This window comes from Halichoeres trimaculatus, unplaced genomic scaffold (assembly GCF_033239565.1).
Source record: "Halichoeres trimaculatus isolate MK-OKI-2021-1 unplaced genomic scaffold, fHalTri1.1 fHalTri1_scaffold_16, whole genome shotgun sequence".
NCBI lineage: Eukaryota > Metazoa > Chordata > Actinopteri > Labriformes > Labridae > Halichoeres > Halichoeres trimaculatus.
In genome coordinates this window covers 26,696,608-26,840,786 of record NW_027437194.1, presented here as the reverse complement: position 1 = coordinate 26,840,786, position 144,179 = coordinate 26,696,608, and the positions used below count along the sequence as shown (strand labels likewise).

Genomic DNA, 144,179 nt, shown 5'->3' with positions numbered 1-144,179 from the left:
CGTTTTTAATTTACTTCACATAGGGGTGTTAGACTGTTGAAGCGGCATCCAAACAACTTTTCTGTGCACAGCGGGGAGTCTTCTCACTCACTATTGCAGTAGTTGTAGGGTTACAATTCCCAACCATAAACAATTTACTATGAAATCTGCTGAGTGTTTGGTATTACGGTTTTGGATTTGAGACTTTTGTCTTCTGTCTGGGTGAGTGACAGAAAATGACTGATAAGGTATTTGTAGCAAGTGCCTCTGAAATAAAACTCAATCAATTGTGTTTTTTTTTTATCCTGTCAGGTTTGTTTTACAACCAAAAACTTTTGTACAGGAGAGACTGCTCCTCTTTGGAGCACACATTTCCCTGTGCCAAGCCACAGCTCACAAGCCTTACCCAGAATGCCTTAGGGAGCTGTAACCTAACAAGTTTTGCAACTGTAAGTGAGGAGGGAACACAAATGATAAGGGAGGCCGCCATGCACAGCAAAGTTATTTCGGGTTATACTGGGTAGCGCAGCGGCTAGTCTCCTGCCTGCTTCAGGAGCCTACAGCATTGTTGGTAATATTATGTGCCATCAATGACAGTACCTAAAAAATTAGAGCTGTGCAGAAATTCTGAGATATGTAACTGGCCTTACGTGGTCTATTGCAAACCACTAGTATAACACCATGAATTCAACAATAATACTTCGAGTCAAGTACAATAGAATAGGACTTTATTGTCATTGTAACAAGTACAATGAAATTGAAGTCACAGCAGCAATCAAGAAAATAAAAGTAAGAAAGTTTAAAGAAAGTGCAAAAAGGTCCATAAGAAAATAGATGCTGACAGCTTGTCCATCATTGTCCAGTTCAGCCAGCCTCCACCTCCACAGGGTCCAGGACTGAGCTTCTTCAGCAGTCTGTTCAGTCTCTGTCTCCTGGATCCTGTCTGCTCACAGCAGGTGAAGCTCCTCCAATGTGGCTTTGGTGTCCGGTGTTAGCTCTGTTAGCCATGTCTGTGAATAGCATGATGCTACTCTGCCCTCTGGTATTCCCTCTGTTGCTGGGTTAGCACAGCTAGCTCGTTCATCTTATTGGAGATAGATCTTATGTTCCCAACAAAGATGGATGGAAGGACAGGTCCATGTCGTCACTTCTTAGCTCACACCTGAGAACCAGCACGTCATCCTCACCTCTTCTCCTCACCTTGTAGGAAGACATCAGGCCTTGCACCAGTTAGCATTGACATGCTACAGGCTGCTAACAGCTGATTTCACATGTAAATAATGTAGCCATGGATACTTGTAGGATCTCCAGACAAACACAGGAGAAAAAGAAGTAAAAATATCACTGAAGACACAAAAAAGTTTGGTGTCCATGACCAACAAATGAGCCGTACAAAGTAATGATCCACTCCAAATACAAAGATTACGAAAAAGAGACAAAAAAATTACAAGAAATGGACAAAGAAGAGAGAGCTGCTGCAAAAGGCAGCTATAAGCAACAGGGTGGTGCCTTGCAATAGTTGTAGCATTGCTGCTTAATCTAGCCCATTAATTGTTTCTATTGCATCTTCATCGGCTCGTGTATGACCTAATGAAATGTTTAGTTCTGTTTCTCTGGGTATAACTAACAAAACAATGAACTTCATTTGGTTTACCCAGGTCAAGATGGAAAGAAAAATGTCCTTCCTCCTGAAAACCTATAGAAGCCCCAGCCCTTCTTCTTTGACAGAAGCCTCATGTGCAAGAGGTAGGTTATCATGAGAATGTACATTTAGTGGTGGAAAACATTAACCAAGTCCTGTGCTTTTATGACAGCTGTTATTTAAAGTGTGTAGATACCCTCTGTTACAAGAAGAACACTACATCCCTACAGCTCACTGAAGCTGTGATACACAATAATTTTACTCACACCTGCCTCTGGTTGTGTTTCCCTCCCTGAGTCACGGCTTTCATGACTCATCTAAGGGTCTGTCCCTTGTTTATATTAATACCCAAATGAACATGCTGAGGTTACTTTGTCGGCTTGGCCCCAATTTGATGAAACATCAGGAAAATGTCTCCCCTTCCAAACAGAGTGGTTTTAGATACAACAGTGGGCTTCTCCTAAGAGCAGTTTGAAAATGAGAAAATTACTAATTATGACCCAGCATAATTAAAGTGATCCAGTCCTGCTGTTGAAACTACTCATTTATTGTACCACACTTATAAAAGAACAAAGCATAGCACTACCACTTAATAACAGCAGGCAAGGTTAAACAGCCTTGAAAGGTTAATTCAGTATAAACAAACCACAAAGTGAGGAACAATGTGGAGAGGAGGAGCCAAATGATAGAATAACAACATTTCACATAAAGACAAAGCATTAATGTGCAACAGAAAGGTTTTAGATACAACCAAAGACAGAACATAAGGGTATGTAAGAGGGATTTCAAAGCCCTGCAGCTGAGTAGCCTCAAGCAAAACCTCTCTAACCCCAAAAACATCATCTAATTTACAAGCAGTGGTCAGGGATCGGTTTATTGGAGGCTCAGGTATTGAATTGCTATAGTTCAGGGCTTGACATTATAACTGGCCCGCTAGCCAGAAATATAGGCCTGACTGACTCTGGGCCAGCTGATTGTAGGTCTCATTGGCCATACATTTGTTATAGTTGCGACGATTCACTGCTGACAGCTTCGCCACCGTCACTCCCACTTCTCTCTGAACTCAAGGTGACACTGGGACACCGGCAGCGTCAGTTTGTGAAACGCTGAGGGTGTAATCAATGTGCACTTGTTCTGTGAGTCACTGTGTTTCATCCGTCATCACAAATTATGTTTTCATCGCCAAACCAGTGGTGAGACTCAGTTAAAAGTTTAATCTAATCAACCTAAGGTTTAGTAATTAATTTTTCGACATGAAAAGCAACAGTTTCCAATACAAATAGGTTTGTTAGATGACTGAATCAGTAAGTAGACATATACATAAACTCATATTACAATTTTTTTTATTCTCAATCACATTTCCTTTTCAGTGTCTGGTGCAATTTAAGGGACTTCACTGACAGTGGGACTGTTTAGGGACTGTAAACTTGAGTGTTGGTTGGTGACTCTGAGTACTCTTGATTCCGGCGTCTGTGCTCCACTTCCATGTCTTTAGCTGCCAGTGTGGAGTATTGATCCATGTGTACTGTTTACACATGGATAGCAGGAAATTTTACCTAATAAATATCAAATAAAGAATAATAATATAAAAGAACAAGATGAAGAAATGATTTTAATCTTAGGAGCAAGTAACATACATCAACAAATATATGTAAACATGGACTATACTATACTCATACTTCGACTCTGGCGTCTGTGCTCATTTAGGAGTGGATAAAAATACTGACACCCACTTTAATATTGATTTAGCAAATCCTCTGAATAGATTCACCTCCTGGCCAGTGGGGGGCACTGTGTATGTCATTCCCGCTGTATGGACAGAGGCTGTACTAGACCAAACAACGACAAAATGGCAACTAAAGAAGCATCGATGCAATTCAATCAGTGGGTGCGTCTCAAAGAGTTAATTTCGTGCCTCCTCCGTCTTATCTCCTCCACGACACCGGAAGTACTTTCTTAGTCCCATTTTGAAGTATGTCCCAAAGCGATAGTTGTGCTCGGAGGAGAGAGGAGAGAGGATGGAGGAGACTGATCGGAGGAGCTACAATTGAGGAAACATGAGAGCCGGCTTTGTGGAAGTCTTTTCCCTGACAGACATGCCCCCATATGGAATATCACTCTCTGATTGGACGCTGCCGTGGCTCAGACTTTTTCATTTGAAACTTCACAAACACAACGGAGTGTAATGAGAGAAAAAAGATGAACTGCAAACAGGAAATAAGGATCATTCAGAAACTGATCATAAATCTGGTAACAAAGTGTTTGTTGAGAGTTTAAAGCACAAAATACTGAACTCAACCATCATCAAATCTATATAACAGAGGATTAATACAGAAAACTGAAATCCAATAAATAATATCTTTCTGAGACACAATAAACTAGGTTATATCAATAAGTTTCAGAGTTCACGATGTAGATAAAGGCTAAATAATTCATAAATAATCCAACAATTAAGCATTTTACTGGTAAAGTGATCCATGAGCTTCTAAACAGCACACAGAATAAACAGAGAGCAGGTTTTCTTCATGGTTATGTGTGTGTTTAACAGGTTAAAGGAACAGACAAAGCTCTGTTACTGTTTCTGTTTGATCAGAGTTATTACGGCGCACATGCTCAGACACACAAACAGCTGTTAGAGCTGACTGACAGATGATCCAGAGGTGATCAGCTGATGCCGTCATCACTGAAACACGTTGCTTCATGTGACACTCCGAAGGAGAGGATGTCCCATTGCTCTAAAAACTAATCTCCTCCATCCTCTCTCCTCTCTTCATTTCCTCGCGTCTCTATCATGCATCTCTGGTGGGAGGGACTAAGACGCAAGTGGAGGGAGGAAGGAAGGAACTCTAAAGCTCTAAAGCTTTGAGACGCACCCAGTGTTGAATCCAATCATAACCTATAGACTCAAAATAGATTTGGATTGTGAGGTTGACAACAACACCCAGCCCTACTTCAACTGCAGTTTTTTTTTTAACTTAAACTTCCCATCCACTGGACTGAGCAACGCCATCCATCTCTGATTGGTATGAAGAAACATTCTGTGTTGTTTTGGAGCGCAAAACTATGATAAAATGTGTTAATCTTTTTTCAACATGTTATATTTTATGTAATTAATCACACACAGTTAATGCGTTAAGGTCCCAACCCTAATCCAAACATCGTCATCTTGCAGAGAGGCTCAGCTTCATCAGACTATTCACAAATTATCTGAACACGTGTTTAACAGTTGATTTATATGAAGGACACTTGCTGACGAAACTTATTACATACACGCCTGCAACATGTGTTCTGGTTCCACCAACAATAAGCGCAGCAAGACCTGAGGACTGTATTAGAAGAAGTAATTTTGTTATGGTGTTGTAGGAATGACTTGTTGCCCTGGTTTAATATAAATCAAGAGATCTGCTGACTCAGCTAACAGTATAACACTACTTAAATCTGCTGACAATGAAAGGCAAACAGAAAATGCACCATGACGTTTTTTTTTTTTTCTAAGCAAATGTAAATGTGTCATATATGTCTGTCTTTGAGTTTCTGGACTTCTTTGACCAAAAAGCTGAATCGCGGCTTTCAGCTCTGATTATCATTATAAAGCTGATGTCCATGCTCAAGGTTATTGCTTTCTATAACAGCTGATGCACTGGAAGAAGAGGAGATTAAAATGTGAGAAAGAAGGAGGACAATGTGTAACAGTGCTGCAGAATAAAGGCAAAGAAAAAAAAGAGTAACTACCACAGCTTTTTACCCAAATCCAAAAGCTTGCATGGAGTATAGCTGAGGATATGTATGAAGGTGAGATAAGGGGGTGTTATCAGACTGGTACCATTACAAATGGCTGCTTGAAATCTCTAAACGGGGACGATCAATATTCACTTGAATGAGAATCAATCACTGGAATGAGGCCAGGGCTCTGTGGGGATTAAGGCTCGTCACACTGGCTGATTTCAGACCTGATTTTAAACCCAGGAGGGCTCTTTGGCCTTCCTTTGGCCTCAAACGGGTCAAGAATTTGAAAGATTTTTCCCTCTTTTGCTCACTAAATATCTGAATGTAATGCAAGAAAGACAAACACACACCCTGAGAGCACAAAACCACACAGGTGATCAAAGGAAAGAATAATCTGAAGCTGGAGTTTGAAGAAGACTGCAGGGTGTGGGAAAAATGATGGGCTTTTCTTTGGCAAACAGGGAATTTAGTGTTCTGTGTCTTATAAACTGTTTCTACATACCGGTCTGATACAGGAACCATTGAACAGTAGAGGCAAACAAACCCTCAGGCCAAGTCTCTATAAACAAACTCATGGACATCATTTTTCTCGTGACTGCAGCACCAGTGCTGAGTTTTTCACATGCTCTGTCTGTGTTTGTCTATCTACCAGAAAATTAAAAGTCTAGAACGACTACGTCATCCAGAACGGTTCTCAGATTAACTCTCACGCCTCCAGCACATTAACAAGAGCTTGAAAAATGTTGGATCATAGCTTTGACACAAAGTGGGAGTCATGTGTTTCTTCCATCCGGTTATTGAACTTCTATTTCCTAACTGTGCATACCTGAATAATTAAACTGTGTCTGCGTGTCTGTCAGCAGATTATAAACTGATCGCTAAAGTTTGAGGGCTTTGCTGTTTCCTCAAATTAATCTATTTTACACAAAGAAAACTACAGTTGATAAACAGCAGAAAAGGTTATGTCAGGGCTCACTAGTAGGTCAACAAAATGCACGTCCATTTGTTCAAGACTTGTAATCTCAACACCATCTCTGGGCCTCGCTCCACGCTGAGTAACAGAGAAACCATTGTAACCACAAGTCATGACAGGGACTGAGGGGGTTTTCACCCAGCAAGCTGCTGATGTCATTCAGGGTGAAACAAGTGAGGAGTGTGCAGAAGAGTGATCAGCAGGAGCTTGCACAAGGGCCCTGGGGCAGACATTAGAGGTGAGGCTCCCCTCTTTACGTCAAACCCACGGTGCCCCCTCCCTCTGATCACACTGGGGTGCACGTGAGCGGTGCTGTGGGAGCAGGGATGAGGCGTCTAATGCCCTTCTTCAGCCCCCAGTGGCATGTGCTGAACCTCAGCCTCCTCATCAATCAACAGCCACTCACCCTGCACCATGAGGGCAGCACGAGAGGGAGGAGAGGACTCATCACAGCCAGGGTCCTCAGGGCCTTTTCACAGCACTCATTTTGACATGTGGGACTGAGTAGCATCATTAATGTCTGAACCCAAATTTAGTGGAATTATTCCATAGTTTGGTACGTCTGGATGAGTACATTTTATTTGGTAATCTGCTTCCTACTGATTAAGCAAAGGTTTTAAGAAGATTTTATAAAAGTAATAAAACTGAAACAATAGGCTTTAAAAGCAAACATCTATGTAAACTTACACCAGATGGTCAAAGACCCTTCGTAGATAAATTATTGTTAAGCCCACAAGAAACTCCTGACCACATAAGAGCAGTGTTGTAATTTTTATTTTAACAACCCTTATTTAATCTGAATACTTTTAAAAGAGTAACGAGTGATGACACACTCTCACTTCTTATAAATATTTGTTAGCAAGTCACAGAGTTTCTTGTCAAAATTAAGATTTTAAAGTTCTATTTTTATGCGGATGACACCATCCTTTACACCTCATCATCTTCTCTGTGGAGTACAGTTAACCATCTGAAAGCGGCTCTTACCCAGCCCAAAGAACGCTTTGTGAACTGGAGCTGGTTTTAAATGCCAACAAAACTACAGTGATGGTGCGCGATAAGATGTTGGCTGTTTTTTCCAATTATTGCCTGATAAAACTAATCCAAGCAACCTTTTTATCTGTACTTGACTATGGTGATATCATTTATATGCATGTACATCAGCCTCTCTGAAAATGCTGGACTCAGTTTCCCATGCTGCACTGGGTTTCTCTCGAGTTTAGGATTCTGTACACATCACTGTCTTGTATGACAAAGTTTGTCTTTCCTACATTGATCCCTCTCCACCCAACCACTACAGGCCCATGTCTAAGTTGCCTTTTCTTTCTAAAATCTAGAGAATGTTGTTAATAAACTCACAGTTTTCATGACCTCACTCAACTCTTCTGAGAGTGTCCTGTGATGTTATGATGTCCTTTGATGGTGGCGAATACTCTGTTTTGGTGTTACTGGACCTCAGCTCTGTCTTTGATACGATTGATCACTGTATCCTTGTTGAGAGGCTGAGACAATGTATGGTTGTCTCTTGGATCGCTCTGGATTGGTTCTCCTTCTATCTTGGTCCATACATGTCAGCAAGTCTGCGGCTCACTTCAGTGGTGTTCCTCAGGGTTCTGCATTAGGCCCTATTATATTTGCTCTGTATTTGCTGCCCTTGTGTCACATTAACAGCAAATTCAAATGTGCCTCTTATCACTGATACACTGATACACAGCTGCCTGTGTCATTAAGGCCTGATGAGACTGACAAACTAATTGTTGTCTTCAAATGTTTGGCAATCATTAAGGACTGGATGGCTCAGAACTTCCTTCAGTTGTAGCTTCCATGGTTACTCAGCGGATTGGTTTCCTTTCTTTTACTATCCAGTCTACACTTTGAAATCTTAGAGTTAAATTCAGTCAGTCCATGTCCTTTGATCACCACACAAAACAGCTGTCCCAGTCACGTTTCTTCCATTTCTAAACTTAGGTCCTTCATGTCACATCCCAAACTGGAAATGACCATTCATACTGGCAAGGTGTAGAACTAGAAATTTTGAAAGCAGCAGCAAATTCTGTCCACTTTTCGCCTTCTCCATACTTCTGTTGTAGATATGCAAAGACAAATCAAAGCATTCTGCCTAACTTAGCCTGTATCAGAATAAAACAGATATTAAATGTGATAAATGCTGTGTTACATTGTGCCTACCTAAAGAGAAGATATAAAAAATTGCATAATATCTTCAGTAACAAGTGTTTGACAGCGTTTGAGCCACAACTTCACCGACAGGATAAGCTGTGGTAAGGACAAGGTTATCAAGGTTTTGTGGAAATGGTTGCTCTTCGGTTTTTAAAAACAAGTTTTCGTGCTGTGAGATACTCTCAACAATGAGAGCCCTGTTCCTTTCGCCGTCGTGACAGCTTCTCTGCAGTTCAACAGTTTCATTTGCACAACAAAAACTAATGAGAAACATGCATGGAGAACAAAGCAGTTCATGCTTTTCAACACATTATTCCAATTAAATGCAACTTGCTTCCCCTACCACCCAAAATGTTGTGACCATCTTGGGATCTCTGCGTTGACAGGGTGTAACAGAACAGATCAGTCTCATTGGATACTCTCTGTGTAACTGCTGTCCTAAAAGCAGCAGGATGACTAAACCTGGGGACCATCAGGGAAAGCCATAAAAACACAGTATTGCATCAGAGTACAAGTAAAGCCTGAAGCACTCTCCATTCTTTCCTGCTGTTGCAGAAGAAAACATCACCTTATCTGTCTCAGTGTAAAATAAACATAGGAGGAAGCTTCTATGGGACAGCAGCCACAGGGTGGCAGAGTGGTACAGCTCTGCTCTGCTGTGTAGAGGGAGAGGAACCTAAAGAGGCTTTGTCGGTACAAAGATTAAAAATCAGCGACTTAGATCAGAGTCTGTGTTTTGAAATGTTCCCTGACCTCTTGACCTTTGCGTTGCTTGTGTTTCTCAGCCGGAGGTGTGTTCAGCTTATACACATCAGAGAAAATATCACAACCCACTCAAGAGGACAAAGTCCAGTCCATGCTTGGTTACATTACTTTTCTTGAGTGAATTTGCCAACAGTTTTTAAAATCCAGTGTTTATTTTTCCCTAACCATAGAAACAAAGGTGGGTTGAATTTTTGCTTCAACTAACTTCTTTTTCTACATCTCTGAACAGATGTACACAGTGAACCTGGTCTTCTCCTTAAAGAGAAGAAGCATGTAGCTGGAGTATTATGAGGCCAAACAAGTTCTGTTCCTCCAGCTGTTTGTCTGCTAATTAATCCTAAAAGTGTTCACTAAGTCCTCTTTAAGTGCAAGGTATTCTGCTTTGATTGCTCCAAGTTGAGTTGCCAGAAGAGGAAACTAGTGCAAAAATTGAGCTACGGCGCATCATACTGAAAACAGGAATGTGGTCAAGGAACCATGTGATCTTACCATACCTGAGTTACATGAGCTACATACCAAGTGTGCAACCAGGATTCAACCTCTACCCAAGCTGCAACCTGCGGTCTCTAAATATGACACCAATGTTGAAACTGCAGTTTATCAAGTGTCCACTAGAGGTAGATTTTCACTGCAAGAATAAACAGTTTGAGTCTCAATCTGCACACAACGTATGGGAGGTGAATTTTCTCATAACTAGAAATTTCTGAAGTTATTAGAATCTTAAATTCTGCTTGTTTAAGGTTAGAGCTGACTTGAATGACAGGCGGGCATGCAATGACTTTGTGGAAATAGGCTTAAGACCCGCCTCTTTACCTGATCCAAGTACAGAAGAAACTAGGTTTAGTCAGACTTCTTTAATACGGTATCTGCTGACAATAAGTTTCAAAACTTTGCATCAGATACCAATGGGTGATGTCACCGAGACTATGTGCATTTATAATTTTTGCTGTTAAGGGCCAGCATGTATATCTGATTAAAAGTTAAAAATAGAAAGTATTTGTTTGAGTAAGTAAACCTTGCATGGTGGAACTGGAAATCCATTCATGGCGACCAAACTCTAAAACAGCCTTTTCTGCTAATATGTCCAAACATCTTTTTACTCCTTTTCACTGAGTGAACCTTGTCTCCATCTTTTAAACCATGCAGGGGTCCTTTTGGATTTACTTGTAAGATAATATGCTGTGAATATAGTGTCCTGGTGTATTCATACCAAACTCTGGTTTCTGCCAAAGTAATCCTCGGCTACCTGAGCTGCTCCAAGGACTTTTACTTTTACTGTAGCATGAATTTTAAGACACCCACCAATGAACCTGTATGTTGAACCCTAGATCAGTAATTCTGACTCTTTCTCACAGCTCATAAGCCATTAATGTTGGTAACCTAAGGATAGAAAAAAACATGCACTAAGGAAGTTAAATATGATTTTTCTGAAGTGAACCTTGTAGGGCAGAACAGAAACCTGAAACAGAGTCTGCCATAACAAACAGAAAAATACTCCTGACAAGGTTTTACTTTCGTTAGTCTGAAGATTGAATGACTATCACATCAAATAAAAAGCACCTTTGAAAATTAATTTTTTGAACTAATTATAATATTTTTTCTTTTCATTCAAAATGTTGTTACTACACATTCCTGGATATTTGTACATAGAGAGAAAAAAGGAACAATCCTATTTTGAGGGGGCCCAGGTGATACCTGATACCCCTCATTCCTTCCAGTCTCTGTTTTTTTTTCTCTTTATCTCGTCACCATCAGCTGAAAACAGCAGACTTTCTGTTAAAGCTTGATTATATTTTTTGTTGGACCAAAAAATCCAATCTGTTCTAATCAGTACTCCAACCTGGCCACCAATCTTACCACGTATCATTCAGTGTGTGACACTTTCATTATTTATGAACATGCTCCATGTGAGCACAAAATTAGGAACTGAACTAGCATGAGGTAACCAAACAAAGGGGCCATTTATGGTCCATCTAACCTGAGGGTGTCAGAATTATTGATACTAAGGGGTAGATGATCGTTTTGAGAGAGGGATATGCTAACATTTACATCTAACATTTGCCAACAAGATCTGTGTCCATTCCACAGTATGTGCTCTCTGATCTGTCAGCTCATACCAGCTGAGTGTTCAGTGTGGCATGTAACAGGACTCCACACAGCTAGTGCCAGCAGACTTCCTGTGCAGTCCATCCCATTGATGATGTTATCCTTGTTCACCTTGGGCTGTAAAACCTCAAACCTGTTGACTCCTGGCCTGGCTCTGCTCAGTATCGTTGTAGTGAAGATACACAGCCTGGTGTCGACCCAGGGTATTTTATTTTGAAAGTCAAGCAGATTTTTAATGTTGTTTCAGTGTTGGCTTCCCGTTCTGCCCCATCCACTCTGAAAAAAATGATCCAGAGAGCCATAACCATGGACCGTACAATAAATGGACGCAGTCTCCATGATGTCACCCATCTGTTTTTGAAACAGAGTTTTGAAGCAAAGCGTTGTTTGCAGCCATGAAAATGAGGCGGGCTTTGAGCCTCCATGCTAACAGCTATAGGACGCCTGCCTGTCAGTCAGCTGAGCAGTTCCTCTGATTGGCTTGTTGCGTATGTTGTTTCTGGGATTCCTCAGCCAGCCTCAAGTGGACACTCAACAAACTGCAGTTTTTAGCACTTTTGCATTGCATCATATTTTCAGACCTGACAAGGTTGACGCTTGGCTCCAACTTGCCGAATCTGGCACCCAGAATGCATCAGAGCAAAGAGTATGAATGTAAAAAAGTTATGAGTGTTTCATGTTTGTTTGTGCTGTTTGATGCTCCTAAAGAACAACAACAAAACAAGATATGAATTATTAAAACCTTCATAAAAGGGCTAAACAAAAACTTTGGATGTTTTTTTTCTAAACTTTATCTCTCAGTTTTATCTCAGAATAAACATAAATTGACCGCTAGTTTTTAAAAGGTTCGCGTGAACAAACTGTGAGAACAATAACTGGATTTTTTTGCAAACTTAAATCACCCCACCCCCCACCCCCAATCCCTAAAGGGACCATCAGTAAAAATGATGGATGGATGGATAAATCACATACCCTATTTTGGGAATCAAGCTGTCTTGAAAAGCCAATTATTTTGTCCTCCTGTAGATATGTCAAGTGTATTTTTTATTGTTATTAGAAAAGCATAAGTCAAAGATGAAATGGAAAAAAAGGGAAGGTTAGATATGTTGGTGATGAAGTATTAGAGACATTTCAAGACTGGGATAATGAAGTATGACAGGAGGGCAGATTGCCCAGAATTTGGAAGCCAGTAAGCCCATTAATTAAAGGTGGATTGCCTCCCTGAAATCGTATCTTTGCAACCTTTGAAGTAACATAACAAATGACAGTAGAAAGGCGTATGGGGGCTGGAAATGAAAAATGTCTCTAAGTGGGTCTGAAATGGAGGGCGCACACGGAAATGGAGCAAGAGAAAATAAAATGGAAAGATGTTGCAGCTGTGTACTTGATGTGGATGAAAATTAAAACGCTGGTATATAAGACTGAATAATTCATTTTTATGGAGGAACTCAAGACAAGAGTGTGGAGAACTTTCCCTTTGGTCACTGTGTTCAAAGAGAAGCGTGTATTGTGCTCTCCAATGAAGAACACCTACTGATCAAACACTGCTCCTGGAATAACACACACCTGATCTTATTTCAGACAACAGAATGAAATGAGAGCAGCAGTACAGAGACAATAACACAGTTTCCTGCTGCATAGGAATATAAACGTTTTTACAGAAGTGTTAAAAGTCTTTATTAGATGCCTCATTAACTCTGCCTTGGCACTGTTGTTTATCCTCCTTCATATTCCAGGTGATAAAACAGAAATCTCTACTGTTTACTGGCATTTTCCCACCAAGTGAATACTTACTGAGCCCGTAATGAAAATATAGGGGAGACGAGTAGAGGACAAAAGGAAAATACAATTAAAAAATACATTAAAAAAACCCCAACTACCCTGTTCTTCGTTGGAATAAAACACTTGTGTACCACAGTCTTACTTATCCTGCTCCAAAGTGACCCAGCTCCCATGACATTATAAATGACCCCAACTTATCTTAATACAGAAAGTGTCATGAAAAACAAGGGGCCCTAATTACAGTATTTAGACATTCAAGCTTCTCAAAACCATTGTACCAAATACAAGCATCCATGAAAATGCCCTTTCTGATAAAATTATATGGGTTTAATCATAGGAGAGACAACAGCTTTGAAACTCTAAACCCATCCACAGTGATCAGGCCAAAAAAGTTAAACAGGAGCCCAAACTAACCACCCATCACACCATCCATCTTTTACTGCTTATCCAGCTCCGTGTCATGGGGGCAGCAATGTCATAAGCAAAGACCAACGACCTCTGTCCCCAATCACTTTCACTAGCTCCTCTGGGTGGCTGGGGGGTTCTGATGCATTCCCAGGCCAACTGAGAGATATAATCTCTCCATCATGTCCTGGGTTTACCCCCAGGGTCTCTTCCCTTGATGGACATGCCCCAATCAACTCTCCAGGGAAGCATCCTCACAAGACATCCATGCCACATCATCTGGTTCTCCTTGGTGCCGGGGAGCAGCGTCTCTTCTTTGAGCCTCTCCTAGAAGATGTCTGAGCTTCAAACTCTATCTCTAGGCTGAGCCCAGACACCCAGTGGAGAAAGCTAATTTCAGCCACTTGAATTCGTGATCTTGCTTTATTGGTCACTACCCACAGCTCGTGATCATAGGCAAGGTATGGAACGTAGATTGACCACTAGTTGTTCTGCTGGTATTTTTAGCAGCCTTGACCTACTAAGCTGTTCTGTACCCATTGTCTTGTATAAGGCTGCTAGAAGCTCTGAACATACAGCTTGCTTCTCCTCAGCCTGGGGATGATATCTTGGAAAAGGGCCTCAGGTTTTGCCTGATATTGTTGAGAGATTCTCTTCTTGTGAACTTCACGTAGACCTTTTCCCTCAGTTTTGCAGTCAGATGATGACTGGCCTTTGCCTTTGCCTTCTTCAATCCAATCCAATCCACTTTATTTATAAAGCACATTTTACAAACAGAGCATTACCAAAGTGCTGCACATCAAAAAAATAATACCAAAAACCGCAAAACAGCTCCACCAGTTCTCGTTAAAGTAATAAAAATAAGTAACAGTAAACAAGAATACACTAAAACAATAAATAGTACATAAAATGATAAATACAAATAAAATAGATAAAATAAGAAGAACAATAAACTTAACATTATAAAATAACTAAAATAAATAAAAGACACAGAGGAACACACAACTCACACAGTGTTAAAAGCCAGAGAATAAAAGTGGGCCTTAAGACGAGACTTAAAACAGTCCACTGTGGGGGCAGATCGGATGTGGGTGGGCAGAGCGTTCCACAACTTAGGGCCGACCACAGAGAAGGCCCTGTCCCCCTTTGTTTTAAGTCTCGTCTTAGGCACCACAAGCTGGGACTGGCCCTCGGACCTCAAAGCGCGCGCTGGAATGTAGATTTGGAGAAGGTCCAAAATGTACTGAGGGGCCAGTCCATTCAAAGCTTTAAAAACAAACAATAAAATTTTAAAATCAATCCTAAAATTAACAGGGAGCCAGTGCAAAGACGCAAGAATCGGACTAATATGCTCATGTTTTCTGGCCCCTGTTAAAAGTTGTGCCGCGGCATTCTGGACTAACTGCAGGTGGGAAAGGGCTCGCTGGTTAATACCAAAGTAAAGGGCGTTGCAGTAGTCCAGGCGACTAGAGATAAAAGCGTGCACGACTTGTTCAAAAAGATTGAAAGATAATAACGGCTTGACTTTCGATAAAAGACGAAGATGATAAAAACCCGATTTTAACACGGCATTGATCTGTTTTTCGAGTTTAAATTCTTGGGTTTCAGGTTCAAGGACCAGTGGGCATAATCCAGCTCAGGTGAGGAAGGTAAGGTTGGTTTCCTAAGGAGTTTGGTCAATAATGTGAAAAAACAAGACAGCTGGCAATGGGGTCTCGATGGATTCAGGAGGTCTTATGATGGGAATATTGTTGTGGTGGCTCCAGGCTTACAAGTCTGCAGCTTGAGCTCCTAACTGTCCTTTGCTCTGGACTAGTCCTGAACACAGGTCAAAGCAGGCGTTAGCTTATTGAGTCTGTGTTGAACAAAAGTTGTTTGCATCAGGCCAATTTCACTGCCAAAACAGGTCTGACTTCTGGCTTTCTAGAGGGTTGGTTAGGTTAGCGCAGGCTGCTCAGGTTTGCTAGCAACTTCATCACTTCTTGGTATTGAGTCTTATTTGTTTTGTGCACTTATTTGCTTTCTCAGATGGTGTGGCTAAGCTTAAACCTTCATGGACGCAGCAGTGGGTACATATAGGAGGAATATCCTACTCCTTGTCTGTGATCTCGAACCCTGCAGCCCAACCTCAGCCCTCCATGAGCTTCTTTGGTTTTACAAGGAAAGGCAGTGATTTGATTGTGTGGATGTTTGCAAGTCATGAATGTGATTTGCTGGAGAGGTACTCTGGGTTGTGCTGCTGGAAAAGTTAAATACCTGTTAACTCAGCAAACCAACAGAACACAGTCTGTCAGTGAGAGAAACACAGTATGTGTTTGTGTTTAGTAGGCAGTATAGCAAATGACAGGTGGAGCTGTTGAAGCCGGTTTATTTTTACTCACCCTAAAAAAGCCTACAACCAGTGAGCCAAAAAAACCAAACACCCAAAAGTGTGATTTTTTTCCCAAGCCCGGGCAGAAATGATGGCAAATGGGGAGGGTGAGCTTCTAGGAAATGTGTTCTAAGAGCTGGATAAGTATTTCAGTTCAACAAATTGCAAGCTGTTCATAAAATTACTGAGCCAAAAAAAAAAAAAAAAAATGAGGCTTGTGAAAGCATTTGCTTAAGAGAAAAATCGACTTTTACTAAAAGCACAGACATGATGGAGCTGAGAAGACACTGAACCCCTCTGTGGACTTAATGTGCTTTGTATTTGTGGATCACCAAACAGAAAAACGACGAGTTTCACATCCTGGAGTTTCTGCCAACCACAAGGCAAGCTGTTCTAAACCAAATATTGGCTGATTGATAATTCCCCAAAAGCGAACCATGGAAACTACGGCTACATCTCAGTGCACACTTTGTGACTTTACCCTGGTACCTCTTATTTGAAAGGACAAACAGAAGGGGCTGTTTGATGCGGTTTGGTTCATTTTAAACAGCTGTGTTTACAGGGAATTTGGGGTTGAGACAGAAAAGTGAAGCTCAGAAAAATGTCCAGACTACATTTACTTACATTGATGTGGAACTTGCTCAGAGTTTCTTTTTTATTTTTTAAGAGTAGTTTGATTATGAGCTGAAACTGATCACTGTGTCCTCATCAAACTCTTTGGCCTCCCATCTTCTTAATTTAGAGTATCTGCCAATATTTAATCTGCTCTGATACTTCTATCTCCCTAAATTATGGAGCAGCACATGTTTTTTGCTAGCTTATCAAATAATTGAAAGATTTCTAAAGTGTATCTCAAAAGAAGGTGCACTTCTATAAGACCGACAAAACTGGTGTGTGATAGAAAGGAGGTGCTCTATGTCTCACCAAAGTAGCTTTAAATCTATCAATCTGACTCCAAGCTTCTCTCACCTCTTTCCTCGCAAAACTGTTTGATGGGGAAGGATGAGCAGGAGGCGTCCTGGTTCTCAGTTGATTACCAATTTATAAACAATACATCAAGAATGTACATTTTACAGAGTCTCTGCTAGCAGCCTCACTTCCCTGACCACCACATGATGCTGGGGCAGTACACGAAGTCTGACCCCGTCTAGCTGTTTCAGCACCCATATAAAGGCTAACATTGATTTTTCCCCCAATGGATGCTGTTTGTGTCATCTTCAGACTATGGTCCTTCTCATTGGATGCTGACTTCACTCTCTGCCTCCCGGTGATCTGAGACGTGCATTTTTCAAGTAGGTCTCCTGCTCCTCCTCCTTCACTTACCTGCAGAGACACTGTTACACCCCACATCTTCCTATGTTTTATTCATTCATCTTAATTGCTTTTAATGAAACATATTCCTATCATAAGCATCAACTTCAATCATAGCCACTTCTTAACCCTATTCAGGGTGCTCCATAACCTCCCAGGAGCCCCCAACACCCCTCGGGTATCCTGCAATGCATACCACTACATGAGCACATCTGTACATAAGCTATATTCTAACATGTGCATGAGATATTGCACACCTGAAGTCAACTCCAGTGTGCCATGAGGCTCAGTGATGACCCGAGACAAACGTCAGAGCTCCAGATGTCTGTCAAAAAACTTACATCATGTTTTAAATCACCTCATATGTAGCCACAGATTCAAGAACATGTTTTGTGTCCTATAATGAAACACTGACTTTACTTGACTTGACTTGTGCAGCTCTAGTGAGGTTGTGTTTGTAATGTTGTGATGAGACAGCAGGACGTGCTGTGGATCCAGGAGCTCGAAACTGACTGTGCTTGCAGTTGTTGATAGCCTTGTGTTTGTGCTGCCTGATTATTGTCATTAGGAGGCTGAGCTGACCATCATGTCCTGTGAGTATCAGTCAAATGTTACCAATGGCCTGTTAATAGGGAGTTGGTTGGTTGATATCAGGTTGTTGTTTTTGTTATTTGTGCTTTGGATGGAACAGTTTGAACAAATTAGAAACAAAATTGCCGAATTAGGTGAACATTTTCTAAAATAAATTTCGTTAGAACAATATAAAGTCCAATGAACCTATATCTTATCTTGTCCACTAATGATTTTTGAATGGTTTGAATCAATAAAAAAAAAATAACCAGCAGATCTTCAGAACATGATACTCACGTCAGAAGTCAAATTAAACTAAAGTATTCTCAAACATATTATTAAACTAGCCTGTAACTGTTTTAGATTTGAGATGCTTTCATTAAAGATGGATAAAATCTGTGCTGTTACTAGTTTGTGAGTAGCAAATGTAAACATTTGCTGTTTCTGAGCCAGTGTGTTTCTGAGGCTCTGGTTACTTGCCTGAGTTGTTTCTACTCAGTTGCTGATGAGTCAAAAAGTAGTGAAATGATGAAGACTAAGATTCCTCAATTATTTGGTTCACAACCTTGAACAAGACAGAACAACTCAATAAAAGCTTTCTGCATCTCTAGTCAGAAAACACGTCAAGTTCTCTTCTCTGTCAGGTCTTAAATATTCTGGTCTGGTCTTCAGGTAGCATGGGGATTAATGATATTGGTTCTGTAAAGTCATTTCTGTACTGACTGCCTGTCTTTGCGATGCAGTGCAATGAACTGAAAGGTAGAAGGAATAAGTATTGGATGTGTGGGGTGGCTCTCATTCTGTTTTATAAGGAAGAAAGCTGAACCTTTATCCTGAAAGTAGAAGTCCTAACCCACTTTTCCTGTATCGAGTCTACTTTTAGTCACAATACACAAGTGACCACATCTAAGCTCTGCTGTGGGGATAAAAATCAGTCACATGTTTGTACCAAATGTACTCCAGCAGAGGAATGTTGATTTGGATCTTATCTGTTGTCCAAAGGCTTGTGATATTTACTTTATTAAGGCTTCAGGCATCATGAAAAGTTGTGATGAGGCCAATAAGTTTGTTAAGCTCCTCGTGCAGAGCCAGAAAAACCAGTCACCGTGTTTTTCCAGACGCTGTTTTCCTTTTCGTAGTGATGTTGAAGGAGGCATTTAAACTGGACTTGAATCAGACATGGGAGCATTGTTACGAAGCCCTGGAGACAGCAGGAGCCAGTCTGTGTTTTGGAGCTCAGTGAGAGTTGAGTTCACTTCATTTCTGTAGAGGAAGTCTGTTAAGAGTTCACATGCCGGTCTGACTGCAGGGCAGCAGTCTCCTGGCACGACAGGGGGGCTTACAGAACCACAACAGAGCCTGCAGAGAGGGGCTGAAGTTGGACTTGTATGAGGAGAAATGATCTTAGTACGTCACATGTTTCTGGGATGAACATATTCCTTGGATTTATACATTCATGGATGTATAAATCAGCATGCAACTGATATTAAATCCATATGGCTGTTCGTTAGGCTGTTTACCTTCAATAGATAAGACACACATGTCTCTTATAACTGTTGGCAGCATGGCTTCAGCAATGAAGGAGCAAGATCACACACAGTCTTAACCCCCATTCACAATTTCAGCATGTGGTGAGCACTACGCTGCCGCACACTACACCGCACTTAAAAACCACTGTAGTCAATCATTGCGTTCACACAGCACATGCTGTGGTTCATCTCCAACGGTCGCTCGTGACTGTTAAACTGTGGGTCTATTTTTGTTGGAGTGCGCTTCAAAAACGGGTCAATCTCTGCCAAGCAGATCGTACCAAACAGGAAAACAGACACAGAAATTTTCAGAGTATCCGGTTATTTTAAAGTAAAACACTAAATCCTGGCTCCTGATTGTGAGTCTTGTCCTTGTTAACAAAACAATGTCATTGGCACATAGCTAGAAGTATACTGCTGATCGTATCCAAAGAAAACCCAATGTTTTGGACAAGTAAAATTTAATCTTGGAGGTGGAAAATGTCATAATTCTATACAACATTTTCTTACACCAACAGACAGGAGAAGACATGAGCTGACATTACTGAAGTTTCGGGAAAGCCAGCAGAGTTTAACATGCTAATTAATTAACATGCATTACATTCACTCTTGCCAATGCTCCCGTCTTGGCACACGCACACAGCTATGTTTACCGCTGCTGCACCCACATACCCTACCAAGTACTCCTGTAAATTCCAGAATGAGTGGAAAAGAGAATTCCCATTTATCCCGGACAGCGTGAAGGGGACGTGATATGCAAAGATTGGAGGTTAATCTATGCAGTATATGCATTTTTGTTTGTATCTTTATTTATTGAGCATACAATGCATAGATTAACCACCAATCTATGCAATGGATGCCTTTTTTTTGTTTTATTTATTTATTGAATTAAGACTTTTTTTATTTACCATCTTTTGCATGGGTACTGTGGACAGCTATTAAATTTCCTATGTGACTTTACTTTGTAACAGCGGATTGTTATTTTCTTTGTCCAATAAATGAAATTCAAGTATTTCATTGTTCTTGTTTTGTTCTATATGAACCCCCCCCCCCCCTTGAAAATCTCCCTAATTCTGAGGTCTCAAGGTCGGCAAGTATGATTACATTACATTGTTATGGGTGTGATTCCTGCGGGAACATCTGGTTCTCCTGAGATCTTGTGATCTTGAAGTATCCAGCTGCCATGGAGTGTGCTGTGCTGCACTCCAGTGTGAATTGGCTTGTGCCCAAAAACCGCAGGGCTCATGTTGTTTGTGTGAGTTATGTTTGTTGGATTTACATTTGCTCTGCCATTTGGCTCCAGAATGAAATATCTCCATTCTGGTAAAGCACTTTGAATTGCTCGCCTTGCCTCTCCTCATGTTATGATACCCGTAGCTTTAAGCTACCTTCTGGGCTTACAAAGTCTTAATTTATCATTTATGATACTGGGAGACATTTATATCCCTATCAGCATGAGTTATTACAGCTTTCGACTTTTGCTCCTGCACTATTAAAAAGCCATTGTTTTATCAGTCAGGTGATAAGGTTAATGGCTTATATCTGGAAAACTTGTACTGACTTGGATTAGAGATGTTTCAACATCTTTTTCCTTACTGATTCCAATATTAGAAGACCTGGACTCTGAAAATTGGCCATTGGTACAAAAAAACCTGTTTCTGTTGGGGGGGAATTGGTAACTGTGAGCTATGCATGAACTCACACGGTACAGGGTGGGCCAGAAAGATTTACCCATCGTATATCTCTATTTTGTTTGCTTAGCTTTTGTCCTAGAAACTTAAAATTGTGGGTAGTTTCTCTACAAAGGCATAGCTTTTGATGTACCTGAGTTCATTTGTTTACTCCTAATGATTGTGGAGTATGGCGTTGAAGGGTAGGCGTGACAGATTGTGGCCGTAAAGGAGGCTGGACTGACAACAATGCAAATCATGAAAGGTGGTGAGGAAGAGAATCCAAAGGAATCCTCACAGGAGCATGAGGGCAACAACAAAGGAAGTGAACATCTCAAGCATTTCACTGAGAAGAATCGTCAAACAGGATATCAGACTGAAAGCACTGAAAATGCAACACAGACAACTGATTTCAGCTGCTTCTAAGAAAAAAACAGGGGGAAAATGAAGCTTCAGGAGATCCAGAGTGCTGCAGACAAAGTCCTGGTTTGGTCTGATGAGAAGATCTGCACCGTTCAGGCAGTGGTCAGTTCCCAGAATGACAGGATTTATGCACATAGTGCCCAGCACCTACCTGAAGGCTGCAGAGCTCGTTTTGGTGGTCAGAAGCAGCTGGAGTCATGGTGTGGGCTGCTGTTGCATCTGATGGCTCAAAGTCTCTTTGGTCTTCATTCAGGAGGGTGTGACAGTGAACAACCAGGTGTTCCTTCAAATGCTTGAAAAACTGTTGCCTTGGTGTACCAATGCGTTTGGAAACCAGTTTGTCTTCACACAGGATGGAGCAGCAGCTCACACATCCAATGTCACACAGGCCTGGAGCAAGCAGCACTTTCCTGGCTTCTGGGACAAGAACATGTGGTCTCCATCAAGTCCAGACATCAATCCAATGGACTTAGTGATCTGGTCTATCCTGGAGAGGGAGGTCTCAAGAGTATCTCACAGCAGTGTCACCGCTTTGAAGACAGATCTGATGAAGTCATGGTCAAAACTTGATGCAGAGACAGTGAGGTGCTCATCCTAGGTAGTACCAGGTCGTCTCCAGGCTATGATAAAGGCAAAGGGCGGCCATATTGAGATGTAAATCTTTTTGGTGACAGAGAATTAAGTATAGAAAATGTGTTCAATGTTTGTTATGGTTGTCTGCAAGCATTTTTGGATAGTGCGGAAAACAATGGGTAAATCTTTCTGGCCCACCCTGTACATCATACCACACACAGGTATCAGCACAAACACACAAATACACATTATACACCCAACACAACATGTAAACATGACAATACCTCTGAGATTCAAAAACATCATACGTCAGACAAAAGATGAACCTACCTCCAAATCATTCAGACACGTTGTACTTGTTTTTATCTTTGAGTATCCAGTGTAATCTCAAATTAAGCCTGAAATGTCTTTTTTTAGTTATTGGATCTTAATATCCAGAAGAAATCTGTTAAAATAAGATGAATTGGTTCTCTCACCAAAATTTTCTTTTTGTTTCAAGATTCAGCAACACCCTTGAGCTGTTTGATCAAGACTAGCACAAAATACATTGGTTGAAACACATTTTACTAAATTGAAGTGACACTTTTCTAAAACTGAGCAACTTTTTACCTAAACTTGTGTTTTTCTTTGCCCTAGGCTTAATTTTCTAAAATGAATAATATAAACAGGATTTAATTTGAAATTTTATTCAGAGTGAAAGTGAAATTTAATACATTTCACTTATTTCTGATTTCATTCTAAAATTATTTTTTTCAAGGTTTCTCATCAAGTTATATCATCTTGCTGCGCAGACTAATAATTTGACTTGTTTTAAAAAATGTTTAATGTTTGAGCCCCCCCCCCCCCCTTTTTTTTTTTTTTGCAGTGTAACCACTTTAAGTATCACAGCTAAAAATACACCCTAAGAACTAATAATAAGAAAACAACCTATTATTATTTGATGTGAAAAATTAACCCATAATCCTTTTTAGACGCCAGAGACTTGACTTGTGTTTCAAAAAGGATCATTTCCCTGGCAGAGAAGCTGACACGAGGCGTGCAGCAGATGAAGATCTTGCCGTTAAGAATGCCTGACAGAGTTGCTAAGTGGGTGTCCATCGTAGGTGTATTTGTTCAACATTTGGTGTTTTTAGATATTTTTCAATCTGTTGTCCTTTATTGAGTTTCTTCTTTCCCATCCCTTTAGGTAGTTTCATGAACAGATGAGTCCCTCTACACTGGCCCAGCAGGGAACAGAGTGAACCACTGTGACTGTAAAATTTTACAGCATCTGTGTAACCAAATCCTGAGGTCACTACACACTGAACACAGTAATACTGATGTCTCAGCATCAAAGTGTTGCTTAACTTCAGATACATACTTTCAGACAAGCGTGGCATGCATGAACAGTGGTGGAGAAACGTTTTTGGACACCCTTTAAAATTTACACAACCTCATTTAATTGCTTAGAATAGAAATCAACAAAACTAAATTAACTAAAAAAACTCCTCATTCCTCATTACACTTTCACCCTGTTGAGACGTCATGTTGTCCCATTCTTCTTCAATTTCTGCTTTTGATTCTTCTAAATCCTTTGTATTACACTTTGAAACAGACCTTTAGATAATTCACCACTGATTTTTAATAAGGCTCATGTCTGGAGATTGAGCTGGCCACTCTAAGACCTGTGTCCTGTGCCCCTGCAGCCAAGTCCTCCTGACCCTGGATGTGTGATGAAGGGCACTATTTTGTTGAAACATCCAGTTTTGACCTCAACTGAAACGGAGCACGTGCAGAAGGGAATGTGGGTTTCGAGAATAGCACAAAACTTGTGAGAGTTCAATGAGCAATCACAGACAGAGAGATGAGCAACAGCAGCAGCTCTCATGCATCACCAAACCACGATCCTAGATACTGTACCTGCTGGAGATGATGCTTGGCCTGGCCTTCTGAGAACCTTCACATCAGCAGGAGGAAGAGAAAAGTGGAAACTAGACTCATCTGACCACAGAATCTTCTTCCAGTTTCTGGCTGTCCAGGTCTTGTGTGCCTGGGTCCCATGACGCTGTGTTAACCTCTGTCTCTCATTGATCAGGGGCTTCTTGACAGCCTTGTAGGACCTAAGGACACGGTCACACTGGCCATTTGAACAGCGCTGTCCTGAAGCATGATTACCCCCCCACAGAGAACACTGCTACAACTTAAGTGATTTTTTTGGCTTATTTTGAGTCATTTTGGTCCGACACAGCCCTCTAACATCCCCATTACTGTTAAAACTAATTGTCTAGAGAAGCGATTGCAGTAGTCACACATCATGGATCATACCTCATGTCAGCATGCTTGTGTTCGTGCATGAAGTGAATCATGCTGAAGCACACCTCTCTGAAGTGTGGCAAAGCAGAGAAGTGACCTGTGCTCAAGCACGGCATATTTGCGGTCACACTGGCCAAACGAACTGGACTTGAAGCGTGCTTGAGCATGGTAAGGTTTGCCAGTGTGACTGAGCCATTAAGACCTGATCTAAAGGTGGGCCACAGACAGTGCAGGGGGAACACAGGTCATCAGTTTGGTTTGACTACTGTCATTTGTTGGTTTTCCCTGCACATGTGAATCAGAAGAAACCCATTAGACACCCAGATCTTGTTTTGTCTTCCAAGCTGTTGGTTGGTCTGTATTTCTGCAGAGTGGATCCAACTGCTGAAGGACTGCATCTGCACTTCCTGTCTACCTGGGGGCCGATGAACCCTTCCTGGCTGAGAATCTGTAACTTCAGGTGTGTTTCCTTTGTTAGGTTTCTTGTTTTAGCCATTCGCTGAGGAACTTTCAAATTTGTTGACTTGGCAAAGATGTAAAGCACGACCTTCATTAAGTGGATCACTGGTACCAAAATGACCCAATTCTCAAAACTTCTGATTTATTTACATGGAACCAATCAGTTTTAAGTATTTTTGTGTATTACTGATCTTATTTTTTAGGCATTGCATGCCCTCAATTGGATAGTATCGAGCACAGTGGATAGAGCAGGAAACAGGGTGAGAGTGGGACTTGACATATAGGAAAGAGGCCACAGACTGGATCTGAACCCAGGCCACCTGCACATGAGCATCTCATGGAGTAAGACCTAAACCAAGAGACTATCTGTGCTCCCAATTTCAAGTTTTTAACAACAGTCCTAAGATTTTTTTTTTAAGTAATTCGGCTGTGACTGAGCCAAAAGAAATAACACTTGAAGACTTAGGAATGATTCTTGATGTAAAATTTCACAAATTCTTGGGGTGTCCCCAAACTCATTTTGCGGTGCAAGTCCACCCTGCTCCCTGTTATTCCTTCATTGATATATGGGAAGATCTTGGGCACTTTTTTAAGATACTCGCAGGTTACCAGCAGAACCCTGATGGTGGGTGGCCCAGGTTTGCTTACAACCCTCTACGACCCATCATTTCCCCGCTCTTTCACTTCCCCCTCTCAGTTCCTGCTCTGTCCTGTCCTATGTCCTGTCCAAGGTAAAGGTGTAGAGCCCGGAAGTATAACCTGAAAGAAAAAAAAAAATGAAAAGATTATATCATGATTGTTTCATATGGCTGAAGGTCACCGTGACATCCCTTGCAGTGGCGATTGCCCAAAAAAGTGGTGATATGTTCTGCTGTGTGTACATTTCATTGACAAAATATTCTCACTAGAATTCCTTCATCTTTTGTTCAGAATCAGCTACCTATCACAGGTAACTGGCTCCACCTCCTTCTCATTCATCCCCGCAGCGTCTCAGTGCTTTAACACAGTCGGACGCTGGGCGTCTTCTGACTTCAGCGAGGAAGCGTAGAGTGGGTTGTTCCACTGTGGAAACTGGACGGTCATTGGATAAACGCTGGGCTTTGTCCCACCCTCAGATGCTGAGCGTCTCTGGGGGTCTATGAGGCAGTGGGCTGGCCTGAACACTAGGCTTCTGCATGATGATTGGTTGATCTGTCTGAGGCTGAATCCCTTTTTGATTGACAGGGAAATGAGCCAGTCAGGGATCTTGAAATATAACCCTCCACAGGATCATCTTCTGAGTTTTACATTCAGTTGTTTCTGACTGATCCGGAGGCTTTATAGATCCCCAGCAAGTTTACTTTTCTTAAAAACAATGAGCGTTGTGTTAAAGGTTCTCTCTCTTTTAACCAATAAGCAGCTACAGCTACAGCTGTGGAGTTTCTACCCCTGTCACTCACACTTACAGCCTGTCGTAGTCTCATGTAGCAGCTCCAGCTGCCAACAATTTATGTTTAAATAAATAAACAAATTTATGATGTAGGCTGGAAAAAAATGAGCTTCCCCTCCTTGACTGACCACTGGCCGCCACTGGTCCCTTGCGAGCACTAGACCTTGAAACCAGCTGCACGTCATTGTGAGTGTGTTAGCATACTGATGTTAGCATGAAGCCGGGACCACTGGTATGTCACAGCCGGGCACAGTCCCTGACCTTGCTATGGAGCATCAGTTTTGTCATTTTCGTGAAACTTTGAGCTTTGATTTTAAAACTTTTCATTAAAATGCATTCAAGTAACAATTAACACTTTCTTACAAGCTCCCAAAAAGCTATTAGGCTGTGAAGGTCATGAGGGGGTAATTGTGTCATTAGCTACTTGTCACTGGAAGTGTTTTCATTGAGGCGACACAGGCTTAAATATCTCTTTAAAACGATTACTAATCTGGACTCACACTGAAATCATAAGACTGGACTCAGCCATTGCCGAGGCGTGCCAAGGAGAGGCTGACAAGAGTTCCTAATGGGTGTCAGATGGGTCAATAGGAGGTTTGAGAGGAGGGCAGTGGCTCAAAGTGGCTCAAAGACAGATGGGTCATTGCCAGATGTCAGGGAGGGGTGGATAATATCTTTCAGGAAGTGGAGCAGATCCCAGCGACTGTGCAGGAGGGGGAGAGGAGGGTGTTTCAGAGAAAGCACATGTTAAATCTACTCATGGAAATCTTTTGAAGACCTCATTAAGACGGAGATGATGGAGACATTAAGTTCATGTTATGAGGGTCAAAGGAGGTGATGGCGAACTGATTGAGAGTCTAAAAGCAGAGGACGAGTGGAGCAGAAGCAGGAGAGGAGGATTTGTCCGATCTATGTACGAGGAGACTGGAAATGTTCCCAGCTGCCTGAAGCCTCGTCTGCTTAAAACACCAGGTGGTTTACAGCCGGGGGGCAGGTGAGAGCAAATCGACAGGCTCGGAGGAAAAGGGGAGAAGGTCTAAAGGGGAGAAGAGGGCAGGTTTGAAATGCTGGGGTCAGTGAGGACAGCAAGATGGAGTCATCTGGAGGGGTCAAAGAAGGGGAGGAGGCAGAGAAATCTTATGATAGCTGAATGTTAATGCTGCTGTGGAGGAAACCAGTTTAACAGAGAGGAAATCCAGAGCTGGTCAACATAAAGAGCCGTGCACCGAGGACCTCCCTCTTTCCTCTCTCCTCTCTCAGGAGGCCTGGAAACAGGCAGGGCCGTGGAGTACGTCAGGGATTATGGATATTTATTGTTTCAGAGCTGTCATCGTAGGGCCAGAAAAATTCTATTTGTGTCCCTGCTCGTTTGATAAATGTCCTCAGCCCTTTTTGTCCTTATTAGATGCTGGATGTTTCAATGCTGATGAAAAATCTGATGTGGGCATGATGCCAGCTTAAATCTTACATTTATGCACAAAGCTCTTTTGATGTTTCCAAAACCTAGAGAGGAGAAGAAGTCATTTCTGAATATTAAATGAGGGTGAAGAGCAGAGATAAAACTTTCAGCGTAGATTATTTTCTACAGATTTACTGAACACAACACAGAGACCTTAGCTTTTGAAACATATTACATCATGGAAAATGACAAAAACAAGAACATGATATTTACGACTTGTTTAATGTTCCTGTTTGACCTCAATTCTCCAGATTTAATCTCATCACATCTCAGCTGCTCGGCGGTCATTTGATCAGCTTAACTTAATTTGAGATTTGCTTTTCCATCTCAACACAATGTCGATGTACATTTGGATATTATGTTAGCATTCATGTTAGAATGTAGCTCTTCAACAGGTTTAAAGTTTTATTTTTTATTTTTTGCATTTTTTGTATATATTAGTCTGAAAAATCTCTCTGCCTCAACTTTCACCCAGTCTATCAGTCTAATCTCCAGTGGTGCAATACTGTCTTGCAAAAGCTTCTCAGCCTCACTTTTTTCCCCCACAGAACCTGCTTTTGTGTTTCTCCCTCCAAAAAAGAGCTCACAGAGATCTGATTTAGCCCCCAGTTCAGCGTCTTTTCTGTGCAAAACACCTTTCCCCAGCTGGTTTGCTCTGAAACATGCCTTAAAGAGGGGGTACTGCACTGTTTTTTCATTCTGATACCGTAGTGGTAGCTTTACATAATTTACAACTCAAATAAGTACTTGTATCTCTCACAGTGGTGGTTTATAAAACCTTTATTTCAGCATCTGTCTGAAATACTTTGTTTCAGCTGTCGTCTCTTTAAGACTCCCCACTCCAGGAACCCCCTTGCTCCTGATTGGCCAGCCCTCTGGAGGCTTGTCAGGGGCAGTCTGAGGTATGGACAGACCTTGGTGTTTGAGTTCACTGACAGATTTGGGGATATATACAACATATGAACATGAAGAGGTTGAAAATCTGGCATTGTGACTTTATATCCATGTTTGTAAGATACGGGAAGCAGCATGACCCATCTTTGATCGAACCCAAAACACCACCCTGATATCTGGATGTAATATGTGACTATACATTGTTTATTTCCATCTGATGGGAAATCAAACATTAAATGTTAAAGAATAACGGAGATTGTGTGGTTTGAAAGCACATGAGCATAAAATCTCGGAACGTAGAAAAAAAAGAAAAAAACGTTTTGTGTTTTATCTGCTTCTCAAACCCCTCACTCCCTCTGTTACCTTTTGAGTGTTTTTGGCGTAACATATGTTATGAAAATGCTACAAGGAGAATCCGTGTTAATTGGACTACCTCACCACCTTTTGGACCAGGGTGTCAAGCACACTGTCGTGAAGACGTGACTTTCAACCAGGCATGTGTTTGTTATGACAAGACGATTTTTTACGATATTTTTACTTGATACAGCGCAACGAGGTAAGGTATTTATCAGTACAGTTACATAGGGCTTTATAACTTATGTAACCCCATAAATTACATAGCATAACTTATGGTTGCATCTTGTCATGATTGAAACATGACAACATGTAAACATAAGTTTGTAACCTAGTTTTGTAGCCAGTTGTATTTAGCGCAGCTGACAGCCCGGTGCTCTAAGACATGTCTGTAATGTGTAAAGTTTGTGAATCCTGGTTATGTCCTGCCAGTCATCTACCAAGCAGAGCTAACGTAACCTCACTCTTCATTTTATTGATAGACTCTCAAGTTTGAACAGACCACTGCAGAATAACTGCTGATTGTGGGTTGGAATCAACATTAGCACAAACAGGTTAGCTCCTGTTTTAGCCTTAAGCTTGTGCTCTTTCTCTCTCCTGTTTATCTTTCTTCTGCTCTTCTGTCCTTTTTCTGTCTGACAGTTAGGCTCATGTGTCTACCATCACTACAAAATTAATCACAGAAATTGTTTTTAGCAGAGAAAAACACACATCTCTCTTCTCACTGCTAAATTTCATCAGCCGGTGTGGTGTTGTCATAGAGACAACACCACCATTAATCCCGACCCTGTATTTGCGCTGATAATCTCATTTTAAAGTGTAGATTACAACCAGGCTTCTATCAAGAAGGGATAGAATCACTAGGAAAGTCCTCACAGTCACTTTAAAATATAGTGTGCGTTGTGTGTCTGATCTGTCACTATTATCTTTAATGTTATAAAATGTTTCAGCTCTGCTTCTTTTCAATTCAGGCTTCATCACATGTCTCACCCAGGCTCAAACCTTCATAACAAGGTTAGAACAAAACTACTTGAACAAAATCCACCGTCATTTCTCTTGTGATGGATTTTTTTTGTTCATGAATGCAGAGAAATGTGTCGGTAATTTCTCCACTGATGGTGTCTTTGACATTAGTAAGATGTGTTTTTGGCTGAGAAATCCTCTTATGTTGTGTTTTTAAAAAATCAGATACACTACTTAAACTGTGAACCCTTGCTTTGGAAAAAGTAAATAAATAATGTTTCTTTAGGATGGTCATCTGACGCTTACATGTGAGTGAGTACAGGTTTTAAAAAGTACTAAAAAAAGAAGTTAGAAATCCTGTCCCTGGTGTTTCCAGGTAAAACTGTTCCTGCTCTTCTAGTTCCCAGGCCTGCTTAAGGAATTTAACAGGATTTCTTAACAACTCCACATTTTACTCTGAGTCATAAACTGTTTTTTGTTCCTTCTTAGACAATTTACTGAGAGTAACTAAGTTGTCAATAACCTCCAGCTTTGTTAATTTTGCCTCTACACGCTGTAATTTCCCCTCTGCTTCTCGGCTTCACCGTGTGACAAAACAGTCAACAATAGATACTAACAATAAATCCCTGGCCCCAAGGTTCCCACTTTCATTCGGACACCATGTCTCTATACTTCCTTTGAGTAGCCTTCTTCCTTTCTGCTGCTCAGTCGTTTTTATAGATGGCACCGACTCCTACCACATGACAGTCACAAGGCATAGCTACAGCAGAGCTCCCCTTTCTCAGGAGCAGATTTTATTTATGTTCATTCTCCAAACAAATTCTCACTGTTGATCAAATCAATCCACAAAAGAATACCTCCCTCACAATCTGCAGACATTTTTTTTTTTTTTATCCCAGTGATGTCATTTCAGAGAGAAATGTAATAAATACGATGAATAGAAATAAATTTAATAACAACCAGCCATTCAGTACTGTAATGTTTTATGCATGGTCCCCAGTCTGACTCAGTGAAGGCCTTACAACATGAAAAATATTCAAACCACATGAGCGAAACAGAGAGTTAGCAGCAAGGCCTGCTGAGGAAACATCCTCCTGTTTGGGTTTCAGTACAGCAATTTGGGTTTTGTCTTTCTATCACATGCTGTTGAAAAACTATTTCTGAGTTGTAATGAAAAAAAAACTCATGAAGAATAATTTGAATCAAATCCAATTATGAAAAACAGGATTTAAAAGGCACAAAATGTTGAATTAAAAGTGTAATTTGGGGTTCGTTTTTCTCCAGACACGCAGGGCCAAACTGGTGCTCACTGAGGTGGAATTCGTACATCACACAGGCCAAGTTCATTCATTCAATTGCATACTTTATGCACAAATTACTCCCGCCCCGGTGGTTTCATTGTATGACGAGGACAAACACTTTTTATGTCATGATTTTGGGCACCAAGGACGGAGGCAGAGCGTACCAATCCCCTCGTCTGCTTGTAATTGATGCAGCATGAAAAACATTTAAAGCACTTTTGACACAAACCACCACCCAAAAACACATTTACTACACCGTGAAAATTTGCATAAGTTGTTTTATTCATAGTTATTGTCCTTTTTATATCTCTTTTTTTTAATTGTTTTGTTTTTTTGTTGAGGTGGACATCCCATAACGTAAGCCTGAAGCCCTTAGCTGAGTTGTTTGCACATCATCCTCTAAACTGAAAAGAAAGGGTAAGAGGAGGAGCGGAGCGGGGACGACGTTCCTCCTTCTCTTTCTCTCGCTCGCAGCTCCTTATCTCACTCACAGCAGCCTAACTCAACCTTTATTTTCACTTGTTTGAACAAAGAGTGTACCTTACAGTATATTTACACATCATACTGACTGGCTGTTTGACAATTTTTCCACATAGATAATGGAAGGAAGAAGGATAATAAGGAAGATTGAGCTTTCAACGTTTGCGTCTTTGTTTTCATGTTTTTTATTCTACAGTCTCACTCTTCTTGGATCCACTTTCTCCTCTCATGCTTACTTTGTTTCCCCATCATCATCATCATTGTCATCATCATCATCATCATCATCACCATCATCATTGTCATCTTTTCCATCATCATCATCATCATCATAGGATTATAATCATTGTTACTATATTGATATAACTCTTTTTCAATAGATTCCTCTCTGACAACTGTACAATCGTACACAGTGTTTGACTTTAATATATATTTTTGGGAATATATTATTAAAACCTAAGAAAAGAGGAACATAATCCCAAAGAAAATATATTAGTATCCCAAAGTAACAAAATCATGCATTTTTCTAACGTATTCGTCCATAAAAACGAAACAAAATAAAAAGTAACGTAATGGATGGGATCTGGTTTTATTTACAAATTGATCTTGGCACTGTTTTTGTTTTCTCTTGCTGGAAACTGGAATGATCTTAAAGGATACTTTTTTCAACTTTATGGAGCACAACACTCTCCCGGTGTTAGAAGTCAGTGACGAAACCTGCAGTCAAAAGCAGGTTTGAGAGAGACATATTCTTTTTTTCAAAGCACATAAAACATAAAATAAAGAAGGGGGAGAAAAAAAGAACATTAGAGTCGATTGGGGGCAGTAACAGAAAGAGTGTGTGGAAAACACATTTCACTTCAGCTTTACACTGTGGCAGTTTCCTCTTTTTTAGGCAGAAACCCTGTGACATCATGTCTACTGACTTTTTTTTGTTGTTTTTTTTTTCCTCAGAATCTCAGGCTCGCTCTGTGTTTTAACAGGTGCACTCACTTGGTTACCATTGTTAGGGTGAAAATCCAAAAAGAGAACATTGATTCTGTCAAAATTCGTCTTGTAAAGCAGCATTAATTGACTCTGGCAAATAAAATAAAGTAGACAAACGTAACAGAAAACCACCAGTACAGACCCGCGCCCTCAGTTTTTGGCAGGCAGGTAGGGCTAGCTGTATACTATTCCAGTGTTGCCTTGTCAGACAAGGTGTGTCGATGTCTGTGTGTGTGTGTGTTTGTAGATGTGTTTGGGTGTCTCTGCATACTCATATTCAGTGCAAACACATTGGGTAAAAATCCCATGTTGACCACAGCTCCTCAGCTCTGTTGTTTCTTTTGAAACACTTGAATCTACAGTATGGTCCATCCCGTCCATCCTACCACCTCACTTCCTCTGCTGCTTTCTTTTGCACCTTTCCAAAGAGATAAACCACCGGGCAGACTGACATGCCTTTTTGTTTATCCAGCCTGATGGCGGGTTGAATGCCGCCTTACCCACCCTCCCCCCCAGTTGCCCCTCGCCACCCAGCCTCGGGTCCTAGCACAGCCCGATGTACTTGAGATTGTTCTGGATGATCACGTCCGTGACAGCATCAAACACAAACTGGATGTTGCTGGTGTCGGTGGCACAGGTGAAGTGTGAATAGATCTCCTTGGTCTCCTTGTTGCGGTTCAGGTCCTCGAACTGCCGCTGCACGTAGACGGCCGCCTCCTCGTAGGTGTTCTGACCTTTGTAGTCAGGGAAGCACACTGTCAGAGGAATGCGCTTGATCTTCTCTGCCAACAGATCCTTCTTGTTGAGGAAGAGGATGAGCGACGTGTTGGTGAACCAGTTGTTGTTGCAGATGGAGTCGAAGAGGCGCAAGCTCTCGGCCATACGGCTCTGTGAGGAAAAGAACACAACACGAAACAGGTTGTCAGACCATGAAGTACATTTCTTTTGAAGCAACAACCCACTCTACCCCAACAATCAGACCTCTTTCTACAGACGGAGAAGGCTTGGCCCTTCATTGGGCAAGTATCTGCTTTTGGTAACTTCCATGTGTTACAGTTCCCACCCTGTGCTCCCCCCTGAGTGACATCAGAAACTTGGTCTTTACCCAGCGTCTTAGCAAAGATCACCCTGTGTCACAGCACATTGACCAATTAGCAGAGACCTGGACACATTCAACTTCCTCTTTTCTCTGATGGAAGAAAAAGGTCAAAGTGCGCCTCCGCACATGGTACATTTAGGATCATAACACCAAAGCGAACCATGATAAGCTAATGATACCCACACATTCTATAGTTGAATAGTTGTGCAAAGTCATGACATAAAAGTTGTTTGTGGAGATTTATATTTGACCATACAACCTCTTCTAGTAAAAACTGGTCAGTCCAGTTTTGGACTTATGCCCTATGCCTCTAACAAGCCATACTCAACGCTTCTTTGTCTTTTACAAAGCAGGCAAGAAAGTTTAGAACAGTAGGTTTAGTGCTGCCTAATGTTGTAATGTCACCATAAAGTGATTCAGAGTGAATCTAAGTCCATTTCCAGAAATTTTGAAGCAATAAATTGTAAATGCGAAGGATTTTTGTCAGTTTGTCTGATGGTTCTAGCATGATGTTCTCGTGGTCTGAAATGCCAGCAGTGAACTTTCTGTGACCACACACCAAGGTTATAATAGTTTTGGATTTGTCATTATAAGTTAGTTTTAGTTAGTTTTGACATTTTATTTTCTACATTACAGTTTAGTTTTAATTAGTTTTAGAGTGAGCATTCTAGTTTTAATTTAGTTTCGATTTTTGCAACAGGGCTACGTTTTAGTTTGGTTTTAGTTTAGTTTTAGTTTAGTTTTAGTTTTTTCATACCTTATTAACCAGGTGCAGGATTCAAAAAGGTCAGAGTAAATATTTTGTCATACTGTTTATTTTCAAGTTCAACACAGTGCTCACTGCTCAGTCAATGCTGATACTGAAATGTTGGCTGATGAAAATAATATAAACTAAGTATAAAAAATATAAGCATCAATTATATAAAATGATGGTAACATAAATTACATAAAAATAATATAAACATAAATTATAAAAAAAAAACAATATGAGCTTCAATAAATAAAAACTTGGACTCTGTAACAATTAAACTATTACAGATGCTCTGATTCATTGCTCCACTACGTTTCGTGGCAGCACAGCGCACAGCCAGTCAGTGCAGTAAACAAGCATGTCCCAGTACATCACTATGATGGTGCCGTACGGCGCCGACAACTGCCGAAAACTGTCTTAAAATTGGTTGGGAAAATGTGTCAGATTAATTTAAATCCTAAAGGCTATTAATATTGTCAGAAACTATAACAAAGGGGTTTTTGTCTATCATTTTAGTTAGTTTCAGTTAGTTTTGTGAACACAAGGTACAGTTTTAGTTTACTTATCGTTTTTCTTTTCTTTTCTAGTTTTTGTTAGTTTGAGTTAACTGAAATGTATTTTAAATTTTAGTTTTTGTTTTTAGTTTCGTTTTCGTTAACTATTACAACCTTGCCACACATGCTACAGCCTTAAAAAGTTTCCTTGGAGTTGTAAGTTGCGTACGCTTGTAAGTTACATGGATCCACTAATCGGTCCGGTATAGATCATTATCGTTTGGTACTGGTCAGATCAGTAAAGTCAGCCAACTGTGTCCTTCTTGGCAGGGGAAATGCAAGCCAATATGCTATAATGGTAAGCGCAGTGAACCCCACAAATAAATTCAACGAAAAAGAAAAACATGATACAGTTTTTTTTTTCAACAGCAGTTTCATGCTGTTTTGTGACCCCATTTTCCAAACAAAGGAAAGTTATCTCTTAAAGTCGACTGGATATTTAAACATGACAGGGTTATGTGTTGTTATTTGTTACTGCTGGGAAGTGACAGTTCTTTCGACCAATCAACGGACTGCATTGTTTATAGCTCCACCTTCTGGGGTCAGATCAGTATGTTTGGCACCCCAACAAAAGGGAACCATAAAGTGGGACGGTACGGGTTGGTAATATGGGGATATGTCCTGGTTTTAGTCAAAAGAAATGCCACAAAGTAGATGCCATAGCAAGACGAACTTAACTTGGTGGAAACAGGGTTTAAATGTTTGAGTGCTGCTGGATTTGTGGGGGGAAAAAATGTCCATATGTAATTTTTTTTTTTTACCACTAATGGAATGAGGAACCAAAAATGTTAACTTTGTTGACCTTAATTTTCTATAAGACAATAAAAACTTTTGAAAAATGTCCCTGAAGTAAAAAAGTCTTGTGGTTTCCTCCAAAAACAGTCTAAGGTTGAAAACTTGAATGTCCTTATAAAGGGCCAGAGAAGCTCAGAAAGGATACCATGTAAGGTTTTAGCTAAATACAGAATGAAATGAAGACAACACAGAAAGAGCAATATCACGTCCAAAGTCATTCAACACAAGTCAAAGATCTCCGCTTGACTAGCCAAAGGTACGCCTGCTCTGTTATGGCAACAAAGACCTGAGCCTCAGACTAAAGAGGACCTGAGTTTGAACTCTCACATATTCCTCTGAAACAGCTGATTACTTCTTTTACCACCACTCCACCTTCCAAAACTGTGAAATGACGAGCCAAATCAGAAGTGTCAGTCTTAATTTACCTCACCATAAATACACCTCACTCCTCTGAGTGTGAGTGCATGAAAATGTGCGTCCACAATGGTGGGAAATCAAAGACTGACTCTGTTTGGACTGAAGACAGACCGCTCTGTCCCTCATACCTCAGGCTGACTGAGACTTAGTCATACTCTGTAACTGGTTGGGTTGTGAAATTTTTCTCAGCTTAACAAAAAATGATCTCCCAAATGTTCTTGGCTAACATTTATTTCCAAAAGGATTTCTGTTATTAGAAGTTCAATGAAGGTAGCTGGGCGCTCGGAGACACCAGAACTTGCCAAGGCCGACGATCAAGATTAACAGAGTCCAAATTCAAAAGTGCAACAACTAAATTTATATATCTGGATCTTCTTTTTTATAGTCGATCAAATCATATTAAATTTCAACTGAAATGAGATCTTCAAAGATATGCTTTAATTCTGAACTTCCACAAACTATACATTCAGTTAATTGTCACTACTGGGCCTCTATACATGTGTGTCAGTGTCTGTGTCCGCCCCAACACCTTCCTCTGCCTGTATGCTGATGTTTCGGTTGTTTTGGGATGTATCTGGGCAGAGAGAAGATGGGGCTACCTCAGCCAATCACAGTGTGCCACAGTGCGCAAGTGACTTTGAGTGTTGAAAACAACAAGTGGAAGAAGCTTTCCTACAGGACTATGATAAAGGGCGTAGCTTGGAGAAAGACAAATACGACCAGAGTGAAACAAAACGACAAACAGATTAAGGTTTTTACAAAACGAGGGTGAAGCTTGGCCTCGGATTTTACTCCCTTTCAGGAACTTTGAGGGAAGCACGGGATAAAGAGTGACGCAAGTTAGCTTTCTGCTAACCAGGTATGTGTTACAATACCTGTGATTAGCTTGTGCTAACATGCCAAGTCAGATGCATGGCTCTCGAGTTTCTCAGTTGTTGAAACGGGATGCTACAGGTGGTTATTAGGATAGTAAGTGTGTTTATGAAGCTTCTATTGGAGGCTGTTGGTGTGTGCTGCAGCTGGCACTGATCCAAGGAGGAGGAGCCTAGTTTAAATGTTGTCTTTACCAACAAGTAACCAAAATTCTTGCAGACCCTACCTTCAAGAAGGACAAATGCATTGATGCTCACATACATGGGGCGCTTGATATAAAATAAAACTATTACTTAACTATTACACCAAACTTCCTTCAAATGTCAGAAAGTTCTTGCTTGTTCGTCAGTCTGAGGAACCACTATTTCGATGCCTCTGTCACAGCTCTGTCAATAAAAGACCCAGTGTGGAATTTAATTGGTCCTGCTTTCCTTGATTCCAAAAAACACAGCAGAAAAACACAGCCCTACTTTGTAATTAAAGATTTATTTCAAAAGTTTAGCATGTAAATCAATAATGTATCACCCTGCCCAGCTGATGAATTAAGATCAGCAAGGCCCATCAATTTGTATCCCCCCAGTGCTTAATGACTTCACCATTTATGAGTAAATGAATCATATTGTACAAGAAACTGAGATGTTCGTAAGGTGGTCATTAAGCACAGTGTTTAATCAGCTCTTCATCACTCAATCAGTGTTTTTATGTAACTTGAGTTTTCAAATATTCATTGACTCGACATGAGACAGCTTCCACTAATTCCACTAACAACATTTTGGATGGACGGAGTAACCTTCAATAGGCTCGTATCTAATTGGCAGGATGTCCAGAAATTTCTGGTTTTGGCGGAGAGACAAAAGTTTGTGTGAAATTGTGTGTGTGAATGTGTGTGTTAAGGAATGCAGCACACACTGTGCCCTTGTGACATTGAATGTATAAGAAAAAAAAAAACGAGAGAAAGAAAAACGGATCTGTTTACGGCTGCTGGCGGCGCGTGGACACTGGCCAGCAGCTTGTGACTGGGAGGCTGTTCGAGGGAAGGCTGCTGTTTAAAAGGTTACAGAAACAACATGATGCTCTGAGCAAATCACAAGATCTGCTCAGCATGAGGAAAGAAAATAGCTCAAGATTAGACAGCTGTAGTGAAGCTGGAAGCTGAACCCAGATCATTCTGCGTTAAAGGTGCAAAGCTGCAGATGTTATCGAGAGGTGGCTTTAGATTTGCTTTACATGATCAATACTCTGAACTAAATTGTTACATTATTTGTCTAAACTCAGATTAACAGCATTGGTAGTTACATGTGACTAATCTGGAGGCTTTGATGCTTGAATCACTCTGTAATACAGATTTATCTCATGACTTTCCTCATGTTCCACTCATTCACCTTACTTAGCCCTTTAAAGAAGTGAAATGATTGACATGAAGCCTGATGTTCCTCTCGGGTCCTTTGGACTCATTTTGCCATGAAAAAAGAGTCATGAGAGCAGCGTCAGTGACACACAGATTTAAGTCATGCAACATCTGTCTCCTCACTGCGCTGCATAGAACATTAACTCTGACAAATCGGTCACATCCTCCAATCTGCTTCATGGCAAGTGGAGACGCTTTATGGACAGTGATAGAGGGTGGGCACGTGACGTCACAGCAAGAGGAAGTCACTGCGGTTACGCCCACTGAGTGGAAGAAGGAGGGAGATGAGTGGCAGCGTTGGCTTAAATACCATTTTAACTAAAAAATGGGGAACAGCTGTTGTGCGATTGATTGTACGAGCAGGTTTGAGAAGCTGTCAGAGCTACTTTTTTTTACAGGCTAACAAAATTGAAAGAAATGAGAAGCTGGATCGCTGCAGTTTGCAGAAACAACTTGAGTTAAGCAACAAAACCTGGATTTGTGGTTCCTATTTCATGTCAGTTAATGTGAATTTATGCTGTAATCTGGGGTAAAATTATACCTTAGATCAACTGATGTTTTGGCTAACACTACTTCTCGATACAGATCTTAATGTTAGCATCTTTCATTCAGCTATACTTTTAATAACTGAAAAAAAAATGTTTTCATTTGCTACTATTTTTCTAGCGAACTGGTGCTGGTGCTCATTCCAGGCCTGACTTAGCACTGCTTTTTTTGTGTTTCCACAGACAAAGCTCTGGCTCCAGGTGCTGAAAACTGGTGCTTTGCAAGCACCAACTCTTCACTGGGCCAGAGCTAAGCAGTGACTGCATCAGGAGTTGGAGACGGGGTTACAGTTACCAAGGATCAGCAGTAAAATACAGTCACTGAAAAAGGAAAGCTGCTGAGTGAGTCGTCTGTTGTTTTGTTCATGTTTCGGTGAAAATAAAGCAGCAATGAATTGTCTTTTATAACCCAGGTCTGTACCTATTTATCTTGTTTAACAGACTAAACAACTTTGTGTTATTTATCTTATATGATGGGATGTCATTTTTACTTCATGTTTGTATGTTCACATTTCTCCTCTGCTCTCTGTATCATGCGCAGCAGAGCCCTGTCCCCATGTGTTCACTGTCAAAAACACATGCCCGCTTGTACACGTACGCGTGCACACACACACACACACACACACACACACACACGCAGACACAGACCAGCATACTCCGTGTAGCAGACAGTCAGGAAAAATAATTTAACACAAATCTCTGCAAATTTTTAAGTGCTCCCAGCATCAACTTTGTTGCCGACCCCCCATGCTGGCGTTTTGCAGTGATGCAATGATGTGGCTTCAACTTGGTTCCTTGCTGGTGGAAAACCAAACTGGTACTAAGGAAGAACGTGATGAGAACCACTTTAGCACAAACACCAGCACTGAATATATTGTTTTCTTGTGTTTTCAGGCTTTGCATTAAAATCAGGTTCATATAACTATCACGTGTGGTGATCTCTGGCCACACGTTGATGTTCTTCGGTAGCTCATAAAAATCAACGTTAAGTACAATTTTCTGTAATTCCACGTCATATTTCACATTTTTCCAGGTGTGTTTACTTCCACACTCCGCCATATTGAGTGAGGTTGGTTTTGAGGAAGAATTCAGAGGAAGAAGAATTCGTTGTTAGCAACTCTCTGGCAGCAGCTAAATGGGCTCCAGTAACTTCTAGCTTGGCGGCATGGATCAGGAATGAAAAAGAGCACAAAAATGTCCTCCTCATGCACAGGTACAGTTATGTAGAAACTAAAGTAGCAGTCTGCAAATCTGCAAGTGAAAAGATGTCAGTCAGATCTGAGCTCCAAATGCAGTCAGAACATCTCTTCTGCCTGCTGTGAGTTCAAAGAGTATGAAGTGTCTGGATTGCAGGACGGCTTGTTCTGATCAAAATCAGGGTGTGTTTTTCTATTTCTAACATCCAGGTTTGCTGCTTTGTGCAACATGAAGATGTGCTGCCATACTGAATTTGTTACCGGTTATGAAAAACCACATCCTCCACTGGGATGAGCCAGAAGAAGACACATTTTTATTGGTGGTCACAGAACAAACAAATCCGTTCAGGAAACCAGTAAGAACAAACTATCTGAAAATGAAACCTCAAACTAGCCACTGGATAGTAAAAAAGAGAAACTCTTCGCTTGCTTGCTGTTTAATAAGCTGATTGTTCACTGAAATTACCAACCACAGAGCGAGAGCCAGCTTCATCTGCCTATAAGCAGACGTCAGGGTTAAAGCTGCTCCTCCTCTGTGCTCCTGTTGTCTCACACGTTGCCTCACATTAAGTCTGAAACATCAGCTCCTCTCTGTGTGAAGTTTAAATCTCCAGAGACTGCACACTACACAAAGTCATGCCCTGCTGTTTGACCTCCCTCCTCCTCTTCCCAGGGTGTCCAAATAAGCACCCAGCTGCTAGGAGAGGATGGCAGGAGACAGTCAGCTGGGTCCCAGGAGAGTCTTCACCTGGCGAGGAGCGCTCACACGGTAAGAGTGTCTGAATGGGGAGTGGGGGAGGGTGGGGGAAGAAGGATCCAGGGGCAGTGAACACCCACTGATTCATAGATAACACACACACAGATTTACCCCTCGCTGCCTGGAGTCGTCCAGAGGCGAGGGACTTAATTATGCTTAAGTATTAATGAGGAAGTTCAACCCAGAGTCATTGCTTTGTTGGCCGTAAAAACAAATCACTTAAGTGTGCAGCCACCCTTTTGTGATTCATTAAGGTTCATTTTAAATGTCACTGCCTGACAAGAAGGGCTGCGCTGCACTTATCAAGCCGAATGATTCTCCCTGTCATCATGTTCCGTCTGCTCCACCTGATTTTTTTTTTCTTAGCTTCCTTTCTTTCTGTTTTCTCTGTCTTTAATTACCTTCCTCTGTGTGTCTGTGGGCAGCAACTGTGCTGCATGTACAAACAAACAATTAAAACTACACACACTTGTATTCTTGTGCTACAGCTATGAGCTAACTACACCTATCTGTTGATAGAGCTGAGTGTATCTGTTCTCTGCCTGTGTGGTGGAGAATAATAACATGGCTTCCTCATCCAATCAGCGCTGACGTTGTGTAATGTTACATGGAAAAGCTTTGTGTAGCACTTAATCGTCTGACTGGAGGTCGTCGTAGATCATTTTGATCACATTAAAGACAAATTCAATCTAAACGCACACGATGAGGAAGCTTTTGTCATCACATCTGAGATATAGGTTGGAAGTTATGTGGACCACTGTGTGAGAAGATGCTGTCAAAAACACATGACATGATTTTTTTATTATTATTATTATTATTGTGTCCACCAACAATCTCATTCCAATTCCTGGAAAGCTCTTTTACAAATGAATCAATTCAATTACATGACAGTAATTCCTTTGATGCACGACGCTGCGGCTGCGTAAGCGAGAGTATTACTGAATACATGAAAGACACGGTGCTGACGTGCAGTATGCTCTTGTGTTTCTTGAGGTTCAAAGCCCTCCATGTACATTTATCAGTTTGTGCTAACTGGCTGCACTGAAAAGCAAAAGTGAAAACTTAAAGATGAGAGCATGAAACACTTGTGCAGGCGTCTTTCATGTGACAGGTAATTCATCTGCTGAAAACAGCAGAATCACGGCCGATCCTGCAGCCTCTGACTTCCTTTGTGTTTGGCTTAAACAAGCACCAACCTGACATCTTGGCTTTTCATTTTCACTTCACACACACACACACACACACACACACACACACACACACACACACACACACACACACACACACACACAGGATTCACTGCGGTTGCTCGACCCCAGCCGCTGCTTATAAACCTGCTCTGGTTCATATTCATAATGACGCAGCCACTAACATCGCACACAATGCATACATGCACGTATACACCGCGCGCAGCCTCTCCAACGCTGCTGTTTGTTGTACAACTCCCTCCTCCCTCCTTCTCATCCTCTCTTCCCTAGTCACAGCTCACTGTCAACAGCACAGGACTAGGAGCATTTGACTGGCCTGTTGCTAAGCAACAGTAACCAAGGAAACGGATTCATTATGAAGACAGGGATGGGACGGGGAAAATGCATCAGGGAATGGGTTGATGGGTAAATGTTGTACTGTAATTATTCTGGTGTATTTTCTGTCTTGTGTGAGGTGGAGCGTTGAAACTGAACCGTGCTGATCCGCTCTGATGAAGTTTTTAAGATCACTGGGTTGATCCCTGTCATCTCAGATTTAACACATTATCCTCCAACAGAGACATTAGACGCAATAAAAACTGTTTGACAGAGTTACACACACATGGAAACCAAAGAGCCTCTCAGAGCTGAGGGTAGCATGTGTGTGTGTGTGTGTATATACTGTGCTATAATGGGCAAAATTATTCAACCATCACCTTGAATTTTCCTCTTCTATCATCCATCCTGTTGCTTGACACAAGAGAAAACACGCTTTCTAGCTGCTTACAAATGTGCTCAACTGAGCGTACCCCTCCAATTCACTGAATTTTATCACTTTCACTTTAAAGAGGGGGTACTGTGCCACAGTAACTATACATGAATTACAGCTCAAAATATTCCCTTTCATTTTCACACTGAAAGAAACTCCTTTTTTAGCTTCTGTCTGAAACACTTTATTTCAGGTGCTGTCTCTTTAAAGGTGCAGTGTGTAGAAGTTGGCGGTATTTGGTTGAATAGGAACGGTGAAAACGAGGAGTATCTTAAAATAAGTAAACAATAATTCAAATAAAACTTTTGTTTTCTTTTCATTAAGTTAGAAAAAAGCTTTCTATGAGGCACAGATGGCCTAGTGGTATTGGTTCACCCTTTATCAGGTAGCCCAGGTTCAAGTCCAGCCTGTTTCCCACATGTCATTCCCCTCTCTCACCCTGTTTCCAACTCTATCCACTGTCCTATCCTCTCAGATTAAAGGCATAAAAGCCCCCCAAAAAACTCTAAAAAGGAAAAAAGCTTTTTATAGCTTTCTTTCTTTTATTTTCCATCATATCAACAGTGAAAAAAATGAATCTGTCACTGCAAACAGAAAATAATCTCAATTCACAAAATATTACCAGGAAAAAAAGTAAAACATAAGTAAATAAAGAGCGTATCGGGACATCACTGCTGGTCCTGTTCACAGAGGCAGACATAACTAACGGCCATGTTTGTCTACAGCAGATTTTAGGGGACAGAAAGAGCGAAACGTGGTTCTCAATATGAGCCTGGCCTCTGGTTCTGAAATCTGAACCTAAAGTCAGGCAGAGAAGAAGAGAAGGGGCGGTTGTTGTTTTTACAATAGAAGACAAAAACAAGAAGACATCAGTTGTAGCTGATGTTAATAAAGAAGAAGAGAGAGAATATTTTTGTTGTTTTGCACGAAGGAATTTGGATTTGGTAGTGGCCATTGGTCTTTTAAACGGTTGTAGGTGAGTCTGATTGAAACAACGCACCAGTGAAATACACTGACTCTGTATTTATTTATCTATTTATTTGTATTATGCTATTTTTGTTTGGATGCTTTTTTTCTGTGTTTGAGTTGTAAGAATGTATGTTTTATCTCTTGTTGCAAATCAAATTGCCCCTCAGGGACATTAAAGATTTTCAATTCCATTCCATTTCTGAACCGCTTATCCTGATCAGGGTCGCGGGTGGCTGGAGCCTATCCCAGCTGTCATTGGGCGAGAGGTGGGGTACACCCTGGTCGCCAGCCAATCACAGGGCTGTCACATAGACACGGATAACCATTCACTCACACACTCACACCTACGGATAATTTAGAGTGATCAATTAACCCTGATTTTCAATTCAATTTTGACAGTTGAGAGTGTGTTATGATGGAGAATCACAAACATGCATCACATGAGAGTAAATCATCACATTTTGGTCCAAATAGATCAGGAATGAAGAGAAACTGGGACAGACAACGACTAACAGGAGAGTAAACATGGGTGTAGAGTTTCCAAGCTGGGTGTCATCAATGAAAAAAGTTTAGTCTGAAGGAAAACGCTAAAGTTGGCTGTTTTTTACTCCACAGGTAATGCAACATCTAACAAATGTCAGCGTTTCTCTGTCTGAGAGTTTTCTTTCCTCTCTGACAGTCAGAGGTGGATTGGTGCCTCAGTATTGAAGGCTAGCTCTGTCAAACAGAACATGAGCTACCAGAGGGTGATGAGGCTGTCGTGAAGCTTTCTGCTCATCTACATGATGATCAGAATAAATGAGGCTATCTCCCTGATCCTGTTTGATCTGAGACTCACTGAGTGATGGGATGTTTTGGTAACAGATGGGCTGGTTCTAAAATCTGAATGCTCCATGTCAGTTAAATCATAATTTTTAAACACAGCTCAAGCACAAACCCCCTCCACTCTGATTAGTCAGCTCTCTTGAGGCTTTTTAATAGCAGAGCTATTAGCAGACCTTGGTGTTTGAGGGCCGTGAAGATCTGTTGCTATTTGTAGAATGGAGTGTTTTGATCAGTGTGCAGACAGATTCAGGGATTTCTACGACATATGAATACACAGGGGTTTGAAATTCAGCACAGGTTAAGTTTGAGCATCCAGCTTTGATACTCCATATCCAGGTTTTTCAGAAATGGAAAAATGCATGAGCCCAACTTTAATCCATTAAAAGAGAAATCAAAGAGTCAGCTGCACATCAGCTAAAACTGACTTTCACGCTTGTTCAGGAAGTTGAATCGGACACTGTGTTGAGGTTGTTTCATCTCATTTCATTTTGTTTCACATCATAAAGTAGGAATTTCACCATACAAAATACATTTTGTACTCGTGGAGTCAGTCAGGACTAAATATAGCCAAATAAAGTCAGCGTTTACATCATGTTAAAGGCTGTAAAACTGGATCTACAGGAAACAGGCTGAGATGTATGAAAGCTCTCTTCAGTAAAACAGCTAAGTTATAGCATCAGGATGTCATAACCAAGAAGCCTGAAATGATCAATTACAGACTGTATTAGGAATGGTTGATAGAGGGGTGATGATTTTCCAATCCTTAGATATATATTACATCACAACCAAGTTGATGCAAGTATTATTTCATTTTAGGAGTATGATTTGTCATCTTTGCGTGCTTGCTTGTAATATGGTATTTACGCCAGATGGTTGCATCTTAAAGCTATATGCCAGCTGTGTTACATAACAAAAGAAGAATGGGAAGCGCATTGAAAAACAAGAAGAAAACACAAACAATAGTTGCTGGAGATGCAAGGTGTAAGGTCGCCGTCAGATTCAGAAACAAATTTGCAAAAGATTGAGCATGGCGGTAAAATGTAGACGCAGCCCGCTGCTGCGTCACAGACACAAACACTCCTGGTTTCCTTCACTCACAGTGGGTTTGAAAGCAAAGCAGCTCGAGGATGCAGGAATTCATTGTGGAGCTTTCCTGCTGTAGATGTTGGAGAGGCTACAACTCATACTGGCATCAATCCTCTACAATGAGATTAAGAGCACACTGAGTATTAGGTTTAGTGCTGCTGCAGAGTGTAAGGGTGTGGCCTGATGTCTCACAACTGTGTGCCATGGATGCTTGTAGGGCCTCTTTCACACTTGTTCAGGGGTTTTGTGCAACATCAGGAGTTTTTGGCCTCTGGTTAGCTCAGATATTTTATTTAAAGCAGCATCTGTTGAGGTTAAACTGCATCAGACTGAACATACACCATCCATAGAGATCATCACCAAACAAGATCTGCACCCTTGTAAACATCTGGGGCTGTTTTATAAAAAAGAGTGTGTATCTGAGGCAGAACATGCTTAAACAAACTTAAATCTGCACACATCCTTGCATGAAGTGAGATCATCTGTTTGTCTCCCACTGTGATCTTACTGAGCTGAAGTTTGATCTGTGAATGTAAGTTTGTATGTGTTGGTTTCATCATATCCCATGTGTGGATCCTGATGTGATTCACTGAGTGTGATAATATGCAATTATCAGGTAAGAGGCAGCCATCCATGACTTACTCTTGCACTTTTCTCATTAAAAGTATGTACAGGTGATGGAGGTGTGACAGGAGTGTGTGAAGCAGCTGTTGCTTTTTCTCTGCGCTGCACAGAGTATTTTTAAAGCTACTGTCACTGTGCAGCTCATGTGCTGATATTAGGTGGATTTCAGTTCACTGGGTGTTTTTAGGTGGTTTCAGCAGGACCGCAGCGGAGCGGATCCAGTGTGAGTTGATGCTTTAACTTAACTTAACTAATAGAAACCTATGTGACCCAGTGCTGTGATGGAGAGGAGCTGTACTGGAGACACATCTGGTGTATTTTGGCCATAGCTGTCCACAAGAAAAAAGCCATTCAGGAACAGCCTGATCATTACAGTCCAATAAATGTCCTCTAACCGTCGCTAAGTTGCTTTGAAAAGGTCTCGACTTCACATCATCTTATGAATCTGTTTCATTGATATAAATAAAAAAAATAAAAAAATCCTGGAAAATTTAAACTGCAGCTTATTTGCAGATATCTGATCAGCCCTCTCACTAGTGATGCAACCACAGCAAATGATTCCTCGAAGTTTGTTTTCCTTAAAGTCATCATCAAGTTAAACTTCAAATTCAAAAAGGTACTTTCTTGTCTCTAAACACTCAGGTTTAACTATATCCCCTTAATCCTTTTTTTTTGTTCCTCCATTTTTTTTTACTGGGCGCAGCATTTGTGTATTATTGTTTTAGTCTGTGAGCTGCTTAAAACTCTAGATTAAGAAATCCATTCCTCTTTCATGAACATAAACCCTAACTGTAAGACCCCGCTGATCACATCACGGGGAAAACTGATCCATGAAACATAACTGTCATCTCATGGACCAGGGGTCTGCAACCTGCGTCTGAAGTCACAAGCAGCTTTTGAGCCTCCTTGTAGGCTTCCACTGGCCTTGACAAAAAAAAATTAATAAAAAGATGAAATTAAAAAAAAAAATCATTAACATGATAAAAGTTATTTCTTAATCTAATTTTTCTTATTAATTTATTAATTAATTAATTTATTTATTTTTATAATTTTCAAATTTCCTTTTTATAATAATTATTATAAAAAGTCACATAGGTATATATATATATATATATATATATATATATATATATATATATATATATATATATATATATATATATATATATATATATAATTAATATAAAAAAGTAAATTTGAAAATTATAAAAATTAATAAATAAATTAATTAATTAATTAATTAATTAATATATATGTTTAGATAGATAGATAGATAGATAGATAGATAGATAGATAGATAGATAGATAGATAGATAGATAGATAGATAGATATAGATAGATAGATAAATGTATGTAAATATATTAACATATATATATACATAAATATATAATAAATTTTGAACAATATGAAAAGGACTCAAAAAGGCCCGTGAGAGCCTGAAATGTAACCATGACCCAAAATGTCACAGGAAAAATGTAATAAAAGCCGAAATCCAACAACTGGTTGTTAATGTAACAAAAGTGCAGAGTCCATTGTGTAACAAAAAAAAACTGATATAAAACCCCAAAATGTAACAAGTTTTTACATTTTGGGGTTTTATAATATTAATTTCCAATTAATTGGAAAGTTAGCCTACACATGCTAACTACGCTCCTGTTTGGGGTTTCCTTTTGTTATTACAGTTAAAAAACAGACTAAGAATAAAACTTATCAAAGTTTATAAGCTATGTTGTTTTGCAGCTTGAGACAGCTTTTCTTTGTTGAAGATGGGGCAAAATGGATCTTTTGATAGTCAAGAATGCAGACCGTTGATACAGGTTCATGTCCAGACTAACAACATAATTTGCTAAAAAAAAATAAAAAAATCAAAGAAACAAAACAAGTGCAATTAACCGCAAAGAAAACAAAAAAGGAAGAAAAAAAAGAAAACTGAAGACATATTTTCTAAATACAGAAATGTAATGGCTGCATTCCACAAAAATGTAAATGCATAAAACGTGGTAAGTGAGTTCAATACAGGGATTGATGTAAACAACCGCGTTCTGGACAGTAATGCTGTTTACTCTTTATAATGGATTTCTCCAAACACATTAGTGGGAGGAAATAGTGCTCTGGGACATGCTGAAAACAATAACATGGAAGTGTATCTCCACAGATTTTATGTTCAAAAGAAACGCCTGACCTGTCTTATCTGGTTTCAAAGATATCTAAACTACTATCTACAAATAATACTTCTTAATGTGAAATGTAACATCATCCAGTTGATGTCTGGTGACTCTGTACGTCAATGTGGTATAATGGGAGCATAGACAAGGTTTTACTTGAATCAGATAAAGTCACATTCTGGCAAAGGAAAAACTTTCCAGGCATGAAATCATTAAATGTGAGCTAGATCGTAACGTCATACCTAACAGAAAAACTGTTCAGCACTGCAGACTCTGCAGAGAGACGGATGCTTTAATTTCAGGAGGTGTTACTTTCTTCTTCCTCTCTTATCTTTGAATAATAAAGTTGTTTATTTCCGGAAACTGTGAACTCCCTTTGCTACACGGTGCCTTCACAACCAGCCAATTCTCACAGGTACAGCCTCACACTTCTTTCTGTGAACTCAATTAGCACCACGCTGCATTCTTCTCCGCAGACTTTATTTTTAACCTATAGAACTAATTGATTTCATGTTCCAACTGGGCAGAGTGCACACCCCGCTCTATACACGAAACCCTGAAGTTATCAGGCCAAGGCGGTTACAAGAACCATACTTTCCTCTCCTCTGGAAACCAAGAGGAGCGACATAACCCCAGCAGGAAAAAAAAGTGTTGATTCAAACCAGGAAGTTAACCCCTCACAGCTGTCTAGACTAAAAAAGACAAATATTATCTCTTGTTGACCTTCCATTATCAAAAAGGCAGTTAAACAAGCAACTACTACTCATCCATTACGAAACACTCAGATAACAAGATGGGGACGCCATTGAGAGCAAATGGTTGAAATTCCACGACCATGAAGAGGATATTACAAACACCGGCCACTCTCTCCATTCAGACATATTTAAAATAGCTCTGCTACCGCATAAAGGCAGGCTAAATGCATTTCATGCCATATTTGTCAGCATCCACTCATGCCTCCAGCCAAAAAACTTGGGATAAGGATCACAGAATGTGGAAACAGCCATCACAGTTATTTATTGCTGCATTTAACCAAACTGACTAGTGTAGAGCATTAAAATAAAACGTCAGAGGGAAAAAATGATGAATGGAGTGCACACGGTGGTCCTGACTGCACGAAGAGAGGTCAGAAAAACTCCTGTTGATATCTAAAAAATCTGCATCAACAAGTCATTAAACTAGAACACCAGGAGAGTCAGAAAAATGATTTTGTTTTCACATTTTAACAGAGATCTAAAGACCCCAGAGTCAAAAAAAGTCAGATAATTATTTTTTTTTTCATTTTTATCTGTTGTGTCCTGTTGATTTTTATAAACCGTAACTCTTCAACTCACTGAAAACACTCACAGATGTTGGAAATGTAAGATACCACACACACAGCAGAGACTAATGGCTGATGCTTTTAGTTTTAGTCTACCAACAGAAAAATACACGTCCTATACCAAGAAATCATCTGACAGCTGGTTTTTCTCTACCTGATCTGAAAATCAACCTGTTTTACATGTTTTGGTAAAACTTTTCTATTTTAACCCTATAAATGCTAACCTCTGAACCAGCAACCAACTTCTCAGTAAGGATGTAGGGCTATACATGACAAAAAACTGATATTTCAACTGGTTTTTCAAGAGGAGGTCCCCCCCCCCCCCACACACACACACACACACACACACACACACACACAAACCAATCACACCATGCGTACTTTGGCGTCAGAGTCTCCAAAAAAAAAAGGCCTTAAGATTTTTGGTTACTCCCTTTTTTGAAAAAGAGTCACTAGAGGGGTTTGCAAAGCCACGAAGGTGGTAACTCTGCTCTGAACCTCTGTTATTGTCTATTTTGAAATGTTCTGCACTAATATGAACTAATAATTTGCCGCCAAAGACAGACTTAAGGTTTATACAAGAACATATCTAGGATGAAATGCAAAAGTATTGTTGTGTTACGGCCTGGGAACACGGAAACTTTTGAAACTATCTCCAGAGTGGAATTTTTCTAAAAAGCTGCTGCCATTGACGCAAAACAGCAAGCCAGAGCTGTCAGTGGAAACTCTAACGTCAAGGTCTGCTTTTCATTGTGGCAACTTAAACTGCCATTTACCAGACAACAACAACAGTAAAAAAACGGTGGACTATTGTGTTTTGTCTGTGCTGCTGAATCTGCTGAGTCTGCTGACTGCCTTTCAACTAAGGCCCTGCTTAGAAGTTGACGTTTCATCTGAAAACACTAAAACGCAGTGAAAAAAAATCTGCGTTTACACAGAAATGTTGAACAAGTGGAGTTGGGCCGAAAAGCACGAGCACAACACGGTAGTACACAACGATTGTGACATCGGTACTGTTGGACTCTAGTATACTCTTGCGCAAAGCGTGACACCAGCATTACCACTGATGCTAGCTTACTGATCATGACGCAATGGTGTCTGCAGCATTTTAGAAAAATTCCACTCTAGAGGTCGTTTTAAAAAGTTTGCATTTTAGGTTGGCTAAAACGCCGTTTCACCGTGTTAACGTGTGGCCGAAACGCAAAAATACTTTTGACTTTCACCCTAAAACCATTTCCATGGAAATGTGAGGCCTATACGTGCATCTGTTGCACCACTTCTGTACTCGTCCTGTTTTGTTTATTAGCAGCTGTCCAGACTTCTTCTGTGCAGTGGAGGGGTGTGTCTCTACAGTTATATCGCCAACTACAGGGCTGGCATGTATACTACAGCATTTTCAATCCTTCAGCGTGTCTGTGCAAACACAGATTATTTTACTGCGTTCTTTGCGTTTTTGCGCGAGACTGTGTAAATAGGGCCTTACTTTAACGTATAGCTTGTGTATGCATGAACTGGTCTGTGGTCTGACCCCTGCCCATGACCAGATCAATGAACATTTGCTTGGAAATGACTGAACACCCTCTGCTGTTTTTACCCATGTTCGAGTAATTAGAGCCTTTGTCCATTTAATTGTTTTTAAAAGGACACGCAGTACGAAATAAAAAATTTGGTCACCCATTTCTGAAACAACTCTGTGTTTCGTCTTTACTATTCTGTTGTGCTTCTAATGGTCAGCTCATCTCCTGATTGGCTATCATTTTGCATCATTTTGCATCAAGTGCACATTCCCCAGCTGCAAAATATTTCTACATGTAAAACAAAAACATTCAAAACATAACTTTTTGAATATTAAAACTCTTTGCTTTGTTGAAAAACAGTGTTAAGATCTAAAAGTTCCCCACAGAAGGAAGGAGCTGGAGACGCAGATGCACAGAGAGGATGTGTCACAGCAGAGCAGACCTGAGATCTGTTGGTTTCTCTGAAATCTGAAAACATTTCATTTAATTGAAACGTGTTTGATCTCCTTTAGATCTTCCAGTTTTTCTACCACAAGACAAACAAGTGATGGGCAAAATCATAAAATCAAATTAATATCCCAGTAGACCTAATAATACACCAAGAAGTTCATTTAATATCATTTTAGGACCACAGGCAGAACAGGAGGAGTATTAGCATACAAAATAATTTCATTTAATCATATTAAAGTCAGGTTATCACATCCGTGGTGGAAAAGAACATTAAAAGAAGCGTCGTCTTACCGTCTGGTTGTCCTCGTAGAGTTTGAGGTCATAGCCACTTAGCTCGACACAGAAAATGATTGCAGTAACGCCCTCGAAGCAGTGGATCCACTTCTTCCTCTCTGAGCGCTGTCCACCCACATCCACCATCTTGAAGGTGAGCTCCTTGAAGGTGAACTTGTTCTCCACAATGCCAGTGGTCATGTCACGGGACCGAAGGATGTCCTCTACGGTGGGGATGTACTCGAGCGCGGAGATGCGGTCCAGGTCATTCAGGTAGTAGGCAGTGTTGTCCTCTAAGTGGTACTCGTTGGAGCGCTGAAAGCATTCCTGGACCCCTGAGTCGGCCCACAGACGCTTCATGACCCCCAGCAGCTCTGGAGTTATCTCCCCCTTGCTCTCAGCTGGTCCCGTGAGGGCAAAGAGCTGCACGGCGTCGTAGGCGCGGTCAGCGTTGTGAAAGTCGATTTTGAGGGTGGTGAGGGCACGGATGATGCGGGTGAGGGAGTCGATGGCGTTGTACAGGATGAGGGGCTTGTACTCCTTACACGCCTCCAGGTTGAAGCCTCCGCTGTGGATGATCTTCATCTGCTTGACGATCGTGCTCTTGCCTGAGTTGCTGGTGCCCAGCAACAAGAGCTTGATCTCGCGCCGCTGCCTCTGACTCTCTGAGCGCAAGTGGCGGTCGATTCGCCGTGAGCGCCGAGCCGCTTCCTTCTCCTCCGAGCTCTGACGGCATCCCATGGTCCTCCACCACGTGGTGAGCACAAAGGAACTCGTGCTGCTGCTTGATGGGGAAGCAAATTACGATGAAGTATTGAGAGAGGGCGGCGTGTTGGGGGAGGCAGGAACGGGTGCTCTGCGAAGGTCGGGACTTTCTCAGGAGCGTGGACAAAACTTCAGGACAGACTAATCAATGAAGGTTGACTCAGGAAGATGTCATTCTTGGTGTGTTGGGTAAAGCAGTCTGTAAGTCCTGTGTGGGCAGAACCCAGACTTTTGGGATGCCCACACAGTGCCTGGCACTGAGGTCGGATCGCCTGCTGAAGCCGAGGGGTCTGGGGCTCATAGCAGGGGCTCCCCGCTCAGGCAGAATCTGGATATGGTCAGCGTTTGTCAGTGGAGGAAGCGTTTGGGTTTGATGCGTATGAATAGCAAAAGTCCCTCACTCTCCTCCCACATGGCTCTCGTTGTGTGTTGGCCTTACGCTGCTTCTGCAACTCTTTCAAACCTCTGTAAAATCTTTTTCTGCTTCTTCTGTGCTTTGATATCTCCCTGACAACCGCAGGCCTCTTGATCTGCCAAGAGAAAAGAAAAGATATATTAAAAACATGCTACAAAGTGTAACAGCCCTTATTCAAGTGGAAAGACTAGAGCTGTGCTCAGCAACTGGATCTAGCCAGAGGTGAAACATTAGACCACAAATTTCTGTTTTAACACATGTACCCATTAAACTAACAAGTAATAATGTGTCAATTAGAGGGATTTAGAGCTGCTGGTAAGTGTGTTTTTCAACTTGGAGAGAGCCCGGCTTGCTGCTTGCCCCTGCTTTTAGTCTTCATGCTGTGCAAAGCTAATTAGCATCCTGCTCTGGCTGCACACTTGAGGAAGGAGAAGGAAACAAACTCTGACATTTTCACTTTGAGGACAGTGGACGGAGGAGGAGAAACGCAGCGCAGTCACATCCATGTCAACCTGCATGTTTAACATTCAACCTCTGTCTGCATCGCTCTGTGTACACTTCCTCTTCAGACTCTGCTCCCAGCAGCCACACACACACACACACACACACACACACACACACACACACACACACACACACACACCTCACGCTCTCTGCGCCTGCAGTCCTGTGTTACCATACACTCTAATTTCAGCTGACCACACCTACCCATTCAGCTCTGCCGCACACACACACTTAGTATTACATACACAGTCAAGGTCAAACACACACACATAGAGACAGGCTCTCAACAACAAACTCCTCCATTTGAGAGGATGCATAATAAACTCCTGTGTGTAATTCTCTGTAACCATAGCGTCTCCTCCATTAAATCCCAACGCCTCTCTCAATCCTTCCTTTCGGTGCACCATACGCTTGAAGCTCCTCAGCAAAAAGGCGTCAGGTCAAATGGTTATTTTCTCTCACAGAGGAAAAAAAAACAGGCTTAAACCAGCAGGTGCTTTCGTGCATTTGCGCTGCTGTAAAGCCCTCTTTCCTTGCCCAGACATCTGTGCTGTCTAAACTGTGATCAGGAGGAGAGAAAAACATGATTTCTGCATTTACTTGGTTTCCTCTTACTCCTGCTCAAAGCACAGTGAGGCTTGATTTTAGAGCAGTGTTACCACAGTTACCTTCAAAAAGTAATCCAATTACTGATTACTCCTTTAAAAAGTAACTTAGTTACTTAACTGATTTCTCAATTTTAAAGTAACTAATTAGATTTCAGTTGACTTTATTAGTTACATTCATCACCTGCCAACAGCACCTGCAGCTGAATGATTTGGCAAAATTGTGGGATTGAGGTTAAATTGATAATAAAGAGTCTACATGTGTAGTTTTAGAGGAACACTCAGTGATTGTTGGTAGCTGTGTAGTGTCTACTTTTCAGTTGAAACAAAAAAATTCATTTCATACATTTTGAATTTTAAAATACAACTAAATAAAGCTTTTGCAGTACTATTTTTGATGCACAACAGCACTGTTTGGTTTAATTTTAGATTTAAAATTATTATTTTTTATAACACTTTGTTTTAGTCCAGTTTGGTTTTTGTTGGTTTCAATATTTTTGGTAAAGCTGTAGTCTGCTGACCCCGTATTTGTGAAACAATAAGCAACTAGAAAAGCACTCAGAGAGTTCAAACGTCCACCAAACATATTGTGATTGTCACCAACACTTTAGTCCTACTTTTATGTTATACTCCCTTTCAGCAGACTGTCTGCTACAATTTGGTGTTAGTTGCAGGTTTGCACAATAATTTGTTTCCTGACAGTGTTGAAAATGATGATGACCCAATACATATTTCATGTTCTGGATCTTAGTAACCAGAATATTTTCAGGATGTGGATCATACTTCTACATCTGTCAGAAATTATGGTGACCTTGTCTTGTATTGTTTTGCAAAGCAATCCGACCATTTATCGTGGAGTTATATACACATTCGGTGAAAACGGCCCTATCTCACAAAAAAGTCCTGGATCTCGATGGTGATTAAGATCACCTCCAAAATTTGACCACTTCTTCCTTATCCCATTTTGAACATTTCCTGAAAATTTCATCAAGATCCGTTCATTAGTTTTTGAGTTATAAAAAAACACAACCTTCTTGGCGAAAGTAAAGATAAATGTTGCTGTAGTGTGGGCTCACATAATCCTCTGTACCTTGCTCGGGGCACCCCAGTCTAAAAAGTGTGGGCACGCCCCTGCTTGTTGCCAGTGCTTCATTGTTGCCTACGTTATGTTGCTCTGCTCCTCAACGGATGGATTTGTGCTTAACGGAGGGTTGGCAGCACAGAGTGATCGACAGACCTTCATACTGTCATCTTTAGCTGACACAAACTCAAAACAGTGACTGTGTTTCCAGCTGCAAATCCATGGTTGTTGTCGTTTGCGTAGCTGGCTGACGCGACTTCTGTCACTCCCAGAGATGCAAGGAAAAAGAAGATTTTGTTTCGTTAAGAAAAATGAAAAAATTGTAACCCACAGTGACTTAAATGAGTAACTTTAACCTGATTACTGGTTTGGAAAAATTAACATGTTAGATTAGTTGTTACAGAAAAGAGTGTTCAAATAGAGTAACACATTACTGAGTGACAATGGATTCTGTGACTGAGTAACACGTTAGCAGCATGATCTGATCCATTGTTTTAGTTCATCATGACTTAAAAAAATTCAAATTTGATACTCTTGCTTCGCGATCAGTGCCTGTTGGATTCTGGGAGAAATGGACTCATATTGAAACATGCTGCATCCTACTGGCTGAGTAAGAAATATGAAATCATACTGTGGCCTAGTTTTGTTGGCGTAACTTTACTCCCGCGGACCTGTCACATAGATGGAGAGGAAGCATTTCTCAGAGCCGAGTGAGTGAGTGAAGTCCAGTCTTCAAATGACTGAGAGAACAAACAGAGCAGAACAAAGCCATAACAAAGCATCACATCACAAACAGAGTGGGGAGCACTGTTTCCTGGCTGCGGGCACCTGACTACCCTCTGCAAACGGCACAGGCAGCCAAACCGGTTAATGCACACATCACTGATTTCCAGAGCCTATGAAACACATTAAAGCTGAACATGTGTGTGTATGTGTGTGTGTGTGTGTTAAGTCTCATTCACAAAATATGCAACTCTCGCATTTCTTTCCTGTTTTGAAGTCTTCACACTTAAGATAATTGCTAAGGAGGAGGGATGCAAGCGGTGCAAAACCAATGCATGCTGTAATCCCATTAAAATGGTATTAATAAAATTCTCTGTGATGTTAAATTGAATAAATAAAAGTGAGGTCTGTTGATGTCTACACCCTAATAGTGAGTGGGATGAAAAGCCAGGAACGAATGCGACCAAAAAATTAGCAAAACTTAATCAAGAATGTGCAGACTGCTTGAAAATGCTCCTGCTTTGAGTGTTAATTGGAAAATAACTGTAAACACGAACACCTCAAATTTAAAACTGCATCCTCTCCTAACTCATACCAATCTTTGTTTATGCCTAACCGTATTTTCAAAATAGAGCACAACCTGTATGTGATCACACAACCAGCCCCCTGGAACAAAGAGGAGGTGTGTCACTTTAAGGATAAGTGAGTGGAGGCAGATCCATGGGGCCCACAGAGAGAGGCCAGCATCTCCGTGTATCATGAGGGCCGGGGTAATGTGATAGCCAAGATGAGACCGAGCCCGGTCACTCTCCTGCCCCCCCTTCTCGTCTCTGGGTGCACTCGGTCCATTAGCTCTCCTCATCACTCTCTCAGGTGCTTAGCTCCTATTATTAATTCACCATGCTGCAAATAATTACAATCACACTTTGCGTTAGAGATGAGCTCATGCAGTCGCAGTGTTCCCGCCGTATGACCGCCTCAGTCTTTCTGCTTTAAAAATGTGGGTCACTCACGTTAACATCCAGTTGTAGCTTTAATCTGTCAGAGGCTCGGTGCTATTACTCAGACACAATGTCTGAATAATGACAGATATATTCAGCGGTATCTGTGGATACTGTGACAGACGGAGCCGTCTGAATACTTTGAAGAAGATGACGATCAAACACACCTGGGTCTTAAAATAGATAGTTTCTAGATTTGTTGTCATTTTACAGCCTGAAGGGTAACAACGCAGCTCAGGCAGTTGATTCTCATATGGCATGAAGACAACGGTCAAATAACCGCTGAAAACATCATTTATAAATGAGAACAAAAGGTTGGCAGGTTGAAGCTCATCTGTTTGCAGATTCAGTGGGCACATCTCTGGGTAAATAGTGACAATGAGCATGATGTTCCAGGCCGCTAGAGCCATCATTCAGCCTCTATTCCACGTTCGATTACAGAGACATTATGCAACTAACCATATAAACTGTGTGCTATAAATTCTACATCAGACATAAATATTTTCAACACCACTATTAGAAAAAAAAAAAGCTTCATCAAACAGGTATGCTACCAGAGCAACTTTCAGCAGACCCTTACTCACTACTGCTTTAACATTATGAAGGAAGTGCTCTGGGGTAAATGTATATATGACAAACACAGGAGCAAACGTGCAGGAAGATGTTTATGGTATGCTCGGCGTAAGCCTAGAGTCAACGTGTCTCTCCTGTAACGAGAAGAACTGGTTCTTTGGGTTGAACTGAATCAAAGACTAAACAAACACAAAAGAAGAATCTTGATACCTTTTCCTCACAGGTACAGTCAGCAGCCCATAAAATGTCACATCTAGTTTTTCACCATGGGGGAAAACCATAAAGTGTGTAAAATATAGATGTAGTCTCTGTGATGTCACCTGTCTGCAGTTTTTGAAGCCTTTCGTCTTTTTTGGGCCACATTGGAAGTGAGGCGGGCTTTAAGCCTCCTATTGAACAGCTACAGGGCTCCTGCCTGTCAATCAGCTGAGCTCTGCCTCTGACTGGGTAAAATGGGGAACTTGAGGAGCCAGGTAGGGAATACAAACCACTAACTATGATGCTGAAGAGCAGCCATGTGACTTTCTGCACCATAAACTAAAAATCTGAGTTTAAAGTTTCATTCGCGAAATAAAGCAGCGTCAGAGAAGAATATTTTTTGATACTCATAGGATTTGGACTGAAATACTTTGGTGGTGGTGGATATTTTTCTCTCAGTGGCTAAAGAGTGCACACCTATAAAACTCCAGCCGTGTAAATCAAACCACAGTGATGCATGGTGATATCATTTTTCCTTTGTTTTTAATGTGAAGTAATTAAACAGATGACTCAGCAAATTAAACACTAAATAGTATGACTAAAAATGGAATTGTACTGACAAGAATCAATTTAGATTGTCCATTAGATTAATGTTTAACACCAACATGGTCAGTTTACATATTATATTACATATAAACATATTTTTGTAGTATTTCCGGTGAGAATATTTACATATGATTTTCATAGGTAAGTATTTGTAAATTAGGTCTAAATAATTTTCCTGCAGCACCTCATAACCGTGACTAACATCTGTTGAATGTGCTTTCCTTGTTTCCACTGTATTTACCCAGAGTTAGGTTCTCACCTCTGATTGGTCAGCTCTGTGTCATGTGAGCAGGTAACAAGGAAGTCCAATTACTGTTATTGTACCAGTGCAGTGTGAGCTTAAACAAGCTCTATCAGATAAACGTCCTCACTTTTTTTGTTTTTAAAGTTATTTTTTGGGCTTTTTATGCCTTTGATCAGATAGTAGAGGACACTGGATAGAACAGGAAACAAGGTGAGAGTGGGGAGTGACATGTGGGAAAGAGGCCACAGGCTGGATATGAACCACCCACATGAGGGTGAACCTCATGGAGCGCGACCTGGACCGCCAGGCCATCTGCGCTGCTGACTTTTAAAAAGTTGTAGGAGTTTTTTTACTCTAGTTTGTGACTCATATCCCAAAAACTGTCCACAACAGAGAGCAAAGGAGATGCTACACTGGGAGCTGTCGGGCTGTCCAAGCTGGAAGTGCAGAGCCTCCATCAGCGCGCCATGGAGGTACTTCCTCATCATTTCCCATGTATGAATTTAGTTATCCTCATCCATAAAAGTATCAATAACACAGCACCTCATGCAGCAAACTGAAGTTACAGATTAGTATTTATCGCCTATACGACGCGTCAAGTATTGAAAATTCATGCTGATGATTTTTACAATTGACGTAGTCATTATGTTGACAAACCATTGCAGCTTTGGCTTAAACATAAAAAATAAAAAAACACAAAAATATGTTTTCAAAGAAAGACCTAGTATTTCAATCTGTACAGTGGATCCACCGACTTTCATTGTAGCAGTTTGGCTTGCAATGATCAGGGTAACTTTACCTGATCACATTAACAACATCCTCCAAACTTTTCACCTCCCAGTCTTTGTCTAATCCTGGAGTCATCTCTGTGTGGTACTGTCAGTTTCAGAGAGGTAAATATCAGGGTGCTTCCTTAACCAATGCTCATTTGCGTCATGTCACAGCTGTTTGACAGAGCTACACGAGCGTGTTAATTCCAATATGTGTCGTGTGAAATCCACCTCGCCTTGCTCCCGTCTGAAAACACGTGATAAAGTTTAATTCATTTAAACAGCATGTGAGCGCAGGTAATGCTCCGCTGCAGCGGAATAATACGCCATGATGACGGTGATTGACAAATGTAGGACAGCTGTGTGTGTGCGTGTGTGCTTAGGTGTTTCAGGAGTACAATGTAGAAAATGTATTATTCTTGTGAATGGAAAGTGAAAGATGTTAGGGAGAGCAGGTGACAGGCACAGGTGCACTTCCAGTCACCTTGTAATGGTTTATAAATGAGGCATGCAGGTGTGTTTTTGTGCTGCGGTCAGCAGGCTTTCATTTCAAGGGAGACTGCAGGAGCTGTTTAAGAGTGAATCAACCCGCTGGGAGGAATAATGCACTTCAATTTATTTGTCTGTTGTAAAATAACTGTTGTTTTAAAGCGGGAACGAGCACACAATGTTTCCTGTACTTATTTACATCAGCACTAACCAAAAAGAGAATTTCTCATTCATCTCAGCTGAGCATGCCGAGGACTTCACTTTTTCCTGTTTGGACTCTGCCTGAAAATGAAGCTGCTGTTTCATTGGTTTTCATTAAGATCAGACAGTCAGGCACATGTAGAGCGGTTATAACCTTGACTATTCAGAACAGCATGCTGCTATGGAAATGTGACTCTTGGATGACTGTACAGTAATTCATATCCACATGCCCTGTAGGTTACCAGGCCCCAACTTTGTGTCACCCACACTCGAGCTTCTCCACAGCTGGCTTCAAACCTTACAATATCCTCACTGCTCACTCTGCCTCTGCCTCTGCCTCTGATTCTTATGGATGTTTGTACGACATCAGAGAGCTTCAGAGCCCCTCCGGCAAACTAATAAAAAACATCTATATATACAAAAGCAACTGAATATCTCACATGCCTTCCTCACATGCTACAGCTGTGCAGGGCTCAGACTTGAGTGGCTGGAAGGCTGCTTCCTGCTTCTGAGGAACTTTTACCGTTCTGCCTCGCAAAAGGGAACTTTGTGGTTTTTCACAGAATCGTTTTAACAACCGTTCTCAAAATCCAGGGGTTGAAACAGTAGAATAACTATTAAACTGTGCTTCTACGACAGTGCTGACATTAAGCAACCAGGGTAAGAGTTTGGCCCATGTGCTTAGAGGGACTGCTCAGACGAAGGATGTTTGGTCTTAGGCTCAGATTAAGTGATTAAAAATTATAATTCTTGCTGAACAGCACCACAATAACAAGATAGTCAAATAAATCACTCATCGTTTTTTTATATAATGTCTCAAAACGCTGATCAAATGTCATATTCCTCACCATGGTTGTGCTATGACTATATCAATTTAAACCAGCAAAGATAACAGATGAGATCTCATACTGCAGTTGGTGTTTTGATCTTGAAAATCGTATAGAGGTTGTATGCAGCTGTATATGTGTAACCATCACAGTGTGAAAACATTACCCAGCATGAAGGACCAAAGGCTGGTGGTCTTGGCTTTGCTGACTCTGTGATCCTGTGTTTAGGCACGTTGAGTAACTTGTGCTTCATTTTGACTTCTATATATCTTTTGTAAAGCCCTTCAGGAGTACTTTTGATGATGGATGAAGTCCAATACCTTCAGAATGCCTGTATAATGTAGGGTAGAGGTATTGATAAGATTTTATTGACACCAATGCCCTTATTGGTTCTGCTTATTGAACCAATTCTGTGTTGATTCCCTTATCAATTCCTCCTCAGAATATTATACTTAACAATATAATAGCTCATAAGTAAATAGAACGAATAAATGTGACACAACACTCCTGGTACCAATGTTGCTGCCACCCTTGCATGATTAACAGTGTTGCACAATTTGCATTGTTACTGATTGCTCTCATGTGATGTAAATAATCAACAAGGGAATGGTCAAGCACAAAGGCCGACGGCATCGATGCATTGAACCATTTCTGATCAATTCTTAACATGAACTGGTTATCGACACCCATCCCTACACCAGACTGTGCACGAAATGAACCAGAAAATGTGTGAGCTCATTCTGATCTTCCTATCCATGCCACCAGGAATGAAAGTCAAAGTGCTTTGAAAAAACAAAGACTGAAATGCACCTGAGGGCTGCACGGTGGTGCAACGGGTAGCGCTGCAGCCTCACAGGAAGAGGGTCACTGGTTCGATTCCCAGCTTGGCCGGTGGGCCTTTCTGTGTGGAGTTTGCATGTTCTCCCTGTGCATGCGTGGGTTCTCTCCGGGTACTCCGGCTTCCTCCCACAGTCCAAAAACATGCTCACCAGGTTAATTAAGCACTCTTAATTGCCCCTAAGTATGAGTGTGTGCGTGAAAGGTTGTCTGTCTGTGCCAGCTGTGCGATTGGCTGGCGACCAGTCCAGGGTGTACCCCGCCTCTTGCCCAATGACAGCTGGGATAGGCTCCAGCCACCAGGGACCCTAAACAGGATAAGCAGCTCAAAAAATGAATGGATGGATGGATAGAAATGCACCAGCTCTAGCATCATACTCTGAGGGCTGCAGATATGGAAGAGCTCAACAATCAGTTAAAAATGTCACATTCCATCTCTATCTTAAAAATAAAAAAACTAAAGTTGGGCCCCCTGACAATATTTGTTTAAATTACTGTTTATACCAATGACCTACCAATCTGATGAAACCACATGACCAGGATCGTCTGTGTTTGTTATGTAAATCATTGTTGTTGTTTTGTTTTGCTTGTTGACATTTCATTTGTGAGAAACTTGACCTCCGGTTAAAAAATTCAAATTGCTTCTACTGTACGTATCAATGTGTATATATCCATGTTGTGTATGTATTTGTGATGGTGTGTAAACATACTACTCAAAATTAATTAATACAAACAATGCAGTAAATGCAAGCTCTATTCAGAAAGATGGACAGTAACAAATAGTGTATATATATGTATACACACACACACACACACACACACACACACACACACACACACATATATATATATATATATATATATATATATATATATATATATATATATATATATATATATATATATATATATATATATATCAGCCTCTGTCTGGAATGCTTCATTGTAGCTACTGCCTCTTTAAGGCTCCCTGCTCCACAAACCCCCTCCCCTCTGATTGGCCAGCCCACTGAAGGCCTGTCTGGGACAGATCTATGGTCAAACCTCTGTGATTCCAACAACATATGAACATGTAGAGGTTTGAGAATCCCCACGCGTTTAGTCTGAACAAGCAGCATTGTAACTTAATAGGCTACGCTACATACGCTAGATACGCTAGGCGCTACCCAAGTAGCTGCCTGTTGCAGCAGCTCTCTCGTCTTTGTCCGTTTCTTGTAATTTTTTCGTCTCTTTTTCGTCATCTTTGTATTTGGAGTGGATCATCACTTTGTATGGTTCATTGTTGGTCACGGACACCAAACTTTTTGTGGCTTCGGTGGTATTTTTTACTACTTTTCTCCTGTGTTTGTCTGGAGATCCTACATGTAACCATGGCTGCATTGTTTACATGCGAAATTAGCTGTTAGCAGCCTGTAGCATGTCAATGCTAACTAGTGTAGGGCTTGATGATTTCCCTCGAGCTGAGGAGGGGGCAGTGAGGACGACGTGCTGGTTCTCGGATGTGAGCTGGGAGGTGACGATGTGGACCTGTCCTTCCATCCATCGTTGTTGGGAACGTGGGATCTCGCTCCGGGGGATGGATGAGCTAGCTGTGCTAATCCAGCGGCATCATGCTGTTCACGGACGTGGCTGACGGAGCTGACATCGGACGCCGCGACACATCGGAGGAGCTTCGCCTGCTGTGAGCAGACAGGATCCAGGAGACAGAGACTGAACAGACTGCTGGGGAGGCTCAGTCCTGGACCCTGTGGAGGTGGAGACTGGCTGGGCTGGAGAGTGGTGGACGAGTGGTGGACGGGATGTCGTCATCTAATTTCTTATGGACATATTTGCACTTTCTGTACTCTTTCTTACTTTTGTTTTCTTAAATGCTGCGGTGACTCCTGAATTTCCCCTCGGGGATAAATAAAGTATTTTCTATTTCTATTTCTATTTCTATTTCTAATACTGATTCCACCCAAAAGCAACAGAGTGCTACAGGTAATCATTCCTGCCTGTGGCCATCAGACTGGACAACTCCTCACTCTTTAGTCACAAGGTTTTCTCCAGACTTATTTTGGTTCAAGCTAATTATGTCCAACAGTTACCTCTGTGCAATAACACATATTTTTTGCCATCATTTATATACCACATATATTGAAATGTAGAATGTTTAGGCTTCTATTTAAATATTTTTTTTTTTTGACACTGCTTATATTTTGCATTTTTTCCCATTTTTTAACCCTTTGAAACCTGTGGACAAAAAAACAATTTCCCCAAGAGGATCAATAAAGTTTTTTTTTAAATTCTGAATTTGATTGTATCTGTGTTTAAAATATGTGATAGCATAGCTCTCTTTAACTACTTGCTCTTCAACTGTTCATTGAGTGTCAAAGAGGTCAGTATTACCAACAGGTGACGGTCGAGTTTCATAGACAAAACCAAAAATAAATTAGGAGCTTAATCCCCAAATGAAGGCATACATAACAGAAAATCTGGTAAACGGATGTTGGAGCTGGCTAATCCTCTTACAGATAGACATGAACGTTGGCATTTTTTCACACTGGCCAGTGTTTGTAACACTGTAGAGGAGAACAGGCCACAAACTCCAGGATAAACATTAGATAAAATGATTTAAAAACAGCTACTGAGGTTGGTTTGACCCTGAGGGGAGAGATGAGGGTGATATCGAGTGGAGCTCTGTCGACGTGATGAGCTACGTGGGGAACCAGCACACCAACACCTGCTCCTGAAGGTTTGCCTGTGTTTCCACGGATGTTAGCATTTCTCTGGAGGGTACGACAAACTTGAAGTCTGTGACATTGTTGACAGTCAAAACATGCACTATCAGAATACCATCTACAACTGCTCAAACAGTAAACAAAGAATAACGCTCTTTCTGAAACAGCCTACCTGGGTTTAGTTCTGTGTGCTGCCTCCAAACACACTGTGTGAGGCAGAGAAATTCATTATTGATATGTTGTATATTTGTTCTCCTTAAAGCTGCATTTGCTGGAGGTTTTTAAATATTAAACAAGGAGCAGACATGTTCTGGCAGCTCTTGCCATTACAATATAACACTTCTCGTGTTTTCACATCTTCAGTCTATCAATTTGCATGTTTTATTGCTTCAGCCATGGATAACTGAATCAAAGAGAAGAGCCAGAGTAAGACTTTTACTGCTTTAGACAGGTTTAGGAGCAACACTGAGAGGAAAATATGTACAAGAGGATAGAAAGATGTTTGTAACACTTAAAGAAAGTTCCTATCCTCAGATGAATTTATGTTTGCATGTAAATGAAAATGAACTCTGGGAAAAAAGGTGGTCTCATTTAATTCACCTTTAGATAAGAGTCATGAGGTTTCAATCTTTGCACTCCTGTGCTTCACACGGAGCAACAACCTCTGGTCTGATTGGCTGCACATGATTCAGATAAGGTCGTCAGGTTCAGACTCACTTTGGACTTTTGTGCCTTGAGATGGAGAGAAAATGTAAAGGAACCTGAAAATAGCAAAAGACAAATAAGATATAATAACTTCATGGCCATTTTCCCAGGGTTGAAGTAAAATCCCAGTCATTAATTCATTGCAGTTTTGAACTGACTGCACTGAATTGGTGGATCAGGAAGATTCAATTATGAAAAATGGATTAAGAAATTGTTTAACTCTAGTCTCAGTGTTCTGCCATCTTAATCAAAACAGTGCCCTGCCTGTGATTTTGCAGAAAGGCTACAGTGATTGCGTCGTCACAACATGCTAAGGCTAATCCATATGAGTGCCGAGGTATCATACAGGAGGATGTGAATACATCAGCCAGTCTCCTGCTCTGAAATAAGACACGTGGATCATCGTTTGAAGTTAAATTTAACAGCTGAGGATGAAAGCAGTTACAGAAGCAAGCACAAGCTTCCCATTAGCTTCCTGTCCCCATGACAGACTCAGTTTGTCGCACAGCTGGTCACCACCACCAAACATATGACACCATGGTGCTGATGGGCTGCAAAGATTCTTTTTTTCAAAAATAAAATGTACGCATAAGTTTAACTTCACTATATATATATATATATATATATATATATATATATATATATATATATATATATATATATATATATATATATATATATATAAATGAATTGTACAGCAGGGAACATAAAAATAGATCAGTTCAGTGTAGACATGGAAATGTAATGTGATAACCAACTGTATTTTTACTTTATATCAGCGGTCCCCAAACTATGGCCCAGGGACCAGATACAGCCCGCCTCCACATTTTGCCCGGCCCCCTGTACAATACCAGAGGCACATCATGATTTTTTTTTTTTCTTTTTAGTCTGGCCACGTGATCGAGACTTACACATGCATAGAACATAACTTTTTATTCCACCATTCAGTAGTTTGTGCCTTATCTGACACCCCCCCCCCCCCCCCCCCCCCCCCAAAATAAATAAATAAATAAATAAATAAATAATAATGATAATAATAATAATAAAAAAAATCCTGTTATACAACCATACTGGTAGTGAAATATATTGTGCTGGTAGGTGTTGTATCACTTAGGTTTCTTAGCCTGGTTGCTTTCTGGTTTTTACAGTGAAGTTAATAAGAAAGAGCTGCAAACAGTGGTGTCTACAAGAAAGTTAATATATCATAGTTTTTCTGTGAAAAACCTGAAAGGGTTATGTGGTTTTTATTTACTTCATAAATAGTGTTATATATTTCATTAATAGTGTTATTATTTATTTTCTGATTTTTTTTTCCCGTCAAGATCCCAGAAAGGGTTATTGATATTTGGTTATGTGTGGCTTTCTGGGAAACAATAAATATATACGTTTGGACACCTCTGCAATCATCACACTTTTTTTTACAAACTGACCCTGGCCCCCCCTCAGAGAAGGGAAAAGTTGTTTGGCCCTGACAGGAAAATGTTTAGGGACCCCTGCTTTATACGTTCTCCTTAGATCTGGTGAATATAGAAAATGTTTTTCCTAAATAATATACAAATTAGCATTAACCAATTCACTAGAATTGTCCATATCAGACCAATAGTTTGGTATTAAGACTCCTTATCTCACAAATTTACATAAAGTTTTGTAATATTACAAGTTTACTTTGACTTTAATCTTTTACACCACCACTTTATTACTGAAATTCATTTCCAGATTCTCTGAAAGGAACTTACTATGACATTTCCATGTTGTTAAAAGGAATTAACTTTTCATGCTACTTCAAATTTCTGGAGAGGGGGTTGGGGGATTTTGACTGTGACTTAAAAACTTTGAATAAGTTTCCACAAAGATCGTGACTGTGTCTTTTAAAAGAATGTAATAAACAGATGAGCTTGGAGCAGTTTGAGCAGATATAGCCCAGTTTTCGTGCAATTACACAATCGACTCAAAGACCTCTGTTTGTGTGCTTTCATTTATCCAAACTCTGATCTACTATGTCCTGTAGTGCCTCAGAGTCACGCCCAGAGGACTCTTGCATTAGTGGAAATGGAGCTGGTCGAAAAAGAACTGGAGATGAAAGAGGTTTGGTGAGGTTTTTAGGAATGTCTACATCCGGCAGCATTTAATGTACAGTTTGGAAAATCTGACAGATGGAAAAGTCCCGGAAAGATTTTAATCTTTATCTGTGAAAACCATTTTATAACACCACATTGGGGAACCATCAGAGAGGGATTGTTGTTACTTATCCCATCAACATGCATGGTAATCTTTTACCACACCATGTTCAGTGCACCACTACACCCTAACGACAAAAACTTGGAAACAGCATTTCAAACTGATTGGTTTTAGCTAATTGGATGGAGGTTTGTTCCAGTTTTCAGGCTGACAGATTCTCAGATTGTTTCAAAATAATGGCGAACATGATGTTGTCCTCAGTATTGAACTGCACGAAAAGCAAAGCTGTATGTAGGAGGGAGAAATCTATTCCAGTAAAAGGAATCAGTTTGAGCAAATTGGGGCAAACTGAAGGCTAGAAGGAAGCTGTGAAATATAGGCATGTGATCAGCAGTGCATATGTCAGACTGTAAATGCTGCAGCTTTTGTGGAATCTGGGGCAGAGAGCAGACAGTCAATTTTATGCTATAGCAGTAGAACGATGGATCAATTTCACCCCAGTGCTATGGCAAACATAGATCCTGTAGATAACTCAGGAGCATGTGATGCTTTTGGGAAATTCACAGACTACCTTCTTAAAACAACGGGTAAAATGCACGCTTTCCTGCGAAGATCGAAGTGGAATGAAATAGCTTTCCATCTGAGGGGCTGCATCTGTGATGAGTCATCCTACGTCAGAATCATATGAGATATAGGTCGCAGCGAACAGTGTCATCCTCAGCACCATCTGACAGTGAGCACTGCCTCATGCAAGATTTACCATTTTATCCCAAAAGAGAGACTTCAGAAAGAAGCTTCATCTTTCTGCAAATCATATCTACGCATTACCAAACTCTGAATGCCGTGTGTTTCTAAGCATCAGGCCTACAGAGGAATAATGTAACAAGCAGCAGACCCTTTCACTCACAAAGGATGCCCGGTTGCTTACATGAATGCAGTGAAGACACACTAACATAGGCTGTCAAATAGCTTCAAACTGAGCGTGTTAACACGTCAAGGATTAGAGCAAACTCCTGGGGAGAGCTGTCTAAAAGCCTCATATGCCAAATGACATTGTGTCTAAATGCTTGTGCGAGATTCCTGCCTCAATGTAAGTCATCAAAGCAAGGGATAGACAGGTTTTCTCATGTTTGGTGAAAAGTGGTTGAGCCAACAGTGTCCCAATTCTGATTTTCTCAGAAAAAAATCAACTTGAAATCTCAATAAGCTTCTTATATCTAGCTGGATTTCATTTCAAATGATATTTCAGTACACTTGACAAGAGGAAAAAATACATCTAAAAAATATTTTTATGTTTGAATGGTTCGAAAACCACAGCATTAGTTCCCACAAGAGAAGAGATCGAGCAATACGAGCAGAAACCTGAAGCAGAACCAGAACACCTGTTAACCACAGGTAGGACACTTTTCTTGCAGCTCTGTTAATATATTTTAGATTCTTTGAAACATGGGACAAAGCAACAATACTGGATGGTTTCCATTCAATTCAATGAGTCAACTCACACTGGATCCACTCTGTTATGGCCCAGCAGTGGCAGGTTGCAGTTTACATGCAACCATCTTTTTTTTTGCCAGAGCTGTGATGTTTTGATTCACCATAGGGCAAACTGAGCGGGACAGGGAGTTGTGTACGGAAACCACCTAAAAATACCCAATGACTTTCAGGATAAAACAAGCCAGGTCAAAACTAGATTGTATTCAACTTGGCTACAACAATAAATCCAGATAATGAGCACAGGATTCAACAGGTTTTTAGGTTTTACAGCCCTACATGAATGAAGAGAGGTTCATCAATTCAGTAGGAAGCAAAGAAACTCCTTGGCCTGTGACTCTACCTGTCTGGTGTCCTGAAAGGTGCCAAACTGAACACACAGGCAGTGTGAGCTGATGTATGTAGTCAACATAAAACGAAGTAGAGCCGGACTGGAGACGCATCTGTTCTGTTTAGAATGAGGTGATACATTTCCTTGGTTAGTTCATTTACCTCAAATGTGGTGGGATTATCAGAAAGTGGGAACTGTGGTGCCATGTGTGGGGTGGAGCTGAGTGCAGGGTGGTGGTGAAGTGACAACCCCTCCACCCAGCTCTCAGGGGTTGGATCTGGTGTAATTGAGCCATAAAAGAAGCACAAGATTTTGAAGGGATGTTCACAAGACTTTATGAAATTATGAGGTCATCACAGGAAGATTTCATAACCATTTCATGACATGTTGAAGGGGCCTCAAACACCAAGGTCAGTGTATAATATACAATCCTAGTCTCCGTCACCTGCCTAATTGGCAAAGGGTTGTATTAGGGGCCGTTTACACGACAACGGTTTTAGGGTGAAACGCAAAAGTTTTGTTGCGTATCAGCCTCGCGTTTACACGGAAACGCCGTTTCCACCGACCTAAAACACAAACTTTTGAAAACGGCCTCCAGAGTGGGATTTTTCTGAAACACCCCTGACACCGTTGTCGTGTAAACAATAAGCCGGCGTTTTCAGTGGAAACACTGACGTCACACTCTGCCTCACGCATGTGCATACAACAGGACAACAGTACAACAGTACCGTTGTTACGATCGTCGCGAACTACCATGTTGTTCTTGTGCTGCTCAATCTGCTGTATCTGCTGACTGTCTTTCCACAAAATGTGCATCTTTTGCTCCACTTTTTAACTTAGTATTCCCCAACACACCAGATGACCGGCTCAACTCTACTTCGGTGGAGATCTCCCAAAAGCTGCTTCTGGACAAGACAGTTATAGCACTACCTACAGGCCTGGCATGCTTACTACAGCGTTTCCAGTCCATCAGCGTTTTTACAGCTTTTTACCGTTTTCAGATAAAACTTTCTCATGTAAATGGCCCCTTAGTAATGCTGGGTCAATGGTGGGCTTTGAGCCCCCTCACTGACAGCTATGGGATGCCAGACCTGTCAGTCACATGAGCTGTGCCTCTGACTGGACAAACTTGTGTTAACATCTTCTGAACTGCTGAGTCAGGAAAAGATTGCCCCCTGTACAGTGTGTGCTGTTAGAGAGATGGGTGATTCTGGTTTGGTGTGTTTGTGGTTTCTTGTCTTTCTGCAGCCATCCTCGAGTGGACCGTCAAACAAACTGTGCCTTTTCACATTTCCACATAGGCTTTAATTTTCTTAAAACCAGATGTTGCCACTTGGTCTGCCCATTGCTCCACCCCTGACAGGTCTCCAGATACCTGGCCAATCAAAGGATAGGGGGTTTGTAGAGCAGGGATCCTTAAAAAGACAGCATCTAAATTGAAATGTTTCGGACAGAGAATAAATAAAAGTATTGTGAGAAAAAGAGGGTTGTTTTTTTTTTTTTTTTAATTGTAAATCATGTGAAACTACTACAGGGGACCAGAGGGAAAGAACAAAGCCTAAAAATAACACAATACTCTCTTTTAAAGCCAAATGTGTCTTTTCCATTTGTATGTAGACCAACGTTGGCCCACAGTTAAGCCTTAGGAACTTAGTGTGCTATAAAGTACAGAGTGATTTGATACTGGTGTTTACTGGTGTTAGCTCCTAGCATGAAAACATGTTATATTTTCTTTTACTAGCAATGTGTGGGTACCAAGGCTTTGCTGCTTTTTGAGATCTACTAGTCCTGTCAAGCCATTCATTTATTAACACAGTGTGAAAAGTTAACCATGTGTCTGAGCAACTCAAATTTGTGAGTTTATATTCACAGGTAGTGTCTGCTGGATTTTCCAAAAAAACAAATGGAACTTTTACAGGAATAATCCTGTTTAATTGTCTCCATTGGGCCTTGATACATGTGTGTCAGTGTCTGTGTCTGCCTCAACCCCTTCCTCAGCCTGTATGTTGATGTTTTGGTTGTTTAGGAACGTTTCTGGGTGGAGAGTAAGTGTGGTTACCTCAGCCAATCACAGCATGCCTAGTGTGCTAGTCACTTTGCATGTTGAATAGTGTGTGGAAGAAGCTATCCTGTGCGGCTAGGACGGAGAGAGAAAAACACAACCGAGTGAAACAAAAAACCAAACACATAAAGCTTGGCTCCACTTTCACGCGCTTTGGGGCTCTTGGAGAGCAGCATGGGATGAAATCAAATACAGTTCTATGGTTTCATTTAGCAGATGCTTTTGTCCAAAGCAACGTACAACAAAAGCAAGAATTTAAACAGAAGGGAAAACCTTAGTAAGTGTAACAAAGTACTGCAAGTTATTTGGCTGGAGGTACTGCCATTGAGTGCAAGAAAGGTTTTTTTTTCATGTAAAATAATGTAGCCTAACCAACCACAATTAATAACTGCAACAATATTATTCAACCTTTAACAATATTCAATAATCAGTGCTAAATATTCACTCAGAGCTGGATCTAAGACCTGCTGACTCATTCTACCCCTGACGACAAAGAGGAGAAGGTCAGATTAAGGGCCGAAGTTTTTCCTGAACAGATGTGTCTTCAGACATCTCTTAGAGTAGAAAGGGACTCTGTGGATCGTATAGAGTTTGGTAAGTCATTCCACCATTTCGGAACAACAGAGGAGAAGAGTCTGGCTAGAGATTTGGAGCCACGCTGGGCTGGGAGCACCAGGCGTCTTTCACAAGCAGAGTGTAGTGGACGAGAAGGAGAGTAGACCTGGAAGAGGGACCCCAGGTAGGAAAATACCTGTGATTAGCTTGTACTAACATGCCCAGTCAGGTGCACAGCTCTTGAGTCTCTCCGATTTAGAAACACAATGCGACAGGTGGCTGCTGGGCTGGTGAGTGTAGCTTTGGTCTGAGACTGGGTGTGTGCTGCCGCTGGCACTGAGCCAAGGAGGAGGAGCTTGAATTATGTGTTCACTACAAGTAATGAAAATTCCTGCAAACCCTGCCCATAGGCTCTTAAATTTAGTCCAGTATCCAGTCTATAAAGTGGCCCTGTTGGAGCATTTACATTTTAAGAGCCAAGAAGTTTGTAGCTGATGTTTAGAGCTGTGACTGGTGTTGTCATTAAATAGGTGGAACTGTAGCAGACATTATTTTTAATTATGACACACATGGAGCTCTGGTGAGTTGTTTTTTAATGTTGCTGGGGCAAACAGTAGATTCCCAAATAGTTAGTAATAAGTTGGCCCAACAATGCAAACTCAAGTTACAGATAAGCTCTGAAACTAAACTGTCTTTCACTGGCTTTACCAGGAACAGATATGATGTCTTATTTTGATTTTAAATGCTTGAATTGGCTCTCACGTTATCTCTTCCTGACATGCTGTCGTGAATGTGGAGAAAGATGCCTGTATGCTGTACACATGTGAGGACACTACTCATTCATTACAGGAAACAATGATGGGCAGTGTTCTCCTCTCTGTTCCCCCAAAACAGTGAGGCTGTGTAGAGGGTCGGGCCAGGGTGGGGGGTGGGGTGGGGGGGGGGGTGAGGACTCTGTACGCTAGATGCTTTTTTGTGATAATGCTCTGTTTAACACTCCCGATCTCAATGCCTGTGTTCCCCCTTCACCGATCCAGCGGGTCACACTGAGTCACAAGTTCAGTCAGCGATGACAATGGCATGTTTGTGCACAGGCTGAGCTGCTGCTAGGCTAGCCGACGCGAAGGGAGAAGATGGTACAAGGTGGACACTGGAGTCTCGTGTGACACAAACATGACCAGAGGTGTGTCTGAGCCTTTAAGTAACAATTTCCCACACTTCTACAGATGCTTACAGACATTTCCTGCTTTGTAGACAGAAATTATCTCACTATCTATGCAACTGACTGAAATGATTCAGCTTGGTCCTACAGACAGTATGAACTACTGCAAACTGTCTCTCTAACCTGATTTGATTGTTTCATACCGGTAAAGATAAATGCTGTCTGCAGCAGAAGGAAATTGAGGCTAACGTCTGCAAACCACAGACATTATCTGCAGTTGATGTTTTGAGAAGCAGAAAAGGAAATCTCTCACTCTGCAGCAAAAGTAGCGATAAAACAGCCATTAAAGCATCCAGGCAGCACTATAACATGGAGGCAAAGAGACAGCAGTAAGTGAAATAGGAGCTAAAGGGAACAGTGAGGAAACATATCTGTTGGTGAGGAGGAATGTGGAAAAAGTCAAACAAGGAAATGCAATTTTACAGCATATCAAGCAGCGAGTTAAGACAGCGTTGGACATACAGGAACTGCTTCACACATCTTTTGTGTATTTCCTTAAAAAAAGTCAACCTGCAGGTCTTTGTCAAATCAAGCTAATTCTTTGACTTCATTCTGAGTCTGTTGCCTCAAAGACTGCATTAAGATCTCAAAACCCACACAACACACAACCTCCTTTTATTTTGATCAAACCAAACCTCATCAGTGGGTAGTGGGCCTTCCTCTCCCTCATCCTCCCCCTCCTCCCTCCCTCTCTGGTCCACCTCCTTGTTGTCATATGACTTCTGTTATGTGTGTGCGATGGAACACAAAGTTGCTCTGTTAGTCCCCCTCTGCTCTGCCCTCTCAGATTTGAGTGCTGGTAAGTAAGGCCCTCTCACTCTCCAGCTTCGGGGAAACAGACAGGCCCCTGTACGCGTCTACCAGCATAGATTAGAAAAGAGGCCAAAGAGACAGAGAGGGATGAATTGAGCTGATGTTATTTTATGTAGCACCAACTTAATCCTTTCTCATTCACAGAGCCCCGCCCTGAGATTTTGGACTCAGCTTTCAGCTTTCCTCGCCGATGCTCTGCTGTTAGCTTATTTATTAGTCCTCTCTCTTTTCTACTTCGCCGCTTGTCTGAGAGGAGATGTGTCTTACAGCGATGACACTTTGTCCCAGTACCTGGCAAGGATTAGAGACCCAAAACAAACACAAACGCTGAGCCAGCAGAATGGGAGCAATGCCCTGACTGCACATACAGCCACTGAGAGGCCTTCACTTCAGGGACAGTCTGCTGTTTTATAGGATATTTCATTGCATCTGCGTCATCTATTTACATGCCAGGTACAAAAAAAGAGTATAGATTAAGGGGTATTACTGTCACATGCTCTCCAGGAGATAAATGACATCTTAGATTAATCATATTATTAAGCAGGCTGCTAGGGGGACTGTGCTCTGTTCCCTTGGTACCTAGCTGTAATAGAGCTGAATATAATTGTACAAATCAACTGTCAGCACACCTACAAGGTCAAAAAGTGTCCCAAAGTGCACTGAACAGTGATAGTGGCCTCCTCTGGGCCAGGGCTTCCACCCCAGTAGCCGCTGTCACTTTAAAACCCGTCTGTCCCTGCTGTCCCTCGCCATTATGTCACCCAGTGAAGTGGATGTAGCTGTAACAAAGGAGGTGGAAGGAGGTCAGCTCAGCATAGGGGTTTTTTTCACACTGCTGCTCTTGTTTTTGTATGCACAAAGGTCACGTCAGTGGCTCGACTCTTTTTCAAACACTAATGAAACTGTAAAATTTTTTGCCTAATTTATTATGATTTTCAATCTTCATGCTTTTCTATCAGCTTCAAAAAGACTGAAAACCAAAGTCAAGGCTGTCAGTTTGTTCCATTATTGTGTTGAAATAATCAGTAATAAGGGTGTGATGACATTTCTCAGTGTGTTTGTGTGTGAAACTGGGTATAGACCCATATAAGCACGTGATTAACCTTTTCAGTGTTCAGATATTTCACGTTGCAACCGATCATCCATCATTTTAAAGCCAAGGTCGTCAGTGACCTCTGACATTTGCTGGCAGGTTGCAGATGAAGACTGTGCAGCTCTGATGAAAAGATTAATTTGAGATTAATTCATTTTTCTAAGCTTGTCTCACAGTGGATGTGACCTTGCGAGGCTTTCTGATGGTTACCAAACATTTTATCACTGTTTAGAGATTCTTCATGATAATGTAGGATCAATATCTGTACATGCAGCCCAGTTTTTAGCGCTGGAAGTGTTCTGGCTCCTTTTCAAGAAGTCCAGATCAAATTGACCAAAGTTCATCAGGCTTTGGTGTGTGCAATAAAAAAAGAAGAAAAGAAAAAACAGTCTGTGTGGAGAGCAGAAACAGGCAGGCTCCCATTAGTAGTAGTCTCAGGATTTCCTCTATAAAGATATGTGGAGGCCAGTGGTGCCAGCAACCTGTTCCAGATGATCAAAATTTCCAAACTACGGTCAAGATTTTCAACCCAGAATGTATCAAACATAAGAAATATAACTTTTGTTTGACAAACAAGCATCTTAAAAAGTTCTAGATTAGGAGTAAATTCTAAAAAAACATGTTTCTGAGTTTTTTCACGATGCTAAGGGACGTAATAGACTTAACAGTGAAAGTGTTGGTGTTTAAGATATAAACACAGCAAGGACAAAGGAAGTCTTGGCTCTAAGTCATTTTCATAAGCTAGCTTAAGCTAGCTCAGACAAGGATCCCTAAAAAGCCGGCATTCGCATCCCAGGGCATATTTGACGCTAGGCAACGATAGCCGACCACTGTCAACAAATTTTCCAGCAATGCACTGAGGAGGTTAGTTTACCCAGCAGTGTTGGTTAAGTTACTTTAAAAGGGTAATAAGTTAGAGTTATTGTTTTGCAGTAATTGAGTTAGTAAAGGAACTACTCTTTCATAAATGTAATTAGTTACCACGGAAAGTAATTGCTGCGTTACTTTTTGAAAAACCTCCTTAATGGACCATAATGGACCTCAAACTACATCTGGTAGACGTACTGTAGGTCCTGATTGAAGAGTTTTCTTCACCGCTAAAAGTTCCATCAATAAGAAAAGCTTTTAACTCAATGTAGTGTGAAATGAAAATAAAAAAAAACTATCACACAGATTCCAGACCATTGTTAGATACTGTACTTTAAAATATTTTCAACTACATAGTCTCCATAACAGTGAAACAATGAAATGCTTTAAACTTGTTGTCCCTCTTATAAGTTCAATATAACACACTATCACACAGCTACAGACAACTGGTACACACTGTAAACCTCCTTTAAGTATTTTTTCAAAGTAGAAGTACATTAAAATGCCTCTTATAACTTAACATACTGCTCCTGGCTCGCCACTTTTGCTTCTCACTCTCCTGTGTGGTTGTTTGTGCCGCATTGAGGTTTGTAACAACAACTTCCACCTTCCTTAACCCTGGCTCTGATTGGCTAACTATGAAACTGCACTCTACATTTAGCCAATCATCATAACTTATGTGTCACCCCACATGTTTACATGGTTCAAAAAATCCACCAAAGGATGGCCTCCTTTCATCCTAACTCAAATAGAGCTAGCTTGAGTTTAGCATTTTCAATATGACACCCGCGAACAATAGGCTTCAAAGCTATACATCAGAAACAATTGAGTGATGTCACAGAGGCTACATCCATAAATTATACTGTTCATGTGAAAGATGTAGACAGTGTCTATTCATGGAGGGGTTGTTTGCTTGCAAAATGATTGTTCTTCTGCATCCAGTTGTTTGACGGTGAAGGCCACAGTTGTCCAACTGACTGCCTGACGTCCTTTATCTGCCATGAATTTAAGTTTTTATGAAACAACACCTGAAACAATAGAAGAAGACTCCATCCCCAAACCCCAAAACAAATCCTCACCACTGTGAGGAATTGCTGTAATTTGGCTCAGAAATGAAAAATATTGGGTCATGAATTGTTAGTTTGGCACAAGAAACAATTTGAAGATGTCACTTCAGGCTCTTAGAGATGATTACTGAGCGTTGTTCACAACTAAATGACAACTTACAGCGTTTAGGATCATTCCACTGATACAAAAATGATCTAAAAAAGAAATTTGCCAATAGCTGCTTCAGTTTCAGTTTTATTGGAGATACAAATATGATGTGTGAGAAATTGAGAAAGGTTGTGAGATACTTGTGCTACTAATCTGAGATGTGTGCTGCAAAAACTACCAACTGCACTCAGGATAACAGCATTCTCTTTTCATAGTGAAAAAACATCCATAAAGGCTCATACCCATCTGTTAGCATCACACCATGCCCTGATCAATATTTTCATCCAGATTCTGGATTTATCAAACAGAAAATATCAGGCCGTCCAACGCAGGGTTCAGTGAAAGTATCACTCGCGTATTCCTGATCTTTTTTTTGTTTTTGTATCAGCAGCGTTCTCGGGATGAAGATATGGAGAAATCATCATCCTCCATCTTTGCCTTGATTCACAGATGTCTGAGGGCCTGGATGTAAGCTGGTGGAAGCATCGCAGACACGTCCAGCAGTCTTCTTGTGTCACACGCTCAGAAAAGATGTGAAATTAACACAGCCCCCCTCCTCTCGCTTCATCCAATCTGTTATAAGTCTTCTCATTTCTTCTTTTGCTCTCTGTAGTCTCTCTGCTGCATCAACCTCCGCCCCTCTGCCCCATCTGCCTCCCTACTGTTAACCCCCCCTCCACCACCACCACCACCACCCCCAGCCCCTCGACCCCTCCCTGCACTGGCTTTCTCACACACATACACTACACATAAATACACATGCTCTCCTGATGCTACACAACCAATCCCAACCCCCATTGAAAAAAAATACACACACAGAAAAGGATTCAGATTGTTCAGACATAAATGTCACAAATCACTCTGCGCCGCTTGCAGACTGACAAACACTTCTGCTCTGCCTCTTTTATCGGTGAGATTTACGCTGAAAAGCAGAGAGAAACCAGCAAACCCCAGCTTGAGATTACTATTAATGAACGCTGGTGAGAACAGCAGACAGCAGGCTCCTCTGGCCAATCCTACAGCACTCCTGTGCCACTGTCAGGCCACAATTTGCCCGCTTTCCCCAGTGCCCGCAGAGTCAAGCTCCACCAGATTTGCACACCTCACATCCAGAGTCTTGTAAAGCCAGCTGTAAGCGCCCAGCACCTGATTGTGTGTGATGGTGCTTTTACTCTCATTTCCCCTTCTTTCCATTTCACAGCTTATGGCCTGGGCAGAGCAGAGCAGAGGAGAGACATGCGCGCAAACACACAGACACACATCCTCAATGCATCCTTCACTTGTCCTACATACAGTAATTACATGGACTAAACACTGCACTCAGATAAAAGCAGTCTTCAAGAACAGAGGATGCTCTTGGGAGGTGGTGAGTCAAATTGCAAGCAATAACACAGCAGCGTCCGCTGGCACACAGCTCGCAGGGTGGAGGAGGGGACTGGACAGCCTGTGTGCCATCTCTAAACATCACCTTCCCCATTTTTATCAGGAAAACACTCTCTCCCTCCTCACAATGGCCGCAGTGGAAGAGCATTATGTCCTCCTTCTGTGCCCAGAGCAGACCACTTGCAGTGATTAGAAAAAAAGCTGTCTGTTTCTGAGAGTCTTACCGTGTTCACAAGGCAGCATCCATTTACAAAGGATACTGCAGACAAGCCCTTGCAAGGAGAGAAAGGCTGTGTGCAATCCACCTTTAGTTCTTCCTCTGCTTCATCTTCAGATCTTCATTTTTTTTTTCACGGCAAAAACACACACGAAAACCAGAACATCTCCTCCTCTTCCTCTCCCTGTCTCTTATTAACGTCTGTGTTCTATATCCTATCTTGTTTGCTCCAAGGCAGTTGAGACACTGCAGCGATGGGGGTGGAGGGCGTGTATATATGTGTGCGTGTGTGTGCGAGTGTGTCAGAGACAGTGAGGCAGAGAGAGGGAGTGCAGGACGGAGAGATGGAGGGAGGAGTCAGCAGGGATAGACAGCGCGAGGGAGGAGAGGAGAGGAGAGGGAGAGGGAGAAGGGGGAAATAGTCAGGATTAAATCATGAGAGAAACAGAGAGGGGAGGAAAACAGGCTTTGATGAGGTGGCAGCAGCACCCAGTGTATCTTTAATTTATGCTTAAATAATTAAACATACACAAAAGTCATTAAATAATCCAAGCAGAGCTGAGATTGTGAGTAATTCTCGAGATATTGTATGTTGCTGACGGACCTACAGCAGGATTGGTTGCAATTTCATTGATGACAAAAAAGGCACAAGATAGGGAGAGAGGCAGGGAGGAGGAGGAGGAGGGGACTGAGAGGAGAGGAGAGGAAGGGAGGGGAGGGGAGAGATGACGACAAAGGAATGGGAGGGGGATTGGATGATGGTGTAATGTGCTGTTTCTGTGCCAACTGTTTCTGTGACAGAGGGACCACTTCCTTTATTTCTATTGGTTATTAGGAGGAATTGATAGAAGCTTCGGCAAATGAGACTCTGGGTGTGAACGGCTCTGTTCCTCTTTCTGCTTCTTCTTAATCTCTTGGAACATTTAAAAAAAATAAAATAAAATGAGCATGTTTTTCTCTCTCCGTTGAGAATACACGAGTGAATGCAGAAACAGTGCGACCCCAAAGCCTGAGCTTGATGTGAATTATCGCTTTGTCATTATGGATGCCACCAATGTGTTAAAAGACTCCTCCCTCCTCCTTCTCCTCCTCCTCCTCCTGACACAGACTGACAAACACTAACACACACACTGTCCAGCAGCAAAAATCCCCAGATCAGGTTGCTCAGGGTGTGGAGAGTAATGTAATTGCCTGGACACCAAGCCTGGTGTCATGAACTGTGAGATAATGAATCGGCTAAAGGCCAGTGAAAGTGCACATCTGGTGGGGGTGAAAACTTTGCCTCTCCCTGACCTTTCATCCAGTCTTTTTTAATCCGGTCTGGCAGGCAGGAGGTGTATTGTCCCCATTCTTTCTTCAAGTCTTCCTTGCTGTGACTCGATTCCTCTTAATTCACTTAACATATATCAATAATTACCCAAAACAGTGCCTCAGTCATACCACACAGCCTGTGTCTTTTTGTTAAATCTGCAGAAACGTTGTGATGTGTTGCAACTCTCAGCAAAGATCTCAAACTTGAAACCTCAGAGCGATAATATTACATGAGAGGAAGTCCTGTACAGAAGACCAGCTCAGTTTTGATGTGGAGATAGTCACAGGCGGCAGATATCCTGTTTAACTGCACAGACACATGTCTGATACTCTTTAGTTCTCAACTTGCATCCATTTGCCTTATAATTAGCCACATGCCAGTGGCGTAAATAACAATAGTGGTGCAGCTGCCCAGATGCCATCAGGGGCCCATGAAGGAAGAAAAAAAAGCAGCTGTCCAAAATGGCTACAGGCCCCTGTTTTTGTGAATGGAATAGCTCGGAGCAGGTTGGAAAGGCAGAGTGGCGGATAAGGGAGGAGGAAATGATGATTTGTTCAACACCTTGATACCTGTCAGTCATGATGAGTCATGATGATGTAACAGCTGGTTTGCAGAATGAGTGTGTGGCCAATCACCTTTGATGTTAGCCTACATGGTGACCATAGCAGGTCTCTTAAGTGGCTGTGTATGTGTGTACCAAACCATGTGTGCGTCCAACAAGTCACCATGATGCTACACTACTGCCATTTATCAATCATGTACGTTGCCACTTGATAAAAAAAGGATCTAATGCTCGATCATCACCTGAAGCGACAGGTAGGAGAAATATTTATTTATTTATTCATATTATTTTTTACATATTTACTTAACATGTACAGCCCAATACTGCCTTGTTGTGACAGCTCTCTCTTCATTGTCCGTTTCTTGTGATTTTTTTTTTGTCCCTTTTTGTCATCTTTGTATTTGGAGTGGATGTTTTATTTGTTGATCATGGACACCAAACTGGTTTTGTCTTCAGTGATATTTTTACTATTTTTGCTCCTGTGTTTGTCTGAAGATCCTACATGTAACCATGACCACATTGTTTACATGTGAAATCAGCTGTTATCAGCCGTTAGCATGTCAATGCTAACTGGTGCAAGGCCTGATGTTTCCCACATGGTGAGAAGAAAGAGGTGCTGACGACGTGCTGGTTCTCAGGTGTGAGCTAAGAAGTGATGACGTCGACCTGTCCTTCCATCCATCGTTATTGGGAACGTAAGATCTATCTCCAATAAGATGGACGAACTAGAGGGCAGAGTAGCATCATGCTATTCACAGACATGGCTAATGGAGCTAACATCAGACACCAACACCACATTGGAAGAGCTTCACCTGCTGTGAGCAGACAGGATCCAGGAGACAGAGACTGAACAGACTGCTGAAGAAGCTCAGTCCTGGACCCTGTGGAGGTGGAGACTGGCTGAACTGGACAATGATGGACAAGCTGTCAGCATCTATTTCTTATGGACCTTTTTGCACTTTCTATACACTTTCTTACTTTTGTTTTCTAGATTGCTGCTGTGACTCCTCCTGAATTTCCCCCTGAGGATATATCAAGTATTTTTTATTCTATTCTATTCTATTCTATTCTATTCTATTCTATTCTATTCTATTCTATTCTATTCTATAAATAGTTCATGCACAGTTACAATGTCTGAAGAGACTGAATAAATATGTCCTGTTTTCTTTTTCCCAGTCCTATATTTTTTCACTAAAGTTGTTAAAACATCTCGTTCTTGTGACTCAGCCTCACACTCCTGTTTTTTTTAAGACAAGCTGTCACTTACTGTCGTCTTGGCTCTAAACAAGATTGTCCCCTGTGGCTTCGTAACTGCTGTTTACATTTTTGACCTTCAAATGTCAAAGCTGCGATGATCTACCTGGCCTTAATGCTCAGGATGTATCTCCAGGTCTGTATTGATGTGCTCTATCACCTGAAAGGTTTCAGTCTCTGCTCTGAGTGATGACTTAGTGAGTCGATAGAAGTGCAAAGACCAGTGACCAGCCCAGACCCATCAGATATAATCTGATCTGACAGCGACAGCTAATATTTCTCTGCTGCAGGCGTCAAATGAAGACATTTGGATATGTGAAATCAGACTTTGTCTTCCAACCACTGGTCGTGGTCAAGTGTCCAGTTTGAAATTTGTGTGGACTGAATGATAATGAGATGAGACATTCTCTATGGTGTGTTACATACACAGAGATTTGTCAAGGAAGATGCAGTCAGTTCAGCCACTTTATTAAGAAACTGACCAATGTTCATGCGCACAAGCTAGACCAGAAATAATGGTGTACCTTTACCCTTTATAAAGAAAGACTGAAGACAAAGACTGACTGAACTCACAAGAAGACACTTTGACAGTGTTTTGCAGATGGACACATACCTGTTCCCAAAGGTACTGATCTTGTTGTAAAATGAGGTTTGGCTATGATGGATCACAGTCTCTTGCCAGAAAAGGCTCTAATGGGGCTTTTCCGCCAGAAGTTCCAGGATCCAAAAATTTCTTTGGCCCAGGAACTTTTCCTGCATCCCAACCAAGGTCTGAAGTCACATGAAGATTATACAAATAAGGTCAGTGATGGATGGACGAAATACAAATGTAACTGCAACTACTGTCCACCCCGAGGCAAATAAGAGGCAGTCAGATGCAGCCCAGCAATTCACCACTTAGCATGGAGGATATTTAGTCTGTGCTTGTTTTGAGTGTGCTTTATTTCACTGCAGAGGGATTTATTGACATTTAAAGGAGACATGTACAAGTGGCAAAGCCACTGCTGTAAACTTAATATCCACTGAAGGTCTTCAGTTTACAGGGTCACGCTTTAAACTGTAACACCAGGAGCTGACAGACACATTCACACCATCAGGCTCAAAGAATACCATTGTTTAGGAACTTATTAAACCAAGTTAAACACAGCTGAGTGTGGTGTAATTGTGGACAGAGAGTAAAAAAGGCAGCTGATGCTCCACCAAATGGAATAAAACCCTAGTTTCTGCAGTCAGAAAGCACGTAGCTCCTCAAAAAGTCCTTAGTTGAGAAAAGTCCCTGCGGTTGAAAAGCAGCATGTAAGGGTAGTAACACTTCCTTCAGTAGAGCCTCTGATAAGGATCTGAGATGTTTTTCCAGCTTTACCTGCTGCTTTCTCTGCAACAGGAAGTCTGTGATTCACTTTCAGGTAGAACAAGAGCCACATTCAGGCAGTTGATTTTGGTGTTTATCTGGGGAAGGGATTATTGTGTTGAATGCAAAGCTGAAATCTATGCACAGTACCGTAGTATGTTCCTGCTGAGACCAGGTGCTGGAGTAAGAACGCACCGCACTGTGAGCATGTGGTGTTCCAGCTGTGTGTTTACAAGTCGAGCGTCTCGTGCTTCCTATTTAAGTACACAGGTGTTTTCACTGAAAAGTAATTTTCAGTGATGCTGGGTTATTGCAGTGTGTAAAGAGCTGTTGAGCCCTATAGTAATTTTTTTGTTGTTGTTATTTTTTGTTTTTTTTTGTTTCAGGACTGAAACGATGGTGGAGGCCTCAAGTGAGGTTTCATTCTCTGAATCTGAGGTCTAGACTTCCTGGATCACCAGTAAGTACCACAAACAACATGAAACCCCCCTTGTTTTTCCAGTTTTTGATGAAGAAAATCCTGTAATGACTCAAACACAACAGAGAGGAAGTGTTCAGCAGCTGAATTAGCATTGTTGATTTGAGAGAGGCAGCTGTAGTAACTTAACCACTTGATGCATGTTGTCGCCAATTTGTGGCATACCCTGTCAGGTCTTGATGCAGCTGAAATGACCTTTGTATCTCATTATACCCAAGATCTTAACAGATCCACTATGTCACAATAAATTGGTCGGAAGATGAACTTCTTATGTCTGTACATACAATATAACTTAGTTATTACTATTGTGTGTACTATACTCAAATTTACAATCTCCACTTAATTTCACATCTGTAAGAATGCAAAAACACATTTAAAAAAAAAATCTATTTTTATAATTGTTAATTAAATCAGCCAGTGAGGGGTTAAGGCAACCATATTCCACAAGTCCAATCTGTATTATAATAATAATAATAATTATAATAATAATAACGATAATAATAATAATAATAATAATAATAATAATAATAATAATAATAATAATAATAATAATAATAATAATAATAATAATAATAAACAGTTATTTTGATCAAAACACATCAGTCTGAAGTTGTCATGAACACAGAAATTAGCTGTACTCTTTAAATGTTCTTCCTGCATTTCTGAGGCCTGGAAGAGCCTTCATCCCTTTTAGAGTGAGCCCCTTGTGGACACTCAAGGAACTGCTGATGTTAATGTGTCTGTATTGGCTTCATCTTTCAACTGGTATTACCTAAATGACTGTGCCAACAGTAAATCTATGCACCTCATTAATAACAAAAAGTCTCCACTTGTGTGGAGGCCACTCTCTGTTTTTCAGACTCTGATGGATGATGGACTGATGAAAACAAGAAAGTGGACTTTAAAACTAAAACATCAAGGGTAGATTTAGAGGAAGGAAAGGAGTCTGCAGAGGTTGACTTCCTGTTTCTACCTGTTGCTAATCAGCAGAATATGAGGCCCATTCCTTAAACATTGTTTTCACATGTGCAGGAACCAACACACTGTCTCTGACATGCAGAAGACGTGTGCTGAATTTGAGAAAGGAGATATTGGATTACAATAGCATACTCCACCCTTTGAGCACAGCAGGGTTATCTCCCAGATTCTCCCCTCGTATCAGATTTAACTCTTCATGGACAGGACGGTCTGTTCCCTGGGAAAACTTCATTTGAAAAAGACGGTGACTGAGCCAGAGGATTGTCTTTTAATTCACTCCAGTAGCTTAAGAAAGGCGAGTTTATGATGTCCTTTGGTGTGTCTGTTTAATATACTTAGTGTAGTCCGGATTTATTCATTCTCAGAATGACTTCCTAACTTTATTCTCTGTTCTGTTCCTCGAAACTTTCTCTGCCAACGCCTTATGACCCCTCTGTCTCCTTCAACATTTTTCCATCCCTTTCACTCACCATAACACCATCCCTTTTTTGTCTCTCCCAGATTGTCTCTGTGCCTCTCCCAGCTTCCTGTCTCCCTAATCCTTAATCCTGTGGAAATCGGTCAGGCAGAATGAGCCAGCTTTGATCAGGCTCTCATATCAGGCGTGCTAACAGTGTCAGCACACCCGGATCCCACAGAACCCTGGAGCCCAGGGGGAGAGCTTCAAACAGGCATTCTCCCCCGGACTCTGCTTGAGGGAAGGGGGAAGAGAGGCTGCAGAGTCCCTGCCTCAGCTGTTAGTGTGGGACTCTGTAAAATGAGAAATAAACAAATAAAAAACAATGATGTCAAACATTTGTATCATAATTTAGCACCTTTTATCTGTGATGACAACTTTGCATGCATGAGTTAAATTTCCTGTCAAAAGGGAAGCCAGCAGAGAGTTAAAAGTCTTTTTTGTTTGTGACAACAAACATGGAATCTGTGTCACTGGTGTCAGTGGATATAAAGCCGTAGATTATATTTCTCTGGGAAGGAGGTATGTCACTAAAGTCCTGCTGGCACTGATGCATTATCTTCTGGAGAAGAGAAACTGCTCTCCTTAAAAGTAAACTTGGCAGGGAGCGACAGACAGAGTCCAAATAACAAAACCTAACAACGGATATTCTTCTCTGACGTACAGCCGCACATAATTTTGATTTATTGAAAACTTAACAAACATGTATTGACTGGCTTGGAGGTGACGTCATAAGATACACAACTCTGCAGATGTTATAAAAAATGTTATTAATCATGTCAATCTATTCCTAACTTTTTTAGCCTGCAGCCCTGTAGTAGAGTCTCCTTTTTATGCATCCCAAGACCTGGAGGTTGGATCTCTCTGCTGACCTCCTCCTGCATAGACAGTGTTGTCTGTCTTCATACCTAATCAGATCAGAAGATTAATCAAGTTCTTCAAGTCAGTTAGAGAAATGGAGCATTTAGCAGGGTCGGTCTGTGTGCCGGATGAGGAACATCTCATGTGTAAGCAGCTAATGAGCTTGGTTGTTCAACAGAAGAAGAAAGTCTTCTTTTTGGTTTATTCAATATGGCTGTGATCATGGTCTAAAACATGTAAATTGGATTCTGACATGTTAACGAGACAATCACAGTCACTGCTGGTTTACTGACTGCATTCAGTTTCTCTTCAGATGACCGCTCTCAAAAAAAACAGATGGAAACTGAAACATGGAAAGAAGAAGAGAAAATACAGGTGAAACTTTTGGAGAGTACCTTTTCATTGTACAGGGCTTGCTTTAGGTAGGCCTCTGTGCAGTGTCCCCCATTATCAAAGGAAATGCTGACACCTAGTGGTAAAGCACATGTATTACACTTCTAACAGAAAATGTTCAGACAGTCAAAGACGGCTGAGAAGGCTTAAACTTCTGCGCTATTATCCAGTCTATGTTCATTCCGTGTCAGATTTAGGGAATTCGTTATTGATGATTTTTTTTTCTGTACTTTTTCCACATAAAATCGCATTTGTATAATTATTATAACCTGGGGTGATGTGTGTTTTAATCCTGAGTGAACCAACCTTGTCTGGTATTTGTCAGTGTCCTCCACTGCCAGTTATTGGCATGTCAGAAATTTAAGTGGGCCTTTTTCTTTCTTTCATTCTTTCTTTCTTTCTTTCTTTCTTTCTTTCTTTCTTTCTTTCTTTCTTTCTTTCTTTCTTGATTTGATTTATTTTTAAGAGAGTCTCCTCTTCTTTTTTGGCCATCTATTCTCTATGTTGCCTTTGAGTAAATTACAACACTGGTGTATCAGTGGTGTGCACAGACTTTTTGAAGGGCAGGGACCAAAAGAAAAAAAAAAGACACATACAGCATATTCAGCATGTGTTTTCTGGAGCACTGTAGCATATGTTTTTGCCTCCCAAGAGGGTAGTTTATCATGTTGTAACCAGCCAAGAGGGCAGTGTAGTGTGTTTTTCCAACCAGGAGGGCACTTAGTTGCACGTTTTGGCTAGCAAGCAAGCATTTCAGCCCGTTTTTCAACAACTGGACCCTGAGAGGAGCCAAGAAAGAGCTACTTTGTGAGTAACCACTGGCTAATTTGGGGAAAAACATAGTTTAGGCTGAATACAGGCTTGTTAATTACTTGGTTGTTTACTTTTGTGACACAAAGTTTAAAAAAAAGAAAAATCACACAATTTTACCTAAAGTTTTTAACAGTGCTACCACCTTCCCCTTGTAAGAACTTTACCAGAAGTAGACCATGGACTGTTGCGATGCCTTCTTTTTCTTAATTTGTAGCAAGCTTCAGAGCGTGATGCTGCCTCAAGTGGTGAGTTGGATGTTGTGCAGCGTTCTGCATTTCCAATCAGAAATGTCAGTAAATTTAAGTAAGTTGCAAACTTTAATCGTATCGTGCAATTCAGCAAGAATGAATGCTTACTACAGGGAGTAATTGGTTCAAAAAAAACAAAAAACAAGCAAACAACAACAAAAAAACAGGTACAGGTTATACTTTTCTTGTACAGAAAACCTTTGTAGATGAAATAATGTGAAATGCAAAATTAAGCATTCATTTGATTTCATTTACTGAAATATTTGTGTGAACACATTCAACTTGGCTAGTCATCATACTTTAATTAAGATAAGTTTTACTGATATATTTACTTACATAGGAGGAAATTTAGTTGTAACAAAAGCTCACAGTAAAATACAAAGTAATTGTAATGGACAGAAATGTCATTCTCATACAAAGTATCAATGCTGGATATTTATACTAAGCTTCTAAATTAACATAGGTTAGTATTAAGTAACACAAGAGCTTCACAAGCTCTTTACAAGACTTCCTAAAATCATGTGAGGTCATCACAAGAAGATCTCCTCAGTGGCTTGTGATATGTTGGAGGGGCGGGCCTCAAACACCAAGGTCTCCCCATAGCTCCCCAACAGCCCTTCAGAGGGCTGGCCAATCAGAGGCAAGGGGGTTTTGTGAACTGGGGTATTTTAAAGTGACAGCAGCTAAAAACAACATTATTAGGACAGAGGCTGAAATAAGTGTTGGTGTGTTTTTTTTAGTTTTTTTTTTTTTTTAGAGTTGTTGTTTAAAAAACACCATTGAAAAATATGGATTTTTTTTTTACTGTAAATCATGAAAAGCTGGGGTAACCACAGGGAAGGGAGAAAGACTGAAATTTATATATTATATACTCATTAAGTGTATCCAGAAGTACCACTGACTATAAATTTGTAGCCAATTTTTTTATCCTTCCCCGTGCCGATGAACAGCTGTGATGGTCACAATAAAAACAAATGTTCCCTTCTGGTATCTGTGTGTTCTTGGGAAAATTGTGACAGCTGCTGATTCAAATTAGGACATTTTAAAGGGTAGAGACAGACATCCTCCTTACCATTAATACTCAACTACTCTGTTATCAAGTACAGACACTTAGATTTAGGCGTTCTGAGATGTCTCATGTGTAATATCAAACATAGGGGGAAAAACAGCTGGTGTTAGTGTTTGAATAAGACCTGCTGCTCATGGGGAGTGGGGTTGCTGCTGTTTGACAAGTAGTCAAGAAGCTAAGAGGAATGAAAACTCATTTAAACACAGGTAGCATTAGCTTCATGTCCCAAGGTGTCTGAGGGCAGGTCAACGGATGCTGCAGAGGAACCTCATGTGCCTCTGAGTGACAAAGGCCTGGAGTTAAAGCTGCCCCTGGATCTAGTGAATATGTGGCCCTGCTGCTGAGAACAGATTGTACATAATCTGTAAGAAAAGCAGCTCTTTGCAGACTTTGGTAATCCCCTCACTCTTTAGCTTGAGGGAATCCCATTGACCCCTTTCTAAACCCCTAATGCTGTCTTTATCTGCAGGAAAGACACTGTCTCGCCTGGCACCAGCCACGCTGTAATAGGAAGGGCTCCTATTGTCAGGCACAAGTAATCACTCCACTGGATGTGAATGAGTAATTTCTCTCAGATCAATTCTGTAATGAATGAATAATGAATACCGAGGCTCTCTGTCCGGATCATATGCCTTGTAATATTGTTTACTTGGAGTTAACATAATCCACCAATGAGCAAGCGCTTGAAAACAGTGACGACAACAAACTTCCTTCTGCTGTGTAGAAATCTCAAGAGGAACCAGACCACTGATAGACCACCATCCTCTGTGACTGGCTTGGTCCAGGGACTGTGAAGAGGGGAGTGAAAGTTAGGAAATATTAGAGACTGTAATAAATATACAACAGCAGCCCCAGGAGGAGATGAAGCAGGTTCAGAAGTATTGATCAAAGAGACATGTATCAATTCAGAGTAGTAGGAGGTGAAGTGACAGGAGTTGTGTAGACTAAGTCCCATACTAATGGAAACCTCTAAGAGCAAAGCTAAGGGCTGGTCTGGGCCTACCTTAACCATCAGATTAAAACCTACTCCAAGTAAAATGTGATCAAGTTTTTATGTCCTATGTTTTGTAAAGACTGTCTTATTAGAATTGAAATGAGCCACATTCACTTGACAAGTTCAAAAAATGTATAATTTTAAGATAATGAGACAAAAATGATGCCTGAATCGCGTGCAAAGAGTAAGAAAAATCTGCCAATGGGGTAAAAAATGTTCTTATTTAATTACTTGTTGAAGTCATTATTCTTATGTCAAGAAAGTTGACCAGCAACTTTTTCCTTTCCACTTTGATTTTATTTTCTCTACAAGATAATCAGTCCACATTTTTGTCTTAAGTATATTGACATTAAATTTTTTTCTGGACTCGTCAGGTGGCAGAGAAGAACATTTTTCATAGTAAATAAAACATAAACAACTGCTCATGGTTCCAGTTTTTTGCAATGTGGCCTTGTTAGAGCATGAAAGGTAAAAATGATCCAAAATGTAATAACTTACCCAAAATGTATTAATAAAGCCTGAAAACATAATAGCTTGTTGATATATAACAAAAGTGCTGAGCCAGTATGTAATATAAAAAATGTAATAAAACCAAAAATGTAACAAGTTGTTACATTTTTAATAAAAAGTTTTTACATTTAGGGTTTTATTACCTTTTTTTATTTCAGGCTCAGCACTTTGTCACATTTTGGGTTAATTATTACATTTCAGGCTCATTGCACTCATTAACAAGAAGGTTGTGTTGTTGGGAGAATTTATTTGTGAACAGCATAACTCAAAAAGTATCAAACTGATTTTGATGAAATTATTAGAAAATGTTTGAAATAGGGTAAGGAAGAAGTGATTAAATTTTGGAGGTGATCTGGATCACCATCTGGATCCAGGATCTTTGTGAGATAGGGTCGTTTCCACCATATGTGTATATAACTCCAGGATAAATGGTCAGATTGCTTTGCAAAACAATACAAGAAAAGGTCACCATAATTTCTTACAGATGTAAAAGTATGGCAATATTCTGGATACTAAGATCCAGAATATGAAATATGTACTGGGTCATCATCATTTTTAACACTGTCAGGAAACAAATTATTGTACAAACCTGCAACTAAATTGCACCAAATTGTAGCAGACAGTCTGCTGAAAAGGAGTATAACATTAAAGTAGGACTAAAGTGTTGGTGACAATCACAATATGCTTTGTGGAGGTCTGCACTCTCTGAGTGCTTTTCTAGTTTATTCATTTATGTAGTTTTTACATTTTTGGGTTGTTAGTACATTGTGGGTCATTGTTACATCTTAGGTCATTGTTAGGTTCGAACATGTCTCAGGTACAGAGGGTGTCTGCCTCCACAGACTTGTGAGATGGTTAAAAATTGGGAAAAGCTATTACTAGCCTGCAAAACCACTTTCCTACCAAGTTTCACAGGAAGGCCTGCAGTTCTAAGATGTCAATGTGCTTGTGGAGTAACAGGTTACTAGGAGCTCCTTAAGTTTTGATGATGCCTGACTTCAATAGCCTCTAGGGTGGTTTTCGCTGATAGTTCACAGCTAGCTAATGCAGAGAGGCTTAAGACCTACAAACATCTCTTCAGTTGTGTGAAAGTATGTGTGTAAGTGAACAACACACAGTCAAGTCTGGGTGAACTGACTTGCCAAGAAGGGCCCTGACCCTGTTTTCATGTGGGATTCAGCTGTGGTTTTTATTTGTCTGGCCTTTGTAGTGGTATGGACTGACATTTCAACCAACATCATTCTTCATCACAGGCTCAAGCGTCAGTGCTGTGAAGCTCATATTTCTTTGACCTTAACCTCTTTTTTTTAACATTACATGACTGAGGTAGTTGATTTTGGATCTGCAACATTGAACCCTGTCTTTGAACAGATGTGTGTACCGATAGACGGCCGGTTCATTGTGCTCACTTAAGTTGTTGTCTGCAAAGGTATGTTATTTGACAGAGTCCATCCATGTGTTCACATTCCCAGATTGTACAATACCATCCAAATTTTGCAGTACAAAGGATTTAACGAGATAAAATTTGCAAGGATTATAAAGGAAATGTCATGCAAAGCAGTCAGGACATGTCAGTGGATCTGGCTGGTAAGAAATATGATAGGTTGGGAGCCAAAACAGCTCTCGTTGTCTTCAGGCTTTGGAGTTTGGGGGACTTTGGGACCCTATGTTGAAGTTGACTTACCAGTAGAGGCATAAGTGGAGTGGGTTTCTTCTCTGAGCACCCATCCTTTCTCAAAGCACAAGTATCTTGTGTTCAGCACCAAAAATTGCTGAAGTTATTCATTATCCTTAGAGAATGAGAGTACTTAGTAATCACTCGATTGGTCCTCCAGAGTTAACTACCACGCAGATTGCCATGACATCAGTGAACCACACCCATGATCCCTGGAGGATAAACTATTTCTGTTTTAAACATGTGATAAAAAGTAATCTACGTATGGCTGAAGTGTCATGAAGGCTTCCATGATCCCTGGAGGATGAAAAAGTATCAGTATGGAGACTTCAGAGTCCAATGGGGAGATAGGACACTGAATTCATGAACCTTAACCCAGAAGATAATCATTTCATCAGCTCTCTTTGTATAAATTTTTGATAAAAATTTAACTCCTTCAATATACACCAATCATGAAAAGGGTTGAGTTACTGATGAACTTTTTGTTGTTGTTGTTTTTTTCAAAAAAGGGATGACCACGTGGTCTTTAATATACACTGTAAACATTACAATTTCAGACAAGACCTCAGATTTAATTTTACATTTTATTTGAAATTGCGTATAAGTGCAACTGTAATTTCCCCTGGGACAAATCAAATATTTTTGATTCTGATTCTCAGATCAGAGGCTTTAAACAGAACATAGGAGAAACAGGCACACTGATGGATTCATAAAGGTCTTTTTGCTCATAAAAAAAAAGATATTAAATGGGAAAATGCAACGATCCAACACACTATAACTTTGAACTAATGAAGGTAATAAATACATGAATAAATAAAGGCGAGCTTACAAACATGGCACTTAATACATGACAAGATTGCCTGTAGTTTTTGAGTTCAACTATAAATCCCTGTTCTTGCTCTGGTTAGCGGGGAATTGGCAAATTCATGGGAGTTTATATGGAGACGAGCATCACAGTTTTGTGGACAAACAGAATGTCAGTGCAATCAGGCTGTTTTTATAGTTTTATGTGGGTGTAGACCAAAGTTTAAAGACAATTTTGGGTAATTAAGTGAGTGAACTAAGCATGTAAGACGTTCTTTGTTTCTGTTTTATGAATATTAATAAGGAAACCCCTCTCGATTTCTAAAAGGATACTGTGTTACTATTCACTGTAGTGATTTCAGCATTGAAAAAAGGGTGCTGTCCTTACTAACAATGGCACTTCTACAGTTGTTTACCTTTTCATGCATAATCTCTCAAAACCTGAATGAGTTCTTCTAAACAAACAGAGGGGGGTGACAACCAGGGTGAGATTTTGCAGTATTGTAGTTACATTGATGGACCTAAGGGGGTGCCACAACAAGTCATAGTTTTAATTTAAAAGGCTTACTGCAACACATGAGTAGGTTAGCGTTGTCTATTTCCTGTAATGCAGCCTAATCCTTTAACAGGAGGTTATCATACCCCTCAGCATACTAAATTAAAATGAATACAGAAAAATATAAATTGTTTCTGTGACAGTAGTCCTGCGACAGTTCATCACTTAGTGGTGACAGACCATAATTGCTTCTTTTTGAATGGCTTTTGTATTTAATTTTGACTATTCACATAATGTTTTAGTCACCATTTGAGGAAAGGTTCATTTAGTATCGAGTGAATGAGAGTAATATTTAATACCTGATTTCAGTATTATAGAGTCTCGTTTCGCGGTTAGGTTATACTAAATATATAAATAGAAATGTATTTTACAGTCGACGTAATGCCGTAGTGTGTATATGTATATTATAGTCTGCATTGCTGCCAGTTTAAAGGAAACCATTGCAAGCATTCTCAATGCACAAAAGCGTTTCAGTGCACGTCCTACTTGTAAAGCTCTACAGCAGGGCGATTTTGCGCGTTCCCGTGACTCTCGCCATAGAAAACAAAGCTGAACGTCTTCCATAACGGCGAGGGGTGCAGACTTGAGGAATATACGATTTTATCGTGGACAGGTCGTGCTGAATATGGATTTACTGTGGGTGTAGCATCGTTGGAGACCGAGCCCTCTCGGTTGGGGTGACAGCAGGACATTAGCGAAACCGACGAAAATAACATCAGTGTTTTTTTCTCGGGGTGCTTTGTCTTGTCCACCTAACGATAGCAAACCATCATTCCCGTTTCATTTGCAAGATATTCAGCTAGTGATTACTAGCTGCTGCCGGGATGGATCATCATGTTGTCACCTAAAACTAACTGCTAGGACGTCGGATTGTGAAGGAGAAGCTGAAAACCTCAACGGGTTGTCACCGGGACCTGAATCTGTGTTAGCCACAGTCGCGGAACCCACTGTTTTCGGCGATATGGCGGAGCAAGGCTACTCATCTTGGTGAGTGCGCACAGGCACAGCGCTACCGATTAGTAGGAGCTACCTTACGTTAGCTGCTGCTACACTGCCAAGCCTGGATGATGTAGGTCACTAAACCAAGAGATAACAATCCTGACCATTCACAACCACACTTGCCTATTCACTACGGGGCCTAATGATGCTTTTATCACCACCAGAAAGAGCAAAATATCAAACAGACATGTATTTTCCCCAGCAGCTCCAATATTGCTCAAAGCTAACCTGAGCTGGTTGGTTAGCTAGCAGCGGCTAATCAGCCTCACCAGCTGATGCCGTGCTATTGTAGCTGCTGTGCTAACGGCTCACTAGGCAATATTAAATGCCTTTTATATTCCATGAGCTTGCTTTTGGATGTATGTATCATTGCGCTTTAAGCTAAACCTTTCATAGCCATGTCAAGCAGATTAGTGGACGTTAGCTTTGCCGACAAATTAGCACTAGCTGATTACATGGATAGCATTCGTCGTCGACCCGCTGCACACAATAACAAAGGTTCAGCTGTAGGGCTAAGCTAACTAACTGGCATCGCATTCGTGTCAGAAAATGCCAGTTTCATTGCAAACCTGGTATCGTGGCATATGAAACACCTTTAATACTGTAATTTAGCTACAGAGCTGTGAGGTTGTGTTTGACTTGAATCTAAGTGTTTGGGGAAAATTAGACGGAAGCCAGGCGGAGATGATGTGAACACAGAAATGCGTTGTCTCCATGAATGAAAATGAACCGGTTTCTGTTGAGGCCTTTGGTTGGTATATGCTATAAAATGACTCTTTAACGGGGATAAGAGTATTTGCAGTGATTTTCATTGAAACAGCCTTCTCTTGAGTATGTACAGTGGTGCTCCGAAGTTCACATGCCCATTCAGAAGTTGTGAAATGTGGCCTTTTTAAAAAAATAAATAAAAATGAAATATGTATGGCATGCAGAAGACCTCTCTTTTCATTCATGTTAGGAGTTCAAGTGAAGCCATTTATTCATCACATAACTATGTATTTCTTTTATAAATTCAAACAATAACCCACATCACTAAAATGGCCCTGGTCAAAAGTTTAGATACCCTTAGATGTTTGGTGTATTGATAATCACACAGATTGACACCCACAAGTTAAAATGGCTATTATCGTTAAGTGTCCACACTTGTGACTTGTTTTATTGTCATTAGTCTCCAGGTATGAATAGTCACTTGGTTTCTTGGCTCTAGAGAGAGCCCTGCATATTTCATCCAGAGCTCCATAGATTTTTCCAGATACTGAGCCATGGTGCAAGCTAAAGAACTGTACATACTAGGACCTGTAAGAGAAGATAGTTTAAAAAAGGGTATCAAAAGATACGCAAAGATTTGAAAAAGCCGATCAGTAAAGTTAGAACTGGGATAAAGAAGCAGAAAAGTGGCTCTGTAAAGACAAATTCTGCCAGACTATGTAATATTATGAGCACATCTATATTGTGTCAATGACTACTTATGAGTAGACTAGTCTTAGCCTAAGGTAAACATGTCTGCCCTCCTTGATTCTTTGTGTCACACAAAGATCAGGTGTGGTTAAGGCTTATAAAAATACAGGAATATTTGTTTGTGGGTTTATTCAACCACTTTGATCATTGCGCTTTTAAATCCGTCAAAGTTCTGCCCAGTAACGGGACTTCATTCTGTATTGTTGAACCCAAAACTGACCAGTGGGTTCGTCGCACAAGTCAGTGTGCCAGTGCATTTAAAGTTCGCATCATTCGTGTTTGATTTGTCTGATCAGAGTTCTCCCTTTGCTTTGTTTTGCTGAAGATTGAGTAATGTTGATCTACTGTTGTTGTACTTGTTGTAAGGCCTGATATTGTCTGAGCTGTTTGCTTAAAAAAAAAGTTACTACATAATGTGACGCCTAAAATCAGTTTATGTTTTCAAATAAGTTAACAGGAGATGGGAATCCTTTTTCCAAACACATTTCTGTGTGTTTATGTTTTGCTTCAGTACCAGGAAAGTTTAAATCACCACATTTGCATTTAATGCTTCATGCAAAGACACAAACACTTTCACAGCTGCTGTCAAAGCCGCATTTATGTCATACCAACATTCTTTCATATCAGGATAGGTGAATGGAAGAGTGCCACCCTAACAAAGGCGTGTACCTGATATTGATGAGACGTTTTTGCTGTCTCTACTCTGCCTGAGTCGCTCTCAGAGACGTGCAGTATATGGACGTAGTGTCTGTGACATCACCTGTCTGTTTCTGATACAGAGTTTTGAAAGCCTCGTCAATGGAGGCCATATTGGTGATGGCGCTTGCAGCTTGGCATTTTTCAAGTTAGAACGAAGTAAAGAGGCAGGCCTTAGACTCTTTGTGGACAGCTACAGGATACCCACCTGTCTGTCAAGTCAGTCATGCCCTCATATGGACAAAATATGTAAGTTTAATAACATTGAAAACCACGAGTGATCTAAAACAATGTCGTGTAAATCGTGTATTTTTGTTATAAATTGTCTTTTTTCTAGCTGGTGTGGTTTCTGGTGTTTCTGCAAACAACCTCAAGTGGAAGAAACTCTGTTTATCAGATCGTGATATTGTTAAACCAGGGGTTGCTGCTTGGTCTCAGTATGAATACTAGTTGGCGGGGTGATGAAATTTTTCTTTAAAAAAGCAAGTCCTAGGTCAAAGTGTTCAATACCATGGATAGTCACCATTTATTTCTTAAATTACTTTCTTTGAGGGAAGACTTATTTGCCTCTGCTCAGCCTACTGTTGTTCAATTATATCTCAAGTGTGTTCTCTGTGCATTCAAATCTGCCATAATGACTATAAATACGCCTTAAAGGCTCAATAACTCAGTGAATTGAGTGCTGGTCTTGTCAAGTTAAAGCTTTTTATGGAATAGATTTATCATGTATTATAATCTATCATTTGTGTAAGCATTCAGAAGTTAAGAATCCTTTCTGCAGGTAACTATAACCAGAGGCACTTCTCTAAGCTTTAACAGTTACAGAGAAATTTTGTTATCTGATATTAGGCTGAATGTGCAATGTGACTTTATTTTTCAATTAAACAGCTTCACAAATCTGAAGTGATTTGATCAGCCAGCCTACTAACTGTCATCTCCTTCTCTTGGTCTGTTACTTCTGGCAATTTTTCAGTCAATAAAAATTGTAGCAGTATCATAAATTATTATTGCAATTTTCGAAAGCATTCAGAGTTGGGTTAGCTTCCCAGTTTGAGGACTGGTGCAGAGAAAGTGAAAGCTCAAACCTTTTGAAATGTGAAGTCTGAAATCATTAGGGGCTTTTTGACATTGCTCTACTGTGTCACACAAACTGAGACACGAGGGCTGTTTGTAGATCTCCTGATGATCTTGTTTGGTTCGAGCTTCAAACTGGAGGAGCTTTAAACAACAGATGAAGTTTAAAATTTAAAAACTGATCTTTTTTGCTTCCATTTTATCTTGTCTTTTAACTGTAGTGTATAAAACATTTGTCATGGTTTGATTCTGGCAGCTTAACTTCCCCATTCCCACCTAACTTAATCCCTTCTCGTTTTTCATTTCTATTAACTGGTTGGTGGGTGGTGTTTTCCCTCAACACAAACATCAGTTAGGTTGGATAAGTTTTTAACTCTACTGTCAATGCTCTGCTATACAGATTTCAATTCAAAAGGGGATATCAAATCCCAGAAAGGAGGCTAGCCTAGCAAGGCATTTGTTGGAGAGGATTTATTTAACACTGAGTAATGTGTGTTGTTATTATTATCATGCTTCAAAGAAACAGCAAAACTAACCCCAGACCTTAACACACATTTATAATAGAAGTAAGCCCCAACTTATGTGACATACCTTTTACAAAGTAAGGCGCAAAATCAGTTGTAAGTTTTGACACTGGAACCATCTCATTAATCAGATACTTGCAGGAATAATCAAATTTATCGCATTGTTTCAATCTGAACAGAAGGTCTTTGGAGACACTACCTCTAAACTTCTGTTTGGGATGTGGTCCTTAGAGGTTTTTAACATGTTTCTTAATATATTCTTGTATGACCTGGATGAACTGTTGTCATACCAACTGGCCAAAGTGACAATGTTTTGTTGGCTCTTTTTTAAGTTAGCTTTGCACCTTGAATGACGTTGACAGCTCGGTCAGCAGCTGTTTAATTGTTTGTTTCGCGGTTTTGAATCAGAGTTTTAACAGAGGTGGTTTCTATTACTACTTCTTCATTTTCAGTTTTGCTTGTCAGAATGTATGGAGGACAAGTCACACCCTTTGACCGCTGCATTTTCTGTCAAACTGTGAAACTGCTCCTTGTGTGCACTTCCTGAAGATCTCACAAAGGAAGAGCTGTTGCATAGACGCATAAGAAAGCACAAGCCTTTGAAGATGTCCGATAATATTACATTATTTATCCAGCTGTATTTGTTGTTATCTCTTTGCTAACATTTAAAAGTGTATAACCCATTGTACTCGTATTGGAGGGAAGATATCATCTCCAGTTGTGAACAGTTATACCTGACACCATTTGTCATCACAGTGAAAACAACCTTAATTCTATACAATTCTCATTTATAACTTTAGCATCAGAGTAGCTTCATATCTACATTCCCTTACTTTGGCCTCAGTCTGAGTTGAAAGCCCTTCAAAGGCCAAGAGGTTCAGCTGGTGTTATCTTTAGAGCTGTTTGTAAGCGAGGAAATAAAATCTCTCTGAAAGTTGAGCAGTATAATTATACATGTATAAAAAGGAGTAATTAGTCTGATGTGGAGAGAGGCAGATGGAGAGCATTGTGGCTGTGTTAGTAAAGAATGGAAACAGCTACATTTAGCTTATTGTACAGATCGGAGCACCATCCTGTATGCTAAGAGGTGCCCAGGCTAACATCATGGGTGTGCTAATGTAACCGTTAACTGGACACGTCTTTATTAACAGCATGTCCTGTTGTCACCTCTGCGATCTTCAACAAAAGTCAAAGAGCTGAAACACTTTGCAACACTGCTTCTTACTAAAGTTCTCACTATTAAACTTAACGAAACAACCCCAGAGAGACACTGAATCTTTTCAGTTAAATACCTTTGACCAGACAGTCAGTCACATTCAATCTGCTCAGAGAACAATGTAGATATCCATCGTTCTGAAGGTCAACAGTAGGGATGGGTACCTTTCACATTTGAAACGATACGGTACCGATGCCCAGTACCTGGCAAATGGTACTGGTACTCAACGGTACCAATTTTCTGTACTTTTTTGTGTTTATGTGGTAAAAAATAACAATTTGTTTAATGATAAAGTATAGATTTTTTTCAATTTGACATATTATTTATTCTTCAATACATAACCTTGCAATGCTGTGTTTATGACCAGCATGGAAAATAACCTACTCTTCCGCTGCCTCACAGTCACAAGGATGCATTTAGGTACCTAAACATGGTACCTTTTGGTTTTACATGAATCAATACACAATACTTTTGACTGCATTCGGTCGGTACCTATAAAAGTACCTAATTCGGTACCCACCCCTAGTCAACAGTGTGTCATACACAAGCAATATAACTTAATCTGACTGATGTGTGTCTTTCGTCAGCCTGGAAGTTTAACAGGTAAATCTGAAGTTTCTTCATACGTCTTGATTTCTGTGTGATGTGGAAGTGAAGACTATCTATTAGTGTTTTGTTACACACATTAGTTCCTGTATTTTGGTGTCAAAAGCAACAAGTGAAGAGATTATCATGATTACCAAGTCTGCAAAGAGAGAATTTTGATGAGGCAGTGAGTCATCACTATCATGACCTGACACTACATAAATCTCCATGAATCTTTGTAGCTGCTTACTGGAGGCTGTTACCAAAACCTGCTCAGATTGGTGATGGGTTATAGTCCACGTTGACAACTTTGGCATAATAGTCATTAAAGAATACCTTCATCTTTCCTATCATTAGAATGAATGAGAGGAAAAACAAGCCATCTTACCAAGGAGACATGCTCTAATCCCAAAATCCTATTATTCCGGCTGTCCACAGTACAATCTAATTGAAGCTTGGCCTTTCTGAACACCTACTAATCAACTTATCATTCACACAAAGTAGGTGACTTGGAAAAAAAAAAACAAGGCTTGATGATGTATTGCTGATCTTAATGTAAAATCCAGTGTTATTACATCAGAAACCAGAGAACACAGGGACTTGACTGTCTATTAAAAGTCATGTGTCTGTTGTGAGGTAGTCGCGAAGGATGTCCTGATCTGATACACTGATTGGTATTGGCGCCCGATATGGCTATTTTGGGAGTACTGGATAGCATCGGGTTTCGTTTAGTGATTGGGACCGGTCCAGTTTTCACATGTTTTCAGCACTGTCACGCTTTGCTGCTGCTGTAAATCAAAATATGTCGCAAACATGTCCGCTTTGTGGGACTACCTCTCTTTGGAAAGCAATGATAGTAAAACAGCGACTCCAACATTTGTAAAGTCAGTGTTCCTCGAGGAGGTGCCAACAGGGCTCACTTTAATACAACAAATATGATTGGTCATTTACGGATCAGATTAGTATCCACAAAACATATCATGAAAAAAGTCGACTGGATGTCAAAAATCTGTATTGGGACACCCCTAGAAGTAACACTACCTGTATTAGCCTATTATGCATTTAAACTGGACCTATGTGGAGAAACGTAAACAGACCAGTGTTATCTCCCAATTCATGCAGTCATACTCATTTCTTCACCAGTTTACGATTATATTGGCTGTTGTTTTTAGCTAACCGTGTGAGTTATAATCACCTTCAAATATAAGAATTATTTGTTCACAAGATTGAATCCAATTCCACTTCTGGACTTGATTTTGTAACATGTGAATTTTATCAGTGACTGTGATCCATGTCTCACTTAAACAGGCATTTTTTCTGTAATAGATCTGAGTTGAGACCTGAAAATCTCTGTTACATTCATGAATTTGTGAGTAAGTAGGGATGTTCTGATTAGGGCTGCAGCTATCGAATATTTTAGTATTCGAGTATTCTACTGAAAATCCCATCGATTAATCAAGTAATCGAGTAATCGGATAAAATACATTTTTGTTTAGTTAAAGAGCAGTTATTTTTCTAATGAAAATTTTTCTCTTTAAGAAATAGGATTTTCTGATACAGCATGTCAATAAGAGCACTTGCTTTGGTAGCTCCAAAATTTGTAAACACACTTTGACACATTTTTTGTGCCTCGTACATGTCATCAAATGTGGCGGACCCACATGGCACCCATTTCGTAGAATGACCCATTAGTCTCCAAACTCCAGAAAAGAAGCTAGATTTGTTGCTAGTTGCTATTCTGTATAAGAGGTAGCTTGAGGGGTCTGAAAACTCTCTTAATATGCCCTCAGCTCTATTTGAAATACCACTCTTTGATCTTTTTTGAAATTAAACGATTCCCAGAGGCGGAGAAAATTACTCGAGTATTTTTTTGTAATCGAGTACCTCGAATCATTTGAGGAATCGTATCAGCTCTAGTTCTGAAATTACATTTTCACTTCCGACACTGCACCGATACAGCAGCATTGAGTATTGGCCGATACCGATATTAATCTGATACAATATCAGCATTAAACATGCATTCTTTTATAACTTATTTTGTAGTATGTCTGTCATGTTAGAAAAGGCTTGATTAAGTGATATTATTCAAACAAAGAACAGTAGTCAGCAACAGTAGGTATGAGGAAAAACTGACCCATTTATTATTAACCAATGGGTAACAGAAACTGCTTATATCAGAGATTTTAGATGCATTCCGATACGATACTGATACTTTTTTTTTGCTGATATCGGATCGATATCCGATAGCAATATCGGACTGGGACACCTCTGGTGTGAGGAATCATGCTGTTAGCTGAAAACAACCACTCCTGAAATACAGAAACCAGATAGTGTAGGAGCTAGTATGTCTATAATAACTGCTGCTAATTCTGGCATTTTTATAAGGAATGTTTTTCAGTGTACAATAGAAGATTATAAGTCGTTTTGCCTATAAATTACTGTGAACAGGAGTCATTCGTTTGGTACCAGCTTCACACATGGTCACATGTCTTTTTCGCTGTCTGATCAATTGCAGGTAGACATTGTAACATTACACGTAAGATGTCAATAACTCTAGTCACAGATGTAACCTGTAATGTATTGGGTAATGTGAAATTATAAAGAAACTTGTTCCATTGCTGGTAAACACTGTTATACTCAAAAAATATCACAAGAAGCTTAATTGCAAAGCAAATGTCTGGCAAATGAAATCCCAAAGGATAAGTCTATAAAAGTGTAATGTGTGCTTGAAACAGGGGTTAGAGGAGAGACTCAGAGCTAACACAGTGTTTCCCTCAGAATGACACTGCACCTGTGTTTAGCCATCTGTCTGTAATTGTTCTTATTGGATGAGTTTATATCACAATTTTACTTTGTCCCTCATCTTTCTAGTGTTTGCAAACAACTCAGGTTTGCTCTGCTTTTTATGATTAGTTCAATACCTCACCAATAAATGCACACACACACACACACACAGAATAGGCAGTGCTCTCCTCTACAGCAGTGTGTTCTGTCTCCTGTGCCTTTCTGTCTGTTTGTCTCATCTTTTGACAGTTTTTTTTTCTCGGCAGCTCTTCTGGTAAACCACCCAATTATTCCATTTCGTGTTTTTTAGAGTTCCACTCAATGTGTGTTGTCACTACAGGTGATCTGTGTGAGGATGAGTTGGTTAACAATCCAATATTGAGTCAGGGAGACATTACACTTCTTCTCTGGTCTCTGCAGAGCATGTCTCATGTGCTGCACTTGCTGTCAGACTTTTTTTTTTGAGGAGAATGTAAACAAGAACTGTTTTATTAGTGTGTTGAAAATCACCTTTTCTGACTTTGACCGAGCAACAAGCAGTAAGAGGTACTAGAGTAGAAAAAGTCAGTCTTATTGCTTATGGTTACTTGTGTTTTTATAGTTATGACAAGGCACTGGCTTGTTTCATAGCTGGTGAAAACCTCCGTTCAGACGTTTTTATTTAACCCTTACATTAGCCCCATTTCCACCAAGCAGTTCAACTCAGTTTATCTCGGCACAGCGCACATTTTACGGCGTCTCCACTGACTAATCCCTGGACAGATCGCCAAATAACCGAGACGAGCCTCCCGCGGCTAAACTGATCTGTTCCCGGAAGGTGGAGCTACAACACTGAAGACCATTGATTGGTCAAAAGAATCGTCACTTAACGTTCAACAGCTGCTGCATTTCTCCTGCCGTTGCACAGACTTCTCTGAAACAAAGCTTGGTTGTTCTTTGTATCAAAGAGCTACATGCCAATCACAAAGAAGATGAATTCTGGATGTCTCATCCTTGCTCTTTGTTTCCTGTGTAGCATTTTTCTTCTTCATTGGATTAATTTGCGGGGTACACTGTGTGCGGTGCTTTGGCATCATGCTATTATGTTACAGATGCGGCTATCGGCATCTGGCTTACACACCGCCTACCACGAGAGGGCGCGGTTGGCTGTGGAAACCCAAACAGGACCAGGTTTAACCGAGCCAACCCGTACCAAACCGTACTGATCTTGCTTGGTGGAAACAGGGCTATACTGTTACCTTCACAGCATGGTTTCCTGTGACAGTGTTAAGCCCCCCTTTGAACTCTGTGTGCATTTTTTATCAAGATGGCCTGATACGTTTTGTTCAGGGCTGATGCCCATACCGATTATCAGAGCTGAAACGATTCCTCGAATGATTCGAGGTACTCGATTATAAAAAAAATACTTGAGTAATTTTCTCGGCCTTAAGGAATCATTTAATTTTGAAAAAGATCAAAGAGTGGTATTTTAAATAGAGCTGAGGCCATATTAAGAGAGTTTTTAGACCCCTCAAGCTAACTCTTATACAAAATAGCAACTAGCAACAAATCTAGCTTCTTTTCTGGAGTTTGGAGACTCATGGGTCATTCTATGAAACGGGTGCCATTTGGGTCTGCAACATTTGATGAGATGTACAAGGCACAAAAAATGTGTCAAAGTGTGTTAACAAATTTTGGAGCTACCAAAGCAAGTGCTCTTATTGACGTGCTGTATCAGAAAATTCTATTTCTTGAAGAGAAAAATTTTCATTTGAAAAATAGTTGCTCTTTAACTAAACAAAAATGTATTTTATCCGATTACTCGATTACTTGATTACTCGATTACACGATTAATCGATGGAATTTTCAATAGAATACTCGAATACTAAAATATTCTTTAGCTGCAGCCTTAATTATTAGTAGTCAAGGAGGCCGATAACCGACATTTGAAGTGGATATTCATCAGCAGTAAAAGTGAAAATATTGGCGTCAAAATTTTGAAACAACATACAAACAGTATGCAACAGTCAAATAACAGTACTTGTGGTTGTGGATTTTATAGCTGTACACAACAAATTTTATCTTTCTGATGCTTTCCAAAAATGGAACATCATATTAACAAAGACCCAACATCAAGACAAGATGAGGAGTCTGACCTCATTTAAACCCATTCTGAGAAGAGACCTTCACAATGACAAGGACGGTCTTCCTTTGATGGACAGAAACCTTGAGCAGAACTTGGTTAGTTAGCACAGTGAGCTAATACACCTCGCTAACAGGAAGTGTCTTGTGTTGAGGATCCTTTGTTGTCTCTTGTAATAAGAATCTCTGTTACTTCAAAGGTTTCTGCTGCAGGTGCCAACTCTCTCCTCCAGGTCTTCTGTTAACAGAAGAAAGAAACTAGCGATGCTTCTGGGAACTCACTTCACCAACACACTGACCCGTTTGATTCAGACGGATTACTTCAGCACCTGTAAATTGTAAATTGTATGATTCAGTCGTGTTGCATGCTGTGAGAAAATGAACTAAGCATGAGACGTGGACCTCAGTCTGGAAAGGTATGACTTGCAGCTGGTTTGAATTTCTTTTCCTAAAAGTCTTCCAAAAACTCTTAGCTGCAGGGCTTCTGGTGACCCTGACTGTGTTGTTTTAACATCACAGAGGAGAACAAACTCACATGCACTCCACGTCAATCTCCTCCAAGCATTTCTCCTTCCATCACTCAAACAAAGGAAAAAGCCTCGACAGGAAGTAAACAAGCTAAGAAGAGGTTGTGTACTCACTTATTGTGGGGACATAAAGGTCAATGTCGATCACAAATTACATTCTTTTCCTGAGTGATGTAACCCATTATGAGCGTAATTGGATGGGAAAGCGAAGGCCAGTCTGGTGATAGTTCACTTAGATTTATGCTAAGGGCTCCACATGTTTTCATAGCTTTACATACATGACGGACTGGAGTTTGATATTTTGAGGGGGTCAGTGTGGAATATCCACTCCTCGCAGGGCAGCGTTTACAAAAAGTGGTCATTGTGGCCTCATGACCCAGCCCTTAGTGGTCAAGTCATGCATGCAACTGGCTTGACAGAGGACCGTATTGGAATTGTGTTATTGAAAACCTAGTCTGTCAGCGAACAAGGCCGTCTTATGGCACTTTGGGCCACAGTCCAGCCCTCAACAGTCCGGGATTGTATTTTGTTTTTAAATGTTCCATTCATCTATCTCAGCCATGTTCTACAGGCTTTCTGTGCACAGAATTCAGACCCAGCAGTTCGATGCTAGAATATGAATTAGGCCTGTGCTGGATGAAAGTATAGCTGTCTGTCTGTCTGTGTGCTGTGTTGACAGAGAGGCGGTGACATCATTAGCGTTTGTGTGTGAAGGAACAAGGTCACTTTCTTAATCACTTTCTAAGGCTCCAGGCCAAGTCAGGCCAAGACATGTATCCTGTTTAGAGAAGCACATGTCTGAATAAACGGTCACATTCGGGTGAGCGTTATCCGTCAGAAGGTTTTAGATAGGTACAGAAAAACCTGCTGTAATGTGACAAATCTGCAAAGACGACGCCTGCTGAGAGTGTTTTTCAGTCGCAGAGTAAAGACCAGCGTTGGACAAATAAGCTCAGGTCAAAGCTCCACGATGCAGTATTGTCTTGGTGTCCTGTTTCCACAGTGAACTACATGTTACCCCTCCCCTCCCAGACACCCTGTAGTCATTCCTGTGCTGCTCAATGAATGAAAGAGGCGGGGGAGATCTGGCTTTTTACCCCTCTCAGCATCACAATGAAAACTCTGAATTCCTCTGTGACATGCGCACCAGAATGAAAAATGATTTGGAGCACTGAGTCGTTTTTTTATTCAGGGGCTGTTGTCTCTGTCAGGGCTTGGAAGAACTGAAACAGTGTTCACTGCAAGCCAGCAGGAGAGGGCTGACTGAGGCTGCAGGGGCGCTGGTATTTCTTCAGGAGTAGGGTCTTATCTAAAACTACATTCAGCAGTGATCGTATGAATGCACAGGGAACAATGTAAGATAGACATCAGCCTATTGCGAATAATACACCCCAATGTCAGTATCAGATGTTTGTGTAGTCTAAACTCAGAGTCTGTGAACCCTGGATGAGAGAAATCGATGAGGTGACTCAAACCAGACAGAGAGGGGTAATTTACCTCCTTGTGAAATGTTTATGGTACATTCTTGTATATACATATCAAGAACATTTTTGCATTTTGACCTATAAGGAGTAAGCCATAAAGTTATCTTTACCATGTCTTTATCTTTGACTTAAGCTGGGGACACAAAGAGACGTAACTTAACCTCTTAATAAGTAACTTTAGTAAGTGAGTCTGGCAACCCAACCTGCTCTCTGTGTCTCCTCCCTCTCAGAGCAAGAAATGTAGGTTTGGTAGCAATTATACACTGAGTCTGTGTAACGTGTTAGTATGAGGGATGTCCACACCTTTTTTTTCTCATTCCTCCAAAACGGATCCAGTTTTTTTAGAATTGAGTATCAGCCAATACTGGGTCCTGATCTGATGCTTGGGTTTGCAGGGATGAACTTTCCTAAAGCTGTCAGAAAGTGAAGATGCACATTTTTTTTGTGTGTTTTAACAACCCTAAAAAGTTTAAAAAATTAGTAGTTAAAATAAATCTTCAGTTTTTTTTAAAGTCAGTTTAACTTAGTCTAGCTAGTTGTGATGTTAAAGTTATCTCATCTATTTTACATGCTCTGCTGAATGAGGCCCTATGAACAAGTGTGCATGCAAAATAGCTCTCTTAAATCCCTGGCCCCTCTGAGCACAACTCTCATGAGATGTTGCGGGACTACAAATGTAAATATTCGCCATCCTAATGCGATGTGTGTCATGTGTGTTTTTCTCCTTTTATTAATATGTTTGTAATGCCACACACAGGGTTACAACTTCATCTGACCTGAATCATCCCAAACTATAGAGTGAAGGAATCAACCCAGTGTGTTGTGAGGCTCAGCAGAAACACAGGACAAACATCTGTTGTCAAATTAGTCACATCATTTTTAAATCACCTCACATGTTGTCAGAGACTGTGCTGTACAGCTCCAGTGGGGCAGGATGTGAAACCACAGTATGTCCTGAATTGGGCTGCAGCTATCAAATATTTTAATATTCGAGTATTTTACTGAAAATTCCATCGATTAATCGAGTAATCGGATAAAACACATTTTTTGTTAAGTTAAAGAGCAGTTATTTTCAAATGAAAATTTGTTTCAAGCAAGTGTAAAATCAAGTGACTTGAGGTGATAAATTCCAAGTTCGGTGCGATCTGATGAGATATGAGATACAAGCAGCTGATGCAGATCAATACATGCTTTCACATTAGTCTCCAAACTCCAGAAAAGGAGCTAGATTTGTTGCTAGTCGCTATTTTGAAAAAGAGGTGGCTTGAGGGGTCTGAAAACTCTTTAGATATGGCGTCAACTCTATTTGAAATGCCACTCTTTGATCTTTTTTGAAATTAAACGATTCCTCGAGGCGTGGAGAAAATTCCTCGATCATTTTTTGTTATCGAGTACCTCGAATAATTCAAGGAATCATTTCAACTCTAGTCCTAAACAGCTGGATATACCCTGAATAACTGACATGGCGTAAACCTGTGTCTCCTACTTTCTTCTCAGTGCTTTTTGGATGCTCTCTGTGGATCTGTGTCCGTTCTTCTAAAGCCCAGACACAGCGGAGCTGTGAAAGACACTGCATGTTGTTTCAGGATGTTTTGGTTGTATGTACCGCCTCGTGAAAAGATCATAGAGCATAAATGTCTTCATGTGTTGATGTTTGACTGTTTTTATGTTCTGGATATATTTCCACACTGCTGACATTTAAGCTAAGGAGTTGTTAATTCTAAGCTAACAGTTTTGTGTACCGTATTTTCCGCACTACAAGGCGCACCTAAAAGCCTTCAGTTTTCTCAAAAGCCAACAGTGCGCCTTATAATCCGATGTGCCTTATATATGGATCAATATTGATTAATCATGGCTACTGTAGTCAGGGGGCGTCGTCGGAGTAACACAATAAGCAGTAAGAACCTGTAAAGAGGAATTCTGCTAAGTGCTAACATTAGCTCGCAGGCTGGCCCGGGCTTCTTCTCTTGTTTATTGTTAGAGCAGTACAGCGCCCCCCAAAGGTCTGGCATTTGAACTGATCTCTGGAAACGGCTTTTGTGGACGTCAGAAACGGCTTCGTCTTTACAGCACACTTTTTTTGAAAACGGCACAGAAAATAGTTGGATAGGAAAATGTGCGGCTCCGTGTGTATGTAGCCTGAGTTTGACTGACTTATCTGACTGTTTTGTTGACATTCCCTTTAGCGCAGCTCCATCTAGTGGATGCATAACGCAACCCCAGCCACTACTGTTGCTTCTACTCTATGTGCCTTATAATGCTGTGCGCCCTATATATGAAAACAGTTTTCAAATAGGCCATTCATTGAAGGTGCGTCCTATACTCCGAAGCACCTTGTAGTGCGGAAAATACGGTAGTTTTGTTTTTGCTTTTTGAACCGTGTCCCTGGAGAGTTATTGTGGGATGCTGTAAAGCAGATGTTATTGCTGCAAAGTGTCTGGTATACTGATGCGACAGAACAGAAGCACTGAGTAATTCTATAGTATGACCAACACGACAAAGGATACTGTCAGCATATATCCAATTCTTTCTAGGGATGCACGATATTGGATTTTTTCCGATATCCGATATGCGGATATATGGAAACCCCCTTTGAACGATACCGATACCGATAATCACAAGTTTGTTTGTTTTTTTCACTGTAAAGAAAGCTAAGTCTATTCTGTTCTGGAATTTATATGTTACTCTTATTGTGACGGTCTTAATTGTTTAAGAAACACACATAAAACAAGACAAAAAACATTTGATTTTACCATAAATAAGAAATGTATTATTTTTTCAAACTCAGACATTCAGTATTGAAATACAGAAAAATAATTTCTTTAGATCACATGAACTTTAAATGTACAATGCATTTTTAAACATAACCAAGTTGTATTTGATTATTTTAGAGCTACTGTAACAACCTGGTGACAGACACAGAGCTCTGCAGTGCAAATAAATGAAGTGCTACATTTTATTTAAGGAGCTTATTTTTAAGATGGAAAATAATAATAATCCTAACTGAATAGCACCTTATCAGCTGTGCATATCGGCAGAAATTTTCATATCTGCCGATACCGATAAACGTGTTTTTAAGCTTTTATCAGCCGATACTGATATTGTGCCGATAATATAGTGCATCCCTAATTCTTTCCCACACTTTTCAGTTAAAAAAGAAAAAGGAACACTAAAATTATACTGACCTCTAGTTGTCTGTCAGAGTAACAAACAAAACACAATATGGTGAACAAGGGGTACTGCTCTGCCAGCCACAGTCATTCTGTGGATCTCTGTAGCTCACAGGGTTTTTGCCGACCAAGCTCAACGGTACTCAACGGTACCAATTTTCAGTACTTTAATGTGTATTTATGTGGTAATAGATTTTAATTTGTTTAATCATAAAATATTAAAGTTTTTCAATTTAACATATTTATTTCTCAATATATAAACTTGCAGTGCTGTGTTCATGTCTAGTAAAAAAAAACTTTTCCACTTACTTACAGTCACAAGGATGCGTTCAGGTACCGAAATATAGTACCGTTTATTTTACCTGAATCAATACTTGGTACTCTAGACAGAATTCAGTCAGTACCATTAAAAGTACCTTATGTGGTACCCATCCCTAGACAAACTCAATTATTTTATTGTCAAATATGATCAAAAGTGACCACATAATTGCCGTATTTTACCATCAAAAACAGACGTGCAGTTTTTAAGACATGTTCCTGTAAAGTTTTAAGAGAAGGGACCATTTAAGTCTATTAAATCCATAGCTCATTTTAAAACCAGACAACAACCATCAGTATCAGAATTAACTATTATCCAATTCTTTTTTTTTTTGTTACACATTATTGATCGTGATATGACACTAACGGTGCATTGCTTGAATTTTGTGGGTTTCATTTCCTTCAGGTTTGCTGCCTCTGCCAACAAAAGCATGAATGCAGCTGCCTGTGAGAAACGGCATGTTGCAGAGGCAAATCATCTGTATTCACTGCATGTGGCTTAACTCTGACAAATGAGGATCTAGTTTTTCAGAGTAGAAGACATTTTTCCTCTAGGAAGATGACCCCGAGCTCCTTAAATCAAACTTTGATAATGAAAAAAAAAGAAGAATTTGGAGGGAGCAGTGTTTGAAAGAGAAAAGACAGAAGCTGCTGGAGGTGATGAATCCACTCAGTGCTTTTGGAAATTAGTCATGAACTCTAACACAACCCATGAAGTGTCACCCAGCAGTGATAGGGTTACTGTGCTGCTGTTATTCTTATTTAGCGCTACCGTTTTCCTGTTTGTGAGTGTGTATATATGTGTGTGTGTGTGAGTGTGTGTGTAGCATGCGTCATGACTTGTAAGACTGCTCTCTGCCACTTCCGATCCTCTGTGTACCAACACTGTCTCTGCTTCTCTCATGTACTATTCCAAACACAATAACCACTCAATAATTTACTCTGTAGTGAACAGTAAATGCAGCAATCCAACATTTTATAATAGAGCTCGGCTACAATGAATTTTTCAGCGTGGTGAGAAAGCAGATAAACATTTGCGATGAGAATCCCTGAGATATTTGCAGCTGAAATGTTGAGATGGTGCTGTTTTTAGGCCAAACTTATGAAGAGTGAAACTGTTTGTGTTTTTCAGCATTTTCTGCGACTTATTGATGGTCAGCGCTCTGTAATATGAGTGAAACACTGGAGGTAACAAAATGCATGTCTTAGAATCATTGTAGCTTTTTACCCATGAGAAAAACTCAACAGTGATAGAGAGCAGAAGCCAAAGCACACATCAAACTCACTGCTTCAGTCCACAGTCAAACAGATTCATGTGTTGGTTATCAGCTACACATCATTAAGTTAAGTTCAGTAACTTGTGTGTTTTTCATATTTGGTCTCAATCCTCATCTCATACTTTACTAATCCACTAAGAATGTTGCACGGAGGCCACATCCCATCTTTTTAGCACCCAATTATTAAAACTAGAAAAGCACTCAGAGAGTGCAGACCTGCACCAAGCATATTGTGATGCAACACTTTAGTCTTACTTTAATGTTATACTCCCTTTCAGCAGACTGTCTGCTACAATTTGGTGTTAGTTGCAGGTTTGTACAATAATTTATTACCTGACAGTGTTAAAAATGATGATGACCTGTTTCATATTTCATATTCTGGATCTTAGTATCCAGAATATTGCCAGAATCTGGATCGTACTTTAACATCAGTCAGAAATTATGGTGACCTTGTCTTGTATTGTTTTTCAAATCAATCCGACCATTTATGGTGGAGTTATATACACATATGGTGAAAACGGCCCTATCTCACAATGATAAAGAATCCTTTAAAAAAGTCCTGGATCCAGATGGTGATCTGGATCACCTCCAAAATTTAATTGCTTTTTCCTTATCCTATTTCAAACATTTCCTGAGAATTTCATGTAGGTCCGCTTGTTACTTTTTGAGTTATGCTGTTCACAGACAAACTCTCCCAAAAACATAACAGTCTTGGCGGAGGTAATGAATGTAATGAGCCTGAAATGTAATAATTCACCCAAAATGTAACAAAGTGCGGAGCCTGAAATAAAAAAGGTTACAAAATCCAAAATGTAATAACTTTTGGTCAAAAATGTAACAACTTGTTACATTTTGTTTTTTTTATTAAATTTTTTATATTACATACTGGCTTGGCACTTTTGTTATAATATCAAGTTATTATGTTTCAGGCTTTTTTACATTTTTTTTATTAATAAATTTTAGGGTAACTCTTTATATTTTTGATCATTTTTACCTTTCATGCTCTAACAAGGCCACATTGCAAAAAACTTGTTGATGTCTTATTTATTGTAAAAATGTTCTTATTAGTCTCAGTAAAAGCCTCTGTCACCCGACAAGTCCAGAAAAATTTCCAATGTCAAGATACTAAAGACAAAAATGAGGATTGATTATCTTGTAGAGAAAGAAAAATTCAAAGTGGAAAGAAAAAGTTGCAGGTGAAGTTTCTTGAAATACGAAAAATGTCTTCAAACAAGAAACTAAATAAGTTTTTTTTAACCCCATCGTCAGATTTTTTTTCTCTTTGCATGCAATTCGGGCAGCATTTTTGTCTCATTATCTTAAAATTATACATTTTCTGAACTTGTCAAGTAAATGTGGCTCATTTAAAGTCTAAAAAGACAGTTTTTTAAGAAACATAAGACATTATCGTGGAGTTATATACACATATGGTGAAAACAGCCCTATCTCACAATGATAAAGAATCCTTTAAAAAAGTCCTGGATCCAGATGGTGATCTGGATCACCTCCAAAATTTAATCACTTCCTCCTTCTCCCATTTTGAACGTTTCCTGAAAATTTCATCAAGATCTGTTGTTAACTTTTTGAGTTATGTTGTTTACAGACAGACAATACAAACTCTCCCAAAAACATAACCTCCTTGGCCGAGGCATTAAAACCCTCCAGAAATGATCTCTTAGGCTTTGGGGCTGTTTACAGGACAACTGTTTTAGGGAGACACGATTGGCTGTGGAAATGCAAACAGGCTGTACCAAACTGGACTGATCCAAACTGGACTGCTTGGTGAAAACAGGGCTGTACTTTTTCCAAAAGAACTACACAAGAACAGCAGCTGCTAATCATTGTGAATTTTAACGTAAAACATTTTTTTAACGTCTAATTATTAATGAAAAAGAAACTTGAACACAGTGCAGCCTAATAATAACCTCATATCACCACAGCATACAGATGTGAGAAACATTTCTACAAGGCTTCACTGTGATTTGATGCAGAAACTTGAACCAGGATTTAGTAAGGCCAACTTCCTGAGTGTCAGAAATCTTCAGGTTCCCCTTTCTCTCTCTGTTCGCTTTTCCCCTTAGCGTAGAAGTCTTTGTCACCATTCTCCAGTATATCAGTCTATGAATGTCTGTGCCTATGAATCATCCCCATGATGTTGTATAAGAGTATGATTTATCTCATGTGTGAGAGGCATTGCATTGTGGGATCATAAGGGTGCCAAATTCTCTGAGCTCAGTAGTAAATTTCAACTCTCAAAAATGGTGCAGGGTCACAAAAATCAATTCCAGTGACACCAAATCAGCGTCTTCATTTGGTGGAGTCGAGCTGATAACCTTCAGGATGTGCCGGCAGCATGATGGATGTTGTGGTGACCTTTGAGACGCTGACGATAGTTTGTGTTTGATGCCTCTTTTTTTGCTGGAGCAGAGTTACGATAACCTTATTTCAGTCGTCATTGTTTTTATTTTTAACATTCCTGAGATTTTGACAGGAGACAGGCCATTCAGGATCAGGGTCAAATCTGGTTAACTGCTTACAACAGCAGCCTCATCATCCCCCGGGAAAGGTTCTGTGTTATAAGATTACGTGTCAAGCCCACATGGTGTCAGAGCCTCCTGTGAATGAAACGGATTGCCTAATCAGTCGAAGAACTAGACCAGTTTCTGCTTTTGAGGTGACTTTATACACGTTTTGTTGTAAAAATCAGGATGATAGATTTGTTAAAGAGGACATATCATGCTGATGCCTGATTAAATACTTACATATAATATAATAAATTTGAAAACAAGACCTTTCACCCCTGAATTTTCAAAAAATGAGATATTGTATTTTTTCTGATATCCTAGAACGAGATTTGACGCCGCTGACAATAGGTCATTGCCATTTGGCCGTGAGATTTCGAACGTCGTGACGACACGAGGATCCTTTCTTTTTATTGGAGTAATCTGATAAAGCAGCTCCTCCTCTGTGATGTCAGTTAGTCACACAACCGCCACCGAGGGATACACCCACCAAGAGCTGACTGACTGAGTGCTGGATGCAGGGACTCTGCTCTGCTGAGCAGCTCGGCTTTACATGGTGAATTAGCAGTTAAAACACTGTAGTTTTAGCAGACGTCGTAATACTTATGAGACTGTGATATTTGCATGCTTGTTCTGACATGCACTGTGAACCTGGACCACAATAATGCTGCGGTAATAACATAGTGAGGAACTGACGGTAGAGGCGATCTTTAGACTACACTTTCAGCATGATGGATAAAACAGACAGAGAAAAGTGAAGGAGCAGGATGGAGCCCTGTTATAGAAATAGTTTATTGGTGAAGTCTGCCTATATTTCCACGTATAAACTATACATGTTACAGTACCGGTTTGACTCGCCACACTGAAGCATCTTGAGATGATCTGTGTCCAGGTGGATTTTCTTCCTCCTGAGCTGCAGAACCGTCTGGGTCTGACTCTGGGTCCAATACAAAAGGACGTATCCTACACTCTGCCATTTTATTAGTGCTATCAATGCCTTACGGTGAAGTTTTGGCAAACAGCAAACTCGCTCGGTCTGCTCCATTCAATGTGGCGACTTTGTAAATACTGCCATGCTGCAAAAACCGCCCCCTGGCTCTACCCCTTCCGCCCCTCTGATAGAACTGACCAATCAGAGCACAAAGGGCTGTGTCGTTGCGAGGTAACTGGAGGTCATTCTCGAAACGGAGCGCTTCAACGAGATCTTCAGAATGGCCTAAAATGAGGATATTGAGAACGCTATTGTGGGGCAATGAAGGAACTAAATGACTTGTACTGAGGGCAGAAATGCTTTACAGGCATCCTAGTCTGGCACAGTGAAAAGGAGAAACAAGCATGATATGTCCACTTGAACTCATAATGTTTGTATCCTCTTTTTAAAAACAAAGCTGAGCCAAAGACGTGCATCCTGTTGTCCTTCACCCCCTCCTCCTCTTATTTTGTCTAGTCGCTCTCACAAACAACGGCGTGCAGCTTCAGATTGCATGAGGAGGATGTAGGTCAAGAGGCATTTAAATCTCGACAGGGACATTTATTCAGCCTTTGTAGCCCCTTTTCACTCCATTTATTTCAGTTAAGTATGATAACTGCAGCCATCCCGTGCTATGGGTCAACATCTGCCATACTTGTTTGCCAAACAAGGCAGGAGCAGAAATGCAGTTCCTGCTTCTATTATCTCATACCTGGAGTGGACGGTATGTCAGCCATTACTGCTGCATTTTAGCAAAGCTGCAGGGTTTTTTTTTATTTCCACTTTCTGAAATAATTCATGATAACTGAGTAAATAGTTTAGATTCCCTTTTTAAGAATCCTAAAGTTTTGATTCTTATTTCTGAAACCCTGGGGCTGGTAAAATGTGGAGAAGTGTTACCTCAGCTGAGCAGAGACCCTTGCTCTTTGCAGACACTTCCCCATGCGCCCTGGACCAAGTGGATCACATTTGCTGTATTGATTTTCATGATCGATCCCTTGTTTCCCCCAGTTCTTTTTTTTTTAATGCAGCAAAATTTGCAATTCTTATTTAACTATCAAATAGTTTCCCTCCTTTCTTGGCTGCTCCTCTTGTGTATAATTATGAGACCCTGTGATCCCAGGGGAGCAGAATATTTTCAGTTCTGTGTTGCATGACAGCAGCATCCTATATGTGCAGGCAGGCTCCATGTTTTCTCTGTTGTGTTAATGTTTTAGGGATGTTTTTCTTACTTCATTTATAATTTTTTGAAACAAATTATTTTCAAAAGTAATCTGTTTTATTGGATAAAATTGTCATGTAAATTTTCCTGTCACTGGTGAAGAATGCAATGAAGACTTTTGCTGGCTGACAGTGTTTTTTAAGTTGTTCTGTAAAGAAAAGCTGAATCAACACACAAGCAGTCAGAAATTAAGACCCCAGACATGGGAGACTAACATACTTACACCTGAGGAACGCCCCCTTAGGAATGCTGCGCACCCCTCTGTCTGCTGCGGGAATCTGCACCAAGACAGGTCTTTGTGTCCAGGACACGGGGTTTAAGAGGTCTAGACATTACATTTAATTACACTCTTTACTGTACACACGCCAAACTCCTCACAGGTCCCTGTGCCATCGTATTAACGAAGGAACTGAAAAATCAATCAGACTATATGTGTAAAGCACTTTCCATACAACACAGTGCACCAAAAGTGCTTAACATAAACTACGACCGAATATAAATGAAATAAAATAAGAATAAAGTAAATAAATAATCTATAAGATCCTGTCTTTTTTAGGCTGAGCCAAAGAAACAGGGAAGAAAATGAAAACAGAAACAGAAAGCTAAGTCAAAAAAAGGAGCCAATAAATTATACAACATTAAAAGGTAACTGAAAAATATTAACTTACATAAGTAACAGTTAAATAACTGACAGGACATATCTGTATAGGTTTTTGTAGTGGGGATGGGTTGGGATTTTCATTTCTTTATTAATAAAAAAAAAGAAACATTTGCTAAGTTCTTGTGAATACTCTCTTATCTGAAAATGACAGTTTTCCAACTGTTTTTCTGGTGTCTGCTTGTAATATGATACTCCCGCCAGATGGTGACTGTAACGCACATTAAAGCTGTTAGCTAACTGCATTCAAATAGCACAAGAAGAACTGGTCTCTTACACAAGCAGCAATTACCTAACCCATAGAATCACCATTTACAAAGCATTTCTAATGGAATTTTACCACACAAATAGCACTTTCACAATTTTTTTTTGCACTTTTCATATAGGTGACATAATTGTAGCTTAATGTGTTTCTGTTTTTATACCATCAATATTAGAGCCCAACCGATATGGGATTTGTTGGGCCGATGCTGATACCAGCACTGGGGGCAAAAAAAAGCAGATATGAAATATATCGGCGGATATCCCATACATCAACCGATTTTCCGATATATCGGCTGATATATATAATAAATTCATTGATATACACGGGATAAATACTGTATATAATCACAAATTATTATAATACCCATACCATTCAAGACAGATATATAACACTATTAAATTAAAACAAGGAACTTTGATTATAAAACTGTCAACATAAGAACTGTAGTGTTAACCAATGATAAATGAGAGCAAGCCATAAACACAATAAATAAAGAAGTCAAACTGTAAACACTTTTAATAAATAAGTCAAACTTTGAACACAGTAAGTAGAAAAAAAATTAAAATGTAAACACACAATGAGCAACTTAAACAACGTTAAAACGCCAAATTATAGTCTTACATTAGATAATGGTGGACATGTGAAATAACAGTACCATTTATCTCTGTTTATCTCACAAAAAAGCAACTAACACGACGTTAAAATGCCATTCTATAGTCTTACATTAGATAATGGTGGACGGGGGGACGGGGGGCAGGCACTCGGGCAGCAGCGTGCAGCCCAACACACAGACACACAGGAACAGGAGTGACAGAATCTCCGTGGAGCAAAAATTTTTTATAATCGGCTACATTTTGGCCGATGTTGATTAATCGGTGACAGGCATAATCAATAGCTATTTGTTTTGTCTGCATTTTTTTTTTCTTTCTATCGTTATGAACTCCCACCTGCTGGGCACTACGGGTGAAATTAGCCGTATGGCTAACTGTTATATTTACAAGGATGCTGTCCTGAAATGTTCATCATCACTGTCCCTTTAAATAAATTAATAGGAATACAATAAACTTGCAATCAGTGTATAACTGTGAGACTCACCAACAGAGAAAATAGCCGACTCCACACCACTCCACTGCAACACAAAAACATTTGCATAATAACAGTTGATGTGGACACTACCTATGCCTGTCACCAGCAATGACTGATTAGTGTGTAAGTAGATGCCAGTGACTATTGGACAGTATTTTTCCTTGAAATGCCCATTCCTGTAGCACAGGCTCTTTTTTTTTTTTTTTAAACCATTGCCCTTGGCTACTTGATTTGAAATGTTACTGCTGAAGCACTTCTTTTTTTGTTTTTAATTGGCATTTCCAGTCTACAGAGTCTAAACGTTTACAGCTGAATAGTAATTTCTATACATGAAGCTTTGTGTTCCAGGGAAAAATTTGAATATTTTATATTTTGAATAAATATTAACTCAGTAATTCCATATATTAATTTTTCCCTTCTACCCAAAACATGACCAGTCTTATCCCACAGTAGGGCATGCTGGTTATTATTTAAGGCCGGTATCGGATTAGTTTTGGTATCGGTTGATACCAAAAGCCCAGGTATTAGTATTGGAACCAGAAAAGTTGGATTGGTGCCTAAGCGTAACTTATATATGATATAACATAAGTGCTTTCTTAAATCTGGAAGCTGTATCCATCCCGTTGCTCCTGATACTCGTCCCTGGTATGAAATGTACTCCACCCTACATATCAGCCGTGGTTGTGTTAAACCTTTTTCCTCCGGCAGAGGAAATGTGACTGTGTGCTGCAGAGATCCAAAATGACTATGATTTCTCCAACCAGCATGAGACTATTAAAGTGCAGCGTCTGAAATGATTGACTGAATTACAGCTCCAGACTTGTCCTCCTTTTTACTTTTTCTTCACAGCTTGATGGTTTGAAAAGGTACGGATAAAAAACTGTTCAAACTTGATAAGACTGATTCAAAACTGGTTTTCGCTTTAAAATTGATCAAAGACGAGAACCGAAAAGGAAAGATGCTTATAATTCAGAAGAAAGGAAAGCTTTCAGCAAAGTTAAATCAAATTCAAAGGAGGGATTTTATTTACTGCTTTGTTCCTCAGAAGTTTGGGCTATGATTGAGTCTGTACTGTATAAATTCACTGTCTTGATCAGCCCAGCCCGTCATACATAGAGCTTTAAGATTATAATCCAGTTTATAGGCATAGACATCGTACATATTCCTTTTAAGACGTCCTTCTTGCTCAGTAGCAATTAAACAGAGAGTCATCTCTTTGGCTCCAAATCCACCAGAGCCAAAACAAACAGCTTCAACTGCAGTTCCTCGTTCCCCTCAAGTCAAAGTTTGGCTGTCATCTTTGACAGCACATTCTCTTTTAAAGCCCACATCAACAACATAAACCAGTCTGCATATTTTTTATTTGCCCAACATCAATCATGTCAACCCATCCCTCAACAGCCCGGTTCATCTTGCCAATTCTTTGATTATGTTTCATCTTGATTATCATAAACCTCTCACCTCTGGTGTTCCTCAAACTTCTCCACAGACTGCCACTCCTCACGGATGATGCATCAAAATAATTTGTGGAAATGCTTAAAATTTGAAGTAATGTATTTGGTAGTAACCCAACTAAATATAGTATTTCTTACCTGTGTTTCTGGACTTGGAGGGTTGCATGGTAAAGGTTTTTTTTGTTGCATACATTTTACCCTGTAAAAACATGTAAGTGGCAGAGGTAAGATGTATGATTTTTCCCTCCATAAATCCAGCACAAGCAGAAGAGTTTTCTCAATCTGGCCGTAAGTGTTAACTTCTCTAAACTTCAGCCTTATCAGTTTGTAGGAGATCATGATACTGATCTGTGCTGTGCTGTGGGTTCACCCATGCATTTTATGCTCTGGGAGACAGATAATCCTCCTCCTGTTGTTGTTGGAAGTTAAAAAATTAGGTACTTTATAGCTCTATCTTTCATGTTAAGGTTTAAAAGAGCAGACCCAAAATATAAGATCCCATTTCCCATGTATTAAAAAAAAAAAGGTTTTTATCAAGATCGATGTGTTCATATTTGTAAACTGTGCATGTTCTAAGACGCATTTGTGACAAAGAGAAATACAGTATTACGTCATGTAATGAAGTTGCTCTTCTGTGGCCTTCACCTATGGAAAAACAAGCTAGTCTGGTATGGATCAGGACAGTTTGATACAGGTTGGATCAGCAAAGCCCCATCCTCTTTGTGTTTCCACAGCCAACTGTGCCCCCTCTAGACAGAGGACAGGTAAGCCAGAGAATGATAGCCACGTCAGCTATGTAATAGCATAGCAATAGCAATCTGAAAAAGAATAAAAATACAACACATAAAATGAAGAGCAACGATGGAAGACGTCCAGCAACTTACTTTGTTTGTGATTGGCATGTGGCTCTTTGTTACGAAGTGCAATCAAGCTTTGTTTCAGAGAAAACCATCAGTGTGTGGGTTAGACAGTTCCCAACCTGAATCAACTCTGAACTAATACCAGGGTCACTTAAACTCTGCTCTGACCTGCTGGGGACTGTGGATGAAAATTATCCTCATGGCTAACTCTGGCAAAGATACATGAGTGCTGTGCTGAAACCAGAGCCCGACTGATCAGGGCGGGCCGATTAATCTGGCCGATTGTAGCCTGTCACCGATTAATCATCATTGGCCAAAATGTAGCAGATTATAAAAAAAATCGCTCCGTGGAGATTCTGTCTCTCCTGCTCCTGTGTGTTAATTAATACAAGACACAACACAGCGTCTCACTTCATAATGCCATACAGGATTAACCTGGGATTATAAATTCACAAGTTACTGTCTTCGTTGAAATAACTTCTGAAAATGTTTCAATGTATCTTGTTGTAATTGTATTTATTGCATGTTTTAACAAAACAGGAGAGTTCTTCGCACATCTAATTTAGGACACAGGTGCGTCGGAGAAAAAGTTGATTTGAACAAGAGGGAGGACTCCCACACACTGTCTAACTTGCAAAAAAACAATTTATTTGTGACATTTCAGGTCTCAGACCTTCATCAGGCAAACAATTGTTTATTTATTGCATGTTTGAAAGCAGCTACAATGTTACTCAAAATCTAGTTTAGTCCCATGCATTAAATGGAAGATGGAACTTAAAAATAGCTAGTAGTAATTTGTGTTCATATACAGTATTTATCCTGTGTATATCAATCAATTTATTATATATATCAGCCAATATATTGGATATCAGTTGATATATCGGATATTGGCTTCTTTTTGCCCCCAGTATCAGTATCGGCATAGGCCCCAAAAATCCCAAATCGGTTGGGCCCTAGCTGAAATTTTCATCTGTATACCCTGTTCCTTTCAGAAAATAAATAAATAGGAATGGAATAAACTGGCAATTTGCGTATTACTGTGAGATCCACCGAGAGAGTGAACGCCAGGGTCACTTGAATGGGAGGGGAGGATCAGACGTCAAGAATCCACTTCTTACAACCAAGGTTCCTTATAGTCTCTCTTCTTCACTTCTCTGATTTCTTTCAGACTGTCACACCTACTTCACCCTCCATTATCCTGCTTCCTTGCACATATTTACTCTGATGTTTAGTCTGTTTTATTGTTGCATTTGTAAGATGACCTTGTAAGCCTTGAAGTTATGATTTTTCAAGCATTTTATGTCTTTAATCAGAGAGGACAGTGGACAGTAGACAGAGCAGGAAACAGGGTGTGAGAGTAGAGTGATGTGTGGGAAGGCTGTGGGTTGGATTGGAACCCCAGTTTGACGGCTGACCTCATGGGTCGTGCTAACTGACCACCATGTGAGGTTAGCCCCAACCATGAGTGTCTGGAAAGCGCCCATAAATAAATGTGTTGTTATTGTAAACAAGGCTGTGGGACTTTGACCCCTCACTGTGTGGTTTGTTAAAGATAAAACTAATGACCGACTGATTTTATCCTTCTCTGACTAATCAAGAAGCTTATCAAACCTTTCATTAAATACTGAATGTTATCTGATCGAGAAGTCTCGTGGAGCTCAACAGATCATGACTGGACTCGTATAACAGATGTCTTCTTTGAGTACTTTAAAGGCAGATTTATTTAACTGCTTCTGTTTTAACAGAAAAGTAGATCTACGCTGTTCCAGCTATCGAGTGACGTCTAAATGAAGACAGTTGTTATGGAAACTGTAAAACACTGAGCTTTTGTCTTAAGCTGAACACTGAGGATGATATGCAAATGTTTTTTTCTGGTTTTATCACACAGACCCTCTGTACTCATGTTTGCATCTCTCTGTCTTCTCTTCAGGGCGTACTCCCTAGTTGACTCCAGCCAGGTGTCCACCTTCCTCATTTCCATCCTCCTCATCGTCTATGGCAGCTTCAGGTGAGTATCATGAAGTCAACTCTCACTTCTCTGGCTCAAGCAACCTGTTTTCCTCTTCAAGTAAAGAAGGGAAGAAGTGGAGTAGATATTTTCTCATGTTTAGTTACATTCACCTGACAAATCCAGTGTTTTTTTAAAGGTATTAACAGGACATAAATGATGCCTGATTTGCTTGGATTGAGTAAAAAGAAATGTGAAATTTACCATTTTTATGTCGTGTTTTTCAAGAAACTGAAGCAGTGAATTATTCTCACCTCATTGACAGTTTTTTTAACAAGCGATCCATCCATCATTTTGTTTGACTCTCTTGAAATGAGACACTTTTCTGGACTTGTCAGGTCAATGTGGCTCTTATTGAGACACCAGAAGCTGCTCCTGAATGAATTTAATGAAATCCCTACCACAAGTGACATTTGGGCAGTTGCCCATCATCAAACATAAACCTTTGAGGAGATACACCCCTGTCTATGCTTAGAGTATATAATATACAAATGCCCTAATATGAGCAAAACACAAAAGTTCATAATTTAGATAATAATAAAACATTCACCGTCTGTGAAGTGTGTGTTGATAGAAAAATGAGCCAATCAGAACAAAGCTGTGTTTATAACCCTGCAGTAATTAGGGTTGGATACCTTTCACATTTGGAACGATACAGTACCGATGCCCAGGACCTGGCCATTGGTATCCATACTCAACAGTACCAATTTTTGGGTACTCTTGTGTGTCTTAATGTGGAAATAAATATTTTTTTTTTTAACCATAAAACTTCAAAGTTTTTCAATTTCACACATTTATTTCTCAAAAGATAAACTTGCAAAGCTGTGTTCATGTCAAGCATGAAAAATCCCCGACTGTTCCACTCCCCCACAGTCACAAGGATGGGTTTAGGTACTGACACACAGTACTGTATGATTTTATGTGAATCGGTACTTGGTACTACAGACTAGAGTCCTGCACGGGTCCAATTTTCAAGATCCGACCCGGGACGTACAAACCCGCACCAGAACTGCCCGCGCATCAGCCCGATTAGTACCGCAACCCGATCTGACCCGTTGAAACACGACCCGCAGCCCGACCCTTAACCTTATTTGAAGTAATAATTTTGGGTCATATTGTCTGAAGATTGAACGGTATATCGCCATAGTTCAGATGCCAGTGAGTAAACAACACCTGAATGAAGCAACTCTTCCAATAAAAGCCTGACTTCAGCTCCATCATCAACCCTCTGTGATCTTCTCACTTACAACTGTAAAATCACTCATTTTTTACGTTTAATGCTTTTAAACTTTTAATCTCTAAAAAGGACCTTTACATGTGTAATAGTAGACTTACTTTCTGTCCAGACTTAAGCCACGCTCAGCAGGTACGAGCCGTGATCATGTCACTACCATGGATGTATTATAAGAACTGGATAGCGTGGCTCAGCCTTCCACCATGTTACTGATTTGAAGCCAGAATCTATATGGTCACAGCCCTACAACCAGCTTACAAGTTACGTTTTTATTTCATTGTATTTATTATTATTTTATATTAATTTTGATGTGTCAAACTAAAACCCGCGACCCTGATGATGTGATATTTTTTCCACCCAGATCCGAACCCGGGAAAAAAAAAGTATTTAAAAACCACCCACAAATCAGCTTTTTTTGCGGGTACCTGACTCAGTGCAGGACTCTACTACAGACAAGGGATGGGTACCAAATTCCATACTTTTTTAAGTACCGACCGAATTGTGTCTAGAGTATGGGGCATTGATTCACGTAAAACCAAATGGTTCCATGTCTCGGTATCTAAATGCATCTTTGTTACTGTGAGGGAGTGGAAAAGTGGAAAATTTTCCATGCAGGATGTGACGCATTGTCATGGAGAGCTGGGAGAGAGTCAAGCAGGATCATACAGAGAGCAGAGCAAGCCCCAATAAGCAAATGAACATTAGAAAATAAGCCTAAAGTCACTAATAAGCGGTCTGTCCAACACTGCGTACAACAACTTCATTTCCTGTTACCTGCTTCATTCATTTTGAGAGTTTTTTTTTTTTTTTTTTTGTATAGTACTTATAATTTTTATGTCATCATGAATGAAATAAAGACAAACAAACAAACAAACTTGACACAGGGCTGACCAATCAGGGGTGAGAACCTAACTCTGGGTAAATGCAGTGAAAATGCAACACACAGGTTGAATTATAAAGGTCTGCACATTTTAAAGGCCAAATTAGGTTGAAACACAAAATAACCGTGACTGATTGACTAATCAAAAAAATAATCGATGGATTAGTCAACTTTAAAAATAATCCTTAGTTGCAGCCCTAATTAACACACCCATATCAGTCTCCTGATAGATTACAGGACTGAAGGTTAGACAACTGTACACCCATACAAAATTGCACTCTTACATGCAAAATATACACATTCATATAGACACAAAAATATGAATGCAACACAAATGTGTACCTGCAAGCATTTTCGATGTTACTTCAAATTAAACTGGACATTTATATTCTGATAGTAAGCAAAGGTTGACCCTACCATAAATTCAGCCACATGAGCAGTTTTTTTGTACAGTGACCCATGTCAGCAGGGGAAAACTCAGTAACTTAATCCTTTAAATTACACGATTTAACAACTGGAAAACTTCATGAATTTAAGAAAACAGGGTTTACAGGCAGCCCTGTCACTCTGTCACTTTCTTTTTCTTTATATGAACGTGTCTTTAAACTCATACTGGAGCAGCTTCTGTTGTACAGACTTATCTACACTGTGTAAATGTGTTTCTTTAAAGGAGGGATTTGTTTCACTGGCTTCCTTCCGTCTTGTACATGCCGGGCGTATTTGGCCAAATGTGAAAGCAAAGCACTTGTTGCAGTTTCAGTTTGAGGCTCTGTGCAAAGAGCGAACAGTTGGTGTAATGTGATTTGATGCATTTGTGCACCAGGAGAATCTACAGCTCGTGTTGTTTTGATGGCTCTGGTCCATTAGGACACTGAGACGGAAAACAAAAACAGGAGTTGTACGGGCTGATGAATTACATCATAGAGTTTCATCCTCTGGCTGAAAACAGAGGCAGGTGTTTCTGTTAATCCATCTGTCAGTGGATTAAGATTCAGAATCTGTCAGGTGTGTGTATCTGTGGTGAACTGGATCAAAGTGGTTTCACCTGTGCTAAAAGGCAGAAAATGATGCTCAATCAACACTCCATGACACCGGCTCATTGGACGCCATGAGAGAACACGTCAGACAGAAAATGCTCACAGATTATGGTCATTGGGTGGATTTAGGTTGTATAATCTGCTTATTCCTGCCCGTGATTTTTGCTGCCTGTGATATAAAATGATATTTGTACAGTTTGCTATTATCCACTTGTTTGACCATTCTTTTGAAAAGTTGTCTCAGCCTGCATATTCTTGATCCAACACTCTGCTCTAAACCTTATCTGCAAAACCTCTAAAACTTAACTTCTTCGTTCAGTCAGCACAGAGTTTTTCCCACAGGTTGCCGTTATTTGAGAGCAACAGAAAAAACTGACCTCTGGTAAATTACCATGTGGTAACAGCAACAGCAGCACCTCACCACAGAGGATAACTTTAGCCAAAGCTAGCAAAAAGATGGTAATCATTTTTTCCCGTCATATTTTTAGCCTGTGTTTGGATGTCTGAAGAGGTTTAGCTACAGTGACAGTTAGCATAGCTTGGTTGTATATCAAAAAATTCCTAACTGTATGAAAATATCAGTTATGTAGTTCATATTCTAGTGAAAGTGTAGCGAAACAGATCTTGCCTATGTGCCATAATATGTGTAAGATAGGGTTAAAGCTCCTGACATGCTACCCTCAGATACTTTTGGTCCAGAATCAGTTGTTTAATGAAACATGGTTTGTTTTGTTTCTTATGTGAAAACATCTTTTAGGATGCTCCAAACTACAGGAAGTGAAAGCAGACTGTGGACACTTGAGAGGAGGAAAAAGCTACTTAACAGTATGAGTCACACAGGGAGAGGGACTCTAAACAAATATATATTTTACATTTGCTCCAAAGGCATAATGATGCAAAGAGTCAGAACATACAGGATAGTGAAGTAGACTCAAGAGACGTAAGGGAAAGCAGTGATGATGCTGGTCAGAAGCCACATTTGAGAGTCTGCCTGCAGTGTCTGCAGACTTCGTTGTTGTTGTGATAGTTTTTTCTAATCAGCTGTCTAAGTACAGATATGGGATAACAGTCATCTCTAGGCCTGTCACGATAACAAATTTTACTAGACGATAATTTTCCAAAATATTATTGCTGATTAATGAATTTATTGTCAATATTATTTTGATTTTTTTTCTCCATTATTTCATTGATGTAATTATGATAAATGGGATAATAAAGTGAGTACACCATATCAAAAGCAATAAATTTTAATTTCTTTAGAGTATTTAACTGTAATTAAAAGGTCAGGATCTTTTAAATAAAATAAATCAAACAAAAAATATTATAAATTTAACAAACAAGAAAGAGAAAAAAAATACAATGAAAATGAAATGGACTCTCTTTTAGAAAAATATACATGTCAATGAAAATAATTAATACTAATCAAAAACAATAAAACATAGACCCTGTCTCTAAAGAAAAAACGAAACTCCAAAAAAAAATAAAATAAAATAAAAACTATAGCCTAAATAAAAGGGAGTTCCTGAATTGTTTGTAATATGTACTTTTTCCCAGTCAATCCGTACTGTCTGTCAAATATTTTTAAAAATTTCTGGCTTTCAACCGTATTGAAGGGCTGCATTTCTCTGGCAATGTAGCTGTCTTTGAGCGCCCACCATTTGGCGCTTTTTTTTCTATTTACTTTGAAGACCAAAAGCATCAGTAAGAGCGGATTGTCAAAGAACAAGGCTCCACTGCACCTCCCCTTCTTCTTCTTCGTCGCCACTATTTTCAAACAAATGCGACATATCAGCTCGTTGGTGTTCATGAGCTCACACTTTGTTCATTCTGATAAAAAACAAAATATTCCTACACTGGGACTGTGGCAGGCGGCTTAAGAACCGTATCTGTCGTTCCATCACTCATATTAGTGTGTGTTTCCTCCTTACCCCTCAGGACGCTCGCTTCAGCTCTCCGTGTGTATGCGCGAGCAGCCCCGTCTTCACCCCAAAGATCGCATTTTTGACAGATGCTCACTCCGCTATAAATCTGCTAAATCCGCTATAGAACCTATGCACCCCGATGTTAGGAAAGATAGACGTAGTGAGCCATCTTCTCATTCAGCCTCTTTGGTGGAAAGAGAGGAGGAAAACAAACATGCATGCACGTGTCAGTTTATCGAGGCTGGCAAACTTACCGAGGACGTTTTTATTTATCGTTTGGTTAATTGATTTATTGATTATCGTGACAGGCCTGGTCATCTCAAAATCCCAGTTATCTCCCTAATTAATTTGACAACTAATGAACCAGTCTGTCACTAGTCTAAGAGCCCCCACTGGTGAATTTGTACCCCGCTGTTTATCTCAGTGTCCCAAGCCTCAACTATTAACACAGCTCTACTGCAAACAGAAAGATGTTTTGGAAAATGTTTACCATATTTAGAGAGAAATGTGATTACAGGGATGTCAAAATCCTTTGCTCTTTAAATAAATCATCTCTTCTCCAGCTTTTATTTAGAAACAAACATTTTGTCTCTCAGTCTTGGGGGTAAAACCCACATAGTGGCCCTTTTATTCAAATTTCTTGGTAAATCATGAAGTCGTGATATAGCCGAGATTATTTTATGGGTTCAAACCACCAATTTTATGAGATGTCATGGTCTGTATCTCACTCAAGGTAGAATAAAGCTCCTACACAAACCGTCTCCTCATCTCAACGGTTCACGTGCTATGGAAACTGGTCACAGATTTCTGAGCTTCTCCTCCTCCTCCTTTCTCTTCCTCTCTTCCTCTCTCCCTCCTGCAGGTCTTTAAACATGGACTGTGAGAACCAGGAGAAGGATAAAGATGGTAACGTGACGACAACGGGGGCTTTTAATAACAGCAACACAAACAACAGTAAGTTGGACGAACAGGAAAGAAACTGCAATAAGTTTTCTTATGTTTGTTTTTGTGTTTTTTACTTGACATTAGGGAAACATCTTAATCCAGTGCATCAGTCACCTTTCATGTTAATCGTTTGTGTTTGCTATTAGTCACAAACTGAACCCACTCAAAGTAAAAGCAAGGAAAGTATGATAAATACACTGCAAAGAAAAGCCTGAAATCTGAGTCAATGTTTGTCTTATTATTGTAAAATTTTGCCTTTCACTTGATGAGCCACATTCACCTGGTGTCTTATTTTGAGAAATTAATAGACAAAAATGACACCTTAATTTGTTGTAGAGAGTTAAATCTGTAAAGGGGGAAAAGTATGCCTGTCAAGTTCCCTGAAATAAAAGTTATTTCTTTATATGAGAAACTAAATTAAATAATATTCCTCGCCCTATTAACAGAGGGTTTTTACTCTTTCTACTCTTAATTCTGAATTCATTTTTTGTCTTTTAATGTCTTGAAACAAGATATTTTTATGTTTTTTTTTTATTTTTTTTTATTATTTTTTTTTATCAAGTCTACTTAAACCATTTTGACTATGGTTTAAGGGTGAAACACATGAGTATTGTTGTTTTTCTGGAAGGCATTAACACGGCAATGGCATTTTAGCCGACCTAAAACGCAAACTTTTGAAAACGGCCTCCAGAGTGGGATTTTCTGAAACACTGCCGACACTGTTACCATGTTAACAGTAAACTGGGGTTCTCAGTGGGAACAATGACGTCACACTCCGCTTTGCCCCAGTGCACACAACAGTCCAACAATACAGTTTCTACAGTCGTCACAGACTACCGTGTTGTGCTTGTGCTGCTAAATCTGCTGACTGTCTTTATACAAAATGAGCATCTGTTGCTCCACTTTTGAACTTAGTATTCACCAATTCGACCCAACTCTACTCCAGTGGAGATCTACCAAAAGACGCCTCTGGACAAGACAGTTATAACGCCAACTTCAAACCTGGAATGCTTGCTACAGTTTTTCCATCCCTCAGCGTTTCCGTGTAAAAGCAGATTTTTTTTTTTCACTGCGTTGTAGCGTTTTTGGATGAAACCTTGTCGTGTAAACTGGGCCTAAAAACGACATTTGCTTGGGTTTCAGGTTTTGCAGTGTCTGCACAGGATAGAAGGGATGTTGTCCTTAGATCACAGTCATTTATTAATGAAAATAAAAATCAGGCCTACAGGGATTTCTGCAGTTAATCCACTTTTACCAAAATAAGTGAATCATTCCAGCTTAATGATTAAAAAATGTTGTTATTCTCCAGTTGTGAATGTGGTAGTAAAACATTTAAAGTTGTGCTCTCCTGTGGTAGCAGCATGTTGTTGCCTCTTTGTGTTTCTGTCTCCTCACCTTGGTGTATTTCTTTGCAGGTATTCAGACTATAGACTCCACACAGGCCCTTTTCCTGCCCATAGGAGCCTCTGTGTCTCTGCTAGTCATGTTCTTCTTCTTTGACTCCGTACAGGTGGTCTTCACTATCTGCACTGCAGGTAAGTGAAAGCAGCACAGACCTCTTCGGGCTGTAGTAAGGTTGTCACACTGGGGAAGTCATCCCATCTGCTTTAATTACTGAATCTGCCCCGTTAACCTGATAGAATACGTCTGGAACATGATGTCTCGGTGTGTCCAGACTTTGGCCTCACTGCTGTGTGTGGTTTTTTTTCTCTTCTTCTCTACAGTTCTTGCAACAATTGCATTTGCATTCCTCTTGTTGCCAATGTGCCAGTATCTGACCAGACCCTGCTCCCCACAGAACAAGTAAGGAAACCAAGTGGATTCTTTGCGTCTGTAAATAGAACAAGTTGTTGCTCAAGCTGCTCCATGTGCCTCTGTATGTCTTTTACAAATATTTATAAAGCTCAGTGACTCAGCGTATTTTCATAAATCCACTTCTCCTCCGGTTAAAGCGTTAGGTGTCTGCAAGGCTTAAAGCAGCTGAGAGTAAAGAGGAAATACGGTCTGTTTATAGAGAGAAGCAGTCTTTTTCATTCACTGCATAAAATGGTTTTCATAGCCTCTGGACCTGTGTGTCAATGAGCTGATACTAATTTAAAGGACACGAGATCACTGAGAACATAACGCGCTGATTCAATAAGGGACGTAATTTATTCTATATTTGGTTTCCTTGATTTTCCAGCCAGAAGTTGACAGTGACTCATTGATATCATGCTTTTGAGTCAAATGAGATGAATTTCGGGGTTTCTAAAGGAGAAAATGTTTTCATTTATGTTTCATTTTTAGTGCATGAACTTTTAATTTTTCTGTTTCACCAGTCTGCTTGGAAATTGGCAGCTGTTTGGCAGCTTAGCTGGTTGCGCCAAAAGCCGACTATAAACTCAACCGCCCCAAATGTGGGATCAAGTTTTGATCAACGCTTTGATTCTGATACTTTTTTTTAATAAGGGATAAGGGTTTGATGTCACCATAGCTGTAGCTAGTTTTTTACCTTTATTGAAAACAAGATTCCATTAAAGAAGATCTGTTTTAACCGGACTGCATCGCCACCTTCTGGCCCAGAGTCTCATGCACACTGTCATAAATTACTTTGAGCGAGGTGTGTGTTTGTTTTGGACTTATATGGAGGTTTGTATAAAAGTGATTGTTGTGTTTAGCTAAGAACAAGAGTTATCATCTGCTTCTGACAAAACATTAATTCGCTAATAAGATGACATCCTACTCCACTCATGTTTGCTAATAACTTACTTTTAAACATATAATTTCATTCAAAAGTCAGAATTTTTACATGCAACTTAGGAAATTGGACTTTGAGCTTAGTTTGCACGAGATCAGACTATTAACGTGCATGTAAACAGCTTAGTCAGACAGAGACCAGACTAAGCAAATTGACACATGTAGATAATGTGATTGCAATCGGACTGTGGTTGGGTTCGATAGATAGATAGATAGATAGATAGATAGATAGATAGATAGATAGATAGATAGATAGATAGATAGATAGATAGATAGATAGATTGTAATGAACAAACAGTATACTGTTTGACTCATCGGCCGGTCTTGATAAGTCTAGGTACAGCTCTGTGTTCAGCGTCATCAAATTTCACCTGGAATTGGAAGTAGACGAACATAAGACCAGGGCGGCTGCGCTCTAACTCAACAAACATCATGTAATATAATTAACGCGCTTAGTACGTAAGAAACATTGAGAGCTACAGCTGCACTCACCTCAGCCATCGGGGTTAGAATGTTGCTTCCTCTTCACACAGCTTTGAAATAAAAAAAAAAACCCACAGAAATCTGATTCTCTTTCCTGTATGGAAACACAGACAAAACTAGATCCCTCACTATGACTTTGTGATTAAGCTATGACCTTAGTCAGACCGCTGTGTGCATGTAAACGTACTGACTCAGATTCTCAGCCCACTTTTCAGTTTACAATAGATCTGAGACAACTTTTAAAGATGTCTGTTCTTACGCTTGTGAATGTTTGAGGAATCCCGAGAAAGAAGCAGACATTAACTCATGCCATAAACACATCAAGCACTGGGCTACAGAAACCAGCTAGCGTAGGAGCTAATACTGCTCTAACAACAGCTGCCAATTCCTCTGCTGTATGGCCCTTCAGTCCTTCCTAGTTCACCACCTTGTTAAAAAAGTGTGTGAACCTGGTTGTTTGATCTGTTCATCTGTGTTTTGAAGCATGTCTTGTGCTGTTGCAGGATTTCCTTCGGCTGCTGTGGGCGCTTCACTCTGGCTGAGCTCCTCTCCTTCTCCCTATCTGTCATGTTGGTGCTCATCTGGGTGCTGACTGGACACTGGCTTCTCATGGACGGTAAGATGATCCCTGAGTGCAGCAGGTTTTCCTGGTTTTCAGAGAACTGTGAGCAGAAGCTCAGCAGCAGGTTGTGTAGCGTGAGGACAGAGGAAGATTGTTCTCTGAACTGACGAGCAGCATGTGGTTCACTCTGATGAAGGATATTTACAGACAAGTAGAAGTGAAAAATCATCTATTTATGGTATTGATTAAAGCACAGTTACCATAGCAGCTAACAATCTGGATGAATAAAGTTCTCATCATCATCAGAGAGAAAGACGGAGACTCCACTCAGACAACCTAAACACTTTTAGCAGCATAATTTAAGGTTCCCCCCGTCTGCTGCATGCTAATACAGAAAGTATTAGTCAACAGATATTTAAAGCAAAAGTGACATTTAAGCCCAGTGATCTTTGGTATTTGGTATTTTAAGGGAAAACACTGAAAAAGCAGAGAAAATTGTGTTTTTTGCGTCTTTTGTTTGACCGGGTTGACGTCAGTCATTTGAAACACGACACCGACGCTTTTTTCAGTAATCTGAAAGAAGCAAAACTGTGTCAAATGACAACATTTCAGTATTAATAACAAAAAAAAATGCAGATAAAGCAGCTAAAAACAGGCAGTAATTCCAGTTTTTGTTACATAGCCTTTTAGACTTAATATGAGCCACATTCACCTGACAAGTCCAGAAAAATGTCTTATTTCAAGAAATCAAAAGACAAAAATGACACCTGAATTTCTTGGGGTAGAAAAAAGTGTGCCTGTCAAGTTCCTTGAAATAAAAATTAATTCTTTACATGAGAAATTAAATTAAATAATATTTCTTTCGCCATAAACAGAGTGTTTTAACTCTTTCTACTCTTAATTCTGGCTTCATTTTTTGTCTTTTAATGTTGTGAAACAAGACATTTTTTTGGATTTTTTCTTATCAAATCGACTAAAACCATTTTGACTAAGGGGTCGTATACATGACAACAGTTTCAGGGTGAAATGCAAAAGCGTTGTTGCATTTTGGCCTCGTGTTAACACAGACACAGAACTGTAGCCGACCTAAAATGCAAACTTTTAAAAACAGCCTCTGGGATCAAGAAGATTGTTGACCTCTTATTGTGCACAGCTTTCTCGTCCTGTGATAAACAGAGGTTATTCCTTTAAATTGAAACCTAACACTCATGTCTCATGTCTTGTTCAGCTTCTCCACATTCTCTGAGTAAAGTGAATCAGGGCAGAAGCAGAGATTTCATCAGAAAAGTTTGACTAATTAATTCGGCCTAGCTGCACATTAATTAATGTTTCTTAAATAAACTTCTTAAAATCTGTCCCATGTTGCTGTTTCAGCCGAGTTCGGCTCAAACTTGGGAGATGTGGTTTTAATTGTCTTTTTTTCTCCTCGTTCAGCTTTAGCCATGGGCCTGTGTGTCGCCATGATAGCTTTTGTGCGGCTTCCCAGTCTGAAGGTGTCCTGCCTGCTGCTGTCCGGACTGCTCATTTATGACGTGTTCTGGGTAAGACATGCTCCCACACAAGAATCACAAATATTCTCTTTCTTCCCCCCCCCCCAAAAAATATCTCAGTGGCTTTACCAGAGACATTTTTCTGTCTAGTTTTCCCCAGTAACAGTCTCTTTGCTGAACAAACTTTGCAAAGCTCAACTCTGATAAACAGAGAAAAGACAGAAACATCAAGGTGAACATGCAGGAAAGAACAGCCAGTGTCTCCCTGAGCCAAAACTTGGATGAGCATCATGATTTCCTCTGAGAAATTACTAAACATTTATGTCAAGACGTGTTTCCAGGAGCTGGTACATTCAGGTCGTATTCATCAGCCGCGTCTGGCATCATCCCTGCTTTGACTCAGCAGCCGCTCCAAAAACAAAACTCTTAATGTCCCTAAAGTCAAGAGAAGCAATTTCTCGTGAGTGATGGTTTTGATATGAGGGCATTTGCCAGTTACTGTAGACATCTACCCAAAGTAACTACTTAATCTGATCAGATGTGGGGTGTGTTTTCCTCAGCTAGCAACACATAGGACAAATGTTTGTTTACAGAATACTGAGATCCTCTCAGATTCTCACAGGAAAATGATAGAAATCAAATGTGCACACATGTAAAAATAACGTGATGATGGTTCATCACATGTTGATGCCTCTTAATGCATTCGAATGTCATGAAAAGTTCAGTGCTGTGTTGACACATTATGTGGATGGTGAAATAAAGGGGTAAGCCTTAAGAGGAGTGGACTATGGCTGGAGTCAGAGCATCAGGATCCTCCACACAGACAGATTAGAGAGTTTAATACGACTGTTTCATTCCTTGAACCAAAGCCCTCCTCCACTAGAGACGCACCTAGTCTAAGGAGAAAAAGAGTAGTATCAGCCAATGTTGGTCATTTTTTTACATATCAGTATCAGTCGATATGTAAAAATCGGCCAGTATTAACTCATTAGCTTCTGGCCGTTTTCAGAGCATCTTGAACGATCTTTCAAGACCCAAATAGCATTGTTTTCTCTGACTCTGTAAACACCAAAACTACCTAAGAAGAGTGGACTCTCTTCTTTTATGTCTCCCTGCCTGTTTTTGATCCAAAAAGCAGACAAAACATCCTTTTTTTGATCGCGTTCATCTCGGGCGCTCCATCCTTTGATCCTCTCCATCATCGTCTTTTCTCATGATCGCACCGCTCTTTCTCTCTGAACTACCTCAACACATCATGTCAGGGTTTTTTTTTTTTTTTTTTTTTTTTTGAGCAATATTGAAATTGGTAGATATTGGTTGTTAGCCATAATAGCTATACTATTATCAAATATCGTATCTGCCAAAATTTTCATATCGGTGCACCCCTACTGGACTGTTGCAAATCAATTTCAAATCAAAGTCATTTTTCATTACATTTGGGAATTAAGGACCCATGCATTTCCATTGCCCAAAACCTTAATATCGCATAAATGAAAAGGTGACAGAAATACCAAAATTTAGAAAAGCTTCTTAAGTTTTGCTAAAAAATTTTTACACTCTCTTGAGGTGGTTTTTCAGAAGTTTCCATTGGAAAAGTGCAATGGAAACAATTTCACAAAAACATGTCACCAGATGTTAAAAACATCACACCTCCCTCACCTCCGTGGCCACAGTCCCCTCTCAGAAGTCCCTAGTACGTGTCCACTGCCACACATATGGACTACTGTGAAAGGTGTGATGGAAACACAGCTAGTGATGGTTAGGGGTGTCATCTCATCTGCTTCTGTTGATCCACTCTGGTCAATCATGTCCAGGCGTCTGCAGTTCAAAGCACTTCATGTTTTCTTCTGCTCACAAGCTTTATGAAGATGTAGATTTATTTTTTCAGCCGGACTTGGCTCCTGCTCACAGCACCTAAAGAACAAGCCAATTTGCCCGACCTTATCCACGTAGAGAATCTGCAGGATATTTTTCATGAGGGGAACGTCAGAAACAACCGACCTGAAAGTGCAGAGTTCAGTAAAACTTTAGCAGCTTTAAGCTGTGTGCTGAGCTGGCTCAGTCACTTACAGTAAAGGTGTTGTGGGCATACATTAATGTTTGATCAGTAGTTGTACAATTTGTATTTAGATCTTTTTTCATGTCAGAGATACTAGGTTTCTGATTTCTCTGAGCTCTGAGCCAAAATCTGCACAATCAAACAAACAGCTTTGGATATTTCCTATTTCAGTATGTAAGAAAAAATACTAGATTACAAAGTCACAGTATTTTGAGGTTGATTAGTCCTAAATTTACCATTTTAAACAACATAACATAAACAGTCTTTATGAGTTACAAACCCCATCTGAATAGCCCGGAAATGTGACCTAAATTCCCTGAAAGGTTAGATTTGGGTTTTTTAAATTTGAGGGGTTTTTTGTTTTTTTTTGGTTTGTTTTTCACAAATTTATCACTTTATAATCTTATACAAAAGTTTACCTCTTCTTAAAAGTGACTTCAGTTTTATTTCCTCACTCATGATGACATTTATTTTTCTGATTATATTTACAAAGAACTTTTGTATTTTATGAAATAGTCATTAAATGTGTTTGCTTGATGAGTTGTTTGAAGCTGTGAAAAAAAATTATTGGACATAAAACAGAGATAGATTTAAACTAGAGGTGAAACCCTCAACAGGAAATAAATTAAAGCTGAATCTGATCAATAATTGATTCAATCAAACGTCTGACTGGCCTAAGTTTTGAAATTAAAAAGAGGAAATGAATAACTTCAGTTGTTTTGATTCTGTTATAATTGAAGTACTGTGTGATGACTCAAAGCGGCTCTGTCTGGTCTGCTTGGTCCCTGCAGGTCTTCTTCTCAGCCTACATCTTCAACAGTAATGTGATGGTCAAAGTGGCCACCCAGCCTGCTGAAAACCCCATTGACGTCCTGTCCAGGAAGCTGCACCTGGGGCCAGGGATGGGCCGCGACGTCCCCCGTCTCTCCTTACCTGGAAAACTGGTCTTTCCCAGGTGAGACTGATGAAAACACCGAGGTCTGTCAGTGTTAGTGCGAGAAAGGATGTTGCCTCCAGAGCAAACCACTCGTAGTTAGGAGGTTTGGAGGGAGTACGACTATAAAATCTGTTGGTTCAGAAAGGTTTCTGGTTCGTGGGTCTAAATGTTTTTCTGTGGTCCGTGCAGCTCCACAGGAAGTCATTTCTCCATGCTGGGAATAGGAGACATCGTGATGCCAGGGCTGCTCTTATGCTTCGTCCTGCGTTATGACAACTACAAGAAGCAAGCCAACGGGGAAGTCCCAGGACCTGGTAACATGTCCGGACGGATGCAGCGCGTCTCCTATTTCCACTGCACTCTTATTGGATACTTTGTGGGTAAGCAATCAATTGGAGGAGTGATGTGGAGGGAAAAGAGGGAGACTTAACTCCCTGGTGTTCGCCTGGAGATGATTTTGCTGTCTTTTAGAAAATGTCTCATTTTGTTGTTTGAGACTTCTCTTTTAACTCTTCCATGGTTTGTGATGTTTTCAGGTCTGTTGACTGCGACTGTGGCCTCAAGGATCCACCGTGCTGCTCAGCCTGCTCTGCTCTATCTGGTGCCCTTCACCCTGCTGCCTCTGCTCACTATGGCCTACCTGAAGGTTAGGCTGCTGACCAACTTACTCGTTTTAAAAGAGTTGATGTGACAGTTTCTCAGATGCAGCTTTATTGGCTTTAGCATAGCAGCACAGACGAGTCTGCCAGTATCACAGCCTTCCTTCCACATCAGGATGTCAACATGCATTCAAAGACATTGGTGTTACACTGTTCAGAAATTAAACATCAGAAAGGCTGGTTTGATTGAATGGGACATACCTGATCGAAATTTAAGACCAGTTGAAAAGTTGCAAGAATTTAGAAGTACAGTTTTGAAAAAAAAAAGACTGAGTAATGAGGAGCTCCATCATTCCTGTTGATCACTTCATGTTTGATGCATCATCCACTGTCTGAACTGATGTCCATTTCTGTAAACGTCCCTCTCCATCCATCCCCAAATGTTGTCAGAGTGATTTAGATCAGGGGAACATCAGGATGGTCCAAAGAGTGAGCTGATTCCTCTGGAAGAAGTCCTTTGTCAGGCGCTCATTGTGACCTGCAGCGTTGTCCTGTTGAAAAACCCAGTCATTCCCACACAGACCAGGGCCCTCAGTCATGAAGGAGGCCCCCTGCAACATCTCCACAGAGCCAGCCGCCGTTTGACGCCCCTCTTCAAATTTTGTGAAGGAGATCCTCTGGAGATCCATCTCTTGACTTTCTTGTTCCATCACCCTCAGGATCTTTGAAGAAATTCTAAATGTCTGTCTTACTGCGTCAAACCTCAGCAGAGATGGCGTGTTGTGATAGACCTTGCTTGTTCAGCTCAACAATCGACCACGTTCACAGAGAGAAAGTTTTTTAGCCTTCACCATCAGGAGGTCATGACAGAGAGAATACCTGACAGAAAATCACACTGAATCCACCTCTTTGAGCAGATTTTGTCTTTTTGTCTTTTTTTTGCGTGTTCAGACCTGGACTGTTTGGTCCACTTTAAACGGACCAGGGTTCGTTTCCCACGCTGGTGCGGACTTTTCATGCAGGTGTGAATAGACACAAACGAACCCTGGTGCGGACCAAACAACCGGACCGAGACCCACTTTTTGAGGTGGTCTGGGTCCGCCTCCAAACGAACTCTGGTGGTCTGTGATTCTCTGGTGCAGGTCTGAATACAAACCTAGGTCCATCCGAACTAACTACAGGATACATGTGCCTTTTGGGCCTATAAAGCCACCGTAACCTAACCGTCTTTGGTTTATACCTGATCCTCCGTCTTCTGTTTAGCCACGCTGTTGCTAGCATGTTGTGGGTCAGGACACGCAGAGCATAGCGTCTCCTTGCTGCGCGCATTCGTCTTTGATGTTCCAAAATTTGTAACGGTGTTGTTAAGCCTGCTTTAAAGGAGCTGCTCTTGAAACTGAAAATGATTTTGCAGCTCTAATAAGAGCACAAACACATGTTTACCTCCATTTACAGGTCTGTACTCTGTGTGCCGCCCTTTTTCAGTGCTGTCCAATGAGAGCACTGGTCGTCACACACGTGGATGTTTACAGAATTAATCCACTCGCAAAAAGTACAATCTGAATACGAAACGCACCAAACGAAAAAAATAAAGTCTGCTTTTGGTCCGGACCAAACAAGTGGACCAAAGGACTTTTCTGGTCTGAATACAGCCCTAAAGGCTGAGGTCTCAAACTTTTGATCAGCTGATGAACAAACTGTTTCACTTTAAGTGATGTTTGCGATAATTTTACTCTCTTTTTTTGTTTCATTCCCATTTCTGCTTTTTGTTTAAAACTCTTCTTAAATCTTTTTAAAGATCCACAAGTGCAAAATGTTAACTTGTGCAATTTTCCAACTGGTCTCGAAATGTTGATCAGGTGTTTATGAGTCAAACTGGTTGTAGTCTGAGGTCTGTGCTTCATGACGATCAAGGTACCACAGGCTGCTTTATGAACTCCATGGTGCAGACAGATGGTATCAGAAAAAGCTACACAGCAGCATAGAAACAGCTCATCATGTGTGTGGACAGATTTTTTTTTATTTAAGTTGTAATGCTCGATCGTTCATAGATTTTACTCCAGGGCATCAAACGTTATTGAATGTGAAGCAGGTAAACTTCAGACTCATGCTTCGTGTCTAAACTGTCTGTGATCCACAGGGAGATTTGCGGCGCATGTGGTCCGAGCCCTTCCACGCCAAGACCAGCAGCTCCCGCTTCCTGGAGGTATGATGCACCGTGGGATACTCGAGCAGCACGGGGAGGACTGCGGATCCTTCACCTTGGTTTAAGGGAAGGAGGGAGGGCGCACTCACAGTGAGGCCATGTCGTCATCACTTGTTCATGCTTTCCGCCAATCTTCTGTGAAAAAAAAAGAAAAACCCTCAGAAGGACACCAGTGTGTGGATCACAAACGCCCCAGAACACCACTCATCTTTGGTCTCTAGATCCCGCCCCCTTCCTCTCGTTTCTCCTCTCAGCTTTTCTGTTTGTTTCCTCTTCATTACGGCACATCCTGCCTCTGCTGTTTCTGCCCCCCCTCTTGTCTTCTTTCCGTTTTCCTCTCTGCTGTAGTCCGTCTCATTTGCCACTTCTCTCCATTCGTCGGGGCCTCTCCTCATCCTTCTTCCTCTGCGTCTTTTTCATTTCTCGGCTTCTTCGTTCGACACCGACTCAGATGAACTCGAGGGCCAGGCCTCCCCCCCCTTTTTTGTGGACTAAGGGTTGAGAGACGTGGCTGGGGTTTATATATATTTTTTTAGCATTGTCGTGGTCATTATTAATATTATTATTCTGGAACGATTACAAACCAACAGAGGAGAGGCGGAGTGTTGCAGCGGCACAGGACCGTGCTCAGGAGCAGCGACACAGTGAAGGAGAAGAGGCTTCCCCCTCCATCCCCTGTTCCTCCCCCTTCTTCCTCCATCATCCCTCTTCAACCCAGCCTTCCCACCTTCCTCCTCCTCCTCCTCTGTCCATCTGCTGTCCCCACCCCCACCCTCACAGATAACTATGTATTTTATTTAGAAAAAGTTTTATTCTTGGCATATACAGAAACGATGCATTATAAATTGTTAAGCTGCCTCCCGCGTTTGAGGGGCCGCTCCTATTTGTATATATGTGTATTTGCGGTATCTTGAGTTTGTATTTGTGTTGGAGAGCATGTCGAACAGGGCGGGAAACTGACGAGTTAACCAGCAGGCAGACGTCATCCAGAGGCGGTTTTCTAAAGTTTGTCGGCTATCGTTCTGTGACGTAGCTGATGGGAAAAAATTCACTCTGCATCAGTGGCTGGTTGACGAAACAGTTCGTTTCCTGCTCTAGTGTGTGTGAGAGAGAGTGTGTGTGTGTGTGTGAGAGGGAGCAGACAGGTGAGTGAATGGCTGTTTTACTTGGTTTTAATTTGAAATCGTACTCATGTTCAGAAACAGTGGCAGTAGTCAGGTTTCCATGGAGCTCGGTGTGTTTTTTTTTTTTTTTTTTTTTTGTAGAACTTTTGTCTAAATTTTCCAGAAAAGAAAAACAAACCGAGGTTTTCCTCACAGGTGGAAATGTAAACAGTGTTTTTTTTTTTTTCAAATAAATGAATGTTGACTTAATTTTAAGGTATGCTGTTACTTCTCATCCTGGATTTGTACATAATGCTGGTTTTTGTACTGAGCTTCTCTCCGAATAATTGATGCACATTAACGTCAGCAGCAACACTACCGACATCGTATTTCTTCTTTTACGAGTGTACAAAGCATGATGATCATTTCTTTGACAAAGTCAGCGGAGCAGCACAACGAGCACATCTCATCTGAACTTTGTAAATGTCAGCGTTTGACCTCAGCCGATGGAGACCTGACTATTGTAGACGCCTGCAGGTGAAGACGTACTGTGGTTAGACACTGATGAAGGCTTGTCTGGGTGGACGGTTAAGTGTGTGTGTGACTCTGTGAGTGAGTGTGTGTGTGTGATGAATTAACATCATAATGTCTATCTGGACCTAAGGGAGGGGAGAGAATCAGCTGTTCCCCTCAGGAGTGGAAGTTAGAGATTAAAGCTAACCTTTAGGATGTTCTCGCTGTCACCTTTTGGTCCCTGACAGTCTTTTTCTTTCTCGTCCTTCCACTTTTTTGTGGTGCTTGTCAGTTAATATCTAATGTATACTGGAAAAAGTGCAGATGAGTCGGAGGGATGTACGGACGACGCAGTTTGCTGGCTTTTTTTTTTTCTTTCTTTTTTTTTTTTTTTTTACTTTTTTATGCTATCTGGCCGTGCATGTTAAGTGTACAGTGTATCATTTCTCAGACTGATTTAACAGGGCTACTGCAGTTTTTGAGTCTCTGCGGGCCGACACCGAGGCACTGGACTGGACCTATGAGCGCCCCCTTTACGCAAAGCAGCGTAGGTGGGTGGGACTAAGGCTGCAGGTCAGAAAGACTGCGATTGGTCAGCGCTGACTGACATTAGGACCTGAATGCTGCCAGGCCGCTCAGTGCAGTCGTCAAACTTGGACATCTTGGAACCACAAACCCCCCCTCACCTCCTCATGGACATGACAAAAAAATATATAGATTTATATACATATATATATACATATATGTGTGTATATATACATACAGAATTAATTGATGACGCTCATGGTGACAACAGAAGAGTTTCTTTTTTTTATAGAAATGGATTTCTTTTTACCCCCTGTTTTTTTTTCTTTAGTGCTTTAGTTTTGTTTTTTATTTTGTCCTCCACCTCTTCTCCCACCCAGCAGAGGACTCCAGCTCTGTTGGTGCATTGATATTGAAGCTGAATGGATTCTGTATAGACAAATGGTGAATAAATAAATTAAGAACTGTGTAGTGAAACATGAATCCTGAAGCGCTTGATCTAAAAACACTTTGCCTCCTTTTAACCCCGTCCCTCTGCCCTCTCCCCCGTCTTTCCCTCCTTGTTCAGGATTTGGCTGTAAATAAACATGACTCTAACTGTAACTCCAGCCTCTCTTTTTGTCGTTTGATCATGATTTATTCTTTATTTCTGCTAAGAAAACTACTCTGGGGACATAAAGCATGGGATTTCTTTTTACATATGTTGATATTTAAATGGAGGAGTTTGAAGGCTTTCAAAAGGCACAACACAACTTTTTCTCTGTTAATTTTTGGTTAAAGGATCTCAGGACCCAGTTCATCTCAAGGACTGAACGGTGTGCCCCATGTACAGGGGCAAAAGTCTTCAAAGCTGGCTGCACAGGTTCAGTATCTCTTCCCAATTTTCTACTCTTTGCAGGTTTCTTTCACAGAATGAAAAAATAACTAAGACTTTGAGATTTAAGTCATGAAATTAGAAGAATTAAGTCATAAACTACTTAAGATGCTTGCATTTGTCACCACTGTCCATCAACAGCTGTTTACCTTTACAGGATGATCCACGTCCTTATTTCAGAACAGGAGACTGGAATAGCATGATGCTACTCTGCCCTCTGGTATTCCCTCTGTTGCTGGGTTAGCATGGCTAGCTTGTTCATCTTATTGGAGATAGATCTTACGTTCCCAATAACGGTGGATGGAAGGACAGGTCCATGTCGTCACTTCTTAGCACACACCTGAGAACCAGCACGTCGTCCTCACCTCCTTCTCCTCACCTTGTGGGAAATCATCAGGCCTTGCACCAGTTAGCATTGACATGCTACAGACTGCCAACAGCTGAGTTCACACGTAAACAATGCAGCCATGGTTACATGTAGGATCTCCAGACAAACACAGGAGAAAAGTAGTAAAAATATCACTGAAGACACAAAAAGTTTGGTTTGCACGACCAACAAATGAGCCAAACGAAGTAACGATCCACTCCAAATACAAAGATTACGAAAAAAGAGACGAAAAAATTACAAGAAACGGACAAAGAAGAGAGAGCTTCTGCAAAAGGCAGACATAGCCAACAGGGCAGTGCTATTAACTATTTGAGATCTTTCTGATAGCACTACATCTTAGTTTTTAAAATGGTATTATTTTGTTTTTTTCTTTCTAAATAAAAATAAACGAAAGCAGTTGGATCTCCACCTTGGGTCTATGAATGCTCTGTTCTCCTTTGAGAGACTTGAAGAGCAGACAGTTTTGTTCTGACCACCTTATGCATTAGTGAAACTGTATAATTCTATATTGACAGGTGCCTCATCAAAAATGTGCCATATCAATATGCACATGATCATATTTTTAATTATAAACTGAGTATTTAACAGTTAAACAGTTCACAGTATTATCATTGAATTCTTTTAAAGACTTTTATTTAACTGGAGGTAGTTTTAATATGTTCTGTGTTTAGCTAAAAGAGTCTGTGTTTACATTTTCTGAGAAAGTTGGTTGTCATCATTTGTGCATAGACATGGTCTGAGGATTTAGATTTAAAATAAGACATTAGTTAAAACATAAATGAAAGCCTGCCTTTTGACTCTGATTTGAAAAGTATGAACATGTGGACAGAGTTTTTACACAGTATGTTGAGTTTGTTTAAGCTGCAGTAAATCTACAATTATCAGACACAAGAGTAACACTGACTACACCCTCCTATAGTTGTATGTAAGAAAGTCCTGTGTACTTAAACGTCTTTATCTTTTGAACGATTTTAATATTTCTGTAGTTAAGCATGAGTATAACATGAGTATGGTAGTGATCTGTTCAGTCAGATAAAGATTGAGATGAATGTGACAAAAAGTGAACAATAAGTCTTGAAATAAACAAATAAGGTGCCCTCCAGAAATATGAAAGAAACTGATAATCCCAGTTTTTTTGTTGTTGTTGTTTTTTTTTGATAGAGCAGATGAATTTTACATATATTTAACTTGTTAAAAAAATTAGC

The 144,179-nt window shown here is 40.4% G+C and overlaps 2 protein-coding genes across 2 annotated transcripts; one reads left to right on the top strand and one right to left on the bottom strand.

Moving 5' to 3' along the window:
* Positions 1-31,411: 31,411 nt before the first annotated feature.
* Positions 31,412-79,182, bottom strand: gnaz (guanine nucleotide binding protein (G protein), alpha z polypeptide). The gene is made up of 3 exons (XM_074690401.1): positions 78,896-79,182; positions 52,216-53,492; positions 31,412-33,503 (listed from the first exon to the last, which is right to left on the bottom strand). The coding sequence occupies exons 2-3, from the start codon at positions 52,936-52,938 to the stop codon at positions 33,159-33,161; spliced, it is 1,068 nt and encodes a 355-aa protein (XP_074546502.1). The 5' UTR covers positions 52,939-53,492; positions 78,896-79,182; the 3' UTR covers positions 31,412-33,158.
* A 14,505-nt stretch (positions 79,183-93,687) lies between these two features.
* sppl3 (signal peptide peptidase 3) lies at positions 93,688-142,304 on the top strand. Its single transcript, XM_074690914.1, has 11 exons — positions 93,688-94,190; positions 122,404-122,481; positions 128,417-128,508; positions 129,915-130,034; positions 130,224-130,302; positions 132,222-132,334; positions 133,715-133,821; positions 136,621-136,784; positions 136,956-137,146; positions 137,303-137,412; positions 139,506-142,304. Exons 1-11 carry the CDS (start codon positions 94,165-94,167, stop codon positions 139,575-139,577), a joined length of 1,152 nt encoding a protein of 383 aa, XP_074547015.1. The 5' UTR covers positions 93,688-94,164; the 3' UTR covers positions 139,578-142,304.
* The last annotated feature ends 1,875 nt before the right edge of the window (positions 142,305-144,179 follow it).

Coding starts and splice junctions, on each gene's coding strand:
- gnaz (XM_074690401.1), bottom strand. CDS start 52,938: ATGGGATGCCGTCAGAGCTCGGAGGAGAAGGAAGCGGCTCGGCGCTCA. Junction 33,504..52,215: donor TCTACGAGGACAACCAGACG/GTAAGACGACGC, acceptor TTTTCCTCACAG/AGCCGTATGGCCGAGAGCTT.
- sppl3 (XM_074690914.1), top strand. CDS start 94,165: ATGGCGGAGCAAGGCTACTCATCTTG. Junction 122,482..128,416: donor ATCGTCTATGGCAGCTTCAG/GTGAGTATCATG, acceptor TCCCTCCTGCAG/GTCTTTAAACATGGACTGTG. Junction 137,413..139,505: donor TCACTATGGCCTACCTGAAG/GTTAGGCTGCTG, acceptor TGTGATCCACAG/GGAGATTTGCGGCGCATGTG.